General features: G+C 42.1%; 5 protein-coding genes and 1 long non-coding RNA gene across 21 annotated transcripts in view; 3 read left to right on the forward strand and 3 right to left on the reverse strand.

Moving 5' to 3' along the window:
• Positions 1 to 823: 823 nt before the first annotated feature.
• On the reverse strand, positions 824 to 4488 carry SLC25A6 (solute carrier family 25 member 6). Its single transcript, XM_056327893.1, has 4 exons — positions 4311 to 4488; positions 2690 to 3176; positions 1937 to 2077; positions 824 to 1455 (listed from the first exon to the last, which is right to left on the reverse strand). Exons 1-4 carry the CDS (start codon positions 4419 to 4421, stop codon positions 1298 to 1300), a joined length of 897 nt encoding a protein of 298 aa, XP_056183868.1. The 5' UTR covers positions 4422 to 4488; the 3' UTR covers positions 824 to 1297.
• Positions 4489 to 6129: 1641 nt separating this feature from the next.
• On the reverse strand, positions 6130 to 37498 carry ASMTL (acetylserotonin O-methyltransferase like). 3 transcript variants are annotated; one of them, XM_056327687.1, is made up of 13 exons: positions 37339 to 37498; positions 35699 to 35830; positions 33903 to 33950; positions 33207 to 33271; positions 31129 to 31190; positions 29010 to 29118; positions 23384 to 23810; positions 20331 to 20493; positions 18417 to 18601; positions 15730 to 15859; positions 14464 to 14607; positions 13773 to 13895; positions 6130 to 6628 (listed from the first exon to the last, which is right to left on the reverse strand). In XM_056327687.1, exons 1-13 carry the CDS (start codon positions 37429 to 37431, stop codon positions 6405 to 6407), a joined length of 1905 nt encoding a protein of 634 aa, XP_056183662.1. In that variant the 5' UTR covers positions 37432 to 37498; the 3' UTR covers positions 6130 to 6404. The 3 variants fall into 3 exon arrangements, with proteins under 3 accessions (XP_056183662.1, XP_056183664.1, XP_056183663.1); XM_056327689.1 differs by lacking the exon at positions 6130 to 6628 and adding an exon at positions 7010 to 7336; XM_056327688.1 differs by lacking the exon at positions 6130 to 6628 and adding an exon at positions 10950 to 12128.
• A 160-nt stretch (positions 37499 to 37658) lies between these two features.
• Positions 37659 to 48688, forward strand: LOC130144474 (uncharacterized). Of its 5 annotated transcripts, none has more exons than XR_008820145.1 (3): positions 37679 to 37918; positions 38985 to 41515; positions 41607 to 43459. It is a non-coding gene; the product is annotated as an uncharacterized LOC130144474 (long non-coding RNA). The 5 variants fall into 5 exon arrangements; XR_008820146.1 differs by lacking the exon at positions 41607 to 43459 and adding an exon at positions 46945 to 48688 and having other exon boundaries at positions 37681 to 37918; positions 38985 to 41271; XR_008820144.1 differs by having other exon boundaries at positions 37681 to 37918; positions 38985 to 41271.
• Positions 48071 to 84752, reverse strand: P2RY8 (P2Y receptor family member 8). 7 transcript variants are annotated; one of them, XM_056328207.1, is made up of 5 exons: positions 84558 to 84752; positions 82091 to 82209; positions 80969 to 81053; positions 56307 to 56372; positions 48071 to 52544 (listed from the first exon to the last, which is right to left on the reverse strand). In XM_056328207.1, exon 5 carries the CDS (start codon positions 52474 to 52476, stop codon positions 51403 to 51405), a length of 1074 nt encoding a protein of 357 aa, XP_056184182.1. In that variant the 5' UTR covers positions 52477 to 52544; positions 56307 to 56372; positions 80969 to 81053; positions 82091 to 82209; positions 84558 to 84752; the 3' UTR covers positions 48071 to 51402. The 7 variants fall into 7 exon arrangements, with proteins under 7 accessions (XP_056184182.1, XP_056184184.1, XP_056184180.1 ...); XM_056328209.1 differs by lacking the exon at positions 82091 to 82209; XM_056328205.1 differs by lacking the exon at positions 56307 to 56372 and having other exon boundaries at positions 84558 to 84751.
• Positions 84753 to 121220: 36468 nt separating this feature from the next.
• AKAP17A (A-kinase anchoring protein 17A) lies at positions 121221 to 129404 on the forward strand. 4 transcript variants are annotated; one of them, XM_056328678.1, is made up of 6 exons: positions 121221 to 121375; positions 121705 to 121830; positions 122174 to 122916; positions 124589 to 124737; positions 125811 to 126051; positions 127489 to 129404. In XM_056328678.1, the coding sequence occupies exons 3-6, from the start codon at positions 122242 to 122244 to the stop codon at positions 128416 to 128418; spliced, it is 1995 nt and encodes a 664-aa protein (XP_056184653.1). In that variant the 5' UTR covers positions 121221 to 121375; positions 121705 to 121830; positions 122174 to 122241; the 3' UTR covers positions 128419 to 129404. The 4 variants fall into 4 exon arrangements, with proteins under 4 accessions (XP_056184653.1, XP_056184651.1, XP_056184652.1 ...); XM_056328676.1 differs by having other exon boundaries at positions 121705 to 122916; XM_056328677.1 differs by having other exon boundaries at positions 121291 to 121331; positions 121705 to 122916.
• Positions 129405 to 140229: 10825 nt separating this feature from the next.
• Positions 140230 to 143401, forward strand: part of ASMT (acetylserotonin O-methyltransferase) — an 8905-nt gene continuing 5733 nt past the window's right edge. Inside the window, exons 1-2 of the mRNA XM_056329862.1 lie at positions 140230 to 140777; positions 142557 to 142731. Coding sequence (XP_056185837.1) covers positions 140706 to 140777; positions 142557 to 142731 — 247 coding nt within the window. The 5' untranslated portion in view covers positions 140230 to 140705. The remainder of the gene's footprint in view (positions 140778 to 142556; positions 142732 to 143401) is intronic.

A 143401-nucleotide genomic window follows, 5' to 3' on the forward strand; every position in this document is an offset into this window, starting at 1 on the left:
AGAAGTAAGATTGCATACATAGGATGGCACATAGGTATTACATTATCTCAAATAGCAGTATGAGAAATTATTTGGTCTGGTTTTGGTCTCCTGACAATCCCATCAACTAGACATCAATCAGGTAAATATTGAAGGCTGACCTACTTTGACCTATTATTTTACAGCTATACAGAAGCACACATACATACTCCTGCTCACATACCCCATCAAGTTCACCTCTTAAAATGAGCCTCATTTCAGATTAAATTCAACTTCCACACAGGTACTGACCACTGCTACAGATCAGGCCAAACAGGATCCTGAATGGCACAATCAGCATTTTCAAATAGCAGCAACAATACATCAGTTACTCAGAATTTGAAGGCATTTACTAGGTTCCTGGGTTTTTGCATGAATGCCATGTTGCTTTCTATATTGATTTTAAAAAGCATTATTTCATTTTAAGCTGTTTTACCAAGGGCAAGAGTGTTACTTTTTGACTGTCCTTGGGACTTTGGATTTTTCTAGCACTATAACAGACACCCCACCCCCCATTTTAAATCATATGAAAAGTTGCAATCCATTTCTAAGAATCATGCAAAAAGCCACTTGCAGCAGCCCATCGTACACTACCAGGCACAAAAAATGGGAGTGGTTTCTATTAGTATAACCCATGCTTCCCCCCCAAAGTTCTGACATTCAGTAATTTTTTCTTTAAAAAAAAATAATCAAGCTTATTCTGTTACAGAGTGCAGTGTTAAGTGTATCAGAGGAACTATTATCTGAAACAAGTTTTCAAACAAAAGGTTTCCCCAAAGCTTTTATGTAATAATTTCAACACAGATAGAGTAAGTATGTTTATTGTTTTACAGCAGAATGCCCCAATTTAAGAACAAAATTGCTAGATGTTCAGCTGTGCAAAATGGTACATAGTGCTTAGGTACAAGTGGAAAAGAACATGATTTGTTAGCAAATACTTTCAAATACAATTTTATGGTCCTAGAAGATAGGACTTGAAACCAGGGACTGATCCACAGGCAAACAATTTTGGACCCAGCCACTTTGGACCCAGCACAAACGCCACTTGCTCCTTATTGTTGGGAAAAAAAAATCATCACACTGAATTGCCAGATTCAGTGTCTTCATGCATGTTACAGAGAAATGGATCAGTCCTCTATGTCAGTTTCTAGCCCCATCTACAAATATCATCTGGCTCCGATAAATAAGACTCACAGGAATTTCTTGAAGGTCAATGGTCCATAATGGTAGTTATTCTACATGATCTGCTCAACTTGATTCCCAATTCTAGTTAGGCTGTTTAAATGACTTTCTTGAATTCATCGTACAGCACAAGCACAAAAGCACCCCCCATGCCTCTGAGAACATTAGACCATGCACCCTTGAAGAACGCCTTTCCTCCCTCATCCCTTGCTATCTTCCGCCAGCAGTCAATTGTTCCAGAGTACATGATATCAGCTGTAGAAAAAGCAGAAAGCAATTTTTAACTCCTACAATTGTACCCAAGATCTTTTTAACAACTGCCCTGATTCGCCTCTAGCTACTTTTTGTGAAGTCCCAAACCACATTTTTAGACTGCAACACAGTACTTAGTTCAGGCAATAGAAAATTTTATCTGCTTGCCGAGTTACTAAAGGCTAAATCACAAAATAAAAATGTCAAGCCTTCTTTCTGGTAATTACACTGTTCCCCAGTTGCCTTCATTTAATTTGTCATTGCAAACAGGCAGTCTGTCCATTTCATATTCTATAAAGTCCTCAGCATTAATTAGAGACAAACAAGTTGGGCCCTACTGCATTTCCTTGTATCACTGAAATGTAATATAACTTAAATCAGATTTATGGAACAAGTGACAGTAAGTGGGGAGGGATAACTATTAGGGAAAAAGAACTCCATGTTGTTAATGCTGCTTAAAGAACTGCACAAATTAACAGCCTACCTCCTTTGCGCCCTGACTGCATCATCATCCTACGTCGCACTGTATCGAAAGGATAGGAGACCACACCAGCCACAGCAGTCACCGTCTGGGCAATCATCCAACTGATAACAATATGAGTATTTCTGGGATCTGGGAGCATGCCTGCAATAAAGAAAGTAATTAGCTTTTTATCTTGTACACCCTCTTCCACTTGCTGCGTGACAGCTACTTTACTAGATGAACGATTACAAAACATTGTAAAGCCATACTTTGAAATCGCAACATGATTTAGGATAAACTTCAGACATGCTGTAACAATGTAACTACTCCCTACTCTTTTTGAAAAGAGTGTCACTAAAGTCATTGTGCCTGTGAAGTACATTAAACTGTAAGCTAGTATTAATGACCTCTATGCCCAAATGTCAAGCTTAAAAAAAGTGCTTTGTAAAAGCACCACTCTGCTGAACACACCTGAATTGGTCCAATGTAACTCCAGTAACACACTGAACAAAAAAGAACTTACTGGAATTGCATACAACAAGCTCTGCTGCCATTAGGGCAAGCTCCTTTAAGTACAAAAGCAGGAATACTTGAAAGTAGCCACCTGCCATCAACACATGCCTGTGTTGCCTTGAACACTGCAGCATCACCGCAGCATTGTTGTCCCCTCTCCACCTCCACTTGCTATAGACAGACACCGTAAAATCCAAGAATGAACATAAACCAACACAGAATTCAGGAAACAGGTTTACAAGGTCCCCTCTGAAATGTTACCTTTTGCTGTATCATAGATCCCAAAGTAGGCAGCTCGATAGATGATGATGCCTTGGACAGAGACATTGAACCCTTGATATAAGCCACGCAGACCATCAGACTTGGTAATTTTGACTAGACAGTCCCCTAGACCTGAGAATTCTCTGTCTGCGCCAGCTTTTCCGACATCAGCAGCCAAACGGGTTCTTGCAAAATCCAAGGGGTAGACAAAGCAGAGGGAAGTGGCTCCAGCTGCACCACCAGAAGCCAGGTTACCAGCAAAATACCTCCAGAATTGAGTGTGCTTGTCTACACCTCCCAAGAACACCTGCTTATACTTATCCTTGAAGGCAAAGTTGAGAGCTTGAGTTGGGAAGTATCTGATGACATTTGCCAAGTTTCCTCTCCAGAAAGACAGCACTCCTTGTTCCTTTGGAATACGCACTACACAATCGATGATACCCTTGTACTGCTTATCAGCAGCAATTTGTTTACTTGCATGTTGTACCTGCAAATAAAAACACGCATTTTGGCTGTATGCCTTGACAGGTCTGCACTGCAAGTCCACTTCTGTAAAGCAGAGAGCTGTTCAGCCTGAAAGCCTGATGGCAGTCAGGCATGGAGGTCAAGCCGCTGTTAACTGCAATAAATGGGCTGCAACAGCCAGCCTCCAAGGAAAAGCTCCCAGGTGTCAGCCTAGATCTTAAGACTGGGAAAAACAGTCATTTACTCGTATTCAGTGGGGACTGAAGAACGCGAGGATTGAGTTAGCTCTGAAGAACTAAAGGCCCACAAACTGAGAGCGTGTGTACGTGAAGCAGCCATAGACACGGGAGGCCTCGTACAACACTAGAACGGCAAAAAAGGCTTCAAGTTGTGTCCCGGCCCCCCCGGAACGCAGGACTCGCCGGACGGGCAAGGGCCAGCCGTGGGGAGCGAAGGCGACCACAGCTGTGGTGCGGCCCGGAGCCGGCGGCCCCTGCGGGCAGCGGCGGGGTGCAGGGGGGGCGGCCGAGCCGCGTCGCGCCCAGGGGACCGGCGGGGGAGCGGCGCGAGGAGGCCGCCAGCCCGGCGCCTGCCGCCGCGCCCAGGGCGGGGCCGGGGCCGCCGCGAAGGTCACGCGAGTCACCTTGGGGCGCCGGGCCGCCCCATGGCCCGCGCGCAGGGGTCACACAGGGCACCGCGCGCCGGTCGCGGCCCCGGCCCCGCCCCGCCGGTGGGCCAATGCGCTGCCCGGCCGCGGCATCACGTGAAGGTCATCAAGATGGCGGCGCGCTGCCGCCCTCCCCCCCTCGCCCTCTGCGCGCTCGGCGCCAGGAGCGGGACGGCAGGAAGTGACACCGGAGGCCGCCCCCTCGCCCCTCCCTCCCACCCACCCCCCACCCCGCGGCCCGCCCCCCCCCCCGCAACGCAGCGCCCCGCATAGCGGAACCGGCTTCCCCGCCGCTGCCGCGGGGGCCCGCCGCCCACGTGACCTCCCCGCCAGCCGCCACTTCGCGCGCGCCCTTTGTTCCGCGGCGGCGCCCGCATGCCTGCCCCCCGCCCTTCCCCCCGCCCGGCTCAGCCCGCGCGGGCCCCGGCGGCGGAGGGCGACGGGCAGCCCCCACTCCCCGCTCCCACCAGGCTCGGCCGCGCCGCTAACCTGAAGCAAGAGCTTGACCCGCTCGATAGGCGCCACCGCAGTCTTGCTGATGGCGGCTGCGACACCGCCCGCCAGAAAGTCCTTGAGGAAGGAGATGGCCTGGTCCGCCATGTTCGCGCCGGAGCCGCCGGGGAAGAGACGCCGCTGCCGCTCACGCCGAAAGGGCGGGGCTGTTGCCGCGCATGAGCTAAATGCCGGGCCCCGCCGGCCCCGCCCCCCGGCGCTCCATTGGCCGCACCACCCTGGGGGCGTGGCCTCGCCGCCCAAAGGCACGGGACCGGGTCGCCCTCAGGGCGGTGGTTACAGCGGGCGGCGGGGCGCGGCTCCGGCTTCCTCCCGCCCCTGCGGCGCCAGTGGCGCAGCGCCGCGTCGCACAACGCGGCCGGGCCTGCCGGGCGGCGCCGCCGCCGCCGCCGCCACCACCACCACCACCACCTGTGAAGGGCAGGAGGCCGCGCCCGAGCCCGGCCCCCGCGGGGCGGTGCGGTGCGGCGCGGCAGGGCCGCCCTAGCAGCGAAGTGCGGATATCACCGTCACTCACACAAATTCCGCCCCTCCCCCTTCCCCCCCCCCCCCCTCCGCAACAGTCGCTTTCGGAAGCGCCGCCTCCGGCCGCGTTGTCCCGCTCCCGGCAGGGCCCGCGGGAGCCTGTGCCACCCGACAGGTCACATCCCACAGAACGCGGCGGCACCGCACCCGGGGCCCGCGTTCGTCAGCCTGGGCGGGCAGCGAGCGGGGCGGCCTCGGCGGCGACTGCGGAAAGCCGGCGGTCAGGTGGGGGCAGCGGGCTGGGCCCCCCGGCTCCCGCGGAGCTCGCCCCGCGCTGGCCCGCTCTGGGCGATGCTGGCGAAAGGCAGCGCCCCGCTTGCAAGTGCCGCTCCCGCCGGCGCCTCCTCAGCGCTGCGGGCGGAGGTCGCGTCGCCGTCTGTCACTCAGCTGAGCCGAGACAATGAAATAGCAAAGAACTTCCCCGCGGTGTGCTCCAGGGGCGGTGGGACGCAGGGTCCAGACCCCTTGTTCTGGCGCTCGGAGTTCGATGCCGTGAGCAGCTCCGCAGGCCGCCCGAGCGGGCGTTCACGCCCGGGTCCGAGTCCCTGCCCCGCCGCGGCGGGCCCGGCCTCCCCTCAGGCATCTCTGCTCATTTCATCGCACGCTGCGAAATGAAATGTTACATCTCATGGCTAAACTTCTGTCTGAAATTATACCTCTTCTTTCTAAAAGTAAGCCTTGAAATTGTTGTAGCCGGAAGGTGTTAGTTCACCCACACCTTTCATTACTGCTTTCACTTTTAATGGATGTTTCCTACAAAAGTAAAGCCAAACATTTTTTTTTTTTTAATAGATGACTGGTGAACCACAAAGTTGTACTAGCTGAGGTGTCTGAAACCACTGCTTATGCGTACATACTTCGCAGGATTTCAAAATGAGCGTCTTGCTCAAGAGGGCATGTTGTGGGAACAGGACGTGCCAGGCATGGCCTTCATCTCTGCTGTAGTATGATATACTGTGTTTTATACATTTCTATACATTTTTTTAGCATAACAAAAGATACAAAGTATATTGTGTGGTATTTTATATTCTAAATCATAATACAGATATAATGCAGTGACTCCTGTGCCCACACAGGGTTAGGTGCTCGCAGTGTTACAGGACTGTATTTTTGACGTAATTAATGAAAGGCTGTGGTGCATATTCTGAGGTAGGCACACATGGCTTAGCATAGTATTTTTTTTAAAAAAAGTTTGGAACAGCATGTTAATACTCACAAGATACAATGTGTGCAAGGCTGGGATTTTTTTCCCCATTAAATTTTTCTATTGATTAAAAAAACCCTTTATACCTGGAACCCTGAAGCGTAGTCTATTTGAAAAAGGAAGGTAAAACACACATAATGTTTTTGTGATTGGAAACTGTTCAGTCAGTAGTTGTCCTGTTCTGTTCACCCTGGGAGCTCAGGTGCATCTGACTGGGGAAATCCTCTTCTCTTTAGCACCATGCTTTTTCTTCTGTTTCTGCACCTTTCCCCCTGCTCCCCCCCCTTCAGTTCTTTATCTAATCTCATATTCTGCTATCCAGTTTCATAAGAGCTCACAAATTAAGTAGGGCTAAAAAGGAGGAGGAGGATGTTCTTGAACCAAATGCGGTGCCCCCACATTTCATCTTCAATTTTAATCACAGATGAAAGTTGTGCTTTCATACAACTGCCTTTTCCAGAAACCTCACAGAAGGCAGGGAAGGCTGTCTTCACTCTCTCAAGAAGCTGCTGCTCCAGTTCTTGTTTCCAATCTTGACTACACCACTCCAGTAGCAATTCCCAGACTCCATTAGAGAATGTTTCTTTATTTGCAGTAGAGAGCATAACATAAAATGATATTAAAATGGATGGTGATGGATTATTGAAATGGTACCTGCATTAACCTCTTGAAACAGAAACAAAGCAATGTGTGCTAGTTCAAAAACTGGACAATCCCAACTGTACCAAGTATGAAGAAACTGATTCCTCAGCAACGTGAATAGTGCCGTAGGGCTGCTGACACCATTTGTAGTTGGAGACTTGTTTCTGAGGGTACTACAGATGTTGTGCAGCCACAGCATCACTGCCATCAAATGATGCCAGAATCTTCTGGCATTGTTTCACTCAGGTTCCAAATAAATGCAATCTATCTGTCCCCCTTTTTAAAGTAACTTCAGAACGCTGACTTAACATCTCTTTTTTATGATCTGATGGGAAATTGAGAATGTATTTGCATAATTACAAAACATCAAACATGACTAGAATCATCCAGATTTTACTACTAAATCCATTTCTTTCCTAGGCCTTAACACAGAGAATGACATCTAACAAATTTCCTGTCAATCTGATTTTGACATTTGCGAATCCATGTTGTTCCAGTAAGGCTCGATATTCAGAGCCACTTCTTTCCTTTCCCTCTGTCTGCACAAGCATGTTCAAGGACTGCAGCAGAGCTGTGCTCCTGTTCTTCTTCTCATCATCCAATACCGTTTCAGCCAGCAAAATCTCACAACCTAATTTAAGAACAAATGCATGCAACAGTCCTAATCCATTATCAGGCAAGAGAACTTTATGCTAACATGTATAAGGGTGCAAACTACAAGCCACAGGTGATTCATTTATCATTTATGGATTTTCTCTGCTATTGAACGTATGATCCACGCCTCTCACAAAACCCAGAAAATTCCCTTCCATGCTACGGAGGGCTCAAATGCTCACAATTCCAAGTCACCTCTCTGCTTTCAGGGGAAGAGGTGATGACTTCTGTAGACTTGGCATGAAGGTTACAGAACACAGTAAGACAGGGATAGCAGTTCCATGTCTTCAGGATATATTGGTACTTCACATCCATATTAAAACAGTGCCAAGCAGACAAAACAGTGGATGGTGAGCATTAAAAAAACCAGTTAAGTTGTCAATGTTGTACGTTATTTCTGTAGGAACTGAGGTCTTTGTGGTGGGACTCACCTAGGGATGTGGGCAGAGCTTAAATGATCCTGTTTACACACAGCCTCTTCCTCCATCTTCAGACCCATAAGGGGAAAGGGAAGACAAGAGAGGGCTACTGACAAAATGAGCGTAGTTTTGCTCATTGTCTTTTGGCTTTGCATCTTATGTAGTGGTTTCTCTTGGCACAGTAGGGGTAGGACGCCACCAATTCAGATCAAAATAGCAGCATTTTATAGTGATTTTAGTACTACTAAATGCTGCATAACATTCGTATCTTTCTGACCTTTAAGACAATCTCCTCAGAGCCATTCCTACATGTATACCTCAGACATTTAACGATTGATAAGAAGTAAATTAAACATAACACTGCAGTTTCTTAGAGAAGAGACTGAGATCTGCACATAAAATTTCTGGCCGAGACCTTGGTGTTAACTATCAGGAGTCATGAAAGTCCTTCTGACAGCTTATTAATCAATTCCCTGTTTCTGTCCTGTACCATCAGCTACCTTACTAAATCCAAGTTCAAGCCTACTCTGTAATGACACAGGTTTGCTTCACAAAGAAAAAGAATTAGCTAAGCATGTCCGAGTCTGAGGTGAGCCTGAACCTATCCAGTGGGACTCTTCCACCCTAATTCAGTCATCCATAGATTAGATAGCTGTAGTTTGGCTAGCCCTGTAAATATGCTCTATTCACTATGAAATATATTTTTTCTTTGAAAAAACAGGAAAGTCCCTTTCACCGATAGGTGAGATGAATCATCCTCTGAAAATACCTGGATTTCCACTGATTGGAGAACTCAAGGTGACTAGATTTGAATACCTAATATTTAGGCATCTGAAAATAGGGTGACAAGGCTTATTTGTTATGATTCAGTGGTTTCTATTCTGTTCCTCCCTTCACATGTGCCTTCAGAAAGACCTGGGAACTGCCGCTCCTGGTTACACAGCAAGCATTGCCAGGTAGAATAATGCAGGACTATCATTTCTAAGTCACCATTATATTACAGCTCTGGAAGATTATGTCCAAATTTTGTACTCTCTGAAAGGAGGACACAAATAGAATGGTCATTATAATTTCCCGCAGAAAGTTGACAACATCAAAGTAATGTAGAAAAATGTACCAAGAAAGTACAACCAATGTGGGAAGAACACCTTCAAAAATAAGTCACAGTAAATTAAAATTTCTCTCTAGAGGTAAAATGTGATTGAAATTTCTTCATGAGAGGGACTGAAACAGAGCTAACTTTCAACCCTTTCAGGAAGCATACTCTGATGATGAAGAAATTTTGGCAAGTTTTATAGGAGATAAAAATTAATGGTTGTAACAGTCTTTTTCTGTATTAGAAAGTAATTTAATCCAGATTATCATTGTTTAGCAAGGGCATCATTTCCAGCAATAAGATGGAAGAGGGGAAAGTAAAGTGCCAGCCCTCCAAAATTTTTTTTAAAAACAAAACCAAATCCTACACCAAATACTTACACTACCCAGGAGTACGCTAACACATCCAAAACTGAACTGAGAGCTCACTCTCTAACAGGCTTAGCCATTAGGTAGTTCTTCCTAAGCTTTTGTGGCTCAAATGACATACTACCCTTCCTTTCTGTCCTGTTACTTTTCCAGGCACAAGTACTGTTGATAGTTGTAACACGGTCAAAAATTGATATAAAAATGATTGAGGTAGGACAGCCAACCAAGTTGTGTCTTGCCTTTCTAACAAACCTCTCTTCTGTCTTCCTAAGGGATTCTTACCTCAGTGTCCAGCGAGCAAGTGCTGAAGTTCTTACTTCTATTATTCACCTATCATTCTATTAACCTTCACAATGCTTTACCTCAAAAAATTGTTTTCTGTGCATCACGTTTCCTCTAAACTGCTGTTAAGGCAGAATGTGGGAAAAAGACAGCATCTTCAAGACGGCATAGCTGTGTCACTTCCCAAGGAGCAACATGAAACCTACAGGTTTTATTGGCAGAAGTTCATTTGGATTTTAAAACTCAGCTCCCTCATTACTTCATGCCTTTATCAGTAAACAAGCTCCCAAATTTTCCTCAGTTATGCCTGTTGCTTAGGAAGTCTTTTCAGTGTACCACCATTAAATCCACCCCTTCTACCAGTCAGCAAAAGATAACCACCCTCCTCCAGAGCAACTGAACTAACTCTACTTGTGTATTAACAAGAAAAAGACAAGTTTATAATTTCTCAGGTTACTGGGCTACATCAAATCATAGAACAGCTCAGGCTGAAAGAGACCACAGGAAATGCCTAGTCCAACCTCCTGCTTGAAGCAGGGCAGCTCTCCAGTCAGCTCAGCTCGTTCAGGGCTTTGTTCTCAGATCTTCAAACCCCCAAGGACAGAGATTCCACAACCTCTCTGGGCAACCTGCTCCAATGCTTAATTATCCTGAGAGCACAAAGCTGTGGTGTGTTACCACAGACACCTTGCCCAAGGGACTAATGCTTAGTGTGTATAGAGCACTGTACTTTAATCACAGAGTACACTGAGGTTGTGCGGCAGCCAAGCACATTAAAATTTTACAGTCCGATACATAGTACTTAAAGGCACAATTTTAAAGTCTGTGACAGTTATAGGTTTGCCAACTTTAGGATTGAAACAGCTTATAGCAGCTTAAAGAACAGCATTATGAACTTTATGAATAATTATGTGGTGAGAAACATGTGATTGCTGGAATGAGTCTCTCAAAATACAAAACCGTTAAGCATAATGGCAAGCTTCATGTCAATATGGAAAAGAAACATTTTCAATGTGTTCAGTTGTTGAATATTTTTTGCCTTATTAAGTATCAGTACAGATGAGATCAGTCAAATTTCCATTCATAAAAACCTGCTGAAAACTAAAGACCCCAAAGTGGTAAAAGTCTGACATTTCCCTGATCTTGTGCAACTGAAATGCGCTGTAGTAAGCATATTTCTCATAGTAAATTGAATCACTGTGGTGCTTTTGCTTTACTCTGTGCTCAAGGAGTACAGCAACTTCTGATTAAGTAACATAAGACAGAGTCTACCAGGCAGATACAACTCTTGACCTCGCTCATCAGCTCTCTTTAATTTGCCGAGGTTGGTGATTCAGCATAGGCACAGCCTCCTTCATATTGGTTTATGAGATTATCACTGTACAAGTGTGACAGGCAAGAAACTCACAACTGATAAAAGAAAGCTAGTCTGAAAGTACAGTTTTAATCTCCAGGAAGGCTTCCACTATAAAGTACATTTTAAATAGAAAAAATAAGTATCAGTGAAGTATCAGGAAAAAATAGACATTAGGAGAGGTGACATTAGTGACAAACTACTTGAGATGGGATATAGTATACTTCTCCAATTAGACTGGAACACAAAGAAACTTCTATTTTTATATTTTGTAAGAGAGTTTATACAGAAGTCTAACACTCATACCAAGTAATGAGATGGAAAGCATATATGGTCATTTAACCATATTCAGAAAAACCTGACATTGATAGGAACAGCCCTCAACCGCAGCCTGTGTGGGTACATACTGTGGCTGCAGGCTGCTGAAGTTACTCTGTGACTTTACAGCTGCTGGAGGAACATGTTTGTGCTTTGTCCTACTTTCACTTTTGCCTGTGGAACAAGTGCTTAAAAAAGGGTATCTTTGAAATGTTTTTGAGTGAAGCTCCACAGAAAAGTGAAAAAGAGGACCAGCATCCCCAAATTCAGTCAGATGCTGGAGTATTCACTTTCAGGTTTTAATTTCTGATAAAAATAACCAGTAAGCACTAAGTACACTGCAGAGGCAGAACTGTCTTTAAAATTAAAGTCCAAGAAAACTGAAGTATTAACGTGGCTCATAAAAGCTTGTAGTTTTAACTTGCCATGCTATACAGCTATGTCAAGTCTAAGCTTAATACGGTCTGCAAACTAGCCAAAAGAACTGCACATGGAGGTATTTAATACATAGAAGTTTCAGCCTGCCCCAGACACTTAAACACATAGAACTCAGTCCTGCAAAAGCTGCAGTCCAACTTTTATTCGGGGCCTGCAACAACTATGCTTCAGATAAATGGTCAAAATGATCCTAAACTGACAGTATGTGCTGTTTGATGATGGATGTGTTGCACAAGGGTTGTAAAAACTCAGCATCCCAGTTTGCTTCTGGGCACGCTATGGTGACAGATTCTTCTTGAAGCATAAAACAGCATCTAATAAGTTTCCTGTGATCTTAATTTGTACATTTGTGAATCCGTATTTCTCCAGTAGTTGTTTATATTCTGAGCCACTTCTTTGCTTGCCTTCAGTCATACTGAGGGACTGTAGTACAGCTCTAGGAGGGTGCGTCTTCTGCTCATCAAGCACAATTTCTGCCACTAGCAAGGCACTTCCTGCATTTCCAAAACAACCAAAAGTGGTTTAGTAAAGTATTTCTAGCTTCAAGTTATTAGCATTTTGTTCAGAGACAGTTACTGAAGTCGTTAAGACTAATGTTTTAACAGCTTTCAGTAGAAATTTGTGACAGAACTTTACTTCCAGTACACTCTTCCTGGAAGCAATTGTTCAGCTGTTAAAAGGAAGGGGGCATTTACAGCACCGTCTCCACTTCAATGAAGTTCAGATCACTTCCTGATTATGCTCTTAAACTCATTTCCATTTGAGCCAAGCAACTCCTCTAAATTGCTCATACCCTAATCTTGCATAAGATTAAGACAGTCACCCATGATTTTCTTTCATAACTTATAAGCAGTATTATGAATTATGGCCTAGATCTAATTTTGAATGGTCTCCTATGAAGCAAACTTCATAGCTACAGTTAATCCTGTTGAATTAAGGAATCACTTGATCTTGGCAGTCAGGCTTTTCTGTTTTTTGTCTTCTCCTTTGATCTTTAATACTGTCCAAATATGAGTTAGCGTGCCCTGGCAGACAAAAGGGCCAACCATGTCCTGGAGTGCACCAAGCACAGCACAGCTAGTCAGCTGAGGGAGGTGACTGTCCCAATCTACACTGCACCAGCGCATCCCCACCTCCAGCACTGTGTGGTTTTGGGCCCCTCAACAGAAGGAGGAGGATACACCTCAGTCTATCCAGAGGAGGGTGACCAAGATTGTGAAAGGCCTCAAAGGCAAGACTTCTAAGGAGTGGCTGAGGTCACTTGGTTTGTTCAGCTTGGGGAAGAGAAGGTTGAGGGGTGACCTCACTGCAGTCTACAACTTCCTCAAGAGGGGTAGCAGAGGAGAATGTGCTGACCTCCTCTCTGGTGACCAGTGATAGGACATGAGGAAATTGAATGAAGAGAAACCCGGGGAAGTTCAGATTGGACATTAGGAAAAGGTTCTTCACTGACAGGATGGCCAGTCAGTGGAACAGGCTTTTCCAGGGAAGTGGTCAGGGCACCAAACCTCTCATGGTTCAAGGGGCATCTGGACAACGCTCAGTCATATGGTTAAGTTTTGGTAGTACTTTGAGGAACAGAGTTGGACTCTGTGATCTTTATGGGTCCCTTCCAACCTGAGATATTTTATGATTCAAATGTAGGACAAAGCAGAAGCAGCTAGTTATTTCTCATGATACCTGCGCCAAAAGTAGTGCTGAACTCTGGTTTACCATATTCTAGGCACTACCAACACAGCAAACCAAACTACTACTTCTGGAATAGCAAAACAAACTGCTTCTTAATAACTAAAAAGGAACTTTAATTAGGCTACTTATTTCTATACATGCAAGCACATGCTTCATCATTTGATGGTACAGGGCTTATTACAAAGACTGGGCATGGCAAAGAGAGGAGATGACAGTTACATGTGAAGCCTACAACTATACTAAGGGCTTATTTCCATATAGTTTTATTAGCAGTTTTGTTTCCTTTTTTTCTTGATAAGTATTACAAATAATGCAAGCACAGACACTCAAGCAAAGGCTACTATGATTGGACAGAAACATATACTTTTTTAATATGACATTCTTATGATTGCTCATTATGTTTATGCATTAACATGCACCTTTAAACCCACAAGATTAAAAATACTTACCTGGTTTGCAAACAGCTGATATCTTGCTTAATAACACATGTATCTTTTCATCAGGCCAGTCATGAAGAATCCGTGAAAGGATGTAAAGGTCTGCTTCTGGAAGATTATCCTTGAAGAAGTCACCTGTTGGAAAGCAGAGTTTGTACATTCCTACAGAAATCACAGAGTACATTACTACAAAATGAGATTAAGATATTGTGGAGGAACCAGGAGCTTCAGCAGAAGTAAAGAAACAAACAAGAATGAACAGGTATAGGTGTGCACTGCTTTGCACATAAGGAAAGCATTAATAGAAGAGCAGATCACAGGTAAAAATTCTGTAATGTGTGAAAATGGAGAGAAAGCCTAAAGCAATGAAGGAGACAAAGTCCTTTGTAGCCATCATGTTGATCTCACCTAGAAAGGGAAAGTCTGAGACAGGAATGTGCAGCCTCTACTCCCAGTGGTACTCAAACCCAAATAATTCTTACTTCCTTGTTTATCCACATTCTTCAACCATAGCCAGTTTGTTTTAATCCCCATAGGCTTGAGAAATGCAATGCCCCCACTTAGCATGGGTGAGCCTACATTGCTTTGTACTAAGACACATTTGGGGTTGGAGCAGTGTAGCACACCACTTTCTACAGCAGAAGAGCCTGCTCTGTGCTCCAGGATAACAGATATAAGACAAAAGATCATGTGTTACACTTACCTGATATGAATGTCACTGGAGCTGTGTTTTGTCCTGGAGGCTGAAAGTAAGAGGTGTTTGCAATGACTTCTGGAAGGTCAAATACTGTGACCTTGAGATTTGGGTATATTTGTCCTAATTCATGAGCCAGAGCTCCTGTGCAACCTGTTGACAGTTTAAAAAAGTCAAATCAGGTCTTTTCTCCCAGCCCTTGCAGACATTTTTAAAGACAAGGCTGTACATAAAATTAAAATAGACAGTAAATCAGAATTGAAGTAGACAGTCAGCTCCACAATGAACATGGGCAACAGCACTTGCTGGTGGATACAGCAATGCATTAAAGCTTGGAGAATGCAGACATGAATCTCTACTGTCATGGAATGGCTAATATGACCTTTGATACCAGTACCTCAGGGTGGTGTGGGGAGCAGAAGAACATTGATGAAAGGGCAAGGACTTGTAATTTGTGGATTAAGAGCACTAGAACCATTTACCATTTACAAAGCACTGATATATAAAGTTTGGTAAATACTCTCCAGCATTGTGACAGATAGGGATGGTAAAGTCTAGAAGTCTCTGCACAGGTGGCAAAGGTTGCACCAGTATTGTGTTAATTCCTCTGACATGCCGTCCACCTCCCCAGGCAAAATAAAGTGTTCTTTCCTCAGTGGATCTTTCCCTGTGTAATAACACTCTCTCTGTGTAACTCCAAGCACAGAGCAAGAAAGGACACTAACAAGAAGGGTTTCTTCAGATGTATCATTGGTCTAAAACATTTTTGTGGTCATTTTAAGAATCATTAAGGTCATTAAGAATCAAAGCAACACACAAAACAAACCAATTCTAAAAGAGGCACAACTTTTTGTTCTAGCAGTGCTGTGTTTCAAGTTTGACACCCCAACACAGAAGGACTCAGAAATAAATCCTTCGCTACTTTTGGAAATCTTGGATGTGCTAAAGGACAGCAACAGTACAGCTGACAATGGAGCTCACAGCCCAGTATTTTATCAGCTGAGCCAAAACCCATCTTGTTTTCTGTGCTGAGCTGTGTCAGTATCGACTAGATTGTGACAAACATTCACTTATTTTAAACTATTCAAATACCATTTAAGTAACAATGCTTTCAGTTAACTGCATTCATCTGACATTACAATGCCAGAAAAATAACAGTAGATAGTATTACTCCAGTTCTAGTAAAAAATACACATAGATCTTAAGTAATAAAATACGGAACTGAAATCAAGATTTTCCCTTTGATTTGTATACAAATTCAATTACAGGCAATACCTCCTAGATCACAAGCAGATTTAAACCGTGAAAGATCAAATGCTGTAGCCACGTCTCTTGCTGTCAGTTGGGCAATGCTGTGCATAGCAGCCATAAAACGCTGCTTCACCTCCTGGCTGTGATAATAGTCCTAAAAAGGGGTAAAAAAAGCATAGTAATAGAAGCTTATTTTCATTACTTAGCTGAAACTATGTACAACCGAGGCAGTAGGTGCACACCATTACCATTAGAATTCTAAAATTAAAAGGTCAGTTAAAAGTGCCATTGACTAGTTGCTCATCTACTGTAGTGATCAGCAGACTACATCCTCTCAAAAATTCTGATCACACAGGCATCTTCTGCAGTACATCTCAAAGGACATACACTTGGCTGGTTTGAACTTGATCTTCCTGACATCCCAAGGGCTGTTAAATTCAACACTTCTGCCCACTGAAGCTCAGGCAATATAGTAGGAAGAAGTGAAAAGTGCTTTCTAAAGAAATACTGGGCCTTTGATATACATTTACTAACATACTTGGTCCACAGCAAGATTCTCCAGATTTCAAACTGTTCGTAAGGACATGATTGAGGTATTTTTTCCAGTCTCCTAAAGCGTTCCTCCTTCTTGATATAGTCACAAGTTGCTTCCATGTAAATCTGACATTTATTCTCCCTTGATGAGGAAATAACCAGATGGTTGGATCGTAACTTAAATGAGAAACATTACAGCTCATAATGCATTTTTTGATTACAGGAGAAGCAAGCCTTCAGTACCAGAAACTCATGCCTTTACCTTTGAAATGATACAGAAGCATGAATCCCGTTGTGTCTCACTTTCATACAGATTTCATCAGTTATGCCTGGCTTCACAGCTACCATGAAGCGGAAGTAACTCCAGGCTGTGAGTATGCACAGTGCCATAGGCAGCCCATATATTCTGCTTAGACATACCATCCTGTAAACATATAGAGCCCATGCCTGAACTGGCAGTGACTTCTGCCACATGCATCACCCAAGCATACTCAAGTTGGTAATCCAAATGTTTAACAAAGGATGAGATCCAGTTTGCCTATGTTAAAACAATTAATTTGTATGTAAGTTTAAGCATCTACTGCAGCACCTACCTAAAGCAAAGTATCTAAACTCCCTTTAAAAGAGCCTTTGAAGGATTTAGATTCCTGCTTTAGCAGGGAAGTTGGACTAGGTGATCTCCTGGAGTACTGCATTTTGTTCTGGGCCCCCAACACACAAAGGACGTAGACCTGTTGGAGTGGATCCAGAGGAGGGCCATGAAGACGATCAGAGGGGTGGAGCATCTCTCCTGTGAAGACAGGCTGGAAGAGTTGAAGCTGTTCAGCCTGGAGAAGAGGAGGCTCCAGGGAGACTTTAGAGTAGCCCTTCAATACTTAAAGAGGGCTTACAAGATGGAGATGGACATTTTAGTAGAGCCTATAGCGACAGGACAAGCCGTAATTGTTTTCGACTAAAAGAGGGCAAATGCAGAATAGGTATTAGGAAGAAATTCTTTACTGCAAGGGTGGTGAGGCACTGGAACGGATTGCCCAGAGAAGCTGTGATGCCCCATCTCTGGGAGTGTTCAAGGCCAGGCTGGATGGGGCTTCGAGCAACCTGGTCTGGTGGCAGGTGCCCCTGCCCATGGCAGGGGCGTTGGAACTAGATGATCCTCAAGGTCCTTTCCAACCCAAACCATTCTATGATCTCCAGAAGTCCTTCCAACCCCAACTGTTCTGTGATTGTGTGATCCATTCTGTGATTCCTAAAGGAGGTTCTGTCCACCAGTAATCTAGTACTAACATTAGGCTAACAGGACCTTCTTAAGTCTCCAAAGGCCTTATTTCCTTCCATCAACTGTATACGAGGGATGTAGACAGCTTTTTCAGCATCTGGAAGTATAAATTAAGAACCTTGGGGTGCAGGGTGAAGTACCCTTTAAGCCAGCACTGTTGTCAGAGATGATGTCCTGATGTATTCTCCTACTCGCTCTGCTAGCCCTCTCCTTAAACAGGCACAAATTTACGCCCCTCAACTTGCTTCACCAGGTGGATAACTGACAAGTTAGGCCAGTTATAACCCTAAGTCATTCTCCACTCTGTACACATCCACCTGGGCTAGCACTGGAAAAGAAGTACTACAGAGATGGAAACACATGGAAGAAAGGTTACAATTCTTACCAGCAGTATGTACCAGCTTGAAGCATATACAAAGCTACAAACCTTCATTGAAGAGATGAGATCCCTCCTGCACTGCATCAACACAAAGTGACTTTGAAAACAGCTTCCATCACAGTCAGCACAGACTGAGGTAGATGCACATCAGTATCAAGTGATTGGCACCCAATACTGAGAGAGTGCACGTGTGATAAGGTACTATCTGGTGTTATAAGAAAGGACACATTAAATTTAAATTAAACAGACCCAGAGGTTGTTCTCAGAGTGTGTTAGCTGGATAGGCAACACCTTAACCAGAGAATTTTCATCAGCACTTGAATTTCCCAGGACACTCTGGGATTGCTCCAGCACCTGAGCCTAAAGTTGAAGGGAACAGAAGTCTGGGGCTAGTGAGTTGCACTGTGTTTTTACCATTCCTAATATTAACCAAATTTCTTAGACTGCTCAGTCTCCATCTGCCACTAGATCAGTTCTGGGCCCCTCCCAACTAGTTTTGATACCAGTAAGAGTTTACATTACCTTAAATAAATCCTCTGCTTTCTTTCCAAAGGCTCGATGATTCTGCCTGCTGCCTTCCTTGACAGCAGACTCCAAGTTTGTGAAGAGAGGCCAAATGTGGTCATTTGAGTGGATAATGTAGCCATGAAGTGAGCATTCGCCATCTGAAGTCAGGTAGGTGTTTGCTGAATCTGTATTACTATAACCTTAAGGGAAGAAAACAACTGTAACCAGCTTTGTTTCAGTACTTTAAAACTGTCATTTAAAATCTGAAGGCGCATTTTCTGGCGTAGCTGTTAAATAGCTAGCAAAACCTGATCTTCTTCTGCAAAGACTTCCATGAAAAAATTCTAAAAGTCTTCTCATTCTTAAGGAGCAGGTACTTTGTTTCCAAAAATAATTTATGATGGAAGATATAGATTGGCTTAAAAAAGTAATAATAAATTGGTGCCTAAGTACCTCAGTTAGATACCTAATATTCAACAGAGTATTGGAAGTTTCTCATTCTTGACCACATTTTTCTTTAGATTATGGCTTCCCTTAAATTCCAACTTTCTCCAGTATGTTTTGCCTTTAGGGCTTTCACCTTGGTCTTGTCCTCTAATAGAGTTGAAAGCCTCCTTTATTTCCTTTTCTTGGCACTTGACCATTTCAGGTCTTACATAGTAAGTGATGCATATGGAAACCTGTAACAACATAGTGTGGACTGAAAATTAGTCCTAACACTGACTCCCTCACCTACATACACCGTCAGGCACTTTTCCAGTTAGGGGTGCTAAAATTTAAGCTGTTGTCTATAAAAAGAGGCCATATTCCAGAGCTTTCCTCAGTGGAACCCTGATTCTCTGCTGAAGATTGTGACACTGCATTGCTGCAGCAGCAAATGGAATTTTGTCCTTCTTTTAGATAGAAAAAGAATCACTGAGGTTGGAAAAGGCCTTAAAGTGATCTTAAAGATCATTGAGTACAACTGTAAACCTAGCACTGCCAAGTCGACCACATCCCAAGTGCCAGGTCTACCTCTTTTAAGTGCCTCCAGGGATGGTGACTCAAGCACTTCCCTCGGGCAGCATTTTTCAATGTCTGACAAACCTTTTAGTGAAAAAAAAATTCCTAGTATCTAATCTAAATATCTCCTAGTACAGCTTGAGGCCATTTCCTCTCATCTTACCACTTAACTGGGAGATGCACACCCACCTCACTAACACCTTCCTTTCAGGTACTTCTAGAGAGCAATAAGGTCCCTCCTAAGTCTCCTATTCTTCAGGTTAAACAACCCCAGTTCCCTCTGCTGCTCCTCACAAGACTCGTGCTCCAGACCCTTCACCAGCTGCATTGCCTGGGACACGCTCCAGCACCTCAGTGTCTTGTGGTGCAGCCTCACCAGTGTCAAGTATGGGGGACAATCACTTCCCTAGTCCTGCTGGCTACATTATTTCTCATACAAGCCAGGGTGCTGTTGGCTGCCTTGCTGACTTGGGTATGCTGCTGGCTCTGGTTCAGCCAGCCATCAACCAGCACCCCTGGGTACCTTTCTGCCAGGCAGCTTTCCAGCCACTCTTCCCCAAGCCTGTAGTGCTGCGTGGGGCTGTTATGGTCAAAGTGCAGGTTACACATCTGAGTCATTATGCTGCTCCCTGGGACTGCCCACACAACTTTCTTAGAGATTTGGTCAGTACTACATCCAGAGAGCAAAACCAATCTAAGGGTTCCTCAAAGAACACCTTAATGTGTTCATAAAATAAAGCCTGGCCCCAAATGAAAAAATCTAGCTACTAATAATGGAAGCAAAGAAGCAACAATCCATTCCCCTTTCCCTCAAATCCAAGTTACCCACAACATCAAGTCAGATTCTATGACCTTCAAAGCATCTCTCCCAGTCCTGCATGGCTTTCAGTACGTACTATGCAGTTGGGGGAAAGAGAAACTAGTCACCTTGTGGTGTTTTCTCCAGTAATCCAAGAGCAGCACATGCATCAAGGAGTCTTTCTGTTCCGCACACAGAGGTTCCAACCTCATTTGCAATATCCACAGCCTTCAGTGGGCCTTTATCTTTCAGATGATCAAACATCTTCAACTTAGATGCTACAAACATAGCCTCCATAGAGGAAAAAAAAAATAGCATGCTGTATTTAAAAGACTGCAATCAAGAAACAAAAGAACTAGAATTATTCTACACAACTACTGTTCTTTAAGAAGCACAACACAGTTTAAAAAAACTCCTAAAAATTGCTACGATACATTTCCATCCCTTTCAGAGAGTTTCACTATCTTAGGCAAGCAACAGAATTTTGAACAGAGGTGTTTGGGAGAGAAAGGAACTCAGAATGTTCTGGAATGCAGCCTACAGATTTTGTATGAAGACCACCTCTTTATTCAGATATTTAGCATATCCCCATCTATAAGATCCTTTCATAAGATCAAGCACTCTTAAGCACTTGAACCAATACCAAAAGATAAAATTTTATTCACTCAAGACATAAGGAACTGGAAAGCTCCACTTAGGCAGTGTAGCAGCTTCAGTTCCTGTAATATTTGTCTTAGTTTAATAAATGTTAAGGAAAAAAAATAAAAAAAGAATAAAACGTCAGGGCACAACTGTACTACACACACACCCCTTAAAAGCACATGTACACATGGAATGGGGAACAGAAAACAGCTAGTGTCCAATAGTGAAGAAAAACCCACGGGCAATACAGCTGCCTAAGTTGAAAAACTTAACTGAACTTGTAGAGATATGCTAATCAAACCAGCGAGGAAAGTTAGTATGTGATAATATATACCTCTATTTGAAATTAATTGGCAATTCTGCAGTTTCAGTATTCTGAAACTATTCTGAAACTGAAACTATTCACCTAAACCCAAGGAACTTATGTAGAGCACGAGAGCAGAAGCACATACAGCAATCACAGAATCCGTTTCTTTGCAACTGCAGGCAATTATAATGTACTTAAAGATCAAATGAAGTCAAGGAAAAATTGGATTGGCATTCTGTTTAATAAAAATCAAGTGGAGAAAAAGATTTAACTTTGTGAGGAAGGTCTGCTGCTGTGTGTCTATATATTTTATCATCTTCATCCTCTTTTTACAGTTTCCTCTTATTCTAGTAAGAATGTATAACTGGGTTTTATTATAACCCAGGCTTTCACATGCCAATTGCATCTAGCCTGCAACCACTTGGCTTCCAAGACCCGCCCAATCTTCAGACTGATACCACTCAAACTGTAAGAAAAGGAAAAAGAAGGTGAGAAGATAGGGTCCAAAACTTGACTGGTCCAAATCACTCTTTCGACCATTCTGTAATTCTCAGTTTCAGGGCAGGGGGGAGGTGGAAATTGAAGAAAAAACCCTAAAAGGTCTGAGTACAGATCAAATTATGCAAATTCAGAACATATTAAGTTTGAGAAAGTATGATTTAACCTTGATCCCCTCCTGTTCTGCAACAGCAGCTGTTCAGAGTAAAATAGGCAGCAACATCTTTGGCTACAGGGGATTTCACTCTGCTTTATAAAGCCCTTGAAACAACACTCAAGAACCAAAATGAAAGTGAACTCAAGAGCTTTTGTGCTCTTATCCCTTTTCTACAAGTGGAGGGATGATGAGTTTTGTCAGATCACAGGAAGCATTCACTGCAACTTATAATTAATTTTACTAAGATCTAAGCCCTGAGGAAAAAAGAATTCCTACTAGTTCAACATGAAACTCGGCACTTCGTACAATGACTTTACATTGGGCTAGTAGGAAAGGAAAGCTTCTGCTTCCAGCCTCCAGTCTTTCACTGCACAAAACCAAATTTGGCATCACATCACTGTGAACAGTACACATAATGCACAACAAAATGGTGATGATTCTCTATATTCTTTTTACTTAAGTTGAAGAAATGCTAAGCATCATCTCACCCAATCAAATACATCAAAACTCACTCCCTATAGACAGACAAGTAAGTTCACAAACAGCAATCTCAAGGCTGCTTTATTCCACATTTCTCAATATTGCTTTGTATGCCTGCAAGCAGCATGCCCACAGATTGACAGTGACCACACTATAGTTTTCCTTCACATCCAAGTACAACTTCCCGCTGTTTCAGCAAAACCATTGTCCACTGTCTGGCATGTTTCCCTCCACTCCCCCTCAAATTTATTACATCTTTAGTTCCAGGTTTGTCATTTCCCTGCTACTTTAGCAGTTTTTTCACCTCTTCCTAAAACATGAATGACTTGATGGAAATCAGTGATCTGTTAGAATGACTGGTGTTCATTTCTCATTCACCTTCATCACTGTCCTCGCTACACTGAAATTATGAGTAGAAAACCTGGTAGTAGTTAAAATGTCCAGCTACTGATTCCTCATCACACACATTTGGCTGCTACACAGAACATGCGAGCTTCTGTTTGTAAGCTATTACATGTACGTCTCCATCAGCTACTGCATGGGTATTACCAGGTAAATATACCTGGAACATGGAACAGGGTATAAAAAAACCTAACATCCTCAACAATTAATAAAAAAATTAAGATCTTCCACAGAATTCTAATGCTAAGCATTGAAAGTTAGAAAGAAAATATAACATGTACAACTCTTGTCACAGTTTTAAGCCAGATAAGCTAACCATATTAAATGGTTTCTTCACAGAGTATATAAAGGTAACTTTCTGCTTAATTGTGCTCATCATCAGTAAAAAAAACAAAAAACCACCACAAAAACCCCACATACTAGAACTTTTTTCCCCTCTCAAGAGACAACTTTTTTATCAAATGGGTAACTGAAATGTCACAGAACACATAAAAGCAAATACCAAAAACCAATGTTTGCACTGCACCAGAAGTTTCAGCTCTCAGATTCTCTTGTACCTCAGTGGTCCTTTGCTACTAATTATTAATACATTCTTACCCCAGCTCAAGTATTTAACATTACCTGTTATATACCAAAGTCCAATGAAACAATCGTATCAGTCAGCAATGTAATGATTATTTTTCTTTTTCCCTTACCTTTGAAGCTCTAAAACCATCCATCAGCTCCAGAATTTTAGATGGAAGTTTTGCTGCACTTTCCAACACTCCATTCTGATTTTCCAAAGGTACCGTAAAACCAGTTTTGATGCTAGAACTGTTTTCTGAATTGTAAATAGCTCCTGAGGAACACATCCCACTGCTGTCCAACTTACTGGCACCTTTATGCTCTGTGAAATTTGAAGATTCACTTTCTCCATCACTTAGATTCTCAAAAGTGTCCACAGAAGGGATAGAGTCGTACTTTTTATGTTGTACATTATGTTTAGGGGGCGGATAGTACAATTCTGCTAGCTTTTTGCAGAAGTGATTCAGAGGAAATCCCACCACGTTCAAGAAGTCTCCATGGACATACTCGACTAACATTCCACCAAGGGCCTGGATTCCATATCCACCAGCCTTGTCCCTGGGGGAAAGAAGACAAAAACAACATACATCTACATGTATCTCATTAAGAGTAAAGGTAGTACAGAACACAATCCACCAGTACTGCTGAGTCTGGAAGAAAGACTAGCATACTCAAGTTAAAGACAGATTAAATCTACTAGTTAGGCTCAACACTTCAATTTATAAATCACAGGATAAATAAGGATCAGTATTTTTAGTAAAGGTGAACAGCCTAAGGTGTTTACGCTTCACACAGTCCAAATTCCATAGTCACCTAAGCAGCAGGAACATCTGCCGACTGCAGTCAGATTGTGTTGCCATAGGTCACCCAACATTCTCCAAGTCCTGGCTACCAAAAGGGTAACTGCAAGCATCACCGGGTCACCCAGCTGCATACTGACCCTCACTCTATTCCACAAGAGGCTGAAGGGCCCTTAGGAATATATTAGCTCCCAAAGGAGCTCACATTGAAGAAGACATCTTAGAACTGAAATGATTGTTTTATGAGTCTTGCTGATCTGTCATAGGAATATCTAAAATGAAGACCAGGAAGACAGGACTTTTTTTGGGAACCAGCAACCTATTCCAATACAAAATCCACTACTGTCCCATTCAGCCTTACTCAATTCTTGTGTAACCCTCAGATATCTTTTACAACACCGTGCTCTTAGATGTCACAGTAGTACTTGTAATTTGGCACAGGGATGTGTTTTCACAGAAAGTAACCTTGGAAATCCAATTTGTCTTTAGGTGCAATTGTGCAAATTCCACTGTGTGGAATGGAAATGCGTACAGGCAGATAGGCTGCAATACAGCCAACAGTTTTACGGTTCACATTTAAGGAACAAAGCAGCAAGAAGTATGCTTACCACATGGTAACAGCAGAATCTGAAAGCCTAAGTCAACAAACTTTGAAACCAAATGTCAGTCAGTCTCAACTCTATTAACTTAAGATAGTATGGAATTATGCAAACTACTTGTAAGAGAATATTACTACACAAAGATGACTGTAGATTTTTCATCTTAGTTTTTATCAGAACCAGCTCTTAACACATCTAGAAATTATTTCTGGACCCCCTTTCTGACAACCCCCTAAGAGAGGAATCAGTACCCCTGCAAATGGGATTTTTTAAATCTATAAACTAGGGAATGGGGTTTTTCCTTTAATCTCGTGTTTAAGCATCACTGAATAGTTTCATCATTGTTTAAATTATTCCTTCTTTTACACCATACTTAAGACTTACATCATCTAAATTCAGAATACTCTAATGACTAAAAAGTCTTTTCATTTTTAAATGAAGTTGCAGTCCAGTAGGATGAAATCATTCTGGTATACGCTGACAAGGCAACAAAAAACCATGGTGACCATCACAAGCAGTTGTACCAGACCCACAACAAGGATGTTAACACAACTGGCCACATCTTGTTAATCTTTATATAGAACTTCATATGCTGGCATTGGATCCCGAGTAGGATTCTCTACTACAGATACAGCTTCTAGTCCAAAAGCATGAGGCTATGGAGTTAGTAACAGTTCCATTGATTTTTCAGCAAGGCTCTTCCATGCTAAAACCCAGAATGTATCAGTATTTATAAAGCTTTCATAACTAGCTCTGGTTAATCTGACTGGCTTCTGTAACTGGATACTTTTATTAGCATAGCACTAACTTTAAGGCTTCATTTATAAAACTATGCACAGCACCAGTTAATTTGCATTGTAATAAAAATATAACTCACTTTAAAGACCTTCTCACAGGCAGCAAGATCACTGCTGCAACTAAAACATTTTTCAGTAACCAACTGTTGCAGAGGACAACGATTTCAGCAGGAATGTGTGCAACATCCACTGATTTTTTTTCTAACACCCCCGCCCCCCAACACACCCCTCTCCTCAAACAACAAACCCACACACAATACAATCAGGGGAAAATGTTAAGAAAGGGGTAAAATAGAGGTAACTTGAAAATGCAACATCAAAGCACATTTCCTTTATTAGCTTTAGGATTTTAACTTTAGTCATGCCACAAAATAGTACATCCATGTATACGATATTTGTATTGTCTAACGGACAGCCAATGATCAAATAAATCCCCGCTGTGCCAACAGGTACTACTGCTCCTACAGATGAAAGGAGATACTTGGTTGGATTTCAGGTGGGTTTCCAAAGGCAAGAATGCATGTATGACAGTGAAACATGTGTCTTGGCCCATACAGTAGAAATACAAAGAAATTTCAGCCACATTAGACAGAATACATCTGAGCTAGTGACTGGACTTCACTTACAGTCTGAAGGTTAAAGGTACATCACTGACAAAATTCATCTTTACTGAAGCAAATATTTAAAATACATTAGAAGTTGTACACTAATTTCTTGCATTATTAGTTAGTTGATTGGATACCAAGACTTAGTTGTCTTCACTTCACATGTCTACAAATTAAAGACGACCCACCTCTAGTTCCTTTAAATATGAAGTTAGTGGTTTTGTAGGGCAGAGACACTGGCATGACAGAGGTAAGGAGAAGCAGAATCTGGTTGCCTGTCTCTGCGAGAGGCTACAGCTAGATGCCCAGTCAGCCTACATACATCATGGAACCAGTCAGAGATGCATTTCCATTTGCAAGGGAGCAGAGGTAGGCACGTACAACAAAAAGATTTGCTAGTAAGTTCTGGAGAGTGCAGAACAATCTTTTCATACAGAGGAGTTAACTGTAGCAACATGATAGATTAAAAACAAGATTCAAAGTTAAATCTAGTAAAAGAACTGTACAGCTCCCCTTACTTTTGTAATCTTGCATTTGCAAGATTTTTTGCTCTTAATCTTGAAGAGCTGATAATCTCAAGCATATCCCTGAGCTAATTTGTGCTGTGAGAATTATTCACAAAATCTGAAGGAGCCTTCAAAGCTATAGCAACTGTACGTAACTCCTAAAAGAAATCATACAAGGGAAGAAAGTTAGATGTTTACATTCTACATTTTATTACTTCATAGTTAAGTCTGAAACTGTAGAGCTCCAGCCTCTGTAATCACCTCTTTCCCAGAGTGCAGTAGGGTCCTTTGGTTTCATTGCCACCATTCAGAGCAAGGCTAACAAAAAACACAGAGGATCTTCAGACTGGAAGTTGTGAGCAGGAACAGATGAAGTTGTTCACAAGGGAGATTGCAAAATAAAAAGCTGGGTCAAAGAGGCTTGCAGAAATTACATCTACTCATTACACAAGCCCCAAACACTTCAGATCGCTGTGGTCCAGCCCTCTTTCTACAGAGGGCCAGAAAAGAAGAAAGAGACCCTGCCAGCAGGCAGAAAACCCCTGGTTGGAAGAAGGGACAAGAATAAAACAGAAAGGAGAAGGCCATCTTTCCACAGCCAGAATTTTTTGAGGGTTTTTATAATACCTTATCACAGCCTACCTTGAGATAGTGCTTTTCCCTCTTCCCTTATTCATACTTTAAGTCACCTATATAGTTTTAGAATTAGTCCCTGTGTCACCAGTGCCTGACTTTTAAAATACCATATGCCAATTTTGTCCTTGCTTTAAAAATAACTCAATCCAATCCTCAAGACGGTCAATTTTTTGTTAATTTTTCATGTGATGACTAAGTCCCATATGATTTCACAAAATTAAGTTGCCATCAAAAAACCCCAAATGGTCACTTGAACTGCAGTAGTGTTTAGAAAAATCTGTATGCACAAAAATGTGTAACCAGTATGAGTGGCCACGGAGGACAGAACAAATAAACAACCAACCAAAACCAAAACCCATCAGAGTTTTCCTTACTGTTTTGCAGAATTTATAGGACAATATATTTAGTAGTTCCTTTGCAAGGCTAGTGCAAATGCTTCCTACCCTCTTGATTACATGAATGTTGATTGATTTCTGCTCCAGAGAGTAATGAAATACATTCTCTGAACCTTTAGTCCCTGAGACACCCTTGCTGTCACACACTGTTTAGCAAAATGAACAGAATTACTCAGCACTGCTCATAAGCCATTTTGCTGCAGCACTGCTAAAGCATATTTTCTTCCAGAGGAAATAATCAGAATATTTAAAAATATTTTTTCAGCCTGTGACTCTTCCTGAAAACTCATGGTCATTTCGCCTTCAAAATGCAACTTTGTGATCAGCTACACACTAAAGATCACCTTCCAAAAAACTAACTAGGAATTTCTGTTGCAAACTATAGTCTTGCCAAAACATTCTTCCCTGCAAAATTCAATTTTGCTTCAATCTCTTCAACAGGCTGGGAACCTTACATATTCAGAAAGTATGCCTCACTTACACATAAGCACTTAAATACAAAGTCCACACTGATTCCTCTTTTCCCAGTACAACATGACTGTATTGTTTTATGGCATAAAATGAGTTTAAAGAACACAACTGATACTCTTACACAGCCTGAATTGAAGTTACAGAAAAGTTCACCTCAAATCACCAGACAGGCAGTCCATAGTGCTAACTATGGCCTTATTTGCCCTCATCAAGCTTCAGCTAACACAAAGGAAAGGCAAATTCTGTACAGTCACAAACATTCCCTGGTCTCCAAATAAGTAATTTTTTTTTTTCCTTTTTTAGACAATCTAGTCGGCTTTATCTCAGCAATAGTTAGGCATTCTGTTCTCATCCTATTTCTTCTGTGGAATCAATGTTGTCTAAGCAACTAGTACATTACAAAGGCAGCAGAAACACACAAGCTAAGAGGCAATTATGGTACGGGAACACATAAGCTGGCCACAAGAATAAGTGAAAATTAAGTTGGTGTTTCCTGCATCACAGCAGTGCTATTTTGATAAACTAAATAAACCAAGTTCTAGCTTCTTTCAATAAAGTTCTCCAACACTCTTATCGAATACTAGCTCTGTTCACCTGTTTTAAAATGAGAACTATCCATTGTCCAGGTATCCAAGCTCCCTGAATGCTTTTGTTAACAGAGAGGTAATTGTGTATTGCATGAGTGCTTGCTCTAATCCAGAGTATTTCAACAGTCTTCACTTTTCAAATTTGCAAGCATACTAAAAACGTAACTTACTTTCCCTGGAGGAATGATACCTCCAGACAATAAGAACAGAATACCCACCTTGCATCACCCGTGCTATCATTTATCATATATACACAGCAAAATTTCTCAGAACACAGGACAAAATGTCCTATGCTGGTGGCTAATAACATACCCTAAGGCCTATTCTCAAATACTGTGTGATGCTTCAGGGTCTTACTCACATTGGCTCCCCGCTATGGATGTACTCCCATAAGAGCTCTTCAGATAGGTCAGAAAATTTTACTTTAGTCTCTTCATAGAAATCAGTGACTTCTGTCTCTAGCTGATTATCTACAGAAAGGAAGAAAACTTATCAGAAACAGAAGTTGTAGTTTAGAGAGCATAACATCAAGTTTCATTTCATACTCAATTGACATTTTTGCGCAAAAAATTAAAGATACTACACAGATGTATGAAACTACTAACAAAGCTCTTTAGGGATAGTGGACTCAGAAGTTCCCCAGAAAAGTAAAAGCTTGCATTGTCAACCTCTGCAGTCCTCTTTTGGGGGCAACAGATTGCTCTCCCTGTGTGGGATGCACTCTTACATTAATGATGCTTATGCAGAGCTATTTATGGGCTGTTAGCATACACATCCAGCACTGAGTACAAAGAAAGCTACAAACATACTTCTGACTTTATAACTGTTGTCAAAGAACTCTTAATACATCATAGTACAACACATAGCTATTACATGCTTGACTGTGAATGTACAGCTGCATCTGCACCGCAGACTCAGGCATCCAGCAGTCCTATCAGTAATCAGTGTCATTTTCATATATCTTTAAAGAAGTAAGATTTCAGACTTCCGTATCTAGAAGTGGTTGAGTGAAGGCCAGAGGTGCAATGTAGTGCTACACTGCCTGGACCCTGCTGCATGTGGACAACTGTGAATCTGGTATCATTGTATACAGAGACTTTTCCAAAACACATTCAAAAGGAAGCTGCCTTGCAAAAGTGAGTGTGCACATCACTGAGTATTTGTTCTCTCTCTTCTTTTCTATAAATACCCATCTCCTGTTACCGCTGTTCTGACAGCAGTGGAAATTCTTGAGGAGGACTAAGAAGGATCCACAGTACAGACCAAAGGAAGAAGAATAACCAATTGTTAATGGTGTTAGTATTGAAAAAACATTTAACATCCCAGATGTAAAAAAATATTAAAATAAAGACAGATTTCTATGTCTTTCAGTATTGATAAAAAACCAATCAACTGATGATGAAAATTCCATCTGTAACATACATGCTGTACTTAACGGCAGCATTATAATTATAAACGAAAACTAAAAATGCATTCTAGAAAACTCTTGGGGAATATGCAGACTTATGGTATTTTTGTCCATCTGAATATGATGTAAGCTTCAAGTGAGATGTGCTGTCATAGCATCAGTACTACAGTTATGTGTACTTTCACTTTCTTCCTAAACAGTTAAAGGCATAATTATTCTTGCTATATTGCTCACAGGAACCCCTTGATGACATGTTTTTATTTCTTTTGCGGCAGGTCTTTCTACTGTAGTAGCATATGAGTAAGGGTACTGGATCACTTGACTATTTCTGTTACAAGCAATCATTCCAGCAAAGATCAAGAGCTGTAGATACACAAAGACTATGTCCAGTGACATTTCAGAGAAGTGATCCTTGCAAAAGTTCCACTAAAAGAATATTGGCATAATTATCAAAGGCAGTCACTCAAACCAAACTCTTCAAATTACATTAGTACAGTTCTCATAAAAATCACTTGTTTACTACATAAATTATCTAATAAAGAAATTGATGTGTTGCTCCCTACAGTCTGTTAACAGCCTGAGGCATTAAGCCATTACTTTACTCGCCCCCTAAAAATGGGCTCTAAAGCTTCCCTTACTGAAAAACAAAGCAACTACAGATAAAGTAACTGATTATATTCATCAGCTAGTGTAAAAAGAACACAGAAATAAAGTTAATATGGATCAGATTCTGCTCAGTTCCAGTTTGTAGTGCCTTACTTGGATGTCATTTAAACTATTCCCACACTTTACACAGGTCTTTTAATTAGTCCTGTAGCTTTCTGAGACAGTATTTCTAAAGTCTGTTGTATTTTGTCATCCTCCTTCCTGTGTGACAAATGAACACAGTAAGAAGGTTGACTTTTGTGGGGAATTTTTAATTTATATATTGACAAGGTAATCCTCATCTTGAGTAGGAAGCCAACTGAGACTGTATATGAAACAATTCCATCCTGTTTCTTCACTTGCACTAGTCCTTATTGAGCACAATTTTAAATGCAAACGCTGAGTTTTAATAAAAAGATACATATACCTTTACTGCTGCAATGTATAATAGCCACTCCTGTGAAAACGCTGTGCTCTTTCCCATTCAACCTGTCAGGGAAAAGGTGCATTAAGCTACAGTTTTATGAAATCTGTGATGTGCAAAAATGTTCTACATGATTACGTTACTACAGCCTGAGAAACAGGCCATTAATACATCACTTGATGGCTCTGACACATATCCTAAATAAATACATTTTATTTTAATTTTTTATTTCAAAATAGATGAAAAGACATTGGCAAAACAAACAAATATTATCAAGAAATTCAATCAAGTCTCCAAAAGTCCCATTTGTACCAGTGTCCACAATCTGAAAAAGCAGTCCATGGTATCAGCTTCTTTACTGTACATAGGGAGAAGTGACTGTTTCAAATGCATAAGGAAAAAACAAATGGCATAAACACTACCATTACAGGCATCTTCACTGAAAGCTGGCAATAAATAGCTCGGTGATGCAACTTAAGACTAAACGAGTCATAGGCAACTAAAGGTTACATACTCATTTCATCCAGACTGGCCCCCAGGGATCCCACGGCAAGCCAGGGTCAGGTAACAGATGCAGAACAGAGGAAGAGCGCCTCTATTCCTCTTACCCCAGACCCATGTGCTCCCTCGTCTACTGGCTCCAGACCGCCACACTGTGGCCGATTAAATTTGAGGGCTTTAAAGTTAGTAATTTAACGTGTATACGACAAAGTGCAATAAATAATATGAAAACTTGAACGTATGAAGAGACTAACTAAGGACTAGCCTCCTAAAGATTAGCCAGGCTATTATTTGATGTGATCAGAAGCATCTCACACTCTTACTATCCCCCACAAGATTCCACATAATTAATTGTAAGATGAAACAGTGAATGAAAATTTTAATCGGACACCTTGGATACATAGGCAAATAAATATCTTGTCTGCATTTCTTTCCTGCTCATACAGAGCAAAATTAAGAGGAGTCCTAAAACCTAAATTTTTAGTGCATCTCATATCCATGACTAAGAGACTGAACTTAAACAAAAAACAAACCCCAAAACATTTGCATGTGTGAGAAGTAGACTAAGCTTTTTTTATAGGACTATTTTTGAACTACCTGAACTCGGCATGATTTCAAGTAAACAGTTATGAGAAAGCTCTTGCCAGGCTCACTCCTTTGGGAATCTCCTACTAACACAGGCAGCTATCAATTCTTTTTATTTTTTAAGACTACTAATTTTAAGTTAGTAACATGCCACAAAGGATCAAAAATTCAGCTTAAGCCATAAATTAAAAAATTAAATTATCTAAAATAGACTTACAGAGCAAAACTCCAAAAACTACCAAGCCACTTGTATTCTCTCTTTAGGAGATGCCAGAGTTACAACAAACTGGTGAAACAAGCAGTGCACCTTTTCTGTACTCCGCCCATAAAACAGAGGGGCGACTACAGGATTCACCACAGCTCATTCTTCAGAAAGGAGGTGACTAGAGTTATTTAGTTGGTGTTTCTTAAAAAAAAAAGAAATTGCCACAAGATAACACTGTAGGAAAAATTATCCTTTAGGAAAAACCCAGACGCCTCAAAAAACACCAGCCTACCATCCATGGAGAACACTGATGGAAGTAGATTTTTCCTCCTCAGTTAAACTATGGAATTTAAAGCAATTGTCCATGGACACATATCACAGTGTACTTTCTTGCAAATGCAATATTCTTCAATTAAATGTCAAGCCTCAAACCACTTCTATGATGGTTCTGTCCTCTTTCCTATCACGGTTTCTCTCCGTATCTCCCCATCCTGTACCCACTGAAGCATACATACAGCCTTGTGATAAATTACTCTGAAAACTAATCCAAGTGAAAACAAAATGGTTCGTTATGTCCCTCATCAGCTTCCTAAGGTGACTGGGCAGGAGCAAGCAGCTGTGGGTAACATAAAAGCAGGTTTAACTCCTTCAGTGGCAGAACTAGCTTACACTATTTAAAATGGATTGAAAAAGTTGTGTCCAGAGTTCTTCATACATGTAAAGGAATCTGTACAGCTCCTTTTAAAACGGCTTAATACACACATTTGGAATCTTACTTAAAAATACAGACCTTGACAGCATCCTATATGCATCTTGCTTATCAACTGGTTTCTCTAGGATCTGCTCATCCACAGTCTAAAGCAAAAAGACAGAGTGAGTGTGCTGCTTTCTGTTACTTTTCAGAAACAGAGGTCAGACATGACATTTAACCCATGATTTCAGCCAGGGCTTCAAACATGAGTCTACAGAGTAGAACAAGAAGCACAGATACTTTAGTAGAACAGGTAATTTTGTGTAAAGCAGGCAAGTGCAACACTCCACCCTCCAGTGGCTGCAACTCTCAAACAAAAGGGTAATTCTGCTTCTGTCCTTAATTGTTCACTGTCTCTGCGGAGGCGACAGGTATAAAGTTATGCCCACTACAAGGCACAACATTGAGTGGTTCACATGATATGAGTTCCTGCCAATCAACAGTTGCCCGAGAACAGCATTTCCATTACATACTAGAGAATCCAAAGCAATACTTACTCAATACTAGCATCTCCACAAAACCAGCAAGGCTTCTAGCACTCAAGATACCAAAAATTGCCTTGTTGGGGTAAAAAACCCTACAACCCACACCTATAAATCCCAAAAGGCACATCATATTGCAGATATAACTTCTCAGTGAAGACAGCTTTCAAACTGTAACTTTAACCTAAAGATTCAAGTATTTTCTACACTTGCCATAAACTAAAACAATGCTAAACCAGAGAAGCCTTCTTACCACAATAGTGTCTGCTCCTATGACAACATCAGGTGTTCGCAGGTGTTTCTGTAAAGGCATAACGAAAAAAGGTATTTCTCAAAAGAGCTAGAAAGAACAAAACCTTTTAAAACTTAAGGTAAGAAAATGTAAGTTCACTGGTTTACAGCCAGGGTTCTACACGGACCTGAAAACAAGACAGTGCTGCTCCTTTTGCACTGGGTACAAAGTAGTAATTATTTATATCCTCATAAAAGGAAAACAGGAAGCCTGGGCAGACTATTCTCAGGTCACAATTTTTCCCCAAGTATGTTTCTGATTAACAAATACATCCAGGAAAGAACTGATTTCTCAAAAGTAAATGCGGTCTTCAAGGTGGCAGACAAAATTCCTTTAAAGGAAGCACCCAGTGTATGAAAGCCAGGGAACACAGCCCTCTAGGATCATTTTTTTAAGCCAAGTTTTGCTGAAAACACACACCTTTCTTTACCTATACTTTGCTTATCTCTCTCAAAAGGGAACACATACAGCCCATTTTGGGGGATTGAGAAGTATGGGTATATAAAGATTCCTTGTAGCCTTTTCTTAGCTTTAAACTAAGTATCTGTCTTCACAGCTGAGTTTTGATTTACTTGCATGTTATAAGGTACATAAGTTATTATTTAACACAGCAAGGCTGGAAACTTGTCTGTAACTGTGATCATTATAATAAAAAGTCTGTAGGGAGGTGATTCTTCTGTAGAAAGGCTGCTGATGTGCTTTAAATAGTAAAACTAATGCCAGACATCATTTAAAAAATTCCTGTATGAAGAAGCATTTTGAAATCCACATAAGTAGCATTATTGCCAGTATAGTGTTTTGGAAGGAAAGCCTAATCTAAATCAGTTAGCAAGGCTGCATTTAAAATCCACTCTCCCAATGTTCTACCACTCTCTGAAAAGAAGATGACAGAAACCTGGATAACGATTTACATTGGAGATCATGCAATATTTGCTTTGAAGAACAGTGACATCTGGCAACATTGCTCGTTTAAAGTGTTCAACATTCCTTTTGTCAGCAGTACAGATTCAACAAACACACTCCTCTCTTTCAGAGCTATATTATTAAGGAATTATTATGGTACGTTTTGTGGGATCTAATCAGCTAGACATCGAAATAGATTCTGGTAGAGAACAGCCTTACATGCTCAAACACAGTGATCACAGCCAAAGGCAGAAGTCAAATATGCCACTGAGAGTGTAAGTTGTATCACTGATTTTGGTAATATCTGGGATACAAAACAGATGCCTTGACATCACCTTCTCCCTTCTTCAAATGAAATTTGCCTGTTTCTTTGTCCAGAATGCTTTAAAACAGACTTTGTCTTCTTTGTCCTTTCCTCCTGCACCTCTATACTCACAAATTCTGAACTATTCTCTGGTCACAACTGTTCAGTGAAAGCTATAGCAAAATACTGGAATGCACATCATGTGTTCTTCCATAGAGCCTGTCTCCACAGCCAACAAATACCTGGAATGAAGAGCTGCTCAGCCACACACTCGACTGCTAAAAGGAACTACCAAGTATATATCCCAAGTGAGAGCAGGTATTCTTCTGACAAGAGATGCAGGGCACTTCTATTTGTGGAAAACCTGAACTGCAGGCACATGACCTTCTTTTGATTAGGTGAGTTAATTTTGGGAAGCTCTTTCACACATGGCAGAAAAACATCCATTTGCCTTCAGTGGGAAAATGCACTCAGAGACCACCTAAGAAGTACATGCAAATTAAGTCACAGTAACTCACACGACTCATTGCTGAAATAGCTGGTAACTTACTACATGCATTCTGTTTGCTACTTCAAGAGCTTTCTGTTTTGCTGTTTCCACAGCGTACTCATAAGGGGCTGCAAAAGATGACTTTTCAAGTGTCTCCTTAAACCAGGATGGAACCACCTCAAACCGCAAGCCCTGTAAGAAAGGAAAACAATGCAGTCAATCTGATCTCATTATTAAAGGTGGCTCCCAAGACGTATCAAGGAAATGACAAATACGATTTTTGCTCTTTCCACTTCTATACCCCTCCCCCCAAACACATAGGGGAAAACAACAATGCTTCTATTACAGCGTTTGGTGCATACCTATCATTTGCAAGCAGTTCAAAACAAAAACCCCAGTGAGAAAGAACTTTTAAACTGGTGTGCTTCCTTGATTTTACCCTTATTTATTAGAACCTAATTGCATTAGTAATTTCACCATTCTTCTATAAGAATCTAACAGTATGAAATTAACGCACTTCATAAACAGACTATTCCCTACTGGATTTTTTTTTTTTATTGAATCCATCCACAGCACTTTACTTGCACACTAGTACCACAGAATCTTCCACACATTCTTACAGGAGCTTTACTACCCACACTTTGTCATTATACATGTGATAAATAGCACACAAGAAAAGCCAGCTCCTGTACAGTTTTGTCAAGAAAACCCTTATTCTTCCTGCCTCTTGACTCCAGGTTATACCCGTAACTTCACTACACCCAGTAGGAACACCATGTTTCTAGTAACTTGGTGCATGCTTGAACATTGGTTCTTCTCCACAGATCAGTATTTTGAAAGGAATATACTTCTTCCCACTTAAGTTCAGCTTCTCCCATGAAGAATAATAACACTAAGCAACCCAAATTAGATGCATTATAATACCGGAGTGCCATTCAGCAGCCTCGCTGCTGCCAGCCCAGTGAGATTGGCATGTTGCTCCCAGGGCTGGGCGGTGGGAGTGATGGGCTACAGCCACCCTTGCCCCCCCCCAGGCGCCCTACAGAAAGGGGACAGCCACTTCATTCCCTCCCCCCCCCCCCCGGTTATAATACCGATCCCGTGAAGTTTTCTTAAGTTCCAGAAGCCCAAGCCAAATTTTCAGAGGTTTCAGTAGTAAGTATCAGAAGTAAAGGCAACAGAAATACGTTTTTAATTACTTCAGCCCATTGTAAGGACTTTCAAACTTCTCTATTATATGCCAGAAGTAATTATGCCAGCACTTTTCAGCCTAAGCAAGTCTTTTATTTGCTTGCTTACACCACCGCCCCTCAGCAGAGCACTTCGGTCCGCTCTCACGTTACCCTGACGGCACACAGAGCCGGCGCACACGCACTTGTTCACGGAGGGCACCGGACCGACAACTGGGCCCGAAACCCCCAGGCGTGAGCGGGGCGCAGCTCGGGGGGCAGCGCCGCCCCCGCCGCTCGGCGGCCCCGAACGCCGCCGCCCAGGCGGGCAGGGCCGCGGGGAAGCCCGGCCGCGCCGCCGCCATCGCCTCAAGCATAACAAGCCCCGCCGCGGCGGGAGGCACGGCCGGGGCTGGTGCCCGCAGTCCCGGTGCCGCCAGGGCCGGCAGGCGGCGGGCCCCGCAGGCCCGGCCCGGCGGGGGCCCGAGGGCAGCACCGCCCGCCCCGGCGAGGCGGCCGGCCCGCACTCACCACGTTGGTGAGGATCTCCTGCCGGCGCGGCGAGGCGCTGGCCAGCACCACCCGCTTGCTGACCAGCTTCCCCAGCACCGGGTTCAACACCATGGCGGCGGCCGCCTCCCCCCACCCCGCTCCGCGCACACCAAGGCCCGGTGATGGCGGCGGCAGCCTTATACGGCAGCGGGGCGGGGCCGGGGCGGGGCCGGGGCCGGGGCCGGGGCGGGGCCGGGGCGGGGCCGGGGCGGGGCCGGGGCGGGGCCACCCTGGGAGCTGCGCAGGCCCCGCGGGGAGAGCGGGGTTGGGCCGGCCGGTCCGTCCGCCCCCGGGGCTCTGCCTCGGCGGCTGCGGGCCCGGCGGGCGGGAGGGTGGCGCGGCCGGCCGTGCGGGTGGGGCGGCTTGGCTCGGCTTGGCTCGGAGCTGCGGGCCCCGCGGTGGTTACCGGGCTGTGCGGTACCTGCGGCCGGCCGCGACGAAGACAGTGAGGCGGCCCGGGCGGGCCAGCCCTGGGAGCCGCGGGTAGCACCCGCCTGCCCCGCTCGCGGGATTGCTGAATGAAGCGTTGCGCGATATCGTGCCTTTTTTTCCGTCAGAGGTACTATTAACATAATCTGATTTTTATTACCTTCATTTAAAAATCCTAGCTGTACCCCATTTAGCCTTTTAAGCCAACAGAAAAAGTTCAGCGTAAAACCTCAAGATTTATTCCCAATGACTTAAAAATAGCACGAAGCCGTGTGTTTTCTCAGTTGGCTAGTAAGAAAGTAAAATACGTACTCTACCATTAAAAACATCACTCATTCATTGAAATTGTACTATGCATTGAATAACTGAGTCTCTTGTCATCCATCTCCAGGACCACATGTCTCATGGATGGTGTCAGGGGCTGCCGAACCTGGCAGCCCAAGGGAGCAAGGCAGCCGCATGCATATATGTTGATGCACGGCAAACCGCACAGAGCAATGCGGGCAGGCACGCTCAGCGCTCACACAAACAGCAGCAGCAAAGGTCTCTTCCCTTTGCCCTTGCTGGCTGGTTGGGGTGACAATCTGTCAGTGGGAAATACACACACATCCATCCATCTATCCATCCATCCATCCATCCACCCACCCACCCACCCATCCATCCATCCATCCATATGTACACAAGCAGTGTGGACCCCTCCGGTAGCAGACCTTAGGTGAGGCTCCTGTGGCACCGGGAGGGGCTGGGGTAGGGGGCTCTGTTGCCCCTGCGGGGCTGCTTGGGCTGAACCTCCTGCTCCTGTCATGGTCCGTGGAGATCAGCCTTTTGTTACCATAACCTCACTGGTTATTACATCATCCAAAGTATCCACATTAATATTTTTAAATTAGTTTTTTTTATGTGTGGCAGCAGGTTGCGAGCAGAACTGAAAATTTATCTTTAGGCTCATTTTTGCCCAAATAGTTAAAAAATACTAAGAACCTAGAGAAATTATACTGAATTGAAAATGGAACTAGAATGCTTAGATTAAATACAACTGTGAATGTAGACAGCTGTCCTCTGTAAATCCGTAATACTGAAAACAGTTCTGAGATAGCTGGAGAGCCTACTAGGAAAGAAGAGGCTGTGTAAAACCAAGAGAAGAATTGTGCTTGTCACAGAGCTTGTCAGAACAAACTCACTGCTCTTTTTTTCAGGGCTGTGAGCTGTGGCACTTCTACTTGCAAACAAGGAGGTTTGAAAGATACTACAGAGGTGGAAACCAGAGCATCTTTCATATGGTACTAATACAATTTTCAACTGAATAAAAGGACAAGGATCTCATCAAGAAAGAGCAGCCTGTGTTTCCTGGCACACATAGGACAAAGGTGTGGAATTACTCCACTTGGAAAAATATTACATCTCTACCTCTGATGCCTGCAAATTTAGCATAATTGTAAATCCTAATATGTGTACATCATCAATGTGACTGCAATACTAACCAAAGAAAAGGAAATTGCAATTGTATGGATGCTTCTTAATCTTGGGACACACTTCTGATCCAGAGTAATCTTTCTATACTATGCCTTGCTTTGTCTGGGATAGAAGCAAGCCCAATAAACTAGTTTCAGACACTCCAGAGGAGTAAGATGGTAATGCAAAGTCTTCCATCTCAAACCAATGGGCCTAATTTTCTTCTTTTTTCTCATTTTATTCAGTCTTACAGTATAGTTCCACTGGCACAGAAGCGAAGCAATGAAGTTGACTCCAACCCAATGCATCTGTACATATAAGAACAGGCTTGATGAGGCAGAACACCTTCTGTTCCTGCCAGCTTGTTTTGATAGGCAATAAAGGAACATGGATCTGTCTCTAGTTATCTGTAGATCCTCTAGAGATGTGTGCAACATAACTCATTTTTCTTACATGCAGCATCCCATTAAGAGTAAGACAAGCATGACTTGCCTCCTTTGAATTCTGCTTGTATAGTCCTCCTCTGCTTTGTGCAACAGACTTTTTGAAGGTACAATAAATAAGTAAAGAAATATATAGAAACTCTATAGATTCTTTTCAATGAAAATTCAGACAATGTCCAAAAATGGAGATCACAAAAGGAGATTTTTATGTGAAGAAAATGTGATGTGGCTTTTTGATTATTATTTTTTAAGGAGTGGTAATTACTAAGTTTGCTATTCTGATAAACTAAGGTGACAAGAGTGATTTAGTTTATTTAAAAGACAAAACCATGAAGCTGTTGAAATACATGCTTTCGTTTACATTTATCTTATTTGTGCTGGTCTAAAATGTCAAACTAAAGAACCCTGTGAGAAAAGCTAAACCACATCACATAAGCTACCACAGTTGGAAGAGGTTGGACAAGTAATCATTATTAACTGCTCCACAGCAGCCTTGCAGGAGTCAGGCAGAACAAGTGTGAGGCTGCACCGAGCTGACCGAGGTGAAGATCAATGACACCAGCAGTTATCAGAAAAGTGTCTGTCTGGGCTGGCTGTGCTAGTCAAAGATTAGCTTGTCCAAGGTTAGTTATGAAACTGTTGACATTTTCAAATATCTGAGGTGTTTTGGACAAAAGCAAAATAGCAGTTAGATCTCTGAACTGCAGAGATTTTTCCTCAATACTTTTTTTTCTGGACTTCTCTGCTTTTTTGACTATGCATTTTACACTATGGCCATCACAGTAATACCTTCAAACATGTAAAGAACACTGTGATTAATCAAATTCTTGTACCTACTTTTAGGCATATCACAATGAGTGTACATGTTTCAGCTTGGATGTATTATTTGCACTCACCTGTGCAAGTACAAGATCAGCTTGTTTGAGGAGCAATGCGTTTCCATTATGAAGAGTGAATCCTAGGGATGCTGCTATGAAGAGGATGAACGTTTAACCTTTCACAAGGCAGCTGGGCTTTTCTAGGATAACCACATTAACTCCAAGAGCTCAGACTTACATTTTTCAAGGAGCCTTTTTCTGCCATTGAAATCCTTGCCATTGTTCAATGTGTCTGCACAGTTCATGAAGTAATTAATATCTCTTTTTTCTTTTACTATAGGGAAAAGAATATTAGTGGTTTACAGATGGATTCTATTTCACCAGCTAATCATCAAGAGCTCTCCTCTCTTTAAAAACGTCATTGTGTCATTTAACATCACCTGTGCTATGTTTTATTTTTATCTTCCTATGTACAACTGGTATTTAGCTAGCAGTCTTCTGAGCAAAGAATTACCTGCTTCATGTTACACTCTATCTCCTTGATCTTTTAAGATTGTTTTACATGTTCCTCTGTATTTGTGGGTTATGAAGAGATATTCTACATTTTTTTAGTAAATTCAGATCCTTGCAAGGTGTATAAAACAGAAGTACTTGTTTACCCTCAAATTATTTTGTCATTGCTTCCTGCAGAGTACTGCTGCAGTTTTACTGGAAACTCATAAGACTTTCAAGAGCCACTTTTACAGACTCGAGGAGTGCTTTCAGAGCAGGTACCCTAGTTTTCTTTCACCCCTCTGATTGTTTAGCTCTGTGTTCTATAATGCATTTTTAAGAACCCTTACCAATTCAGTTTTCTTCAGCTCCGGTCTAAATGCTCCCTCCTCCTCTTCTATCCAGCTTGGAAGGCCTGCAATAGCTCAGTGTGTCTACATGATCACATCCCAGAATTTCCTTTCTATTTGAAGTAGAGTGGTATTACAAGCCTACAGAAGTATTTTGGGGAAACCACAGGAAGTCAGTATAAATAAGATTTTAAGTTAAATACATGAGCTGTATGGTGTGTAATATCCCTGTAAATGTTTTTGCATATGTTTATCCCACACAGCTATCAAATGACATTATGCCTTGCTTGGGAGGAAACATCACAACTGCTGAGGGAGTGCAGTATAACTAGTACCAGAGGAATGCCAGCCTATCTCTCAGGAAGCTCCATGTCTATCTCATGGGACAAGAAGCAGCAGCTACAGCCAACAGGGGTGTAGCAATGCCCAGGAGGAGAATGTGGCCATTCACAAAGCATCTTTTAGCAAAACAGAGATCGTTATCCAAGCCCCAGTGAAGCATCTCTGGCCAGCATATTTAAATAGTGTAAAGAGCTTCCCTCCAAGAGCAATTAAAGAAAGGATGTCAGGGATTCAGACTAGCTGCTTTGCTTTTGGCCTCTGCCACACAGAAGGTATTGCAAAATGGAGAAGCATAGAGTCTTGAAAAAAGATCTCATTGTGAAGAGAACTAAATCTTAGTGAGAGGAGCATGGAGTGCCAGGTTTTGTCCCTGTGTTGTCTGAGAGGATGAGCTGCCAGGTCCACAGCAGCAGTACAGGGCAGAAGAAAGAAAAGAACGCTTCCTTCCTGCTAGTTTCCACCTGATATCAAATGTGTGCTATAGCCTTTTCCTGGATGAAATGGTGTGCTCCGAGCACAACCCAATTTACATGATGCAGAAGCAGCATCACAGTAACATATGCTTCCAGCGATGTCTTTCCCAGCTGTTGCCACAGCCCAGTGTCTGTTGCTGAAAGCAACTTCTGCTCTGCGGTTCGCTTTCTCTGTGCTGTTAGCTTGAGGCCAACGACCATCCTCAGAGGAGAAGACAGGGCAATGCCTAACAACCTTGTATTCGCTGGGACAAGAGGCTAAGTGTCTGCTGACAACACCCCTAGTTATCTGCGTGTTTGAGGGGCAGTGGATTATATCAAGTCTCCAAGCCTCTCTGGAAGTCACACGGCTGGCTTGTGCTGCATGGGTAGTTCCACCTCTCATGTCAGCATTGCCCCTGTCTCACTCCTGCTAACACCTACATAACCTCTAGGGAAAAATACTGTATCAGACTATAAAGACTACTGTTTCTGAACTGTTTGTATTTGAAAAACACATGAACAAGTTCATAAAATATTTTCAGAAAATGTGTGTGTGTACATAATGTATATCTTACATACACAACGTGCATATGCTATATATGTGTGCGTATTCATATAAAACACATGTACACATACGTGGTGTAAGATACAAATATATACTTGCCTAAATATGAAAAACAAGTCTTCCTTCTACTGATACAGTATAATGATTACTGCAAAGACAACGGTATAAAGTTAGGGAAAATGAAGGTAAGATGCAAAGAAAGGAAGGTTTATTGGCTCAGCTGGAATCCCAGTTCTTCCAGAAAATGACTCTCGATGCTCCAAGGTCAAGAACGTTTGTGGAGCTGTTAAGAACATCTTCATTATCGAAATCTCCACAAGAGGGCAGTGCATCCCATAATTTTTCTACTTGAACGCTCGCTGACTTTCAAATAACTGTAGAGAGCTGCAACTTTTAAGGACTAAAGACCACTCACCACAAGCACTCGAAGTACTGATTTTAAGTATAAGGATTACTTAGTGTAACAGGATATGCATGCATGTGTGTACATATGGGGCAATCAGAGCCAATATTAATGTCAATAGGCCTAGCAATATTTGGAAAGAGTTGCATAGAGATTAGAGCTATAAAGAGACTTCATAAGCACGTTAATAGGTGATAGCATATGTTTGTAACAGAGCTTGAGGCCCATCCAGTAAGTCTGCATGGTTGTAAGAACAGGAATAATTCCACTCTGTGACCTAAAAAGCTTTTGCTGAATACGAAATAAAAACTGAAATACTGTCAGATTAAAGGTTTTATTTTTGCCTTCTATCTTCTCAATCTGATCAGATTTATCAATTGAAGAAAATCTATCAGTTGTATTTTATCTTATTTTTGTACTCCTTTAGAGGTTTCTTTTTACCAGCAATAGGTGGGAATAGTTGCCTCGTTAAAAAAGCTGTAATATATGCATATTTTAGGTGAGACTATACAGAGTAGTTTGCATTAGTCATCAGAATGGGGTGAGATACTGATGAATTCTACATATACTATGGAATTCAAGGTGAAATAGGGAAAAGAAAAATGTCAGCCTGTGGACAATAATGAGGAACCAGGGAAAATGAACCATCAGTGTTGGAGTGCTGAAACTTTTTGAAGGAGAAAAAGCCATTGCACCTCCATAAAGAGTTTCTAATTGGGAATGTGGAGAGATTCTTCGTAGAGGAAAATGATGGGAAGAGGCTTCCAGTCATTCAACTTAAATATTTTCCTTTATTTTCTGGAGTCATATGGGTTTGGGGAGGTGAGAAAGACCTGCAGCTTATTTAAATGTTTGCTGAGGTCCCCAGGGATATTGTTTCCTAGGTCATGAGCCTACATCAGATGAACGAACTGCTGTTACAAGCATGAAGATGGCAAAATCTGGTGAGAGTTGTTAAGAAGAAGGTGGTAACAGTCCTGTGATACCAGCATTGCTTTTGTAGTGTGGGTCCGTAGTAACATGGAAGTCTACAAACGTCTGGATGTCTGAATGCAACCAACAGACAAAGCAGCTATCACATAGGGTTTGGGAACAGAGAAGGCATTTAACATGAATGCTGCCAAGCAATAAAAGCAACACTTGCGATCTACTTTTGATCAGATAAGGTGCAGCTTTTGTGCCTGGTGAGCCCCCATTTCCAGAGATCTGAGTCCCTCTGTGAGATGTTTGCTCTGTATCTAGGTAGCGGTTTACTTGTCTGTTAATCACATTCCTTTCCTTACAGCAGAGACCTGCAGATTTGTGACTGCTTCCAGCTTTCGTGCTGAGAGGGCTCCATGTTTCTAAAATGAAACTGTCTGTTTATGAAGAAAACTATTTACAGACATTCTCTTAAACACAGATGGCCTCCTGCAGAGATTAACTTTCTGGATCTTTTCTGAAACTTGCACTGTATTTCTCCCCAGAGCTGCCACAGAGGTTACTTCTTCAACCCCTCTCCCATATCTAGCTTGAATCTGTTTATATCTCCCTTAAGTCTGTTGTCCTTTCTCCTTTGACAAGGCTGCTCAGGTATACAGTAGAGGAGCCAAACCTTTACTTTTCCTCAGATTCAAGGCACTCGACAAAATGCTTCCCTATTTTTCTGGTACCTCACTGTATCCAACAACATCAGTTAAGGGTGTGGAACATGCTGGGAAAAGCTTCAAAGGACTATTAGCCTTGGTAGCTCCCAGCAGGACAACATGCACATTTTAATTTCTGCATGTGAGTAACTGTGACATGCCAGAGCCAGGTCATGTGGGCAGTGCCACAGAAACTGGAGGAGGAGAAGCTCAGTGTCCCAGTGCCGTAAAATTTCTGCAGAAGGAGAAGACTGACTGCAGACACCATCATGAGCCAAGACAGTCAAACAGGGGGGTGAGGTATTTATTTATGCTAAAAGCTAGAAAGATATTCTGTCTGGCAGCTCTGAACTTCTTGTTTTATAATTAAAGACGCCTGAGAGTCTCCTCATTTGATAACATATTCCAGCTGTTTAGACTTTTAAGGAAAAATACTACAAGTTGTAAGACTTACAATGAAGTAGTGAAAGATCATGACTTCAGTAGGAGTCCAGACTTTAGGCAGGCAGTGTTTTTTTGTCAAATGAAACCCCCAAGCTTTAAAAAAGAGTATCTCAACCAAGCATTACGTTCTATTTTGTTATGCACTCTATCATTACCTTTTATAGATTTGACAAGGGAACACCTACTTGCAGAAATTTAATCCAGAATGAAATTACTCCAAATATATCAAGACTAATAGTCTGATTGAAATTTTGCTCTCAATAAATCCTTTTAATACTATGAACTGCAGTGTAAATGAGGAAAGACAGCACAAGATTAATTCCAATAACAAGTTCCTCTTTTTTTTTCAGGATGGATTTAGTTATTAAATACAATAGCCATGGCTTATATTCTAATTGTTCTTGTGAGAGTTGTTTTATATTAGAATTTTCATTTTGGGTACTTAAAAGAACGGCAGCTTTAGATACGTCTAAAAAATTTTGCCGATATAAAGATTCTCCTCATGGACATCGCCAGGACAAGATCCTGTCAGAATCTTAAATCAGCTTCTCTAGAGGAACTTGTCAGGTTATTGAAAAAGACTTTATTACGTACTCTTTCAGCAAAGGGGTGCTAGAGGGTATTTGCTGGCGTATTTGTGACAATGCACTCCAGGGAATCATATTCTTCACTAATGTAGCTATGACAGCTTTTAAGAGTAGACTGGGCTGCTGCCTGAGAAGTTGAAAGAAAGCCAGCAACTGCAAATGGCCCTGCCCCAAGAGGACAGTGAGGTCTGCTGCTAGTCAGCTCCAACAGCAGCAGCTTTCAGGAGAGTCGAGTGATGGAAAAAATGAGAGCAGAGGTGAGAAAAGATGTTAGAGATTGAATTAATAATGTTATGCTGTGAAACAAAATGTGTTAGCTGTTACCAGCAGCTGGAGGGGTTTGTTGAAGGGTGACACCCAAGTTCATCTTTAGTGAACATGAGGAACTGCTTGATCAGGGGTGGTTGGACAAGGTGACCTCCAGAGGTCTCTTCCAACCTCAGCCATCCTGTGATACTGTGACTTGCCAACAGCGCTCAGTGACAGGGGCTCCCAGCTCCCTCCCTGGCTCTGGGATAGGCTCTTCCAAGAGAGTAGTAGGCAAAGCTCCCTGCTGAACCCCCACTGGCGGCACCCCAGCGGGCAGGGTAGGAGAGGCCATGCTCCAGGCAGCTCTGGCAGGACTTAAACAGGGGCGTGAGACTGACTAGAGCGGGGCCAAGGGGCTGCCTACCTTACAGTGTTCTGCCTCAAGCACTGGCATTTCAAGAGAAGGAAGAACAGGGCCATCGCAGTGTCACTTCCCCTCCTCCAACCTCTGACCATTTTAATCTTAGGGGTTTTCCTGAGTCTGTCGTGATAGCCTATTTAGTAACCTAGAACAGATTTCTTTTTCAGGTGCTTTTCCAGTCTCTCTGTGGACCCATGTTATATGTACATCCACAACAACCTTGGCAAGGTGTTCCCCAGTTATACTATGTGTTATGAGGAGAGATACTAACTTTTCCTCATTTTGAGCACGGATTTCATTCTCTTAATATGTTATTCCCTAGTTCTTGCTTGGGCAAAGGCAGTGAAACTCATCCCAGCCAGCTTCTGCACTTCAATGAGGGTTTTGTGGACCTCTTTCCTACCTACCTCACATTGTCTCTCCTCAGCTGAAGACTCCTAAACTATTTAACTTGTAAGGTTTTAAATTCATCCCACATGCCCTTCTCTTGACCTTTTCTAATTCTTGTAGGTCCTGTCTGTGATGAAGAGACCAGAAGTGCACTAAGTAAACAAGGTGTGGGTGAACCATGGATTTCTACAATACCGAGATGATGCATGGCATTATGTATTATGATTCAAAGTGGTCACTGCTCAGTAACATCATTTGGTACACAAAGCTATGACTGGATTTCCCCATGTGTATTACCTCACACTTTCCAGTGCTGAATTTCACCCTCAAACATTCATGTTTTCCCACACACCTTTGCATATGTAGTATATACCCTTATATACTTACATATTCTTACATATAACAACGTCTCCTTAAGGAAACACCACTCTGATGAGTATCAGTGTAGACCTTACGTTATTTTAAACACTTTGAACTGGAAAAAATGACAAAAGATGGTTGAGTGGCTTCAGGATGATCTCTTTCCCTCTCATGTATCAGCACAGATGTAGCCAAACAGACACTGAACCCCAAATGGATCACAGTCCATCTGGGGAATGTTTATCAAGGAAGACTGTCCCTGCTCCCCTCCCCTGCCCACAGCCCAAGACCTCATGTCAGAGCTAGCCAGCCCCTGCCCCAGCAGTGCCACGGCAGGGCTGGTCTCCAGCTCCCCACAGCCCTGCCTGCCGTGGGCTCTGCCAAGCTGGGCCCACCTGTGATGCCCATGACCCATCCCCAGGGAGGTGCCCAATGCCCAGGGCTGGGGCTGTCCCGATGTCCCTGGCTGGTCCTGGCTGGGGGTGGCATGGGGCCTCATTGCCAGCCCCCTTCAGAAATGCATTGAAATTTAAAAACATATGTATTTGGTGCACCTATTGGGCAAGGAGAAGGGTTCCAAGTTAGCCAACATCTCATTCAAGTATTGCTGCTTCTAAAATTTGTGCGATGGGGGTATGCCAATACCAGCTTCTAAGATACATATAAAACTAGGAAAAATGAACAGGTATGCAAAGCAAAAAAAAATCAGTCTTCAGAATGTATGGGAAAAATAAGAGACTTAAAACATTACAGAAATATAAAAAAGCACAATAACCATGGGAAATTAATTCATTTTATTTCATTACTTGTTTTCCCTGCTCTCTTCTAAGCTTGGAAGTTTCTCAGATGTGGCAGGTGCAAACAAAGAAAGGAATCTTAAATCATGTCCTTTTAATGTTTTTTTAATTATTATTATATATACAAGGAAGTCCAAGCACATTTATAGATTAAATTGCTAAAAAATAATTAAAAAACTCCCACAAAACACAAAAAAACCCAAAGCCCCAAACCAAAAAGAAGCCTATACATTCATGTCTTCTCAGTAAAATTGAATTAACAGAGGCCATCAAGTAAGCATGTTGCCCAGAGCCCATATTTCCTGAACCAAAGGCAATATAGATATGAACTCGGAAATCTTTCAAATGGCAATCTATATTTATGTGTATATATTTATACATATATACATGTATGTCAACTTACACCCACTGACCAAGGAGGGTAGAAGTCTTGCTACCTTAGCATGCCCCAGAAGGACACATTTCCAGTGTCAAAGAACAGTATGTTGGACCACTTTTAAAAATAATTTATTCTCCTCCTCTCTAAAATAAACCTCCAAAACGTAACAGTATACACCATTGCACTCCAAAGAATGCTGGGTTTGGGTTCATTTTTATATTCCTTTCTCAGGGAAAAATCCCACTGACCCAAATGGGAATTTTGCCTAATCTGAGCTAACTAGAGGCTAGTGAGTAAAATGGCATGAAGAGGTACCTGAATGAGGTATCCTTCCTGTTCCTCTTTCGACAATGTCAGAAGAGGGATGGAGGGCTATGAAGAGCTGTGTGAGGTGGGAGAGAAGAACATTTTCAGTCAGTTGTGAGCATCTTTTCTCTCTTGCAAAAGGAGGAATTCAGTATTTTTCAAAACAGAACAGTTGATGTCCAAAGTGCAAGGTTTCTGCCCTTTTGACTCTCTTTGGTGTCAGTTACAGTTCAGACATATTGCAACCACCTTTTTGGAGGCACTAAGTGCTTGAAGATCATGTTCAAGATAAAGCAGAGTGAAAATCTGCATTAGAACTGGGAGAAGTAATGGTCTTCATTATAAAAATATTTGCATGTTTTAAAAAAAATACTAAAAGGAAAGGGATTACAGTATAACCTCTGAAAAAATTTCTGCCCCAGCAAGATGCTGCTAGCAGTTTTGACAGTGAGAAAGCTGGCTGGCATTCTGCGAAAGTGGATGGTGAAGGGACTTGAACAGCAAGGTGAAACCATGCACTGCTAAATTAATACACAAGTTTGCAAAACATAAGTAACCAAATTGCTGCCTGACAGATGTGGGACAGTTTAGGAAGAGCCATTGCTCTTTCTTTGGAGGTCCTGGCACAAGCAGGCATTTTGGAGCATGTGCTAGAGCTCACGCAGGAGCTCAGAGCCTCGGAGTCATACAGGAACGTATTCAGTGGGCTTCTCTCTTCCAGCACACATGAGGCGATTTAAAGTAGGAGGCCCATCTCGCTGCCCTTATACACCCAGCACACAGACTGGTAGTGCTGGGAAGCTTCCAGGCAAATTGCTGGGAAGGTTTGGACCAGTTATATATCTGTCACTGAGGTTGGCCTTGTGGGCAAGAAATGTGCAGATCAATTAACACTAACACTGTGAAATGCCACAAGACACTTCAGATGTCTTTTGAAAGGTAGTACCAGGTCCACTGATGTTTATCCTGCTCCAATAACTGACGATACATTAGCAGAAGATAAGACATAGGGATATCTCACAGCTGATTTTGTGGTTATCCAGCCTCTGTTGTGAAGAAATTTGTGGTTATTAGTGGTGGAAAATTGTGGTTTAATCATGTCATACACAGGGGAAAAGAAGGCAGATTTTAAGGGCCCCAGATGTTGCCTTTTCCTTAGGCACAGGAGCTCAGAAATCAGTATAAATCTAGCATGTGGCATCAGAACCAGCTATCCACAGCACTGAAGACAGCCTCCTACTCAGAGCTGGATGGAGTTGCAGCGCAGCAAAAGCATCCCCTATAGCTTTGTCTTGCTTGTGAGGGGAAACTTGTCTGGCACTGCCAGGTGGGTTTCGGCTCTTCGCTGTCAATGAGGGCCAAAGGTAGGTAAAAAGCTATAAAAACTACAGGAAAAACTTTGCCTTTGTCTGTCCCCAACACATATTCTGTAGCAGTTGTCTTTCCAAGCATGCAAGCAGTTGTTGAGATCTGAGAAGAATTAAAATGTGACCCCAGTATACGCAAACAAGCTGGAGAAGGAGATTTCAGACATGAGTCCCAAACACAGGACTGCCCATTCAACCTGCCATAGCCTGTTTCCAAGGTATTTGGTACATCTTCCATTCTCAAGCTTTGCTTTCATTATTTTCTTCTTCTTTCTGTTTGCCTCTTGAAAAAAAGTTACGTTTCTGACATCTGGCCATAGGGACGTGTTTTCAGCTGGTTTCTGCTGGCACAGAAGCACTCCAGGCTGTGGCTGAATTCTTATCTATCCAGCTGAAAATCTCATTAATAATCCACACCATCACTGTAAGGAAGATAAACTCACTGTCCATGCACTATATAAAGTTAAATAATCTTCTAAGAGGGATGGTGCTTCTGCGTATAGCCCATAGTGAATTGGTGGAAATAGCTTGTTGATACCAACCATGTACAAGCAGCAGCATTGTTACTGTAGTAGGTCAATATGAGAAAACCTGTTTCCTTAAATCAACCGCTCCCCCCTTTCCTGAGAAATTAATAACTTCAAGAAATGAAAACATAATCCACTCAGCAGCTGAAGTAGCCTCAAACATTGTTAGTTCCGTCTTTCCTTTCATTGTATGAGATATTTTGCTGTATAAAATTGAAATAAATAATATGAGTCAACCTAACCTTTTCAAAGGTTAGTGTGGTTTGGTTCTGATAAACAGTTGGGTAAGTGTTGTGGTGAATTCACAGTGGCTACACTTTATGCATTAATGGTAAATGGACAAGCTATTTTTACTCATTCTTTTATAGAAATACAAGAGAGAAAGCAATACATTAAAAAAACCCCGCAAACACAAACCCCAGCACATTGCTTAGAAAAATAACTCCCCTACCCCACATCAAATTTCAGTGTACGGTCTAATTCACCTACAGTAATATTTCACATTCACTGAGAATCACAAGCCTTTGGTTAAACACAGAGATCATACAACTGGAAAGTAATTTTTGTTTAAAATTTATCCCTTGGTTTTACACAGTAGGACTAATTTCAGGCCATCCCCTGATTCTCAGTGTTGGGTTTGCTTCAGTGCCGTCTTGAGTAAACTCGGTTCTTTTAATACTTCCATTTCTTACCAGAAAATACTGAAGCAGGATGCACAATATAAGTATGGCTCAAGTTCTGTCACTGGAGCAATGTATTTTGAGGGAAGCCATTCAAAAATAATTTTTTTCTGTGTCGACTCACAGATCTCAGAGGTGCCTTTCTTCTGGGGATATCAAAGGCTAAAAAACACTTTCCTGCCGTTGCAAGTAGACCTTTACTCCCTCTAACCCATCCATCGGTCCACTTGACATCGACCTGGCTGACATGGTCCTGCCAGAGAATAAACTTTCCCTTCTGGTTTCCAAACTGTCACTGAGCAGCACCTTAGGGCGAAACACTTGCATGAATTTCTGGTAAAATTCTTTGGATGCAAAATAATAAATGAAGGGATCTATGCAGTTGTTGAGGCAACTGAGGCACAAGGTGAGCTTGTAGGCAGGGTACAAACTCCTGCCGTAAAATAGGCGGATGATCATATGCACAAGTAGGATAAAGTTATTGGGAGCAAAGCAAGTGATGAACACCAGAAGGACTATCATCGCCAGGTATATGGATCTAGTCTTCTGCCTGTTACCATATCTGTTTGATGTCTGAATAAGCTTCCGAATGGTGCCAATATAGCATCCAACTGTTAAAACAAAAGGGATCAGGAAGAGCACAACAAATAGCGTGAGGAGAAAGGCTACCCAGGCTGCGAAGTTGGGCAGCATTTCCCATTTGAGGACGTCAAAACAGGTTATAATCCCCAATTCTTTCACTTCGTAGGTCAGATCTGTGCTTTCTAGCGGGTAGAAGGCTAGTAGCAAGAAAATCCACATACCTAGGCAGGCAGCCAGGGCATACCTTTTTCTTCTCCACTTGATCAATTTCATGGGATGTACCACACCCATGTACCGCTCAATGCTGATACAGGTCATGGTCAGTATGGAAGAATACATGTTGGAGTAGAACATCACAGTCACAAGGCTGCAAAGAGTCTTGCCAAAGCTCCAGTGATTGCTTTGGATGTGATAAGAAATCTGGAAGGGAAAGCAGCTGGCCAGCATGAGATCCGTGATGCTTAGGTTGATCATGAAGATAACAGAAGGTGTTTTGGGCTTGATGTGCCAGCAGAGCACCCAAAGGGAGAACAAGTTGCCAGGGATACTGATCATAGCCACCAGTGTATACACAACTGGGAGGGTGATGGAGATAGCTTTATTCTGGAGCATTGCCAGTGTTTCAGCATCCAGGTGGGATCCGTTTTTACCCATTATTCACAAGCGGGTTGTTGATTCCTACAAGCCAGCTGGATCATATCATGGACACTTGGCTTAAAAACCTGGAAGACAAATGTCAAGACAGAAAAGCAGTATGTCAAAACAGAAATTAAGAATATAATTCTATTAAACAAACTAAGAAAAAACCCTATGTAGTTTGATAGATTATCTCTGAATGAACTGAATCCATTAAAATTCTGAAAATTCTTCTCCTCCCTCCGAATCATGGTAGTGTTTTACTGATGTCACTTCTTCCTAGCTTTGAACAGCTACTTTTTCCCTGCTGAATGGCTTTCTGGTATTTTTTGCAGTCTATATGTTATCACACCTCCTATGTTATTGTAACATAAAGAAAATCACATATCAGAAATTGAAATTAAATTGTTGTCTGTGTGAAAACACTATTCCATAGGACACCCATAAGCTAAATCCATTCTGTCTACTTTAGATGTCATGACCTCGCTTCTTGTAATCCAGTCTTTTCTGACTCACCCTGCCTTCTCCCAACTATACAGTGATCCATTGCAAGTAAGGGCCGAATTTTTAATTTTTTTTTTTCAACTGAGGAAATGAGAACATACAATCAATTGTTCTTGGTATATTCATGATATAAACAGGATATAAGGAAAACTCCATGTGTAATTGACAACCAGGGACAGATTGCAGTTGCTTGAACTGGTTTACAGGCTGAAGAGACCAGACTAAAGAAGTAGCAAGCCTTCTTCTAACAACAACAACAACAAAAAATAAAAAATATTGAGTTTCAATTTCTGCCAGATGTAAGTTATTAAAAAATGTTCTGTTTGCAACTGTCTTTTTAGCATCACTTGTTGTCCTGGTTTCAGCTGGGATGGAGTTAACTTTCTTCTTAGTACAGTGCTGTGTTTTGGCTCTGATGTGAGAACAATGTTGATAAGGCACTGATGTTTTTAGTTGTTGCTGAGTAATGTTTACACTAACTCAAGGATTTTTAGGTTTCTCAGACCCTGCCAGCCAGAGGGCTGGAGGGGCACAAGAGACTGGGAGGGGACACAGCCAGGACAGCTGACCTGAACCAGCCAAAGAGATACCCACACCATGGGACGTCATGCTTGGTGTATAAACCTGGCAGGTTAGCTGGGGCAGGGGGGTTGTTGCTCTGGGACTGGCTGGGCATCGGTCAGCGGGTGGTGAGCACTTGTGCTGTGCACCACTTGTTTTTCTTTCTCCTTTTCCTTTGGATTTTATCCTTTCCCCCCACCTTTCCATTATAATAATAACAATAATTATTATTATTATTGTCATTATTGTTGTTCTTACCTTTTTATTCTGTTTAAATTATTAAATTGTTCTTATCTCAACCCTTGAGTTTTACATTCCTTTCCAATTCTCCTCCCTACCTCTCTGGGTGAGGGGGAGTGAGCAAGCAGCTGTGTGGTGCTTTGATTGCTGTCTGGGGTTAAACCACGACACTTGTATTCTGCAAAATTAGTTTCAGTTTTTCAGTCTGCAAAGCAAACCCATGCTTTCACTGTCTGGCCTATAGAGATCTTTCTATGCAGATACAATAGCTTATGATTTACCTTGATGTTTTATACAGTGCAGCAGTAGCTAGCAGCTGCAAGCAAGAACTCATGCCTCAATGCATGCGTGCTTACTTCCATTAAGCTGCAAGTACAGGGTTGTAAAAATGAAGAAATGGCAATGGATGACAAGAAAGGCTGAGGACAGAGCAGCTGAGTTCTGTGAAGAGTGGTAGTAGAGGCTTGAAAAGGGTGCCAGGCGAAGCAGTCGATACTGTGGGCACATCTATGCTGTTTAATAAAAGGGAGTTCAGGCCCACTCCTACTTGTGGACTCTGATCATCTGCACTGTTTAATCCAAGCATCTCTTTGAAAGACACATCTGCTGTAGCAGGTTAGATTACAAAACGTAGGTGCCATTCAGCTGGTGTCACTTAACCTCAGATCCAGTTAAATAAGACCTTTAATTTAACTGTGTGGTCATAGCCCATGAGCAATATAACAGGTGAATCCCTCAGAGACGTCAGCCCTTGGTGCTGGATAACTCTAGCTGAAAATAACCATTATGATGAAAAATGTGATTTCTGACAGAGGCTCTTACCGAATAACTTGCTATATATAATAACTTCACAAAAATAACTGTCAGTGGTTCCTGAGACCTGGCAAAAGTGAAGTCTTTACTGAAGGAGTAGATAGATACTCAACTCTGAAAATAAACTGAGTGCAGATCCAGAAAAAGCACAGCTACACCAGCAAGAAGTTCAGTGAAGGCTTGTTTCTGTTGTTTCTTGATCTGATTAATTTGACATAGTGCTTCAAATAACAGCTAAAATATTCAGAAATCGGTAGAGTCAGTATTGAACAAGTAATGTTAACGGATGTTGCCAGTCTTTCAGGAGCTTCTAGCTGAGCTGTTGGAAGCCCAGAAAAAGGCACAAGAAAATAGGAATTGCAAAGAAGTCAGAGATATGTTCCTAATAAACTTATCCCACACATGACACAGAGCAAACGTGTTCCAAGTAATGAGCACATGGCATGATCAAAACTGCAAAAAAACCCTTAAGCAAATCTATCGCAGGTAAATTTCTTTTCTTGTTAATGAAGCTATATCAAGAATGAAACACACTTTTTAGTTTTCAGGGCAATTTGAAAAAGCACGTACTGACACAAAGCTCTTGGAAAAAAAACACCTTAATGCTATCTATTTATGACTTACCATAGTAAATACCTATTCATGAACTCTATTGCCTCAATAATCCTGCTCAAGTGACACGCACCCCTTTGTGCCCAATAACCCTAAACTTCCCCAAATAGAAAATTTTTATTTATATGGAAGTATCTACAGAGCTCTAATAATGAGCCTTTGCAAGTGGAAGTTATTTGCTGTCACAGGGTAAGGGAACTTAGCCCTAGACACTATTCCTACAGAAATTGTATGTACTTGGGAGGTAGGAGTATAGGTGAAAATTTCCATTAAATCTGTCACACTGCTCATAAAGCTGTTGAGTACCTCTGACATTCAGTTTTGTGTTGGGGCTAATCACAAACATATCTTCTTCTAAACTTGCTTTTCCTGAGAGCACATCCTGATAAGAAGGAGATGAAAAAATGCACACATCGATGCTGCAGTACGCAAAGCAGTGTCAGGATTCATGGCCTGGCTAAAGGCCAGTTTTATGCACTTGTGGAACACTACCATCAGTAAAACACAAATGCCTCCCAAATGTAGGCAACTCCTGAACAGGGGTTGAAAGGCACCAGACTTAGTGGTTAGATGCCTACAAGAGCTCTCCAAAAAGGACAGGTCCCCTTGGCACAGTTTTCAGCAAGGAAGATGTTCATCACAAGAAGCAAAAGAAGAATGATGCTGTGGCTCCCTAGTGTCTTCTGCAGGGGAGGGAGGGGGCATGAAAAGCACTGTTGTTGGAAGTCATTTTTGAGGAGAAATAGCCTCTTGGAGAAATGTGGAGTACAGAAAATCCTCCTTCTAGCTTTGACTTTCCTTTTAACAAACCCTTCTGGGTCTCTCTTCCTGAATCCTTCTTCTGAGTCACCCTTACTTGCGAAGCTTTGCCTTTTAATGCCCAGATTAAGCTGCTGGAACCACGATGTAGCTTTTCAGCATACTTTACCTCTCCCAGTATTGCATCTATTTGGGTTTAGTTAACAGTCTATTCATATTTTCCTCTTGTTCAGGGTAACTTTATGTCCTTCCTCTACTGCAACCACAGTCTCCATCTGTCATTTGTGGTTTAACTTGAAAAGGTCATAATTCAAGTAAGAAAGTAATCTTTATGAGGATTAAAATTACATTACCCTTACATTTTATGAGTTGTTTCCTTTCAGGTTTTCAACACAATTCAAATCAGTGGAGCTTGCATGGATTCTCTGCAAGAGAAACTTTGCTGCAGGATAATTTTAAAACATCAACCCTCAGCTAAGGTTTCATATGCATGATTTGTAAAAATACAGTTCTGTTACATAAATATGGCCATTAGAAAGACATTGTTTTGCTTTTATTTTGGGGAGAGATGTATTTAAACTACAAGAGACAAATGGATATACAGGTAGACTGAAACAAAAATGCAGTAAGGATGCTTCAAGTGAGAAGATCCAGTTTCGTTGCCTTTTACATCAGTCCTCAGGATTCTGATATAGAAAGGAAAATGTTAAACTTTTCTGCTTGTCTCATTTTTAAAACATTTAGTGGATGGATGTATTTTAGTTTTATATTAGGAAGTAAGAGCACCTACAGCCTCTGGAATAACTTTCATTAAATCCGGGTAGGATTTTTTGCTTCCCTTTGTACTCACTGGCTCATGGCACTCTGTATGGAAAGCTCACCTGGAAACTCAGTAACACCAGGTTTTCATCCGAGCTGTAACTGTAAACAAAGGTGACAGCTGCTTAGTGTCTTTTTGACAGTAATGGTGGTTCCTGTCCCTTCAATTGACAGAAGATGACAAATTAAACATTAAAGAGTATAGTAAAAAACAAACAGTAAGCCATCAGAAGACAACTGTGTTATTTCTTTGCCATGGAAAAATAGCAGTAGAGATGTGTCTACTTTCATTTTAGGGGACTGCTAAGTAAAAACTGATGTGTTTCCTCTCTTGCATCTATTCTATTTCTCTTGTCAATGTCAAGTGCACCTGTGAAAAAGACTGAAAAGCCTGTGAGCCAAACGAAACCCAGAATTACCCTTTTATAAAAGGATTTGTCATTTTGAGATAGAAAATTAAATCCCAAAACATATCATGCAGCAGAAAGCCTTACAAAACCTATTCTGTTTCATAATTTTTGGTTCACTACCTGTCAATGCACTATTTTGTGGAACAAAAAGGTCTTATTTCATAAATTCTTTGATAGTATTACACTTCTGGGAAGACACCCTTCCAGATGAAGAATGTAGGATGGCATGTTTCAGATTACAGGAAAAACAAACTAAAATGCAATTTCAACTCAATTGCAAACAGACTGAGAATGAAGCAAAATGAAAACATAGATTTTATTGTAAGCACTTAGCAAAATAATATTAACAGTTTTGAATCAACGCAAATGTGACTGAAGAATGTGATTTGTTTTTTTCTCAGAAGATGCATTTTTTGAAAATTTGTTTGTTTTTCACTTGCTCAGTTTAATACTATTACAAAGTAATAACCAGAGATAAAGGATCAGGATAGTTTATCTCTCTAAATGTAGCTAAAATTGGTGAAAACTTAGGGATCCTTAGTGTGCAGTGTTCCTGCTGGGGACCCAATCCCTCCTGCACTATCTGAATTGCTAGTAAGATAAAAATATATCAGACAAGCACAGAAAACAGACACTTAATCTCTATTGTAAACTGAGTATGAGGAGAAGAAGGAGCCAGGAGGGCAAGGAGCCGGGAACCAGTCATCTTGAGTTGTGGAAAAAGTGGCAAACACTTTGATATTCAAATTGAGTAAGGGGTTTTAATATGAGGAACAAGAAGAAAAAGTGCCCTTTGTAACACATCTCAGTTATTGTTCCTAAAGCATCATTTAAGTGTTTCAGAGAAACACTTCTGCAAATGTTCAAGTTCGCCAAACTGAGGCATGTAAATGAGTGCATGTCTGATTGCATGTTCCTTAAAGCGAACATGGGCTTTACTGAAAGAGGGTGCAGGTTTTGTCTGGATGGTTCTTTCTCATCGTCGCAACAAACTTTCATGCAAATTTTATCTTCTAGGCTTACATCTCAAAAAGCCAAGGGTTTGGTTCACTCAGTCAAGATCTGAACCTAAGTCTTCTAAGAAACTTCTTTGTTATTGGGCCTTCCCTGTTCCTGCTAATTTCTTTTTTTTTTTTTTCTTCTCTTTCTGTTTTGTTTTGAGTACTATGACTGCAAAGATCAGAAACTTATCACAAAGACATTATTTTGCACTAGGCTTTAGCTTATCTTCTTTTTAGATTAAATATATTTGGGAAATGAGACTTCTACCCTCTGTGCACTCATGTGTACAAGTATTTCTGAGCAAATCAACAAAACTGAAAACATCTAACTAGCTGCAATATTCCCAATCTTCTATGTCATTTAGCTTTTGAAAAAAAAACCCAACTGTTCTTTATTTCTTATTTTTCAACAAAGATTATTCAGATAAAGGATGTAAGTAAACCATGTGTATGCCTAAACTGCAAAAGGTGGCATATTTTTCTTACAATGAAAGAGTTACATTATAATCACTATATTAGGGAAAAACTCTTGTGGAGACAAAATTCAGTCTTTATCTTAGTACACCAAGTCAAAGTAAACCCTATGGTGGTTATAGCTCTGACCTCAAATAGTTAGGGTAAGGTAAAACAAGAGTGACTTCTCTCCACAAGGATTTCACATTGAGAGGTAAAAAAACCCTCTATTTTTTCATAAATAAAATATAGAAGCATTACCAGCTGTAGTGTAGTAGAGGGGTACATGACTGTTGAGCTAGTTAGCTATATCAATCTAGATGAAAGCAGCTGTATTCAAAGGTGAAGAAAACTAACCCTATAATTTCTGCCTAATAGAGTGCTTCTCTTCTCCATCTTGAGGGAGTGCAGTTGCCAAGATTCAACCAAAGAAGCCTTACTAAGTGTAAAATCTGAATATATAGGTGAGAGGCAAAGAAAAATCGCAAGAAAATGCTATACCAATTCTTCAGAACTAGCTGAGTAGTAAAATTAACTTTACATAGCTACCATTACATTTCCTGTGTGTGTCCCAGACTATGCAGTTTTGCTGACAGTTGAATTGTAGTTCACTTGAACCTTCACCTTTGTTAACCGTAAATTAGCAAAGTCAGGATTATGTGCTGGTGTTAGCAATGTTCACCCTAATTTGGATAAAGTTTGCATAAACACAGCCACGATCATCTGTGTCAATAACCCAGTTCAGAGTGAAACTAGTCAATGTAGTCTTTAAAAAGTTAATTTCTGCAGTATTCAGGTCTATGGAAATAATAAGGCTGTGGACCAGTATTGAAAAAAAACCCCAGCATCTGAAGTGTGATTCTATGACTTTAAGTGCTAGTTGCACTACAAAATGAAGCAGCTTGCCGTTTTCTTTATTGGTGTGCAAAGCAGTCAGCTTTTTAAAATTCTGTGAGCAAAACCTGAAGTCAATGGAAGCCCAGCTTGTGTAACTCCGATGATAGATTTTCTAGGCTGGTTTAAATTTCAGTCAGAGTAAGCATCCTAAACTGGATTTAAAGAGGTTCCAGTTTATGAGCTAGTAGCTAGAATATAGTATATATGTTGGTCTTTCCTACATACACAGGGTTTATAAGTTTAATTTTTTCAAGCCTGATATTTTAAAAAGGATTAGCAAAGCTAAGGCAACCCCTTTTAAAAATTCAACATAACAGGTCAGGAATTCACTCTACAGGACTCTAGGCTGCTCTGTGGTCACTGCCCATGTGAACGTTTATATTTCCCAACAGCATAAGGTAACTTACCTCTTGGTGAAATAAAAGCATGCATGCAAGCAGTTACTGAAATATTGCTCGTGCCTGGCAGGGAACCTTGATTTCATTAGACCACAGTTTTTGTCATATGGTGTCTGGCCAAGGACAACCAACTTCAAAAGCTCTGGCAGACATCCTGAGTAGTGTGGAGTTGTCCTGCACCAGGGGGCCCTCTTGCAGGTGGCTTGTCCTTGAGTTATGGCAAGATGGTGAAGATTTATGGTTTTACGGAACTTTGACCACAGAAAAGTGCCAGACCAAGTCTAAATTTAAATACACACAAAGTGATTTCCTTTATAACTTTAAATCTTTCTAACGTTGCCTATGTCCAGGATTGACAGACAATGGTGCCCAGCCCACAATTACTTCCTGCTACAAATAATTGCCTCACATAGCTGTTGGGAAAGTCAGAGGAAAAAGAGTTGTCCATCATTTCCCTTCTGACCTCATATGCCAGGAAAAGAAGTAGCAGTTTGTTGGCGCAAGGTCTTTGTGGTAGGCAATATGACAGATGCCCAAAACAGAATCTCTCAATCTTCAGAAAACTTGATGGTCTTGTACTGAATCTGTATGGTCTGACTGGCATTTTACAGCAAATATATATATACACACACACACACACAAACAACATACGCATGTGTGTGTATATATATGTATTCTATTTGAAATCTGTACTTTCTATCTTTTAATTTCTCTTATCTGTGAAACTCTTTTTGAATGTTTCCTCTCCTGTTCAGTCCACAAAGGAATTGAGGTAGAGCTGCATGCATGTTTTTGAAGATTATCTTTAGAGATTAAAAAGAAGAAGAAAAAAAAATTCTCACACATTGCTTTTTTTTTTGCACTTGTGCTACAAATATGACAGTCTGTAGCTGTTGATTGATTTAGCATATGGTGGAGTCCATAAACAGGACAGTCAACCAAGTTCTGCAGGTAGCTGAAAGGATTATTTGGCATGGTATTTGGGAAATATTTTGAGCAACAAGCGTAGGGGAATTCTAACAGTCATGTAATGTACTGGGGCCAGAAATTGGAAACGGTATTGTTAGGGGTGAATCAAAGAACCTGGCTGAGCATGTAGGCCTTCTTCCACAACCTCCACTAGCTGGTCTCAGTATGTACAAACCCTCTTACTACCTCCCAGAGAAATAAACACATCCCAAAACGTCTGTGTTGGATCTGTAATAACTGGTGACTTGTAAATACAGGATGAATTATTGTTCCTTTTGTTAAGTAAGATCTATATGAATATGCAACACTTCTTCCAGAGCAGTAGCATTAAGCAGCAGGATTTGGGTATAGCTGGCACCTTTCTTGCCTGTTTTTTGCTACAGCCATGGATTTAGCATCCATAGAAATCTGTCTATATTAGGGTGAGCTGGAAAGTGTAGATGCCACTGGCTGTACTGGGCAGATCTCCAGTGACTGTAACAAGCTCATACGTAGTCGCTTCCATTGTAAGTGCAGGTGTTTGAAGATGAATCCAGCTCAATTTAAACATCCTGTTGATTCAGATCCTGGTTTCCTGGAGGCCTGTAATTGCTTGGATTCTGTCAAAATCTGAACTAGTCCACTAAAACGTCATTGTCCCCTTTCACACTTGCACCACTCAGCTGCCCCTTTAAAATGACCAGCTCCCACATGAAAATGAATTGGCACAGAATAGGACCAATTGCACGATTTTACCTGTACTCATCTTCTTCCAGCTGTTTGTCAAAACCTACAGTCAGTTTTACTGCAGGTCATAAAACTGTGTAGCAAAGATGCCACAGCTGGGATTCAGAATAAAAATGGTTTTGTCTTCTGCTGGTCCTGCTGCTGTGCTTGTGTATCATTTAGCCTTTACTGATGGCCCACCTACAGGACCAACTGCTCTGCTTTCTCCCCAGATGCCTTCAATGTACTGGTGGCAAACTCCTGGCAGACTGGGCATTCTCGGGTTTACGCATCAGATAGAAGTGATTCCCACATCAATACTAGTGAACAGTCTTGGCTGAAGAATACATGAGCCCAGGGGCTCTGTAGGAGCTAAACTGATGTGCACTCGGCAGCTTTCTTGCCTATCTGATTCTCCACTCCTGAAAGGGCAAGAAGAGCTAGATGTACAGAAAGGATGAGCCTTGCTTCCTGTCAAACCGTGCCTCTTACTGGAAGTATTTGATACAACAAATGAGCTGCTGGAAGCTTTTTTGTATGGCTGGAACTGATACTGTGTCCACTCATTCCCCTGGACCCCTTGTCAATACTTGCTGAAAATAGGTGACAACATGTATTTCATCAGGAGTTCTGTGCCTGGGCTGCCAAAGGACCAGTAGGCAGCAATGTATGCAATCCATGGCAGAGGGAAACGTGAGCTCTGTGCTTGTCTCTTTGTTCCCTAGCACTATGGACAATGCTTTCCAGCCTCGCCTGAAGGAAAGACTGGTTGGGGCTCACCTTGGGTGACCTCCGTGAGAAATCTTGCGCTGTCCCAACTCCTACCTTTGCACAGCTTCTCTTACTGCTTATTGTCACAGCTCAGAGTGCGAACCCTGAATTGTATCTGTACTACTGACCTGTGTATCACTGTATTTTTCCTGAGTGATGTTCAGTTGCCTGTGTATATGGTCTTACAAGTGGTTGTGATTCTCTGCTAGAGAAAGTTTCTTCATGTTTTCAACATTGTCACCAGCAGTCAATAGTATTCAAAGCTACAATCACAGGGTACCCTGGATGATTCTGCCTTTTAATTATAGTAATATGATCAGGCCATGTGTCACTAGGACAGCTATGTGTCTCCTGCATATGTCTTGAGAGGAGCAACTTAGGGCACGTGCAGTACCACCATGAGGCCCAGATGGTATGACCAGGATTCATTTATCTTGGGATCAGTCCTGCAGGTCTGGTGTTCATGCAACTCTCAGTGAAGCCTGAGGCAGGTGTGTACTGTGCCCAAAGCACCTCAGAGCTCTTTTCTCAGGAGATAGAAGCCAGCTCACCCAGTCCAAGCTCACGCAAACTCACTTGTTCACATGCTGAAAGAACTGAAAGCTGGCTTCTCTGCAAAAGCTCATGGCTTATGTTGGGCATTGATAACTGCAGCTGCAGTAGCTAACTACAGGAGCAGATACACTGTATGACCTAGTTTTAAAAACAGAGTTATATATGCACACAAAGGAAAAAGAAAGAGGCAACAATTAATCCCCCCCCCCCCCCTTTCCCCGATTTATCAGTTAAGTTTTTTCCTGACTTCTCTTCAGTTTGGCAATTTGATACCAGCTACAGGTATGACTGGTAACATACAAGAAATGAAGATTTTAAAATGGGAAAAAAAGAAAAAGGTTTCTAACAAAAGTTTCACCTCTTGTTCAGTTTCTTTGTGACTACTTAAGCTATCACACTAATACAAAGAGATACAACAGGAATAGCACCCTGAAACCACATCTGCTGTTGTTTCATTCGGCCGAAGGTCCTTGAGTGCAGGTGAGGCAGCAGGTCTCCAGCTGAACCACACTGCAAATGCCCTCATGTTCAGGCACTGGTCTTCCTTTCAAGTCCTTACTGCAGTTAGTTAACTTAAATGCATAAATAAGACAAAAATGGGATTCTATCCATGTCTAACATAGTCTTTCTGCATTGAGATGTATTTAAGAGCCCTAATTATAGTCAAGATATATGTTGATATATTTTTATATGAATGCTGCCTGTGAAATAATCACAGGCAGAAATCAAACATATTCTGCATCTGGTTTTGTTGGAGGAGCCAGTCTCTGCTCTTAGGAGCCGACAATGCATTGCAATAGCTTATTGGCTTTACTTGAATTCCTCTGTATTGCTAGCAGAAGGCCCTGAGATACCTGGATCACCACTGCTCTGCAAATCATTACTGGCATCTTGCTATCTTGAGAAAAACTAATGAAAAATCTGTGCTTTAAAGAATATTATTTATTGACCTGTACACTAAAAATTAGTGTTTAACTATAATTTTTATGACCTTGGCATTTAGCTCCAACTTAATAGAGCTAATTCTGGGTGCTCCATTTGTAAACAGTCTGTAACTCACAATCTCTTCTACTACCTACAGAGGTATTCTGCTATTTTTAAGCATATGGGCAAGCAAACACATTCTTGCAACATAATCAAAGGTGTGAATCTGTATTTCATTAGCCACTTTATGTATTTGATCTCACCCATACAGTCGAAGGACACTGTTTACCCCTCTGGGATAAAGTTTTGCAAAACGGCTCCAAGTTACCATGTGGAAAAGTGCATTCATTACCATACCATAGGACATACTACACTACAGCCAATATACTACCAACCACTTTGTCTCTGCCATGAATTGTCTGCTTGCCCACATGCTTAAGGTAAATAAATACAGCTGAGATATTTTAAATAGTGACCACATGCAAGCAGCACAGGCCAGTATGGGGTGAAAGTGGCCTTAGTGTGATTCTGATGCAGGCAGCACTTCAGGAAATACCTATAAACCCCATAATCAACCCCCCAGGTTCTAGAATTTTGTTCTTTTTTATCAGATGATATTTCAGCCTGTGTTACTGATTCATCATATATATATATATGTGTGTGTGTGTGTGCCTATATATGTGCACAATATTATATATCTTACAGTATTATATTGTATAATCATATATAGTAATATATGAAATTATTTTCTTGTTTCATATTATATCTACAATTGATAACATTCTTCCGGTTTTAAACTTTTTTCATGACTACAAGTGAAATTTCAGCTGTTTAGCTATTAAGTGTTAGATAAACCTTTAAATGAAAGGAAAGAATCCTACAGTAGAGGACCTCCAAGTCCTAATGTAAAAAGTGATCAGACTAACTTTAAAGTTTGAGTTTCACTAGGCCCAAAACACTATAGAAAAAAAACATGGGCTCCAGAGCTCATCCAGTCTTAAAGAGAATTTCCTTTTAAGGTTAACACCTAAAATTCAACCACCTGGAAAAATAGACTAAGCCTGTGAAACGCAGTGACAAGGACAATTACACAAAAATGCATTAGTTTTTTAAAAATTTGCTTAGCTTAACCCCAAGACTGGAGAACTTAGAACTTTTAAAGTTTTATCGTAAAACAAATCCACATAATCTAAATGCAAGCTTTAGGTGATTCCAAATATAGCTATATTCACAAGGTTTGGTGTGACTCAGTCTCCAAGTGAGGTGCCACACACTGTGGCAGCTGATTAATTGCCCTAAATTACTCTTCTCCCAGCTGTGGATCAAACTATTGAGTTTCAGCTGAGGTCTAGCTGAGGCTGGGGGTCTAACCTCAAGCAAAACATATGGCCTTGTCAGAGAAAGAAGGGGGTCGCTAGGCGGCATGAGCTCTCAAACTGAGTCTACAGGACAAATCGGAACTTGACTGTGGTAAAAATTCAGGTGTGGGGAAAAACCCCCACAACGTTCTTACCCTCTGGCACTTGAAAATCACATAACACTATTCCCTTCACCCAAATAGTTTAAAAGGAATAGGAAACTAAAACCGTCCTGTTCCACTAAAACCTACTAACACAGTAAAACAAATACAATAATCTGGCAGGAAAGAAATACGCTAAAGAACATAAGAATGCAAGCACACCATAAAGAAGCAGTCCCACCATGGACGAGTAGTCCCTGCCTTTCTGAGGAGAACAGACACTTACTGACAGAGAATGGCAAGCCGGAAAACAAGCTCCTACAGACGGTGGTCCTTTAGTGGCACAGATTAAAATGTCACCTGGTAAAAAAGAGAAATTCCAGCCCGTGGGGAGCTGCTTAAGGGCTTTACAGGTATTTTGGTCTGTCTGAAAACTGCTTGTTGTAGATAAAGACTGTGAAAGTCATGGAATACCTAAAGACAGACTCTGAGGTAGTTTTGAAGACTGATACCATTATCATAGAACCACAGAATGACTTGGGTTGGAAGGGACCTTAAAGATCATCTAATTCCACACACACCCCCCACCATGGGCAGGGGCACCTTCCACTTGACCAGGTTGCTCAAAGCCCCATCCAGCCTGGCCTTGAACACGTCCAGGGATGGGGCATCCACAGCTACTCTGAGGAATTTGTTGCAGTGTCTCATCACTGTCACAGTAAAGAATTATGCTCTGATAAGACACTAATAACAATAGAGCAGTAGGAGACAGCTCTCTGGTGGCAGAATTTGGGTTCTTAGGAGCCCTAGCAACATCTAAGTGATGTAGTCTGAAATATTATGGCACTTCTGCATCTTCAGTATGTAACCTGAAAATAGATGCATAGGAAAATTATATAAATGTACTAATAATACATGTTTGGTACAGATGGCATGTATTCAGGAAAATGTTGTTCGACCTAAACTAAAACAGGGAAAGGCTTTTGTTACTAAATGTTAAGGTTATAGTTTTTAAAATAAAGACTAGAGAAAGCCAACTGGCACAGAAAATCATATAGTTCTGGATGACACATACTTAGGGGTGGGAATGTTATTAAATCCTCTGTATTCTTAGAAAAAAGGACAAGAAAAGGTATTAAGTCCAGGAAGGAACCAGACACAGTTTCTATGTGTGAAGTGTATGAAGCAGATCCCGTAAACGAGTCAGCCAGAAAAAAAAAAACCACCACCACAGATATTTGTGTCTCTACAGATACATAAAAAGTGTAAAAATGTTGAGGCTGATTGCACTGGTTTTCAGCTTGGAATCTGACCTAATTTAGGCATCTGAGAAGTCTGATGAAAGAAAGTAACTGTTGGAAATTATATGGCCAGGGCACATGCTGATACAGCCCTGCCAAAACAGGCTGTGTCACTGAAGGATCGGAACTACTGTATTACAGGAAGCTTTGTGTTACATCCAGTAAACAATTCGGCTTCATCAACAAATGAGACCCAATTTCCACGGGCTGAAGGCTGTAGCTGAAGGACTATCATCGATCACATGATGAGGATGGTAAATGTGGCAGCGATGTGCTTGGGATAGAAAACCAGCAGTAAGAGCAAACAATACAGAAATAACAGAACTCTTCAAGTACCCTAAACAAACTGGGCAAATGCACCGAGGTGTGACATGTGTGTTCAGGCATGACACATGTGACTCCTCGTGGAAACCACCCGTCCAAAATGCAGAGGGGAGCTCCTCGCAAGCAGCAGCTCTTGACTCAGGCCTTTGTCATCGGGAGCCTCGGCAGCAGCAGAGGCGCCAACCTGGGGTCTCCTGCTCCCCCATCAGGGCACCTAAGAGCTTTGGCCTGTAGCCTATTGCAAATAAATTTCTGTAATTTCTGCCACTTAATTAAACAAATATAGTCTACATCTGTGTGTGAGGTTTGACCCTGCCTGTGTTTAGTGGGTATGTTTAAGGAGACAGAGCTTCTACTTTGCTTTTTTTCCTGGATCCTTAAAATGCTCAGCTGGAAAATACACACCAGGTTGTCCTGGCCATTGCTTTGGGCCATTGGAACAAGCAGTGGTGGATAACGGCAAAGCCCAGCAGAGAAGGGAGCCTACTGATTAGCCTGGCCCTTTGCTACACAGGTACAGAATTAGGTCTTGGAGAAATACCAAAGGAAATTCTAATATCACTAAAGAATCCCTTTTCTTCTTAAAAACATCTTCTCTTATCCCCAGAAAAGCAGATGCTCTGGCTGAAGGTAGAGAGGGCCCTCAGATGGTACTCCAAGCGTTGCTTGGGAATAATAACCCACATGCACTTGTGTCTGTTCTCTGCTGGGGAGGCCGGCTGGCCGGAGACATCCTCTGCCCGTGCTATCAGGCTTCCTCAGCAGGGTGATGGCATGCAGCCTGCCTGCTGCAATGGTCCTGGCTGCTGAACCGTTCTTGGGAACCCGTGGGGAGAAGTCAGGTAACGTAAACCAAGTCTGCATCAGGGGGCCTTCTTGTGAACTAACTGTGCAAAGAAGCACGTTCCAGCAGCCAAAAACCTTCCCTAAAGCTGTCTAATCTATTAGCATCGATGTAAGGTAAAAATATAACCTGTTGGTCCCAAAGAAATGCATAATACATGAAAATATTTGATGAGAAATGAGACTTGATAGAAAATGACAGGCTTGAAACTGGGGCTCTCATGAGGGCTTCCCTATCAAAAGGTTTTGGTTCCCTTTTTCACTCTCTTCTAGTGCCATAGATTTCGAAGGAGAATTGCCGCTGGTAGCTCCTTCACTGGCAGGCACCGGATGCTTTGGCAGTGGCTGAAATGTGATTGCAGCCCCCACAGCAGCCAGCTTCTCTTCTGAAACCCCAAGGATGCCCTCAGCTTCCCGGGAGCAGAGGTGGGATGGTGCTTTTGGAAACACAACATGCACCCTTGCCCGCTATGAAAGATCAGCACCAACTACTTTCTCACTTCTCTTTCTGAGGATAGTGGAGGTTATTTAATTTTTGCTACTGCTTAGTTCTGTTTTGGAACCCATGGTATGTGCTTGCTCATGGGAAGTTCAGGGGCTTGGGGCCATCTCAGGGTTTTCCCACAGACCTGCCAAGCCTGCGATCTCCCCAGCTGGCTGAAGTCACCTGGGGCTGGGGCATAGTTTCTGCACATGTAGGTGGCTGCCAGCCTGCCTTTCCGTGTGGCACCAGCCCGGCACTGGAGAGGTTTGGTGGGGCTTGCAAGATGGAGTCGCCGATGCCTGTGATAGTCACGTAGCATTACGGCCCACAGTGGGTTTAAAGTGGTTTGGCAAGCAAATGATGGAAAAGGCCAGTGTTTTGAAACCCATTCAGAGAACTGAAGGAAACAGGTCCAAGTCCTTTTTATTTTAAGGTCTCAGCAAGCCTTTTATAAAAACGTACGGGCAATGCAAATTCCCGGAGAGCAGCTTTAGTATCCTTTCCTTTTCTGCGTGTGTTTTTCTGTCTCTTGCTCTGCTGCATTGCCATACACATAAATGGAGAAGGGGAGAGGAAGAAAAAGAAAGCAGAATTTTAAGCTTTAAAATAAATCCATTTTCTGGAGGATTGGAATTTAGTAAAGGTTGTGTATTATATTTTTTCATAAAAGACCCTGGAAAAGCAAAATAGATTCTCACCACCCCTTCTACAACCAGCCAGCCAGCCATGCAGGTGAGCAAAGCTGGAGAGCTCTAACATCTTAGATAGCAAAGATAAGAGCGCAGTGATAAAATACATTTCATCACATGATATGGGGAAAGTTTTGTACAAGTTAGGACTAGCTGCTAAGTGCAGGTTCCTCTTTCAATTCTCTGAAACTCTTTAAAAAAACCTACACACACACACACACAAAAAAATATTTCAAAAGCGGTTTCCTCAGTTCAAACCTCTCACCACTCCCACACCATCTCAATAGATGTTACCTCTAAGACATGCTATAAACTACATATAAAAATTACTTGTGTTTGCACCGCATAGACTGATAGTTTTTAAAGCGTTCTGTCATATCATGTTATAAACTACCATACACAAACTCCAAGACTTGTTATTTAGTTTTCTTTACCTGTTGCTTTCCTGTAAAAGGAATCTATCATTTTTTTACCAAGACTAGTAAAAAGAGAAGACACCTAGCAATTCATCAGCTAAAACCTATCCTTTTTTTTTGAAGGTTATACAATCACAACAGGAAATATTTTGAAATGGTCACACTAATCACAAGACAGACTACTTTTTAGGCTGAACATGTGTTTATACCAGTCTCCTATTTTTAGGTCACATCACATGCCAACTCCTTGCCATTACCATTTGTATTTTAATTATAGATTAAATAATAACTTTCACAGTCTTCAAGAATAATAGGATCATACTTCATTCTTGCTTTGTTCTTACTTGCTATACTCAAATTTATAATCTGACAGAAGCAAAGAGTGAGAACTAGCTAGTTTACTTTTACTTAAATGTCTGGCTTTTGTTTGCCCTGCAGTTGCTGACCATTTTTTCTTGTTTCTTTAAGCACCTGCAGCAAAACAATATTTGGGGAAGATGCTAATTTTGGCCTAAGTACTCAAAAGGAATCAGACATCCAAATATTTTGGAGGAGTCAGTCCTTAGTAGCAGCATTCCTGATTGGTTTCCATGCACCTTTCTGCAAAAGCAAAAGCAAAAGTAAGCTGGTCTCCTGCTGCCAAAACTGTCAATGAAAAAGTAGAAACAATACTTTGACCAGGAGATCAGTATGTCAGTGACCTCTCTGCAATGGCACAATAACAAAAACACTATGACTTTCTAGATTAGAGTAAGGATCTACCTTATTGAACATCCCTGTGTAAAAGGATGGCTCTGGCACTCCAAAAGCACTTCCAAAGTGCTGGGAAGAAGTAGGCTGAGGACAACACCCACAACGAGTTTCATCATTATATTTCCTGCAGAAAGCCATGTCAATAAGGAGATGAAAATGTTATCATCTTCTCTGTATCTTTTTGTAAAAATGCCTCCTTGCAATAACAAGCAGTAGATGATTAAGAAGTGAGACGCTTCTGAGAGATGACAAGACTGTAGGTGTGTCCTTGGGGTTGATAATCAGATTGCCTTCAGTTCCAGTGCTGTTTCATGTGCTCAGTGCCTTTTAAAATATCATTTTTCTACTCTGATTTAATTTATCATTTTTTTTTTTAATACTAGTAATATATTTGCACTGCTCAGTTACCTCACTGGTGATGGTTTAAGAAATATTAGATGCTCCAAGTATTACAAGGAGAACAAGGGGCTTTTCAAATTGGAAGCACAGCACCTGCTTCTATTTCATTGAAGAAGCAATCTGTCTGGGAGAATGCTACAAAAACACGGAGTTGAGCCAGGCAGCTTTTCTCTGCTGAATGCCTTTCCTAGTCTGCTGGGGCAGGATATCTGTTCTCAGTCTGGCAGAGGAAAAGTTCAAATGTCTATGGGCATACCATGATCTGGGAGGACTGGTTAGCTGACTGAGTGGCAGTACTGTATGGAATATCTGCCAGGATTTTTGATCTGAGAGAAAGGCCATTGGGACTGCTGCAAAAGCAGAAAGGCAAGTACTTTTACTTGACTGCCACTGAGGCTTACAATAGACAGCGCAGGCAATCCATCCTGGGTGGGACTGTGCTCACCAAGGGATGATTTGACTGCACGAACCAAGGAGATTCTTCTGCAAAAGGGGCACAATCCCAGAAGGCAGAGCAAGGCAAGTGTATGTTTGTGGCTCACATTATACACCCAACATCAGGCCCAACATCATGTTCATAAGCCTGACCCATTTGTTGGCATTCACCCCAAACTCACACTACAAGTGAAAAGATTTCTTCCCAGGTGGAATTTCCAATATTTGACCTTAATGTTAGAATTGAAAAATGGCTTTAGGAATCTAAATACTCTCATCACTGTGTTAAAACTGAGGACTGATGTCTTCAACTGCTCAGCTTTTGCTAAGGGTGCCTGATGTCAGAAGGACGAAGCCCAGTTACTAAGTGCTCAGAAGCACGTATATCCTAATAAACAATTCGGACTGAAGGCTTGAAATGATCCACAGCTGAGGAGTGTGGAAAGACTGTTCCTTGTGCTGTATCGTTTTGAGGACCTAGTATACTATAAATAGTCAAAGCACTTATTTGAGACTTACTGGAGTAGATCCTGCATGGGATACAGCCAGAAGAAAGGTGGCAATGCTATGTGCTCTTTAATCCTGTTTAACTAATCTGATTGGAACCAACCATTCTTGCAGAAATACATTAACCACCAAGTTAAAGTTATTAATCTACAACTTATTTTTACTTTTGCACCTGAATTTGTTCCAGTGTGCATGGTGCAACTGGGATATAAAATCCATGGGTGAGAAAAAAAGACCATAGTGTTTCGTTCAGTACCTGAGAGGAGAAGACATCCAAACTGCAGTTACCATTTCAATGTAATTTGTATGTTTTATATGAAGTGACTAATAGAAACTCTTATTGCTTGGTGGGAGGTGTGGATTCAAATCTCATCACTCTGAAGAGAGAAATGAATTCCTATCTGCCACATCCCTATTGAATGATATTTAGGAAACGTAAGCAATACTGTTGTTGCTGGTTTGGATCCTTCCATTTTTTGTGAGATAAGCATCTCCAGCAGAAATATCAGTTGAAATACATGTTGTAGGTAGAGGTCTCCTTGAATCCCTCAGCAAAATGCCAAAAGCTACGGTTTTCGTGGGGACCAAGGCATTTCTTGTTGTATAGCTTGCTTGCTGTTCAGTGTCCTGGTTTTCTGGATCTCACTCTAAAATGCCTACTTGTGAGTCAGTGAGGCACGGGACATCTCAGCTTGGGCCATGGAGACTCCTGGGCAGGCAGCTGCCTTTGGCTATTTATGTACAGCCTGGGGTAGGGGAGGTGTGGATCGTGGGCGCTCTAGGCTCTCTCTGTGGATTTGCACGGTGTATTGACTGCCTCTAGGTACTTGTTGCTTTCCTGTGCCTCTGTCCTTTTTTTTTTTTTTTTTTTGCAATTGAGCAAAACAAACCACAATCTCTTTTTACACCCAGTTTCTAAAGAAACTTTTAAAACTGTTTTTTAGCTGAACTGTGGCTTTCTTTAGCTTGACTAGTGACATGAACAAGACATCAGATATCGAGTGTACAAAGTCCTACACTGTCTTTTGTAATATGAGGTATTCAGTCTTCTGAGGACCAGAAAATCATATAGTACCTTGCAGTTTGTGGAGATTCTTCCCCTTGGGATATTGTTGTATGATTATAATTTGGGCAGAAAAGCCCCACCACCACTAAAGAAATAATTTTCTATGTTGATAATTGATTTGGGAAGTCTCATTATTTGGGTATCACACTTTAAGGTACAGGGAAGGGCTCAATCTAAAAAGAAAATTATCTGAACATGGTTTTGACAAATGCAGTCCCCTGAATATGGCTGGAACTGGACATTCTAAAAGATGGCACAAAACCTCACTTATTGAAGAGCTTTCTGTCATAACTTTTGCATGATTTTATCAATTGTACTGCACTGTTTTAAGAAGTCATTGAAAGGTTTGCAGAGGTTATAGCATAAGAGATCTTGAGACTTTGTCTGGAAAAAACATAGTTATAAACCATGAGAACAAGACCACTGATTCCAGTAAATTAATACTAATTAATTGGATGAATACTTGCTGTAAAACTGGATACAGAACAGATCTAACTTCTTGAGGCATTCTAGAAAAGAATGGAATATCTTCTAAGTAAATGGTTACCATATTACAGCAATGGTTTTCATCTGCTTTTCCGATGAGAAACTATCTGAAAATATGCTTGGCTTTCATACTCCCAGTTGGTTGGGAAGATGCATAGATCAACTTATTCATAGACTGTAAACAAAGAAGAAAAGCACGAGTATCTATGAGATTGTATATTAAAGAGTTAAGAGGAAGGGAGGAGAAATAAGGAAGTAGTGGTTGAAACAACCTGCTTTTAAGCATACAAAAAGTTTAAAAAGACTTGATAACCTTTTAAACAGAGTGTATAAACAACACAGAAGAGCCCCAAACTAGGTGTTTATTTTTCCTGGGGGGTGAGGGCATTCGGAAGTAGTGGAAATTCTAATAGGAACTTCAGAAATGGAAACTGTGCACTTTTAGCGAAAGAACAAGCAAAGGTTTCTCCCCCACCCAGACTGAAACATGAAGTGAAGGTATTATTTCTAATAATGAGAAGAGAGGTTGTTTTCCAAACTCTTCCCGTGTGGGGTAGCACCATTTTTTTCTACCCAGTTATTTAATTTGAGATCTATTAGATCAAGGGTATATAAAACAGAGCAAGTGCAGTAACGTACTTTACCTTGGGGTTTGCCACTAAGGACAGCCGGATTGTCAGTGTCAAAAAAACAAATGCAAAGTGATTTGAAAGAACATTTATGTACTCTACGATTCTGATGTGATTCCAATGCTATGCTGGCTTTTAAAACATTATGCTGTATTTGCCTCTCTCTCCACAAGGGGAATACTCTTGTCCTTTGTCATCATTGACAGTAGTGATTCAGCAGCAGCAGTGCAATCTTTGTAGCCCTAATGCAGAAAAAAAAAGTTCTAACACTAAAGTCACTGTATCTTTCAGATGTGTGTTCAAAAATGTTCTGTCATGTGCAACTGTCTGAACGTAGGGCATTGCCAAAATCTATGGCACTGCGTTTCAGCAGTGTGCCTGGTCATGTAAAAGGACTTAGATTAGTGATGGTTTAGGATTAATTTATTTTGTAAGTAAAATCAATGTGAATAAAATTATTATAAAATAAATAGATAAAATTGAAAATATTTCATTTTGACCTTAGAGCTATTTAGTAGTTTAATTGCTGCGAGTTTAACTTTGTGCTTCTATATAATCCCATTTAACACTTGTGCATGACGCAATAAGACAGCACATAACAGTGTGTAGGATTTTTATTTACCAGCAGCACTGTGAGTTATCTATCTTCACTGCCTTTGATGGCTATACATCAAGAGAATGAAGCTTCGGCTCAGATCTTGAAAAAGGAAATAAGCGCCCAGCAGACAGTCACTACAATACATTTCTCCTCCTCTGGAGGAGGAGGAGGAGAGCATTGAGGCATTAATGTTGACACAAAAAAGTGCAGACCGAATCTATTTCAGGGGAGGCTTGGATGTTTTTCTTCTTCCCAGAAGAAAGTAAAAGGGCAGAATGGTGCTGGACCGCAGAAATGGAAGGTGAGAACCAGGACTCTGTCGATCACAGTGTGGGTAATGTGCACCAACAGGCTGGGCCAGGCAATGCTTTCTATGAGCCAGTCAATAAATACTGTTCACAGAAACAACGTAGGCTGCTTAGACTTAAAAGTGAAAGACTCTGGCTTTTCAGTACACCTTCTTACCTGACAAATGAGGTTTGTGGTAGGCATGTGGCCTCATCTATAGGGGAAGGATGTGATGTGGGAGAATCCAGAGGGGAATGTGGGAGCCCTGGGTCACTGCCGGCCAGAGCAGGCATCAAACACTTCCACTTGTTCATTTTTCATTAATTTAGAAGCAAGAATATAAACAAACCCCAAACAACTACTTAGCCCAGCTGCTGTTCAGCTTCATTTGAAAAAGATCTTTGGTCTATATTCACAGGTCTGTATTTCCCGTCTCTCCCACAATAAATGTGACTGTGTTAGCTAATTCTAGCTAAATTTGATAGAGGGTGTAGGTCCCAAGATTAACCAAGTTTCTGTGCATTGCATTAAAATATATGGCCAATTGGATGAAAGCCTTGGACTAAGACATTTATAATTCCACCTAATGTTTTTTAGTTCCTTTCCCTGATTTCTGCAACTGCATATGGTTTTCTATGTGTCATGGTCATAATAACTCTGGAGAAGGTTGTAGACATGTGCAACGACAATGATGACAATCTTCACTATGTAGTAATCCACCATAAGTCACAGAATTGTAGAAAGTAAATAGGCTAGTGTTTTCTACTGCCCACAGAGCCACTGGAGAGCTTGTTGGTGTTCTTCTCCCTTTTGGGAGAGTATCACCGTGAGTCTCATGTTAACCACTCAAAATGCCTCTCACCCTTCCATTTTTCAGCCTGGGTTTGAAGCAGTAAAATTGTAGCTGGGAATAAGTGGCAGAGTATTTAAAGTGGTTATAAAAACCAGTCTGCAAATCCTACACGAAATCCTGCTTGACTCAACACATGACAGATCCAATTTATGAATGAGCCAAGACCCAGTGAATACATCTGTCTTCCATTGGAGGAAACAGGAAGCAAGAGCGTTTAGCATTTGTCTCTCTTTGGCCCACAGCTGGACATAAACTTATCTTCATTATAGAAGCGTGACTTTATTTCTAATGCCTGGCACACTCTGAAATTGTGGCCAGTCATTTATGAGCAAACCTCTACTTATTAATGTCCTGTTTTCAGATTTACTAGAAAAGTTTAAGTCGATGATCTATGGAAGGTGAAAACTTCTTCTTTGCTGAGGCAGGTTGGCATAGAGGAGCATTTGCAGCTCCTGTAGCATGTTACTCTGAACCGTGAAATTGTCGGCAATGACAGACTGCAACACTACATATTTTATTTCAAACATGAGGAAGTCAAATTGCCAGGTGCCCCCCTGCTCTTTAGAAGCAGGCAAAGATGTTTCTGACCACCTATTTTTCCTTCTACACTCCTGACTACGCTAGTCCCAAAGACAAGTTAGAGCAGCTAGAAGAGTAGGCATAACCAAAGGAGCTGATATTTCTGTAATACAGCTTGTCTCTCTGCCCTCCTACTGCTAACTGGCATAGGAATAATCCTTCCACATGCTGGTGTTCCCTGTATAACAAACTGATCCCTAGGCACTGCTGTGAGAGAGTTCAAAGTTCCTTTCTGCAGTACTGCAGCAGCAAAAACTGTGAAGTTCTGAGAATCCACACCATTCAGTGTAAACATTCTCAAGCTGAGCATAGACCAACTGTCTATGTTATTGATATCCAGATCAGTTACAATTTCTGCCTCTCGTGTAGTGGTAATCGTGTACTCATGTAAGACAGCCCACAAACATTCACAGGAACAGACATGTGAGTTGAGTAAACCTATCAGCCTACTATAATACGTAAAACTATGCCATGTCCTGTTAGTTTCTCTGAGAAGTGTTGTTGATGGAAAACTTTTCATTTAAAAACTGTAAAAAATAATTTCAGAAGAATATATGATTTAAAATCTCAGACATGTAACATATGCTGGACTTGAAACGCCTCCGTGATGAGTTTGTGAGGCTATTTTACCCACCAAGACCAGATTTTAAAGTTACATATCTATACAACAGAGAATTGCTGAGATCATGAAAACCAGACACCCAGCAGGAAACATCATTCTTCAGCCTTTTAGAGGTGTTAATGATATCTTTACACACCACAGGAGAAATGTGTGAGAGGGTCCCAGATATTTTCTTTGACAAGCATGACATGTAGGTCACAAACTGGGCTCATAAAGAGATGCTATGTGCACACAAAGCAGTGTTGCATTAAACTTAAGGCCTTGGTCTTGCTCCTGCTTAAGTCAATCCCACATTCTTGTACTAGCAGCCAACATCTGTTCGCTGCAATTATAGATAAGGTGCAAACTTTTTGCCGATTTATTATTTCTAATGACCACAACAGCTTTGATTAGTGCATTGATTATTTAACCACTGTGCAACTGAGATCATCAGCTTTGCAGAGACCTGGGATTGAGGGGAGCAGAAGGTGTCCCTCATGAAAATGTCTTGCCTTTTCCTTCCTTGTCAAAATACTCACGATGCTCATATACCTCAGGAAGGCCTCTGCTCTAACAGCCTGCACAAATAAACTGCTGAAAACCCTGGCAGCCAGAATTTCATCAGCAGGCTCCTGCTTTGCAGTTTAATGATCCTACTAGTGAAAAGCTGGAAACCAACAAGCTGAAGAGAGCCACCCAACCAGCCACCAAGAAACTTTATCAGTCAGTGGCTGGAAAATGGACAAGCTTAACACCGCCCATTTCCATTTGATCTTTGTTAAAATCAATGCCCTCCCAGCAATTTTCCAAAGTTTTCCATGTGTTGAACATGCTTGCTCTTTCTCCTAGGAGGGTGCTGTAGAGGAGGAGTTAACAATTTCCTACTCTGTGACTGTGTTTGGAAAGAAAGTACTTGTATTTCTAAAGAAGCAGCGTAGTCTTACTGATGTGCTTTAAGCATGCTCTCGAATGGCACTATGCAAATTCTCTCAGTCCTGCCAAAATTCAATTGCTCTATAATTGCAAATGAATATCTGCTCCATACTTGTCCTTAAGTATCTTAAGTACTGCTATCTTAAATACTGCTATCTTCCGTTATGAGAAGCAACTTTATCAGTCAGCGGCTGGAAAATGGACAGACTTAAGCCTGCCCATTTCCATTTGATCTTTGTTGGAACCAATGCCCTCCCAGCAATTTTCCAAATGCAAAACACCCCATGAGAAAGATTAAGACTTTCTTCCTTTCATTGTTGAAGGAGTGACACTATGCCCTATGTATAGTACGCTGCTCAAACTCTTGTCCTCTGTACCAAAGAAATGACTTTTTGTGGACTTTTTTGTGGCATCCAGTGTTATAGTATCAAAGTGCTTCAAAAAGACCTGCACATTTCTTCTTTGCAGCCTTCTTCTAATGTGAAGATTATTTAACCCCATATTACAAACAGGAAAGAGGAATGGAGGCCCTGAGCTGCCGAGAACGTGATTTCTAAGGGTATTTGATGTCACATAAAATGTTACTGTTTCAAAGCCACATTTCTATTGACTGGATCTGGATCTGTGAGTACTCAATGCTTCTGCAGGTCTGACTGCAAGTCAGACCCAGGTGTCTTTCAGTAAGCATTTGAAAATGAGGAACTCACTTGGTGCCTGTTTCTGAAAGCTTAACCCCTTGAAGCCAGATCTGAAACAAGATTTCAGGCTCTGTAAGATGAGCATCACGTGGGTGGAAAGATTAAGGCACCAATGAAGATTTAGGTGTCTCAGAATGGGATATGAAATAGCCAGTAAAATGGTGAGGAACAGTGTGAAGTCAGCGGCCTTCACATGCCACACACATGGGTCATCTGGAGAAGACTATGGATGAGCCTTGGAAACATGAAAACTTGGAAATAAAAATCTTTGTGAGTCTCACAGAACATCCTCTGTCTCACAAGTAAACTAGTGTGAGACCTGAGCCTTGAACCTCTTTGTGAATGTTCCTTTTATGAAAATCCCCTGTTGCCTTTTCTTTCTGGAGACTGAATATGGCTTGCTACAATCTTTTAAGACAGTTGATACAAGAGAAACACTTCCCTGTCTACATGACAGAGCAGCGGTTAAGGTCAGGAAATAGATGCCTTGAGTTGCCTCCCAAGTCTGACCATGGGACTTATTATCTCAGCAGAAGATTGTTTTAACCACAAAGCTGTTGGGTACTGTTCATGTTTCATATCAAAGATGCGCAACAAAAAATTATTATCAGTATGACAGCCCAGGGAAAGACGAAAATGCCATGCAAGAGGGCAAGAGATTCTCTAGCCTAGTGACAGGGGCAGTCATCCACTGTAAGGGAGTGGACGTGGCCTGGTACCTACTCTTTAGATTGGCCTTTGGGGTTATTCGGTGACTACTTAATGTGAAATAGTGTATTTGAAGACAAGACTAGAAATGAGGTCTTTTGCCTTCGAGCTGAACAATATTTCAGGCACCTGCTCCTCTTTTGTCCCATGACCACTGCCTGCTCTCCCAGCCTCAACTGGTCAGATGCTAATCAGCCCAGACTGTGGAAGCTAGCATACCATCTAGCTAGCAAGGAAGGAGAAGGATAAGGCTTTAAATACTTTTCAAAGAGAGTGTTGAACATGCTTGCTCTTTCTCCTAGGAGGGTGCTGTAGAGGAGGAGTTAGCAATTTCCTACTCTGTGACTGTGTTTGGAAAGAAAGTACTTGTATTTCTAAAGAAGCAGCGTAGTCTTACTGATGTGCTTTAAGCATGCTCTCGAATGGCACTATGCAAGTTCTCTCAGTCCTGCCAAAATTCAATTGCTCTATAATTGCAAATGAATATCTGCTCCATACTTGTTCTTAAGTATCTTAGGTACTGCTATCTTAAATACTGCTATCTTACATTATGAAAAGCAACTGCTAGGGTATAATTCCCCAGTAGTCAGAGGGTGTATGAGAATTGCTCCTCCTTGGAGCCGAAGCTCTGAAGTTCCACCCCAGCTCCATTTAAGGCACTTCTCACGTATCCTTTTCTTATGGAGGTGCCCTTTTCTCAGCATCGCAGAAGACTTTTGAGGTAGCATCGGTGGCAGAATACTGTTTTCCAGGACATTGCTTAGTCACTAAACTCACAAGGCTACTTTGCCTTTTCCTGTTGTCCTACCTCTCAGTCAGCATGTGTCCTCCAGCAGCAAGTAGGTGAGAGCTGATCAAGGAGACAGGTAATGGTGTTCCTCTGAATGGACTGTTGATTGATGTTTTGTGTCAAAGTGTTCTGCAATATTTACACTTAGGAGACTGAGGACTATACCACATGCACAAGGCAGATGTTATTACAAGAAGGGTATGTCGATATTAGTAAATTAAGCGCTGTCAGAGCTGGGCTCAGGCTATGAAAGTCAGTTCCCTGGGCTGTGACTGTTCTGGCACAGTTTAGTTTCACACCAACTAATGCTCCCACAAGCAAGTCTGGGCCCCACACAACCACCTTGTGTAGTTTAGGAGTTATCATAGACCAGGGACCATTCCCAAAAAGGATTTTAGATGTAGTCTCCATGTTTCAGGGGCTGAGAACAGTTATTACAGATGTGTCAAATAAGCTAAAGACCAGGGCATGACTGGTCCCAGCAAACGCCTGTAATGCAAAATTAGCTGGGTAAAAACGTCTTTTCTGTCTAGACCACTAGAGGGAGCAGACAAACTTGCTTTGTCTTTGAAGATTTATTTTTGGGTTACTGGGACCTGGATATTTCAGGTTTTTCTCCAGAGCATTTGAGGAAAAGAGCTGATAGGGGGTCATGCCTTGCTGTCCTCGACAAACCCACTTACATCATCTGCAGCATGTTACCCAAACGCTGCCCTTCTGCCGTTAACCGCTGCCCAGACACCGCCCTCTGTCCTCACCCACCTCGATTTCGTACTACCAGTTTTCCTCTTCTCTCTTTTTTTTTTTTCCTCCCTGTCCCTCATTATTTCTGTTCCTGCTTATCCACAGTTTCCTATCCCCTCAGCCACCATCTGTGCTCCAGGAGGATTTCCCCTTGATCCCTGCATTGCTTGACTGTCACAAAGTGAAGTAACACAAGTACAAAAGGCTTATGCTCCCTGCCTTCCATGGTAGCCCAAAGTGGGGTCTACTTAGTCTGCCCAGGATCCTGGGAGAACAGGATTTCAATTGGGCATGATTTAGAGAGTCTTGAAGACCGATCATATTTATGAGGGGTTGTGCAGAAAAAATAATCCAAATAAAAAGTCTTTACAAGATGATTCCTTTCTTTGTGCTTACTCACCTACTCAAAGCAGAGGCTTGTGTTCCTGAATATTCTCTTATTGCCTCAGCAACTGCCTCATACAGCTAAACTCTGCGTGTAACATCCTGCCAAAGAAAATGCAAAACTTTTCATCTTAAATGTTGATCAGACTTACAGGCAGCTCCCCAAGGAATTTGTCTCGCCGTGGTCACTGCTGATGTTTCTGTGCTGCAGCAGATCAGATTTCCTCTGAGTAAAAGCTGCAGAAAGGACCAAAAAGAAAAAAATATTTTAAGAATCAGTTGTTACAAAAAAAAAAATTTCTTAAAAGGAGTACATCTAAAGATAATGCCGAACAGTGACAAGCACTAACACTGCCTTTCATAGCCTTAAAGCACCATTCACTAGCTGTAAAATGTACCTGTGCAGGATTACTAAAGATGCATAATATCCACATCTGAAGATGAAGAGAAGATAAAAGAGCACATACTTTTTGGTGATTTGATATTTTCCCTTCTTAGTTTTGCCGATCTGAATCAGGTGCAGTGTATCTAGTAGTAAATAACCCTAGCTGCCTCATCATGACCATACTGGTGTGTAATTTCTGTTGTTATTTCAAGACTTAATCAGCAGTTGGGAGAACAAGGATGTAAGGGTAAAATTATTTTAAATTCACCAGCTGCTGAGCATGATTTCCTCATGCACTAGTGTGAAAATGCAACAAAAATGTGCAGCTCTTGATGAACAAGCTTGTAGATGCCTTGCCCCAGCCTGAGCAACTCTTGGCCCCTCATCAGTCTGTGTGTAAAAAGCCAGAATCTCTCTATGACTGAACCAGAGCTAAAATCCAGCATTTAAAAAAACTGAGCTGTTGCATGATGTATGTACAGATCTCTCTCTGTCTTTGTCTGTCTGTGTATTTAGCTTTAGTTAAATACTCAACAACACTGAAAAATAAGACTATAAATGGAAAATTTCAGTAACAATGGAAGGCTTCTGACCAAAAATATATGGAAAAGAGACAGATCAAACTGACATTACCAAATTAAAAGGATGTAGAAAATAAGGCCTGTGGGATATTTCTCATTGCTTAGCACCTAAATTTAGACAAAAATTGGATTATATTACGCATTTTGAACCTCTTTTAAAGTATCAAACCTAATTCTCAGGCTAAAAGCTCCTCTCAGGTTTCCTGTGGATAAATAGGAAGCCCAGGAGGAACACCAACTTGACCTTCCTATTCGAGAGCTGGCAGTAAGAGTAAACAAGACCAAACAACAGTCCCAAAGACATTTACTTGTAAAATGAGGTCATTTCATCCAGGAATTTTTGAGGTAGCAGTCAAGGGCCAAATGCTCCCATTTCTACAAAGTCATTTTTTGGAGAAAAGCTCCACTTTCAAGCTCCTTTTGAATGCTGTGAAAAACATGAGAATGGTGTCAATAAATATGCCTGAATGAAAAACAACCTTCTGTCCATCTGGAGGCTTTACAAACATCAGTTGTCAGCGGTGAAGCTCCCTGAACTTCTGCTTCAAAACAACTTTTTATCTGGAACCTATGCACATTTGAAGTAAAGTTGTTAGGCGGCAATACGTGTGCAAAACACCAACACATCTTTTAAATACATGGAGAAACAGTCCTGGTGTCTCTTCATTTTTGAGCAGGACAGAGGGAGCCCACCACAGGATAACTTCTTGAGGCTGGATTGTGGCCTGCTGGGTTTCTCCCCACTAGCCACTCGACCAGAACAGAGCAGTTACTGTGAGAGACCACATTTTCTAGGGTTTGTTTCTTTTCCGTCCTGTTATGCCACTACATATAACGTGCGCCTCCCCCTGACAGAGAGCTGAGCACACCCTTTTCCCACACCAAAGATACTCATGCTGAAAAAGCACTGAAAGCAAACGTTTTAAATCACCTAAATTGGCCTTTTTTTGTGCTTACAGCCATCAGTGAGAGCAAAATTGTCTACACAGGCAGATGTATCCGAGTTGAACCCAAACCCGCCCTGAAAGGCAGAAGGCAAGTAAATACTTTCAATAAAGGCACCTGAAGAGATGCTAAAAAATGAAGGCAGGAGCAGTGGGTAAGCAGCTGGCTGGTGACAGGGGAGGCCCAGGTTCAGTTTGCTCTTCCCACACAAAGCTGCTTAGTACTGTCCCTTGAGCTGTGCCTATGCAGTAACTGGGAAATGTGACTGCAGGATGGGTAGGCACACCTCAGCCTGCTTTCATCTTGCAAGCTGTAGCACAGGCTGCAGCTAAGGCCGTACAGAGATGTAAGGAACAGCATATTGCTTAGTGTCAATACTCAAACTGAGAAGATTAAGGCTGATGCAAATGCTTCTGCCCATGCCATGGACTTCCCTAGCAGAATGGTGATGTGCTCTCTGGCTGCGTCTAAATGGACAAAGGACATGCAGCTGTTTGCAAGGGAAGACATGGGATTCTTGGTCAGATAACCTGCACTGGGGAGCTGTGAAAACCAGGGCACAAGTCTGGCATCAACTGGGATTCATCCAAGTTCCCCACCTGTAGATGACAGTGACAAAACTTCCGTGGCTCACACAGCCTTTTAAGGGTGAAATTCATTACAGAGGTTCAAGTGCAACTGTAGTGGTAATCTCACAAGTAGGCTGGAGGTGATTTGGGAATTAAGTCCAAACACTGATGGGACTTAAGTGTCTGAATCAAACGCTTTTGAAAACCCAGCTAGATTCTGCCAACCACTGTGTATAAAATCCAGAAAGTGGATACCAAACACTGAGCAGAGCCAAGCATCCAACATCTAAACATTAAAACTGAATACAAGCAAAGACTTAAAAAACCCAAATGCCAGAAACCTGAACCTCCAGTGTACGACTTCACCCAGGAATCCTCACAACACATACAATTTCACTTTCTGTAGGGCAACTTGGTGTCAGCACATTATTATAATAACTGCCCTACAGATGGCTTTTTTATGGTTTTTTCTGAACTATTTAAAAAACTTCCACGCAAATAGTCTCTCTCCCTGGCTATTAAGAGACAACAAATGCAGTATGCAAGAGTGCACTGTGTTATGAGACTTCCTTCTGGTGCCTGTCTGTCTGAGTTCAGTTTTCATGCATCAAAAGACCCCGCTGAAATTATATCATTTTATGATATGGTTCCACAGTCACTTCTGCGTGTGTGTTTGATTGCTGCAAACCTCAGGAAGAGTCTCAGGATGACTACAATACGTGACTCTGCAATAGCTAAAGATAGATATCAGGTCCAGATTTACAAATAAAACGGGTCTAAAATGATCTGTTGGTTTTTTTTTTTTCTCTCCAAATAGGTAGAAGCTCATTCTTCCTCCTTTTAAAAATACGCTTGAAGACATGCTACAATTTTTACTACTCTCCTTGCTAAAGCAAACTGTACACCTAGGAACCCTTTATTTTGATAGCGATTTGTGCAGAGTTAACTCCTTAAAACTGGTGGTAAGAATTTTCTTTCTCTTTTACTGCAGTATTTGTTGTAATAATTCTGACTTCTGACTATCTGTAACATAACTTCTTCATTGTCATTGCTCTATTATTAACCCATACAGTTTGTTCTTTATTTCTACAGTTCACAGTCATCTGGCACAAAGACACACACTTCTTGGATTGCAATGAACTTTGTTCTCCCTTCAGATGTAAATAATAGGAGGGAGAACAAATCAGTCTTGACTGAGCCTGACTCCACTGAAAAACAATTCTGAACAAACAATCAAGAAGTGAAAAGCTGTACTTCTTACCTGGTCTGGGATGTACAGTGCACCTTGAAAGCCTCTTAAGTGACAGAGAAGAATTAGAAATAGTTGAAAGTTTGTACCATCCAACCACAGGGCTCAGGAAATGACCGTGTATTTTGCAACTATTAACTCCTTCCTCACTTCTAATTTACTTTTTCAAGTACAGTAAAAAAAATCCATCTTACCCTTCCACTGCAGTCTGGGAACTAATGCCATGCCCTGCACATGATTTCTGTTTCACATTAAGAATATGCAGGTGGCCAGAGGAGGTGACGCTGATCACCTCCATTGAAAAGAGGATTTGCAGTGTCTTCTGCATAACTGTGACCAAGTACATTTTACTGTTGAGTGAAGCTTATGTGATGAAGTGTAGAAATGACTGGGCAATGGCTTGAAGACGCTTAGAGCAATATTCTCAACATTACTTCAGTCTTGTGGTGCCGAACAGAGAAAAAAAAAAGTTATTTAAAGGGGCAGCATACATTGCATTCTGTACAGGCATTTGATGTATGTATGGATGTATGATACTTTTATGCACAGGGGGTCTCTAGGTGAAAGTCAGGCATGCTGAAACATCAGGAGTTAGGTCCTATGTGCATAAAAACCTTTCTGCCCCTAAAACCCTGATTCCCTTGGCTGAACATACCTGTTTCACTGAAAGGCATTTCTGAGCCTAAGCACTATATAAACCCACTAGCCTGAAGGCTAGTAAAGGCCAGTTCCATGCAAGAGCACAGGCAAGAGCACAGGCTGCCTTTGGGGAGCAGGCACCTCCACACTGAACCTAAGGTGGCACAGGGATCTCTGTGTGTGGGTGCTGAGGGGTTCAGCACCCCAAAGTGGATTCTCCCCACCAAAACGGCAGGCTGAGAAAGAAAATGCTTCAAGCAGTGTGGACTGTAACACTGCAAACAGATGTGCGTTTTGCACCCTTCTCCTTTCTTATGATTTAGAAAACAAACCCTGGACATATGTGTATGTATGTCCTTTCCACAGCCCTGAAGTCTCTTTGCCTAGGCATGTGTGTGTTTTATTTAAAAAAACTTAGCGGGGAGGGAAGTGTCACTCCCTGCATTTGGGATGTTGGTAGAGGAAGAGAGAATAGAAATGTCACCAACATGCACTTTCATACAACAGTTTCTTAGCTCAAGCACTTGGCTATGATGGTTTGGGTTTAGTTCTCTTTCAGAAGAGCTAAACCTGTGTTTTGGGTATAAAGCATGTCAAAAATCCAGAGAAGCTAGAGGACGTAGGGATCTAGTCCATTCTTCTCAGCAAAGCACAGCTGACAAAGCAGGACTTGATGTGTCAGCAAGTCTGTGCTCCACCAACTTTTCCATGGGAGAGGCTTTGCATGAACTACACAAATTACTTTAGTAAGGACCACATCTCAGCATTGTCCATCTCTTGGTGGATGGTAGGTTTCTGGAAGAGGCTTATGTTTTGATTATTACTGCTTATAAGACCTTGTCACTCAGATCTTGTATTCTTCTCAGCAGCGTGGCCCAGCTTCACAAAAAGGACTGGAAAGGGTGTGCATCCCAGCCATGTGCTTAGGAGATTATCCCAGAAAGTGGGAACAGGGAGCCTGAGCCTGTCCAGACTGAAGGCTTTTCCACTGCCTGGGCCAGTGTTCTGGATTACTGCACCGAGGATGGCCAGGACCACCTTCACAGCACAGCTCACAGCCGCCCTGCCTTCTGCAGAGTGCGCTGCTGCACCCGTGTTGGAAGGGGTTCAGGCTCCTCTGGGCAGGCAGGCACCATGGGGTGCTTCCTTCCTCCCCCAGATGACAGCAGATCTGGTACCTCAGCTTGCAGCCTGTGGGCCTTCTGAGCCTCTGGACAGACCTTGTGTTTGGGTTATCTGAGACAGGGGTGATGGTTGTCTCACCTAGGTCTGGGCATTTGCACTACAGTGGTCTACACCAGAGCTAGTCATTGAAGGCACTCTTGCGTATAGGCAATGGAGAGAAACAGACCTTTGCAAGGTTCTCCATCTGGGAGTTTCAACAGCCAAGTAAGAGTTCTTTTATCTATCTATCTATCTATCTGCTTGTATAATTTTTTTATGCAATGAAGATTTTATAAAAAAACCCAAATAAAATCCTTATTCTCTTGAAGTTAAGTTCTTCAGTTGACTTACTACGGATTATTTCCAGTAATGATGGCTCCCCAGGCATGCTCCTGAGGAGCGTGATCTGTACTTGATGTTCATCCTTTCACAGTCTACCACAAAAACAACGGGGATACTCCAGAACCTCAGCGTAAGCAGGTGCTTAATTGCTTTTTTGGAATGGAAACCAAAACATATGGGTGATTTCTCAAGCTAGGGCTATTTATTATGTGGCTTCATATGCAGAAGCATCAGAGACTTTTACATTAAATGTGGTTGCAGGACAGAGGCTTGAGTTCTTCTTCCCTTGACTTGCTCACTTTCACATACAAAAACTGAATCAACTGTCAGTCTTTGTCAGCTGCCAGACACTTCTCACCATGAGCCTACAGGTAAACAGGAAGGAGTTTCAGTCTCACAACCTCAAAGCATGCAAAATATATTGAATCAGACCTCCTAAAAACTAATGAGATTTGGTTTTCTTCCTAGGATGTTATTTTTTTAGCAACGTTCTTTGTTCAGTTCAAATATAACAGGTTAGAAATAGAGCTTTTTTCCACTTTTTGATCTTTAAGGCTATAAATATTTAAAGTTTTACAACTTTTATTCACTACCATTTTAAAAGAAATTTTCCCTTCTAAACCTGGGGAAAGGAAGTTGCAGAACTAAAAAAATCAGCATTTACTTGTATTAAAAAAAAATAATTTGATGGTATTACATGATAAAATGAGAACAAGCAGTAATTAATACTGCTATACAATATACTATGGTATATCGTAACATAACATAATGAGTTATTTAATAAGAATTCTTATTTTTATTACTACAAGGAAATCAATTTGATGGGACTCAATTGGCCACATTAACATTTCCTCAGAAAGCAATTAGGTGCTAAGAAAGCATCATTCTGGACTAATTACGTCTTTCAGAAGGAATATGAGAAATGCTGTGAATGTTTATAGATCAGGTTCCTTTGAGTGAAGTTCTAGCCTTCTATAAGTCCACAGTCAGCTTATCACTGAGAGCAGTAAGGTCAGGAGTTCCTCTTGCGAGTCCTCCCTGGAGCTGTCTCAAGCACACTGTGAGTACTTGGGTGCCCACATTTGTTGGTAAGAATCTGCACTTTGACTATGTTCTCCTGGGGTGTGACTTCTTTGTAAGACATTTTAGACTACTCTGGTAATAATTAAGGCTTCCCCCCCCCGGCCCCCAGTGATGTTAGAAAGCTCCTCAGTATTTCTCCAGAGCAGAGAACTTCCTCTAGGGTGAATCTGCACCAATCTTCAGGATGACCTGAACGTGGCTCTGGCTTCTGGTGCCCGGAGAAAGAAGATACAAAGTGGAGATTGATTTGCACAAGGCACTGAGGGCTCCCCAGCCTCAGGGCATACCCCTTGCATAAAAATAGAGAAAAAATAAATGGTCTTGGGGAGCTGCAGTAAGACTAAATGTGGTTATTTTTTAACAGCAATATTATCCCCAGAGAAGCAAATACTAGCTTGTCTTCTGCAGCTGAGGAGGGTCTGGGGTTATGCACAATTTCAGGCTAAATACAGGGCCTGCTTCAGAGGGCATGGCACTATGTGTGTGCTGTGACATGAAAACAAGCAAGAGAGGCAAGCTGTCATTGCAGTCTTCCTAAAGGTTTCTTCATCTCGGCTTGAGGTGCATTGGGAGGCAGAGGGAGCTTGCACAGGTGGTGGTGGTGGTTGTGGTGGAGAGTTCCATAAGCACAGTGATAAGGCAGTGTGAATAGCATGGTGGAGGGTGGGCAACCTCAGGAAAGAAGTCCTGTGCTTTGGGAGTGAGAAGATGGAAGGGTAAATCTGTATGGAAAGAAGGAGGAGCTGGGAGGGCTGGAGGAGGTGGTAGAGCAAGGGAGGGCTGAGAGAACAAGTTCCAGAACTGTGGAAGGAGGGCAAGAAGGACTGAGGGAATGAAAGAGGGTCTGATGACGTCCATCCTGTACCATAGCAGAGGGGAAGGAAAGGAGAAGAGTATTCTGGGAGACTTCTGCTTCTCTGTCAACCAGCACCAGGAGGTCTTGGGCAGGCCTCAGAGCTCAGAACTGAGTTGTGATGTCAAGAATGACAAGGACAGACAGAATACATTACTTCGTCACTCATTGACTAGGTGGCAAAGCTCATTTTTGCCCATGCTGTTGAGCTGGCTGTGCTGTGATGCCATTACACATCTCATGAAACTCCAGACCTCAGTTATGACTGGTTGTCCATTTCAGTGCTAATACACAACCACTTGTGGATCTCTCCAGAAAGAAGACATTCCTCTTGACTCTCCAGGGAATAAGTGGATGATCTTGGCCAATTACTTCTAAAGTTAGATTCAGTATCCAGATGTCTCAGGCCCATGAAGGGGTGGTATGGTGAGAAAGAAAACTTACCTACCAGTTTTTTCTTGCTCAAGGATGTGTGACCTGCTTCTTTGTCCAACAGCACAGCCTTCATAGGGTCAAGCCATTTCAACTCATAGTCATCCCCAAACCTGCAGGTTCGTGTAGTTTTGTACAAGAAAAAATGAAGGGAAAAAATTGAAAGCCAAAGATTCATTTCAGTGTTTTCACACTGACATATTTTCATTTCAGCATAGGAAATTTCTGTCATAGGAAATGAGTGCTGCCTAATGCAATGGCAATGGTAGTCGTACATGATATGGGTCTTGGCTTTGCTTGAGACAGGCATTCCATGTCCTGGGGAAGCATCTCAGTCACTGGACTGCAGCATAGTTTGGGGTCAGGATATCCCCAACCAGATCTGTTCTTTCACATCCAGGGAAACTTCCTACTTTTTACATTGAGGTGAATGTCCTGGTTACACCTCAGAACCAAACTGTCTCAAGGCTTTGAGACTCGCAACATCTCCCGCTCCAAACGCACTCACCCATGCCCCTTGGCTTCTGTGCAAAACTGGAGGCATTCACTGAATGAGACTTCTGATGTGTGTTTTTTTTGTAGTCTGAGCAAGGGTTCCTGTGCTGTGTGGAGGCAAAGTGAGAACAGGTGAGTGAGACCTTATTGCAAGCAAGAGATGCGAGAAAGTCTGGCAAAAAAGCAGAGGGAGAGTGACAACAGATGGCAGAGGGGAGTGAATACTGTATGATGTACAAGCAGGAGGGAGAAGCAGGGGGAGCCAGGAAAAGGGGAAAGAGCCCTTAGGTAGGAGTAGGCAGGGGGCACAGCTGGTGCATCAGGAATAGCCAGGTTTGCCAGGTGCACTGTGGCATGCATCAAAGTGCAAGACCATATGAAGAATTTGTCTTTCATCTTCTGTGTTGTATAAAATATTGAAGTACTCTGAACGAATCTGCTGTCTGGGGACTGGTGACTGTTTCTGCAAGGGAGGTGATGCTTGGATCAAGAACCAAGAAGTGCCTCAGTTTCCTGCAGCTGAAACTACAGCCCCACTTTGTGAAGCACCAGAGCTCTGCTTCCAGGTCTGTGGCTGCCACTTCATAGCATCCTTGTGAATATAGCCCTGACATTTTTAGAAAAAAAAAAAAAAAAAATCCTAAATGAAAAGATGTATTTGGGCTGAAAATAAACTTCTCATCAGCACAAAATAACATACAGATTTCTTGATTAACTGATGAGTCGATTCGTTGAAATTTTTATCCCAAATCCTCAGTATGACAGGGGTTTTAAGGTTTTGACCACCCTGTCATAGGAGTTTTGATCACTGCCTCTGTTGCAGACAGAAGTGAAGTGCACCAGTACAAAGCTCACTCTGAATAAAACCACCTGCACAGCGCAAAGTGTCTACAGCCTTAGGTTGAATTGGCTCAGCTTTGAGAAAACTAATAACTGCTTTTGAAATCGTTTAGAAAGCTGCGTGTTTGCTGACTGATTTCTGGTCTGACTAACCCCTACTAGGCAGATTTCAGTTTGATAATCCCGATACTCAGTCAGACTTTAAAAGTGACTTCCCCTTGCTGTTATTTCTATTTCAGGGTATGAACCCCACATGAGTGGGTCTCTCTGAATTTTCCCAGGCAGTGTAAAGGGGCCATTAAATAGGCAAAAAAGAAATAAAGCAGGCATCAGACTGTCTTCCTTCTTATTTAATTATTGGACATATTTTTCCACCAGTTATATAAAGTCCAATTCTATATGTCATTTGTCTTTCTTAAAGATATATTTAAATTTCAGCCTAAGGACTGGACTCAGGACTGAGCACCTCAAGTGTTATTTCTGTGGAGAAGGCTGGGAGGAGGGAGGATCCAGACCTCAGTCTGTCAGGTTGCTGCATTTTGCAGAGGGAATTTCCTCCCAGCCAGAGACAAGCAGGATGATCAGAAACTCAGGTAATGGGTTGGAGGAAAATGCACTCGTTTGTTTCCATTCTCCAGGCACCTGCCTGAGCTGGGTTCCCAAGACTGGGCAGACACGATGCTCTCTGCTGATGTGGCCATGCACCCATTACTCTGAAGCCCTCCCAAAGAGTGGGCGAGCTCAAGAGACAAACCTCTATGGTTCTGCAGAAGGCAGTGGTCTGGTGGTACCTCTGCACTCTTACAGCTGAAGCAGTTGAGTGTTGTCCCAGAACTGAACTCTGTCTTGGTCCTAGGAGATGCTAGTAAGACCACTTCAACCAAGTTTTCACAAAGCAGACATATTCTTAGGTCTCAGTTTCTGGGAGCATGCCTTGAAACACCTGGGACTGACTAACTGAAGTTAGTAGGGGCAAGGCTTTGGTCAAAAACTGTGTTACTAGGATCATACAGGTTCCAGCAAAACTTCTTCTGGTGGTCATCCAGGTTGTTTGGTTACCTTAGCCATAAGCAAGGCTTTTTTTCCTGCCAGACCTCAGCCAACCAGACACTTGAGTGGCAGGAAACCAATGCTTCCTGTCTGCCTGTCCCCTGGCTAACCAAGCTCATGGGTATGTCACAGAATGGTTTTAGGTCAGAATGGACATTTGCAGGTCATCTAGTCCAACCCCAAATGAAGGGTGTGCAAGTGGGATAGCTTTTCCTCAGGCTGCCCAGCTTTCTAGCTCCTTGTAACTGCACTTTCTAACAAAAAATCTTGGACAAAACAGGTGTGAAAATGGCCAGCTCCTGCAAAAGTCCATACACTCCTCTTATGGAAGCAGAGTATTTTTCCGTGGTTAAGAATAATAGCTTTTTTATGCTTTGGGTTTGTTTCTGACAACTAACGTGTTTTAGTTTTGTTTTGCACCTCTTTGGAAAGAGATTTGTTTTGTTTTGATGCCCAGATGTAGGATGAGACAAATTGGAATATGCCAAGTAGATGTTTTGGAGCAGCCATCAGCTTTAGAGCAGCAACTGCTGAAGAATGAGGCTATGGATGTCTCATACAGGATGGCTGCATCCCTGCAGGTTTTTGTTGTGTGGGTTGTTTTTTTTGCCTGTGTCCCCTCCTTGCATCACACAGCTGCTGGGCAAATATATTCACCCATGTTTGGGTAACCAGATGCTGTCAAGTCTTGAATGCCACCAAAAATCCCTTGAAGACATGTTTATTTCTACTCCCCACAGCAGATGGGCAAGAAACAAGCCCGCCTACTGAACAAGAAGGGAAAACAAAAGGTGAAAGAATTACCATCTGGCCAGCACCCGTGATTCCACGGGCTGAGGCAGGGGTACTGTCATCCAGGCCTTTAAGAGGTCTCAGGATTAGGCCCGCCTGGGAGGTGGGAGAGCCTCTTTCTTTTTTTTTTTTTCCACTGTAAAAAGGTTGTTTTTCAGACGTTATGTAAGACATTCTATTTGTCTCTAACTTCTCGCTGATTATGAACGGATTACAGGAAGGAAGCACTCCACCCAGTTTCTTAACTTATAATGCACCGTTGCTTAAAGGTGTCATCCATGTCTCAACAGAAATCTGTTTTTTCCCTTTCTTTTTAAGAAAAAGGGCGAGGAAGAAAAAAAAAAAAAAAAGCTGATGAACTTACTACTTATTAATTATTAATTGTATGGAAGTTACACCCAGAAAAGCTTTTGATTTTTCCAGCTGCACATTTGCTAAGAACTCTTGTACAAAAAGGTTTAGGGTTATTGCTGGCAGAAAGGAAATGACATGTGAGGGAGAGAGAGGTGAGGTGGTGAGTATTTCCAAAGGACTCTGTATCGCACCTCAAACCTGGATACTGCTCTTATGATACAAGCATCAGTCAGTACTTTCAGTCTTGTAATTATTCTGTGGACCATCAGATAAAACAAGTGAGGGTCAAACTGTTCTCAGTTCGGCCAAGGCATGAGTAAAACCACCACAGCTCCTGGAATGATGCCGTGCCTGCTGCCAGTGTCATGGGGCTACAGCTTTGCTCTTTATGTCCTTGCTTTTGCTTGCAAAGCTGTGAATGCAAAACGCTCCCACTCAGGGCAGGGAAGGTACTTCAGGGTGACTTAGGGACAAATCCAGTTCACACATGGCTCTTGGGATGCTCAGGGGGCACAGGGAGCCAGCTGAGAGGGAGTGTAAAGCGTACAGCACCTCTGAACGTGCAGTAAGCACAGAGGGCAGTGGGGAGGGAAAAGAATTAAGGAAGGAAGCAGGACAGCTTGGGAAGCCTTTCAGGAATGCCCAGGCAGCTGGGGAGGACAGCCATCCAAGGAGCTTGCTGTGGCAGGTGTCCTCTCAGTTGTGGCTTTCCAGAGGAGCAGCAGCCTCACACGCAAACCACACGGGGCTTGGACACCCACCATGCTCTAGCTGCAGCACAACTGAGGCTCCCACGGGGCACAGCCAGGGCCCATGGAGCCACGTTTGTGGCTGGTTTTCCTCTCCAGTGGGCATGGACCCAGGGACAAACTTTAGGCAGCAGGTGAGGCTGTAAGGCCAGTGCCCAGAAAGAGAGATGCAAAGCACCAGGTTGGTTTTTTTGCTGTGCTGTGCCTTGCAGATACTTCAGATACTAGGAGCTATATAACATGATGGGCCGTGCCCATAAACGGCTGATAAAAGCACTGACACCATTAGAAAATGTACATACGATGTGTTAACACTGAATGTATCAACAATGCAAATCCTGATTGCAAAGAGGAAACCAAATTTACACAGACAGATTAAAGCTAATCTGTGGGGGTTTTGCCAGTTTTTAACACAGGCTCTGTCAAGTCATCTGTACTTACCCCTGACCCAGGCAATAATGAATTTTGTTTTCAGTCCAGATATTTCTTTGCTGCATGACTGAATGTTTATTGTATTGTCTTCAGTCATTTCCTTTAACCATGCAAATAGGAAAGAAGCTTTAGAAGAATTTTTTTAAGCCCAGGAAATGTAGTCCAGCAGGGTGCAGGGCCCCTGCGCTAAAGTATACCTTGCATTTCTAATTCAAGGCACTCATATACTGGAGTATTCTGATGACGAGGAAGATCAGTTCCTTCCTTGCTGTTCACACTGAAATGTATTCAGTGCCAATAATTGTGCCAAAAGAAGTTGCAATCATGTTCTGGCAGACAGCAGCGTACGCTCTTCTGTGGCTTTTGCAATCTGAGCTCTAAAATAGCAGTCTTTTCAGGTCCTAAATAGAACTACAATGTGTATCTTTTCCACATTAAATATATTTTCACTTCTGCAATTCTCTCAGGAAGTTCTTGGCATATCTTGATTTCCATTGCATGTCTCAGGAATGCATCTGCAGATCTTCATTTCTGCCTTTTGTTGAAACTCTTTGCAGCACAATAATAAACAATGGGATCAAAGTGGAGACTGTTTAATGCCAGAGAAAGCTTATGTAACCCCATGCAAACTCTTCAATTTGCACTATAGGCTAACTAGATTACTGTTATCATTGTATCAAGCATATAGCACATCATAAAAATCATACACAAAACCAACTTGAAAGTGCTAGTGTGCTTTTCGGTTTCCCCAAATTGTGTTTGAGGGGAAGTAAGATGTTTTCAGTAAGGAGTTTTCAAGTAATTGTGATGCCATTGCTAGTGAGCGGGGAGAAAACACAAAAAGACCTGTGAGCCAAAGCAGTATCTCTAATGTAAGCAGTGTTTCTTAAGGAAAACATAGTTCAGGGCAACAAACACATCAAAGTGCGGTGCTGTCTGCCATTCCTGCACTGAAAAGTGTTTTATGTCTTCCTAAGTGGAAGTAAAGATTGAAGAAGCTGCACACCAGAGGAGCACTCCTGAGCATCTCAAACATTTGCCACATCGAGTGAGCAGTTCCTGGGCAGTGCCTGAGGCTGCTGCGTGTGGCCTGGACCAGAGCATTGCCTGGTTCTGCAGAAGGCAGCAGCGGCAGGGTGACAGAGTGGGGCCAGAGCCAGCTGTCTCCTGGAGATGGCAGGGGACATAGGCTCTTGTGCTATACAGCCAAGTGCTGCCAGTCAGGTTAAGGGGGAATTTCAGAGAGAGCCTGAGGCATCCAGTGGCAGAGAGGACCTGCCAGGAGCCTGGGCTGATAGGACAGTGAGCAAGCAGAGGGCTGGCAGGGCAGTGTGCACGGTTCATCCTTGGGCATCTCCCCTGTTTTGTTAGCTAATCTAGCCACAGTGGTAGGATGGATTTGGTGATCCCTTCTGAAATTACTCTTCTAGATAAGAAGACCTTTTCTTGTGAAAGAAGGACAAATGGGTAAAGATAAAAACATTTCATTTATGTATTTAATGTATAAATTACATATATTTAAACAGCAAGTTCCCTTACATGTCAGAAACCTTTTAACTTCTTTATTTTCATCTCAGAAAATACTATGCATAATACTATGCATTTTCATCCACAAATAAATTCTTTTTTGAAGTAATTTTCTGCAGTGTTCAGTATGTCTCCCAGCTGTAATAGCAATTTAGGCATTTATACATCATGCATCAGGAAGGGACGTTCTTTTAGGTACTCTGAAGAGGTGTTACACCAAATAAATGTTTCCATTAATGCATGTTATTACCCTTACACATTATTATTCCTCTCTCTTCTCCAGTCCCCTCTTCTCTTCACATCCTGGATTCATTCCAGTTCTTGCTAACAGGATTCTGGTTAGAAGGTGCTTTACATGTTTAGATTGCTAAATTTGGTGGGATGTAAACCAATGCCTTTTTTTTTTTTTAAAAAAAATAAGGTATATTGTCCCAAATTGGGGTAAAAACCTGGTTGTTTAGACAGGAAAGGGGCTTGAGTGCTTTTTCATCAGTCCTGGTTTGTACCACCAGGCGCCAGCACTGTGGGCAGCACTGCAAGGTGCTTTTCCCTGTCTCTCCCACCTGTGACCAGAGCATCTGCAGCTTTGCAGTTTGCAAAATGGAGTGGTGGTGGTTGGGGGTAAATGCACAGCCCCAGCCCCAGCTCCAGCCTGCTCTGGAGTGTTTCCAGTTAATGTCCTGGTGGGGAAGCACTTGCTAACAGAGCTGCTAGGCATACCTTTGCAGCACCTACCTGCTCTGTGCCAGATAGGTCATTCACAGGACCAGAGGTGGGCAATCAGCCTGAAGACAACCTCTGCTTTTACGCCACACAGCTGCTCATTGCCAGCAGGTGGCTCAGCCTTGCTGATTCCTGTCACCCCCCTGAAGATGGGGTGGTCGCTTCTTGCTGCTGCCCACCCCACAGCCTGCCACAACAGCAACCAGAGGAGAGGGGTGGGAGGAATTTGAAGGCTGAAATGCACCTTCCCTGCATGAATGCAGTGAGGGTCCTGCCCTTCCTCCCTGGGTTTCCTCCCTGTGTGTTACGTAGGATTTCACTTTTTTGTCCCTCCTTCCAAGGGGGACCCACTCACCACCTCAGAAAATCTAAGTTTTGGACCTGCCGTGGCTCCTGCTATTGCAAAGTTGTTGAGGTGTGAAGCAAGCCTTGGGCCAGCATGGGAGGAGGCAGGTAACAGTGCCTCCTGGTGACTTCTGCCATGATGCTACGTTCCTGAAGCAACCAAGGCGGGGGTCCTCCGTTGTTCAATGGGCACTGAAATTCTCCCTCAGACTGTATGCTGCCACATGCAAATGTTACAGGCCTGATGGCAGCAGCCAAAAGCCAGTTTAAACCCCCTTTCCCCATCACTGAAGGCAAGGGAGCAGGTCACTGCGTGGGGCTCACAGCTCCTTGACAGGCAGCAAGTGTCAGAGCATTTACTATAGCTGCAGTAAAATACACCCGTCAGTGAGCAAATTAATCTGAAGACATTTGGAGGAAGACCCCAGCATATTTTTGTAGCATTAATGGAGACACTGCAAGCATCAATAGCTGTCCCAATTGAGATGGCCAACCTGCTGGACCACTATGAGCCACTTGGCTGACCGAAAGTAAAAATTCAGTCCAAAATCATCTGCTACAGCATTTTCCTTGGTCCTCACTGACCAGTCCAGCACTGAACAAACTCCTAAGAAGCAGCTAGGAGCCAAATGAGAAAAGGGGAAATTCTACATATATATATAAATATATATAAAATTTAGTTTCCAGAAATTCTTTGTTTCCTATGTAGTCTGGCACTATGGCTTTGTGAAAAGAAAAGGCCCCTGCTAGGATCTGAAGCAAACTTTTCTCTGGGTTTGATTTCTATTTGCCCATCTGCTGTTGAAGTATCTTTAACCTTAACTTTAAGGCCTTGGTGGGAAAACTAAGGATTTTGATTTTGAACCTACAGTGGCAGCTAGACAGCAGGTAGATTTCCAAGTCTTTGACCACATGTAAGCCTCCAGAAAATCAAAATGTTTTCTGTTTCCCTGGTTCCCACAGCGTGAACTAATTTGTACTGGATTTTCCATCCTGCAGAGTCCTCCTGCTCCACCTTATATATGGGGGATATTATTCACCTTTCTTGTCAACTCCCACACATGTAGATGAGGGACAGCCTCAGCTTTTATTAGCATGTAGTGACCTGTTTTTAATTTCTGATTCTCAAAACACAGTTGCAAATGTAAGGAGCTGAGTCTTAAACGAGCTGGTGGCTGGGGACGATAAGGGATACTTCCTGCATGTTTCAGCTCCATCTATTGTTTTTTGTAACAATGGATGAAAATGAAATGTGTTTTATAAATCAGCAATTTTACGACACCGTTAGTTTGCATTCTCTAATGAGGAAGCATTAGGGAATAACAAAACTTATAAAGGAGAAAGGATTTGAGCAAACAGGATAAAAAATAAAGCTAGTACGTCAGTAATTGCAGTTTATTGAGCTACATTGAATGCAATTAAATTGAATTGTTTGGTAGGTTGATTTTCTTCATCGCACATGTAGAAGCCTCAGTTGACACTGCCTTCCTTCCCCATATGAAGGCATGCACCTTCATGAGCATGCGACCCCAAAACCTTGCTCCCGCATGCAGCAAGACCCTCCCTCACTGCAAAAGTCGCCGGTTTCCTCTCGACATGAGCTGTGCTGTCCCTTCCCTAACAGCAACAGCTGGCACCACAAACATCCTCCTGCTCCTGCCAGAACAAGGCAGGAGCAAACAATTGCTGTCCCAGGGAAGGGAAGAGAAACAGCAGGAGGGACAGCCAGCCCGGCCCTTGATCCAGGTGCCTGCAATACTCCTCTGTTACTGTAACTTACATCGGGTCAGCTTCAGGAAAATCAAATTTGCTGATTTCAAAGTCTGTGCTCCTTAACCCCCTCCTCCCCAGCTTCTTTCCCTTCAGCAGGCTCAGGCTGGTTGCAATGCAGGCATCTGTCCCCTGAAATGTTTTCAAATTGCTGCAGGGCACGCACTGCCCCGCTGGTCCAATGCAAGCTGAGACTATGACCTGGGGAGCCTGAGACGTCTTCAAGGACCTGTCTCACCTCTGCTTTGACTGTCAGATACAACAGAAACCAGGGTGCTTTGTCCACGGGCTGGGACCTGCCACCTTTTGGCCAAAGCTCAGGCACAGGCTAGCACTGAAGTGCAGATGTGCAGGAGCAATTGCAACCAAAGCACTTCCCTCAGCCTCCTCTTCACTGCCACCACCACTTTACTTAGATTTGGCCAGTTGTACAAAATGGTCGGGTTGGCAATGAACAACTTAGGCTCAGCTATAGCTTGTAGCTACCTTCAACCTGGTCTTGTTAGCTAAAAATACCATTTCCTTATCATCTTCCTCTACCCTGTCAGGCCAGCTAAGTGAGGTTTAAAGCTCAAGTCCTAATCAACGGATACTGCAACAGTTTTATTGCTAAGAATCACATCAGCATCGCCTGGCAGGCAGTCTGTCCCATCTCTCTGAAACAGCTGTCCTGGAATAAAATGAAATCTCTTTCTAGAAGTGTCCATCTCTCCCCAGCTGACAATATTAACCCAGACTCTACTACGTTTCAGACTGTTTAATTTACATAAGCTGGATCTCATCCTTCCTGACTTACTCCAGAAGGGCAAGCCTTAACTCATGGGTATTTTAATGAGTTAAACTCATCACTGCCATTGCTGAGTATATATTCAGCATGCAGCTTCCTAAAACTGGCCTGGGTATACTCAATATATGAAACTAAACTGTTTTAGTGTGAAGCTTAGATGAAATCTGATAACAGATGACTATAAAAGTTATTTTCTCCCCACCCCCTTCTCATAAAGCAATATAACTACTTAGTTTCTGTGGGTGTACTGGTTAGAACAATTGGAAATGTGATCTGAGTTAGTACTAGTTGGTGCAACTGATGCTTTAGCAGATTAAGTCCAGGGTACTGCTAACTATACATACAGATCTTTCAAATTAAATCTGGCAAAATTAGACCATGGGAACAGAAAGCAACACTGTATTTTCATTCCTTAAACATTTTTACCTGGAGGTCCTACTGTCAGTCTTATGCCGTCTAGAGATTCTAAATGTGAGAAATACTGAGAGCTTGTTAAAAAAAATCAGATTATTTCTTAAATACTTGCTTTGTGGGTTGTCATTCACTGAGATTTGTATCTTCAAACCTTTTTCTGAAACTACAGGAATGAAAAACTTTCTCTTAAGAGCAAAAAAGGGGAAGAGGGAAGTTCAAATTGTAATTAAAAGGAACCAATTAATGCAATCAAAAAAGGACCTGAGGTGATTTGGAATTGAAGTCAAACCAGTTCAATTTTTCCACAAAAAATTCCCTCCAGGGAAAAGAGAGAAATCCAGCATCATCGGACATTGTGTATATGACCATGTGGAAGAATCCCAGGCAGCTGCACTGGCACAGGTGTCATGCTGCTGGTGCAAGATGTAGGTGAATCCTTCCCTGAAAGATATTGTTTTAGCTGCAGCATGGAGATATGGGCTGCTAGCTAAATGTTTCCAGATCAGGAGCAAAAGCCAAAAGGAAGGCAAGCATTTATTGAATGTAAAATGGCATTTTAAAAAATATTCTGGAATGTTTGTTGAAACTAGGAGATAATAGCATGAAAATCACTCTGCCTTTGCACAAACATTGTGAGAAAATTTGCTCTTTAACTACATAACCATATTCCCCCTTTTCCCTTATGCATCTGCCTCCGTTGGAGGGTGGCTATTGCTAGGCTACCTTGGCTTTACTTGCCTGTATGGATGCAGAGGACTATTAATGCCAATCACGCATACTATAAAACCAGGTTTTGTTGATACTGCTCAACAAAGCAGGAACTGGGTTTACACACTCCCAGCCCCACAACTCCACTTCTTTTGTATCTGCACATTAGCCTAGCCACAGTTCTGGCTCAGTATTTATGGATAACCAGACAAGCATTTGCAAGGGGATGAGTACACTTGACTTTACCTGTACCCCATCCTTCTGAAAAACAGAAAAGGAAGGGACGCTGGGGTAAAGGTCTGGGGAATTGGTTAAGCCTGTGTCTGACCATGGGCTGGGGTGTGGGTGCACCTGGGCTCAAGTGCAAGTCCAACTGTAGACAAAATGCAAAAAAAACTTGTCCAGCAATTGCACTCACGCATGTAGGATTTGGAAGCTGTAGTGATGCATAGCTACCCACCAGGTGGTGCCACGCAAGCGTAAGAATTACCATCACTGGTTTACCGTGGTACCTCTAGCAAGGACCTCACACTTCTCCAAACTGTAGAAATCTGAGTTATTCCTCATATAAGCACTCTTTTTTTGTTGCAGTAGAAATCAACCCTAGGAGATAATTCTTGCAACTGTGTTGCTACCCTGCTTTTCAGAGCTGTATATTAGTTTTCAAGAAAACATGTAAAGCAAACATGAAGAAAAGAAAAAGTAATTATTGATATAATTCATACTCTTTTTTTTTTTACACTATCTCCATCGACTTTTCTTCCCCTCGGTGTTGGAAAGCATGTATTCAGTCCTGAAGTAAAAGTTTCAGTTCATCTCCCAGTGTTGAGAAGTGTGCTTAACAGCAATGGGCAGGAAAACTGGTGTTACAATAATGAAAAAGTTCTGGGGTTTGGTCAGCAGATAGCAAGACTGACAGCACACAGCTTGGGATGGAAATATGTATATCTGCTGTCCTAGAGTGGGAGGTGAGCTATGACATCCAGTAATACCCCCTCTTTCTTCCACTTGCCCTCATAATTGCTTTTACTAGCATGCCTTTTCCCCTACACATATCTTAACAATCTTTTTTAGACAGTAAGAAACTGAAAAGAAGGTTATCTTCATCCCTTGGGCTTCCATCTCCTTCCTGAACTCCCTAAGAAGGACAGTTTACTCATCTATACCAAGCATTTGACTTCCTTTTGTAATTTTTCCATTTGACTCATTCCTGCCAAGGTATCTACTGTGTCTGACTTCCCCTGCAGGAAAATCTGGAACTTTTGGAGGCAAAAGATAAATCATGCAGCATAGGCAGAAGGTGAGAATGGATTCTCCATACATGCCAATTTGGGGGGGGGGGGGGGGGGGAGAGGGGGAGGGGGGCTCTTTGAGCTCTTTCGTGCTTTGATGCGAGTGAGAGGAAGACAGATGGAAAAAAATTGCTAAGCCCTGATAGCTTTCACCAGATAACCCTGAAGTATAATTCAAAAAGATTTAAAAAAATTAGATGAAAAATTTTAAAGCCCGAGAAGCAAAAGGCCCACAGTCCAGCTATCAAAGTTCAATACTGTCCAATGAACAACTTCAAAGTGAGCCAGTCCTGCTCACAGATGCTACAAGGAGTCGGTCCTCATGCAAAGCTCTGGGATAACATGAATATAGCCATTCCAAAATAGGATCCTCAGATGCCCAGCTGAGGGGTGACAGAATTTCCAGATGTTGGAAACAAAACACCTGCACCTGCCTCATAGCTTCCGGGACAACTCCCAGGCTTGGGGCTCAGCACAGATGTCTTAGCTTCACACCACAGAAGATCCTTGGATGAAAGTGCCTGAGACTTGAGGACAGGGGCAAGTGCCCTCATCCCAGCTAGATGGGGAGCTGCCTCAGGTTGATTGGGGTCATAGCAAGAGACACCGCTGAGTCAGTTTTGGATTCCCGAGACTGAGGCAGTGGCACCCGCTGAAAACCCCTGTTGTTCATTTCCAGGGGATTGCTCTGAGGCAGGGCAAGAAGAACATGTTTCATGCCATGGCTTTCATGTATAACTGAAATGGTAAGTTTCTGACCCCCAAACAAAGGGTTGTAACTGAAAGCTCATTCCCATATTACTGTCCTTGGGACAGTAATAAAGCACCTGAAACACTTCTGAAGAAAGGGACTTTTTTGCTCTCACTCAGAGCAGGTGCCATAAGTCTTTTCATCTTAATGCTGTGGCTTCATGCTGATTTTACACTGAACTTTAACCTCATAAATACAACATAAGGTAAAAAATAGCATTTGTATTTCCTTTCGCTGGGAGTTCCTCACTAATAAGGACCATGAATGGTTTTTCAGCTGTTTCACAAACAGATTTTTTAAAATTGACTTTGCATCACCTTCACGAAAAGTCAGAAAAAAAGGAAGCACTGATTTGCAAATTATTCATTTCTTTCCTTTTCCCTTCCTTGTGTTTTAGCAGTGGGGTCCTTGACCGCTACAGCTAGCTTACAACTTTTCTATATTACAGTCAGGACCTTAATTTACTACCAAGTCTGTTCAACATCTGACAGTTAAAACCTTCACACCATCCTTATCTCTGAGCAGCTTCACTGGCACAGAACCAGTTGCAAACTGCCTCAAGCAAGAACACGTAACAATTTGGCAAGCTCGATGTTCAAGCAATTTGTTTAAGGCAGGGCATATTTTTAATATGTACATAGAACAGTCGGTTTCCACTGCACATACATAGACAAAGCAGTAGAAAGCCAAGTCTATTTGCTTTCATTTTATGCCATGGCTGGGTCGCATTCTCAAGCCATGAATGAAACTGCACTTACACTGTCAGAAAGCTCTGCTTTCTCCCTGTAGGATCTCACCAGAAACCAGACACTGTTAATTTTTACTTTGTTGTGCCCAGCTGAAGCTAAACCCATCTCCCTGTGCAGAACTGCTAAAAGTAAAAGCCATTTAAAGGGAGTCAGCCAGGCCATACAGACCAAGTTCCCTGACGCCATTAAGACTTTTATAAACTTAATATTGAGATGGATTTGGCAAGGCAGGTGTTACAGCACCAAAGATTTAGTCCAAATCATGTCCCTACACTTGCCTGTGAATGTTGAGTTAGTGATAAATAAATAAAAAAGAAAAAAGCTTTTGTGATGAGAAGTGGAAAAGCCCTACATTGTTCAGGTCAGACCTTTTACCTGTATGTAACTTGAGCTACATCACTGCCTAGAAAGACACTTTAATATCTAAAACAAGTAATATGAAGCTCGTTTGCCTGCTCATGGTAGTAATATCCTTAGCAATATTTTTAGTGTACTGAAGTATCATGTAGTGCATTGAAACTTTGTATTGAAATACAAATAAGCCCCATTGTTATCACCTAACATTTCTGTTATGGTCTAACCACTGCCTGTAGAGAGAGGTTTCAAAATTGTCAGCATTTATCCCCTCCTGAGAGCAGTAAGTCCCTACCACACTACAAAAGTCAGAATCTCCGTGGCTGTATGAAGCAAATGCAAATAAGGGTGATCTCAATGTTCAAGGCTTTCACCTGCTCCAATCTATCCTACCTCATTACAGCTGTAGACTTGTCTCTTTACTGTGGAAGTCTTTTTTTTTTTTTTAATTCTGTTCTGAAAAGTTAAGCCACAGCCACAAGAGAACAACGCGCTTCCTGAAAAAGACTTGTGCAGTAATCAACTATTTTTTTGTGCTAAGGAACAAAGTGGTGAGTAGCAGAGGAAGCCTCCTTCCAGAGATGATCAGAAAGAGTTCTGAGGTTTCTGGGAAGTTTGGGCGCTTTCAAGATTTGGGTTTGGTCTGAGTCAGAACAAAACAATACACACGCAGAGAATTTTTTTTTTTTTTTTTTTTTTTTTTTTTTTTTTTTAGATTTCTCACAAACCAAAGATTCCAAGAAATTAATGATGTTTCCTTAGATGAAACACACCTTGGGTGCTGCCCCTGTTAAAGCAGGTTGATGTTTCTGAAAGTTTCATGTTTATTTGGTACAGTGAACCCTCAAGGATTTTAGTGAATTACTGAGTATGCCTACTGACTGCTGCACAAACAAACACCTTGAAGCCTCCGCTCCCAGCACCAGCTCCTCCGGCCATGGCCATGCTGGCCCCTGACAGACCCTAAAGCTTTTTCAGACTGCTGACCCCATGCTCCAGGTCCCTGAAAGCCCTGGCAGGGACCCAGCAACCTTGTTGATGCAATGTTTCCAAGAAAACAGTTTAGGTAAAACATCTCTCAGTGAAACTAACAGGAAAAATTCAGACCAGCTCTGACGCTGAGCCCCCATTCTCCAAGGTCCCAAGTGCAGCCCCTGGCTCTGCCGCCCTCCCTGCTCCTCAGGTACCGGCTGCCCCTGCACAGGTCGGCTCTGCTGCATCCCAGCTGGGCAACCCGGCATCATACTGCTGGGAAAAATCTGAGGCTGAAAGAGCTGGGAGTACCACTAGGGCAAATTTATGTCTCTCGTTTTCTTGGGAACTGCATTTGTGACCAGATCCTCAGCCTTGGTCCTTGCCCACAGTCTGTGCCCAACCCTATATTTGCTGACCATCACCGGCTGCACCCCGCTGGACTTCACACCTGCCCCATCGCTGTGGTCTTGCTGGCCAGTTGTGGGGCTCTGGTCTAGTCCTGGCCACCTTCCTCACCCTGTCCCTGCTACCTCCCTGGGTGCTGCTGGATGTACCCTGGTTAGGGGACGGCATGGCCCTGATGGCCCTCACAGCCACCCTTGGCTTCTGGCTCGCTCCCATGGGGCAGCTATCCATCACAGCCCTTGTGACACCCTTATGTGACAGTGAAAGCAAAAAGGATGCTCTTTTTCTCACTTCTCAGCTACTCTAATTTCTGTACATACTTGGTTTTACAGGGTCCAGTAATTTCCTAAATAAAAGTCAGGGCACAAAACTGAGAAAACCATCAGAATACAGCTACTATGTGTGTGTGTGAAGATGAAGGCACTTGATCAAAAGAGCACACCTGAACAGGAAAGGAACTATTTTGGACATTTGTCATTAGGAGTTATCCTTTCAGTAGAGAGGTACAGCTAACAGGCTATGATGTTGAACTCCCTGGCTATGGTGTCATATCAAACAGAAGTGGAGAGGAAAAGCTATAAGACTTCAGGCTCTGCTTTAATCCTTTAATGGGACTTTCTACAGAAGATATGAATTCCCTTACACAGCATGTCATCCTTCTCGAAAAAGTCATATAGAAACTGGTGAAAACCACTGTACTTTTCCAGCGGCTCCCTGGGGCTTATCCTAGGCTATCAAGTAATCACCCTGTGAGGAAAACAGTGGAGGGAGGACAGAAACCAGACTTCTTCACACTAAGTGTTCCACAAGAAAAACACCCACCAAAACAACCACTTCTGTAATAGCCTGTCTCTGTGGAAAGAACCTTTTGCCTAATTATAATTGGCTGGCTTTACCTGAAGTACTTGAAAAGCTCTGTATATTGTCAGCCTGAGTATTCATAAACTCTGGATGCAGTAAGCCAGCGTTAATTCAATAACATCTTCACCAGCTTTGTACAAATGTGCAGATGCCGCCCCACAGTGTCTAAAGTTACAGGTGTCTGTCCAGGACAGTGAAAGCTTTCCACAGAAAAGCCCATTTTCTCCCCACATCGATCAGCTGGCCACAGTGTGTTGACACCAGTACAGGCCACTTTCCTCCGCTCCACTTGTCCCTCCAGTGTCCACATCTCACCCATATTCCCACACTCTCACCACAGCAGTTTCTTTTCCCCTGTTGGCATCTCGTGGAGCACATGTGCATGCAGATGGACCAGAACACTCCCTGTTCCTGCACCAAACCCATGGAACACAAGTGAAATACACTGAGCAGCTCTCTGACTTTTGGGTTGTTATGCAGTCCCCATCCTACTCACTTCTGCTGTTGTGGGCTCCTCACCCAGGTTTCACAGTAGCAGGTCTTTGGAAAGGGATGATGGGTAAAATGTTTCTTCATGAAGCCAAAGTGACTTCAAAAGGCAAAATCTGACTTGGGCTCTTAAATTACGTAAGCAGTTCCGAAAACTTCAGCCTTTTCCTGAGATGGATGTAAAGTACTTGACATCATAAAACAGAAGTGGAAATACACAACTAAGCAAGAGCTAAATACAGAGTTGGCTAAATAAGTTAATTAGATCAGTAGTTACAACACTGAAACCCTGTTTTCAGAGAAGAGCTGGTGCCTAAGACAGAGAAGTTTCTCACACCTTTATTTAACCATGGTCAGGCCTGAATTCCATACAGACATTTTCAATAAAATGTGGCTTGTTACAGTAGTCAGTTCAACACAGTATTACATGATTATACAATTAATATAGCAAAATAAAAGCACATCTCTTATAATCTATGGAACTTTGGGGAATTTATAAATCAAATATTCATATGGGGGGGTTACTCTTCTGGAATTTGTCTCACTGACAGAAAAAGTAAAGGTAGATCAAAACCTGGATTTAGCCTTGTATAATACAACCCAAAATACAATATAAGAAATAGAAACCACAGTTTCACAAAACACATAGGCCTGCATGGGGTCTTATTTGTACATATCCTTTCCCTCTGGCAGAATCAGTTCAATTTCTGACATAAAATGTTTATATAATGTCTTCTTAGAAAGAATGAGGAGGAGTTTAATTTCCTCAGGCAATTTGTTCAAGTGCCACCTTTAACTTGGAAAAAAGAAGACCTTCCTTTACTTAGTCTGGAGCCTGAGTCTCCTCTCTTACCCACCCTGAACACAGAGAACAAGCTTCTTCCTACAGAAGCCCTCCAAACACTCCTCCAGGCCAGACAAACTCAATCTCTTCAAACTACAAAGACTGAACAAATACTACCACAAATCAGACACTCCTGTCAGTCAAACAAACTGTGAAAAGTTACTTCTGCTCCTAATGAGTTTATAAATTCTTAATAAATAAATTATTTTCTTACCTGATTTTTTCATGCACATTCAGTTTCCTCAGTCTTTTCTCGCTGGATGCATTTCTGCTGTAGGATGCCAATCATATTATAATTGTGTTATATTGTAACACCTACTTCCTCTTTTTTTTTTTTTTTTTTTTAATCACTGACAAAGCTATTTTAGAATATTTGCTGAAAGGATACATATTTTTTTCCCCAATTCAAAAATCTTTTTTTGGAAGATGCACTCATTACTCATGGAGCATGGTATGGCTGTTGCACTCACCTTGCATCACAAATGCTGGAGTCACCGCCAGAGGTGTTTTTCCAGAATGGACGTATGGTTTTGCATCATTGACGTTCCAATGTATATCCACCTTCTCATTAAAGTAAGGAAAGCTGCAAATAACTCCTTAAAATATTAAGTGCAATCCAAGTAGGAAATGAACACAAGTATGAGGGAAGCAATATGTTTGTTTCCATGTTATGCAGCCTGATCCGTCTCTGTCATTCACTCATAAGATTAATTTTCCATCGTGGAAAAAATAGGTAACCTGTGTCAATAGTGCTACTTATCTGAGATTAGCCACATGAGGATGTCCTAAACCGTACCAAGAGTCATGCTCTGTAGCTGGTCAGACAGACACCCAGTGCAAGGTGGCTCCAACATAACACAGAGCAGTGGTCTCCCAACAGTTTTGAACATGTACCCTTTTTTTTTTCAGCACAACCTCATGATATATATATATTTATTTATGTTACATACATGTACTACTGCATTAATATATTATGTAAATTATAAAACCTACAAAAAAGAAATTAAAAAGGATGAGATCAAGATGAAATAAACACTATTATAAAAACTTATATTTTTATTTTATTTCTTAATGGGACAAAAATATCTTCTGCCTGCAGCCCCGTGGGTTGCCTTGCACACTCCTTGAGATGTGTGCACCCTGCTTTGGAAACAACCGATCTAGAAATCACATTAGATAATGCCAACAGTGGCTACAGGATCCTTAGCAGACCTCTGTTGTCCCTGTAAAATCCATTCTTATGCTAAGGCTTCTTCCTAAAAGACAGCTTTTGCATTTTTTTTCTCTTTCATTAAACCAGAGAACTTGCCTGTCTTAGCAGTAGCGTCCCATGCTAGTCACATCAGGTAAGAATCACTTCTGACTGGTGCAAACATCTGAGATTGGGAACAGAATGTCCTCTTTGAGGTCTAGCTGGGATGCTGAAAGAAATTACTTCAGTTACTCATCAGCTGCTTAGTAAATCAATCATTTAACATGAGCTCCTCTAAGAGAACTTCATATATTAAGCAGCAGAAAATAGGAACAAAATAGATTGGGGTAGTAATATACATAGCAGCTTTCACAGCATTAGTAAAAATGAAAAAAATACAGATGTCCAGCTTGGCTTTGCTCATGCTCATAGAAAATACAACAGCCTGAAAGCATCAGAAGTGAGAAGATTCAGAAGTGAGAAGTAAGCTGGGGCTTTCCAAGAAGTAGAAGACAGAAAGTGTGATGATTAAAACCAGTAGATACTCAAGTTCTTTATATAGAACAGAAAACTCCATCTTAGTTTCAGGTGTGTCAATCCTGATAAAAATTAGGAATACTTGCTAAAAATAGTGGTAATAATAATAATTTGCCCTAATTAATACAATTTTGATTTAGTAAAAGAGGTGCTTTGCTTGGAAATATGTCCCTCTCTCATTGGGCTAGTGTCTATGTGTGAGTGTGCCCGTGCCTAGCACTCCTCCAAACCCTATTTGAAGTTTAGTCTCACAGGTTAAGTTGCATTTGATTTTTCCTCTGTTAAACTGTTCTGTTAGTGATCTTCAAGGTGAAAGTTCAGTTTTTAATAGTATTATTTGTTTTCTTGCCTAATCATTATCTACGGTTATCTATGCATTCTTTGTGTATTAGCTGTATTTCATTACTATTCCCTTTCTTGCTTTATCATACGTCAGAGACAGCTCTTTCCACCTGTTGCAGTGGCAGTCTAGTTACTCTGGGGCACGCTGCTTGAACTTGTGTTTTTTACATTATAAATGGAGATCAACAAATAGAGCGACACGCTCTGTGTGCAGAAGCCTTCCTAAAAGACACTGCCCTATACAAGCAATTCTATTTGCTTTGGTGCAACACCAACATTTGCAGACAGTTTCCTGCACAGAGAAGTGGTGAGACCAAGATGGAGAAAGAACCACATAAGTTTTGTATTTCTGTTGTTTCTCAGATCTACTTTAAAGTAGTGTGCAATTTGACTAAAGCAATTCTGAATCTGGCAGCAGGTGCAGGATTCAAAGTCACATACAGAAGCATTGGCCTCAGTTGCTCAATATATAGTTTAGTGCACTTTTTGTGTCAAGAGTTACAAATGATGTCTTGCAGCGCTGGCTGCAGCAGACTAAAATGTGGCATGTGCCCCCAGCTCCTGCATAGTTAAATAAGTTGGGCTGTGCATCAGGGCAGCAGAGGTGTAAACAAATATCAATTTTTCCTGCCTTTGCTTGTGGTATTTAATCTCAAGCAGGCTTTATCTTTTAAACTCATCACTTTGAACAGCAGTAAACACTATCACGTTTCTGGTACCCAGAACCTGGACTGAAAGGTAGAGCTTGCTAGAAACCACACACCTCAGGCTCATAGCAGTAAACAGTTGCTTCTGTGTTAAGAATATTATGTTTTAACTATGTTGTAAACCCACTGATTTTTACACAAAACCTGAAGACTTCGACTACTTGATCCTTGGGAGAGAAAGCTCCAGCACTTGCCTCTTGCAGACAGCTGAGATGAAGACCCAAAATCCATACCTGACATCAGTTGTGACTAGTTCAAGCTCATGTGGAACAATGGCTTCACACTTAAAATTTAAGCGTCACCATGCTTAATTCCTTTAGCTGGGAAGGCTTTATACAGAAGTTTTGGCGGGGAGGGAAATTCAATTTCAGTCTCTTGGACAAGCATTTATACTACCAAATTGCTTTCTTCTGTGTGCTGCGGAGAGTCACTATCAGCTATCATGCACTGGACTCTGTAGGCCCTGAAAGTTTATTCTTACAAGGATGCTGCTTTACTCTCAAATTGATGTGTCATATCTCTAAACTCACTTTTTTAGTAAGAACATGGGAGAACGTCAGTGAAAGACAAGCAGAGCACAGAAAGCAAGTGCTGAGCTGAAAGTCAGGGTAACTGCAAACATTCACCTAGAACTTCGTATTTTCCTGCAAGCTTGTGACCAGCAGAACTTGCTTAAAAAGGTCATGCTCCCTGATAAACCAGTTGAGATTACAAGAACAACATCCATCTTTGTAAAGAAAATTGTGGTAGCCCAGCGTTGTAGTGAAGGATGACAAAGTTGTATGTAATCACTGATGCAGAATTTAAATTCTTCAGGTCCTCTTACAATACCATAATCCACAATATACAGTGAGCCATATATATGTAAAACATTTAAACACATAATCAGAAGGAAAGAAACATGAAAAAACCTAGCCCTTAGCTCAATAACCAAAGCTTTTCTAAAAGGTATAACAAGTTGTCTCAAATACTAGCAAGCTTGTAAAGGCAGAGAAGTATCACTGAAATCTAGTGGAGATACCAATTTATTACACCGTCTATGTTTACCAGCAAAGGGTAAAGTCAGCAACTGAAGTTAGAGACAAAAGGTTCATATGCTCTGCAGCTTTGCCCAGATTTGTTTTCTACAAAGTACTTTAAACAAAACAACTGGGCTGTTATCATGATTTCTTTTTATAGGTCAAAGGACCTTGCAATTGTGACATTTTCCCTTTCTAAATCATGTTCTATGACTCATAATTAGGTATCCTTGTGCTAACCAGAATAGCTTTTCTCTTCCTTTGGTGCAAAGCTTCCTTCATGTGGTTATTTCATACCAGATTAGAAGAGGGACAACAATTAGACTGTAGCATATGTCGATGAAGATACACTGTTAAGTTAGAATTCCTTACTTCTTTTGTAATTAAAATTACATTACAAGAATCCTTTTATTCTCTCCCCAGAAAACCGTGACTATCCTTCAAATGGGACTGTCATTATATCAGAGATTATTACTGCCCAAAGATATGAAATATAAGGCAACCTTTCTTCCCCTTCTGGCTCCTCTTCCCATCATGCCTTTAATATTAATGCAAACAGAATAGGAAAGTTCAGGTTAAACAGAAAGCTAATGAGAAAAGTTTTTTTTCCATTCAGTCATTGTAGAATCACCAGTTAGGAAAAATAGCTCACCTGCAGTGATGCTGTGGGTCTTGCAGCCAGAATACTGGAAACTTCCAGGATTCATGCGAGTATCTAGACATTGGTGGAATAAGTAATTCCTACACAGAGATGCTGTGTCAGATTTTCCTGTGGTGCACATCAAGACAGACTGCACTATACCTGAAGCTCTGTCACAAGAACAGAGTTATTAGCCTTATTTCTACTTACTTTTATCTTTTCTGCCACTTTCTCATAACACATAATTTCTTACTGAGGTTAGTTTTTACAACATTCATATCTTTCTTCATAGTTCTGTCCCACAATAAAGATGGCTAGCAATTAATGATTGATAGGCTTCAATATATTACTGACGGCTGCATGAAATGTTGCTTAGACATGCAATGGATGAATTCTCAGGCTCCGTCATATAAATCTTGCAGAAATGCCTTCATTTATTTGTCACAGGGATCAGCATTTAAAAAAAAAAAATGTTAGATACCCATTTTTTTCATCATTTAGACTATACATTACAAAGTAAGCTGCAAAATGAAAATAGATGCTCCAGTCTAGCTTCTTTCCGGCTGCTCTGGTTTGGGCAAGTATTTTGCCCAAAGTCACATGACAATCAGTTGCAAAACAAGGAGCAGAATCAAAGCAGATGCTTTAACCATAGAAATGAGGAGGGTTATTTATTTAGAGTTTAGAATTTAGAATTCAGAATTTAGAAAAAAAAAACAAACCAGACTACAGTTTCTGTGTTCTTTGGACTTGTTACAGAAAGCTGTAAGTGAAACTGAATCAGCAAGAGTAGTGCAGAAGAAATTGAAACAGAGAGCCTTTTAAAAAATCTCAAGAAACAGCTCTTACTATGGGCACCAAGGACCACTGTACTTGTATGCAATATATCCTACAATATGCTTTTTAAACATATCAGTGATGGCTTTTACACTAGCTTTGGAATACAAGCTATTTTTTCCATAGTTGTCATTGAACATTAGCTACAGAAAGAAGGAAAGAAATGTGAAAACATGGAAAGGAAACAGAAGATAAGCTTTTCTTGCAGAAAATTATGTTGCCTGATGTTGCAGAAGGAATGCTACTACTGTTAAAAATCAAATTAAAAAAAAATACAAACCAAAAAACAGATGATAACTACTAACTATATATTAGTCATTGGAATTTAGTACAATATATAAAAGCTATTTTATGTACAAAGGTTTAGTACAATAGTACTTAAACTCTGCAGAATAATTTGCCATTTTCTGTAATTATCCTTCCATGATGCAAGGTGCCAGTGTCTTTCTTTGAAATCTTTCGAAAACACCACAAACTGACTCAGAATGAAGAGCCTGTAGCTCACTGCTTTGGCAGGTGAGGTGGCCAATGTTAACACAGATCTCACAGGCAAGCAAAGCCCTTGCTGTCCTGTAGCACTTGAGCAGGGCCAGGTTGCAGACAGGTTCCTTCAACTGCGGAGTGATCATCAGACAAGACAAAGTGTCAAACTAAATCTGAGATAATTAGTGCAAGTCCTCTCTCCATCCATCTGTTCATCTGTGGGTATTACCAAGTGGTTTTGCACTGGGAAGAAGGGCCTGTGATATTCTTCTAAAATGTGGCTGTGAACTGCTCTGTAAGGTGGTGAGAGGCCACAGCATCACAGCTCACAGCAACTTCTTGGGCAGGATGCAAGGGTGAAGTAACCCACCATAGTGAAACAGGACGACTCCCTGCAAGAGGTACCAATCTGCTATGGAATCCATCAACTCACAAGCTACCAATGACAGTTGGGACTGGACAGGGGCTGCAAGAAACACTGGTGTTTGAGGGGGTTGCTTGGTACAAACACTGGAGTCACAGGCCCAGATGAACTTGGCCACATCTCTCCATACTGTGGGCCACCAGCAGGTCTGGCTAATTAGGTGCTGTGTCATCCAGCAGCTCCCATGTCCAGCTGCAGGTTAATTTCAATATCAACGCTTGCAGTGTTCCCATGGGGATGTTCTTCCAGGCTCACAGAGGCTGTGCCAGCACAATGCTGTGCCAGGTACAGGTTACTCAACAGTCTGGTGAGCTTCCAGAAAAGAGAGAGGGGTTGCATATAGGAGGTATGGCTTTGAATCCAAGTCCTCCTTCATGATAAGGCACTTACCTTGCCTTTCTGTATGAAGGGGAAGTGTGAAAAAGAGGAAGTCCAGAAGGCAAGACAGAGGCAGGGAGAGACACTTCATGCCTTCCTAGCATTGCAGGTTCTGGTGGATGGTCAGCACCACTATGAATCCTCCTCCTTTGAGAAGATGCCATCACCCCTTATCAGCAGCTTTGGCCACCAGGTAGCTACACTAGCACTTCAGAAAACTGCTGAATCCTGTTTTAGCTTACCTCTTACGTGGAACCACTTATATGTGGGAAATAGACCAAAGATCCTAATGAGAGCTGAAGAGAAAGTAGTCTATAAATGTGTTACCACAAATAAGGATTTTTCAGTCATTGCTTCATGCTGATCTGAAGGCTCAGAAGACATCTTCAGCTCACAGTTTTCATCCAGTTCTCTGTAGAGCTTAAACAGATGATTATCAGCAGTTGTGAAATTCACCAAAAGCCCACCTTTTCTGTCACAGCTTATTCTGAGAGCACATACCAGAATCTTTATTTATCTCAAATAAAAGGCTTCAGCCAGCTGTCAAGGAATAGCAAGGCTGGGGTTTCTCCATGAGCAAGAGGAGCCACAGGTGTCTGCAGCACTGATGGGGCAGCACCTTCACTAGTTAGTGCATTGTCCCACAGTGCCCAGGCAGGGCCAGGCTGGTGATAGGGGCAGGCTCCTCTGACTGCCTGGTGATCATCATACAGGGTCAGGTCCCAAGGCCAATCCAACAACCCAGTCAGCAAGTCAGGACTACCTACACCATGGCTCAGATGGACCCTTGGGCAGAGGATCCACCAGTGGGGGATCCAGGTGATGCTGGTCAGGGCAGTTAAGGCCTGCTGGTCCACTCCAGGCCTTTGAAAAAGACCACCTGAATTTCATAAATTCATGTGTAAGGTTTTTTGCTTTACAGCAAAAGCTGTATCGTATTCCCTTAGAGTCTTCACAGAAGCCTTTTATATAGACAGCATTGCTGATGGCCTCTCAAGAGAAAATACAACTATTACCCAGACCAAAAAAATACGCAAGAAGACTTGCCCTAAATTGAATCTTGCAGTTCTTCTATAACCTTTGCTGTGTTTATCCTAACCTCTGTAAATGGGTTACAAAAAGCCAGCTTGCACAGAGACTGTCACTTGTATGTATTGTCACTCATGAATCCTGGTTCTTCTGCAAAATATGTGAGAATGTTGTAGCTGTCTCCCCCTAAACGCTGTCTGCTCTCAGTGTATGTAGCCTCAGTTATCAGTTATTTTTTCCCATGATTTAATGGGAAGACCTGGAACGGGAAGGTGCACGAGGATCTTTGCAAGTTCTCATACCTTGGTGGCAGTTTGACTTTCATGCTATGTTGAGCATGGGTCAGTGCAGATCCACGCTTCCAGCCTCACATTTACCAGCCTGATCTGGCAGTTGCTAAAATCACAGGACCAGTGGAGACAGGAAACTGTATTGAACAGCTATCACGGGACAAATGTCCTGAATTAACCCACAATTAGAAGACTGCTGCTGCAACGTGCGGTCTTAACTCGGTCCAGTGTAATGGAGGATTTTCAGGTGTAGGCAATTTAGGCTGCCTGATATCCACTAAGATGTGTTCAAGCAACAGTACCTGAATATCTGCTCATCTGCGGCAAGTTCAACAACCTAATCTTTTTGGGAGCTTTCCATCTCAGGCTGGAAGTTGCTGTCCAATATTAGCTATATGTGGTACCTTACATAACTTAAGAGTTTCATTCTGACTACCAAGGCTTTTTTTCATATATATACGCTTCAGAAGTGGTCTCTCTACCTACTGTCATATCTGGGAAGAAAAGGGAGGAGAGTGTTTACAAATTCATCCTAGGGTGGCTAGCACAGGGGACCTAGCACAGAATCACCAGAACACCTGAGGGCTTTCCCAACAAAAACTTGTGTGTTTCTGCTGGCTCCTGAGGGAGCTTAGGGGGCAGTCAGTTTTCATAGTATAGTTTGTATACATGTATGTATGTGTTTGTATATGTAGATAGATGTACACAGATAGATATAAAATATATATACATACTATGGGCCAGAAACAAACTTTGATAAAACTGTCAGTGGTGTGGGCCACCTGATGATTATTTCAGCTGTCTTAACCTGCATCTTGGTATAAACCCACTATCTGGTTAACAGAAATGAGTATAAGACTTTTTTTAAGATGTAAAGCTTAAAATGAATGAGCCTTGGCAGCACATTCTGAGGCATATTGACAGTATCTGTCAGTAGGAAAAGAGCAGTGTTATGAGTGAATCAAATATGATCTGGCTTGGTTATTGCCCCCTTGTTTAGCTTTTCAGATTTCACAATCAGACATTGGAAAAGAAGGAAGAAGGATTGCCAGGAGCAAAAAGCAATAATAATGGAAACTCAGCACAGCATTCTGCCACTGATTCCCCTGACCTCCCCGATCTGTGTGTTGGGAAGCAAGGCTGAGCCACAGGCATTGCTGCTGAAACATGAAATTGATGCTACAGTCACACTTATGCCAGATCTACCAAAATATCTCCGGTCTTTCTGGATTAGGTGAAACATAAGTGGGGAGGGCAGGCTGAACCTACAGAGGGGATCTTGTCTGATTAAAAGCTCTTCAGAAATTCCTAATTCTACAATTGTAATAATGCATTTTCACTTGTTTTGAAAAATGTCTTTGGGATGTCAACAGCTGCACTAGTGCTGAATCTAGTTGAATTCTTCCCTTTGTCAGAAGAGAAATATACTACTGAGGAAGGTTCCCAGTATTAACCCGTTGCTCTTCTCTGCTTCAGAAATTGATGAAGAGAGAGGCCGACAGCTCCTGCATTTCACTTCATAAATTGCTAAGAAAAATTTTGGATTTAAAAAGTGTACATAAAAACATGAGATGCTTTTATGATTGTAACATCTGTAACATGTAATATTGTGGAGGAAACACTTCAAGTGTTAATTTGAATCACATTCAGATATTTTCCCCTAAACAGTTAATGGAAAAAAAGTAGAAAAAACTCACAGTCTTTTAGATTTGCACTTCTTTTAAGTGATAGCTATTGAAACTTGTAAGTATGTGAAAACATCTCATGGGTGCCTATATAAAAACTGAAATAATTACTAATGCATCTGACAGCATAGTACTACAACAATTTAAAACATATATCTTGCTAGTGAGCATAGTACAATGTGTCTTTGCAACTTAAATCTAATTTTTGTGTTTTATAGGCCACAGAACAATATGGTTCAACCAGACAGTTCATAAACAAGTACTCTACAGATGCTAATTCCTCCTTGGTGAAAGGAAAAAGCAGAAATTTTGCCATTTAGGTTTAGTGTAAAACAACAGTGAGCACAGTGCACTGAGATACATTAGTAGAAAGGGCCCATCTGCATTGCATCCTCCTAATCTGTGATAACAAGACCCATTATCTGCCACAGGGATGAGTTAGGGAGAGCGAAACTGTATCTGTATATTGTCATATTCTACTGCTTTAAACAGAATACAACAATTAGGCCTGCGGAGAACCAGCCACAGGAAGTGATGATTAATTCCAGTTAACTGAAATGGCCCTGCATCAGCACATGTATTACTTCCAATGTTATGTACCCTTCCCAAGGTAGACAATTTGTCACACCCACACACTTCACTGACACACAGCATTCAGTTAGATGAAAAAATGTGACAATTGCCTAGAGCTAATGAAAGGAAATTGAACAATTTGTGCAGCTATTTCTTACCATGGGAAATAAAATTATATATTCCAGGTTCGTTCTTCTGTTCCTACTCACTTCAGGGATTAAGTTTGCTTTGTGGAAAGGATCTATTTAGAGTCTGAAAACAATGTTGTAACGGCTCTTCAACAGTTACGCAATCTCTTCATCTGGGAGATTCTTCTCTGCTGCTGCCTCCACCTCCGAATACCATTCATAAACTGTTCTACTCCACAGTGAATAATTTTGTTTTTCCTCAGTGTGTGAGAGAATAAAAAGGTGTCCCCTGTTCAGTGACAACAGAAAACAGAAATCACGTTGAAAATAAGCACAGGCTGCCACATACTCTAACTGTTTCTAAAAAGATATCTGCTAGGAGTATTTCTGGATATTACATAGTAGAAAAGATTTAGATGTGCACAGGAGATCAATCATTCTCCAAAAGATACAGCTAAGTTTTAAACTGAAAAGAGGTTTTGTTCTTCTTTTCTGTGTTTTTGGGAGTAAGGAAGATGGAAGGAAAGAAAATGGAATCATACTGGGTTGTTGTTTTATTTTATGTAAACACTTCTGTAACATCTAGCATGCATTACCACAAATGACCATTATGGTCAAGAAAATGTTGCATTTCAGGAAGAGCAGAAGAAGCATACAGATAAGACCATGCGTAGTTAGGAGAATTGCATCCTTTTCCAAGAAACGAAGAATGGTCTGTATTCTGGCATGAATACAAAACCAGTATCTCCTGTTTATAGCCTATTTTAATGGTGTTTATGACTAGTTGTAATTTACACATGTAAATAACAAGCGCTCCCTCTAGTGAACTTTTGTGGGATTCAGTGTTTTAACTACTGAAGGTACAGATGAGAAAGTTTACGCGCAGAAGTGGTATTGACTATTAGGCTATCTGTTGAAGCCAGAAAAAAGACAGAAGCTTTTAGACATGCTAGATGGTTTTTAAGGTCGGTAGTGCAACGTATTTGTCAGAGCTGGGGAGGGACAATGTCTTACAGTAAAAACCAGATTTACATACCCGGTTGCACTTGGATACTGTCCCTTACTGACGTTTAGTTTGCCGGCTCATCCATCCTCTTCCTGGTAACTGTGATACCCTTGCTTTGCTGACCTTCACTTCAGACTCTGAAACCTGAAGAGACACATTTAATTTACTCATTTAGGTATCTCACTACAGTGAAAAAAACAGTAATAAAACCGCAACATCTGCCCAAGGACTGCATTTGAGCAGAGACACTGTTTACCTTTGCTGCAGTGCAGTACTGATGCTTGATTACATCTTTTTAAAGTTATGTACATTATCACTACTTTTTCTTGTCCAGATGTTTTACAATATTATTAAATGTAATGCTTGTAATGGTTCTGAATATATCAGCAAAAAAAGTATATGAAAGCTGTCACGGTGTGGCTGATGTCACAGCATGGGTAACCTCAATTCTGGCATTTCGTAACTTTTCAGAGCATTGATTTACTCTCTTAGTTTTAAATACAGAATATTTACTTCTGGCACAGTCTCAGGGGGTGGGGCTGTCATTACGCACAGGATTCAAAATCTTTGCCATACACAGCATCTCACCTAACTGCTACTGAAACTCTCTGCAACATAAATAGTTGTGCTTTACGCACTCCCAAGTGTGGGTTTGTAGGAGAAGGTGTGATATGTACTATGTAGGGGCTCTCAGACTACAAAGCGCAAACTATTTGAAACTGTTGTATGGTAGCAGTAGATCCCGATTCTGCCTTTACACTAGTACTTAATTAAACCATAAAAGAAACAGAGTAGGACCAGCAGTTACCAGCATCTGCCATGTGAAATAGCATCTCTGCACAACAGCTGTGGTCTTGCTGCAGCTGCTGGATTGATGGTGACCTCCTGCACTGAGTGTTTTCATTGGTGCTTCAAAGCTATTATTTCCACACTGTGCTTAGCACCAGCCTGCTGCTGAAGGTTACTGCAGTCCCAGTTTCTGAAGTGGTGAGAGTTTATGCAAGGTGGGACCTGGTGCCCTATTAAAACACTGGAGCAGGGTGTCGTGGTTTAACCCCGGCTGGCAACCAAGCCCCAGCAGCCGCTTGCTCACTCCCCCTCACCCAGAGGGATGGGGAGGAGAATCAGAAAGGAATTTAAAGCTCAAGGGTTGAGATAAGAACAATTCAACAGGTAAAGCAAAAGCCCCGCACACAAGCAAAGCAAAACAAGGAATTCGTTCACCGCTTCCCAAGGGCAGGCAGGTGCTCAGCCATCCCCAGGGAAGCCGGGTTCTGTCATGTGTAACAGTTACCCAGAAAGGCAAATGCCATAATGCTGGATGTCCCCCCCTTCCTGCTTCTTCTCCCAGCTTATATACTCAGCATGACATCATATGGCTAGTTTGAGTCACCTGTCCTTGCCATGTCCCCTCCTCTCCAGTCCTCTCACTGGCAGGGCCCAAGAAACCGAAAAGCCCTTGATTTAATATAAATATCACCCAGCAACAACTAAAAACATCAGTGTGATGTCAACATTGTTCTCATACCAAATCCCAAACACAGCACATCACTAGCTACTAAGAAGAAAATTAACTCTGTCCCAGCTGAAACGAGGACACAGGAGCAGGAAAGTTCTGCAGTGGGTGAATCGCTGGATGAGGGCAGGAGGTTGGCAGCAGCAGCAGGAACAACTTGTGGGCTAGGGATGAGGAGCAGGAACTTGAGAGAGGTAGTTAGGGGCATGCAACTGCAGCCCCAGTGTTGACACTGGCGTTCTCTGAGCATGTGGGAGCACATATCTGGAGGGTGGTGGCCATGGAATGGAGGCAGGCCTTCTCCTGTGCATATGTGGCCACTTCTGCAACCTCCACTTGCGGTAAACCCAAGTATGAGGAACATGCCAATGGTAAAGCTGCAGCAAGAAGCTCTGATGTGTTATCTGAAAAATAGTATAAGGTCATTTAAGAACCGTACTTGAGGATCTGCTGGCCTACAAAATACTTTGTGTCATTTGTATGGTGGGCAAAGCAGACATAAAAAGCAAATGAGCACAAAATGGACAACTGTCCCCTGTGCTCACTACTGCCACTTAAACCCCTTTATTTCACTGCTCTAAACTGAGGACCAGTGCAGGATGAGAGCACATTCAAGACATGTGCTTTGGTGTGCCTTAAATATTTATTGATGAACGATTATGTGAAGAAACATCAATACTTTCCATATTTTTATTTCAGAGAAGAAAGGGAAATATTTTCCTATTCAGATGCCAGTTGACTAAACAGTTCCTGGATATTAAGGACACCAAAATACCATTGAAAAAGACTCAGGCCTCTGAACTCACGTGTCTGCATGCAGATAGCTACTTGCAAACTAGAAGCCGGACTCAGCTTCTTGCCTGTAAGGGCTTCTCAGCAAGGGCTGAGTCCATCGAGATGCTCTGGGGTATTGGAGATGCCAGCTAAGGTGCAGTAGGCTCAGCCCAGGGCTTGAGAAGACCCACATGACCTCAGAGCAGCAGCTGAAAGCCAAGCAGCACCCAGACCCCACGGCCCCCCAGGTGGCACCGAGGGCTCAATTCACGGTCTGCCTGCCGTGCCTGCTGCCATGTGGGATGCCCTCGAGTACCCAGCACAACCTCCAGCTGACACTGCAGTCAGGTTTTCTCTAGGTCCTGCGGCGCACTCTCCAGACCCATGTACGGAGCCTGGGTATCTTCCAGCATCTCAAATCGCGCTCCTCACGTTTATGCAACTAAATTACGTCTTGTCGATTCGTGCCTTTCTTTCATCAACACAGAGTTCGGGTTTGTCTCCCAGAAAAGCACAAATCGTTGGGAATGCGTGGTCAGCAGCACGCTGGAGGCTTCCCTGCCTGTGGCTGGCGACCTCAGCCGGCTCGGCTCGGCTCCGCCCGGCCCGGCCCAGCGGCTGCGGGCGGCCCCCCCTGCCCCCGCGCCCCAGCTGTCGGAAGGGAGCGGGTGACAAGCGCCCCCCGGGACACAGTCCCGCTCACACACCGCGGCTGCGTGCGCGCCGTACCGCGTCCGTCGGGGGGGGAAGCGAGACACAAGCCCCGCGCTCCCGCGGAAGGCAGCCGTCACGCCCGCTCGTCCGCCTCCAGCCCCCGCCCGCGGCCCCGCCCGGCCGCCAGGCGTCGCCATCACGCCGCTGCCATAGAGAGGGCTGCCGTGGCGAGCGCGGCCGCCCCTGGCCGGCCGGGGAGCGCTGCGCCACACGGAAGCGGAAGCGGCCCCGGCGGCGCGCGGAGGGGCAGGGGCCGGCACGGGCCGGGGGTGGCGGCACACGCGGGGCCGGCGGTGGGCGCCTGTGGGGGCGGCGCGGCCCGGCCCGCCGGCTGCGGGTGAGGCGGGCGGCGGGAGGGGCCCGGCGGGGCGCCTCTAGGCTCTGGCGGCCGGGAAGCGCAACGGGTAGCCGGCGGCGGAGGGTGCGGGTGGCCCGGGCCGGCCGTTGGGGTCGGGGCCTTCCCCGCTGGGCCCCCCCGGCGTCTCGCCGCGGCGTCCGGGCTCCTCCCGCCGAGACAGCGGGCGGCCTTCCCGCGGGCGGGCTGTGCGGCCCCGCTGGCGCCGGTGTGACTCACGGCACTCCCTGCCTTGTGCCGGTGAGGCTGCTCGGGGGAGGGCGGTGGGGCTTCCGCCTTTTAAATAAAAGGGCCTTTTCCTCTCGTTGCAGAGACCTCCCAAGCCTTCCTGCTGGAGAACGCGGGACCCGCCTCGGCGCTAGCCTGCTGATCTTTACTTAAGTGAACTTCAAAGCAGCGTGACATCGCTCCGCCAGTCTCCTCATTCCTGAGAAAGGGTAGCTGCTTTCTGAGCCATCACATACCAACTTCATGTATTCCTAAGATTGTCATCAGCTTCTTGCGGTTTTTTCTGAGGCCTTACTGAGGTTTAATTACTTACAGGCTCTAGTGGTTGTAAAGTAGTTTTAAGATGTTTGTACTTTTCAATTTTAACTCTCTAATTGACTCCTGTATTAAGAGACATTGTTTTAACTTGGGAATGGTTAAATGGCCAAAGAATTCAATTGTTTATGGATAAGGGCTGTTTTATTTGACTACTGTTGGCCTGCAACTTAAACTTGCATCTTTTATGTTTTTTTATCCTATGCTTTTTCTGTGTTATGGCTGCTGCAACAATAGTTCATGATACATCAGAAGCTGTAGAGCTCTGTGCTCCGTGTGGGTTGTACCTTAAACCCATTACAAAAATGACCATCAGTGTGGCACTTCCTCAGCTGAAACAACCAGGAAAATCCATTTCAAACTGGGAAGTGATGGAAAGACTGAAAGGGATGGTGCAAACTCATCAGTTTTCCACCCTGCGGATCTCTAAAAGCACGATGGATTTCATCCGGTTTGAAGGAGAGGTTGAAAACAAAAGTTTGGTCAAATCTTTTCTGGCATGCCTCGATGGCAAAACGATAAAGCTGAGTGGCTTCTCTGACATTTTAAAAGTCCGTGCTGCGGAATATAAGATTGACTTTCCTACCAGACATGACTGGGACTCGTTTTTCCGTGATGCAAAAGATATGAATGAAACTTTGCCAGGGGAAAGACCAGATACTATTCACTTAGAGGGCTTACCCTGTAAGTGGTTTGCAGCAAAGGACTCTGGCTCCGAAAAGCCAAGTGAAGAAGTGCTTATAAAAGTGTTCAAGAAATTTGGAGAAATACGTAATGTGGACATACCTATGCTGGACCCTTACAGAGAGGAAATGACTGGCAGAAATTTTCACACTTTTAGTTTTGGAGGCCATTTAAATTTTGAAGCTTATGTTCAGTATCGAGAGTACGCAGGTTTCATTAAGGCCATGAATGCCCTGCGAGGGATGAAGTTGATGTATAAAGGTGATGATGGCAAAGCAGTGGCTTGCAATATAAAGGTGAGAAACTGCAGACTTCTTTATGAGTATCCATGTGAAAAACCAAGTACAACTAAATGTTATTTCCATAGTGCTTAAGACCTGCATCTGCTGTAGTATGATAACTGGTGACTTCAACAACACTAAAGTGGTTTTATGGAACAGTCGTAATAGAACTTGTAAAGGAGAATGATGGAAGAAAAATGTGTTGTTAGACTACATGAAGAGAGTGAGTGGAGTTTGTCAGATACTTGTTTTTCTGTAACCTCATTGTCTTAGGAAATACAATCATGACAGGAGAGAACAAGACAGTCTGTTCAGATGTAGTGTCTATGAAAGCAGGGCCTGAAGAAAACTTGCCCTGATAATGTTTGGAGTGGTCTGTGCATTTAACTGTCAGTTGAGGGAGATGTTACGGATGTATTTCACTATGCTCAATAGTCATTCATTGAATCAGAAAGTGTCTTTTAGGAAAAGGCTTGAGTATTCCTTTGTGTGATATGGGAACATGCAAATATTTATTCAAGTTGTAGTTTAGTCAGTGTAAGTAAAATACTGTAATTTTTTTATCTTCATGTCGATGTTCGCTAGTTGGAGCATATAAACTGTACCTTGACCCTCAAGGTTTTCAAGGGGATGTGAAATTCAAACTGTTGCTTACATGCAGGGGATCAGGGTTCCCAAATTTAGTTTGGCTGTGTAAGAGGAAGCACACTTTCCTGGCAGCTGCCCTGGTGATTTGATAGGAAAGAGAGAGGGCTGTGTTTTCAACAGTGCTGGCAGGACAGAATTGTTTCACACAAGGTCACAACACCTTGTCTGTTTCTACCTGTCTGTCTTTTCAGCCTGTTAGTGAAACATCATTTTATATAGAGCCTGGGTAAATTAAACTCCAAAGTATGTGCTCCTTGTTCTCTGCCCCGTGGTTCATGATGATGGGCCTGCAGGAATGTATATGACAGACCCTTGCCTACACACAGGTGGTATCTAGAATGGGAGATTAGGATGCCAGAGCTTTGGTGTCTGCTGATGTCCTGTTCCAGTACACAGCTGGACATGGCCAAGGTATGCTCCTATGTCCTGGAAGCTCAGTGTTTCCCAGGTCTCTGCTCAGATGTGTGTGTCTTGTGCTCCTGGTCTCAAACTTGGAGCTTCAGTTCACTGTAGCTCAACTTGGGAATCTCAGTGTTAGAATTTCTGGGGAGGCGCTTGCTTAAACCAGGTGCTGAACGTTGTAGAACTGTTTCTTCTGCTGAACTTAGGGATTCCAGTTTTAGACAGAAAGGGAGGCCTTTATTAAGGCCTGTTTCTACCTCGTGCCATACAGTCCCTAGTAGCATACATGAGCTGAAAGAGTTCTAGATGTTCCTGTTCTGACAGGTTAAAAACATTGGACAGCCAGGGTGTAAACCACACTAGGGTTTACTTTTGGATATCAGACACACCTGATTGTGCTAGTGTGCAGGCATTTAGTTCCCAGTTACCTGGTTATAGTGCTCTGATGCTTGCTCTGGGCACATGGAGAAGATACCTTTGTTTTGAAAAAGTTTTTATATTTCTGATTGTATTTACACTGTGGTTTGGATGCCTTTGTGCTAGGTTAAAATTGCTGGGGATTGTGTAGGCTGTTGGGGACCATTTTTTTTTTTTTTCTTCATCTATTTAAAACTGTTTTCAATTGTATCCTGTAAAGGTTTCTTTTGACTCAACAAAACACCTCAGTGATGCATCGATTAAGAAGCGTCAGCTTGAGAGGCAAAAGCTTCAAGAGCTTGAAAAACAGAGAGAAGAACAAAAACGTAAAGAGAAAGAAGCTGAGGAAAAACAAAAAGAGGAAGAAAGGTACTGCTTACTGCTCAGTTATATTTTTTGACAATCGGGCACAACAAAACTGTAGTTGCTTCTTCATATCGGCATCAATGGATAGAAAATAACTACAAGTTTTCCTTTCAGAGTTCAAATCCTGTAGCTAAAGTGAAGCACTGAAAACTGATTGAGAATATTGCCGTCCTTTTGAGGAAAATAGGGTTCAGGGATTATGAGATTTGGAGGAGTGTTTTGCACCTTTGTTTTTTTCCTCCTTGAACTGTAACTGCAAGAGCTGGGAACTTAATGATGTGTAGTCATTCTGATGGAAAAATGTGCATTGTAGATGGAGAATAGAAAATAGTGTGCTAGTTCTACTACTAAGTAACTTTGCTATTACAAAGCTCATTTGTTCTTAACATCAGTATTTTCCCAGGAAAGAGATGGGATACAAACACGTCTTAACAGTGACATTTTAAGAAAATGTATAGGGGTGCAAATGTCATAAGACAGCTATTCAGAGGTTGTATGATGTCCATTTGCCTTGATGTGTATAAATTCTTATTGCTTAATGTTTAGATTTTAAACAGTTTCTAAAACTGTAAGGTTATTTAGATTATCACCAATGCTTATGTTCAGTTCAAAATACTAAATCTGCAAAATACTAAATTTCATAAAAATTGTGCCATAGACACCTGACCTCAGAAACCCTTGGCCTTTTTATACAAGTTAGCACTTTGTCCTAATGACTGAAATAAAACCCACAAACCTCTGCAACCCTCTTGGTAATTTTCTTCTCACTATGATGATTCACTGCCCAGCTGCCCTATGCATTGTTATTGTCTCTGGTCAAATTGGTTTTTTTGTTGTAGCCATGGTTTATGTTTGGATTCCAACTTGTTTTTAAATATTGACAGACTGATGATTGTTTGCTGTCACAACTGGTGGTTAAAATGTTCACTGTTTTCTACTTCTGTTTTTCAGTAATCAGCAAACTTACTGTTTGTTTCTAAACAAATTACTCCAAGTACAAAATATGTTTTTACATAGAGTAGGAGTCTAAAATTGTACCTGCTCTAGGTAAGATTGAAATATTTATCTCTTTTTAGGAAGCAGAGAGAGCTTGAAGAATATGAAAGAGAGAAAAAAAGAGAAGAAAAGTTGCGCAAGAGAGAACAGAAACAGAAAGATCGTGAAGTTCGACGAAACAAAAAGCAGCTTGAGAAGCTTCAAGCTGAAGAACAGAAAAAACTTCAAGAGAAGATAAAGTTAGAAGAAAGGAAGCTCCTGTTAGCTCAGAGAAATCTTCAGTCCATTAGACTAATTGCAGAACTGCTAAGCAGGGCAAAGGTAACTTCAATATTTATTTCAGAAGCTAATGAAGAACCCAGCAGAACAAAGCCTTTTACTGATTAGAGAGGGGGTGGGGAGCACTGTTCATTAAACGGCAGGTTTATTACCTCTCAGATGTTATTCCTTAGACCAAAAATTCAAAAAAGTGCAATGAAACAGTATTTCTCCCTTGATAAAATATGCATATACAAGTAAATGGAAGAGTAAAATAGAACCTGTAGTTCTGAATAGCATATTTCACTTTTAAACTAATTGGCAGGCTTGCTCTTAAGTCCAGTGAAAAAATGTGTAAGCCTGATAAAGTGAACTAAACACGAGAATAAGATGCAAGGCTCCTTATTTCTAATTCCAGTTTTGATGCTGTTTCCTGTCTGGCTTTCAGCAGTTCTGTTAGCTATTCTTTGCAGTTTCAGAGAATGAGCTTTCGTTATTTGAGGTTTGAAAATGTGCAGAATGATTTTTCTGTAGGAAAAGTACTGTCAGTTAAGGTTTTGAATGTTAGATCCTGTCTCTCTAACAGTATTCCTGTTTTTCAGTGGAACAGGATGCATTTTCTTAAGACTAGGATAAAGTCCTGTTAGGGTGTAATGTAATATATGTTACGAATTTTCTACAGAAATGAAAAACTGTGTGGCAGAGCACAGGGTTTATTTATCCTTGATGCCAGTGTGCCTCAGGAGTGTTTTTTAACTCATACAGTGCTCTGTGGTCAGTTATATGCTAGGAGAAGGGAGAAATACTTCTTGCAGGTTTTGCAACTTTGTAGCTGTGAGATAGGTTGTCTGACAAAATAGTGCAGTGTGTTTCTTTCACTCCCAGAGTTTTGAGGTCTATACTAAGGCACTTGTATGGGTCAGAATAACAACAACAAAAAAAAAATTGAACCTTCTTTTTCAGTATGAGTTTCTAAACTGGTTGACAAAATGAAAATCAGTTTCTACATAATATGTGTGTGTTTAATTATTTGCTAGTTTTTACATACTCATTGTGAAGTCATCTATGACCACAGAATGCAGTCAACTAAGAGAAATCCATGTTTTAAATTTTAAAACTGAGTTCTCATACTTCAGATTTCACAGGTTGTTCTAGCTTGTGTGCTACTGGCGTCATATTAAGGAGCCATAAAGACCAAGCCTTGTTTTTGCCTTGTGAAGATAACTAGAAGAAATTAACACTGAAAAGAGTTTGTGGACTGATACTAATGTTTCACCTTACAACAGTTGCGTGTTAGTGGGTTTTTTTGTTTGGTTGATTTTGGTTTTTTTCCCTTTATGAGGGAAACCACCATTTTATTTTGGGATGGTTAAGTTTTGTTTGCTAGATTTTATTTTCTTTCCATGTTGCTGCTTTTGTGTTATAGTATCACTTGGAAGCATGAGCAGATCTACAGATATTTTTTTGTTTACTTTTACCTTCCCTTTGACTATCTTTCAGACAGTAAAACTTCTGGAGCAAGCACATAATGAAGAAAAGATTTGCCTTCAGCAGCTAGAGGAGAGACGAAGGCTCCAGGAGGCTGAGCTCAAACGTGTGGAAGAGGAAAGAGAGAGAGCACTGGGGTTGCAGAGAAAAGAAAAGGAACTGAGGGAGAAACTACTGAACAATCTTCTGAGCAAGAAAATGGATGCAGTTAATCAAAACAAAGAAGAAACTGAAGCATCTCGGTCTGACGTGCTGAAAACCCCTAGTGGTGTTCCACACACTGTGTCATCCAGCTGCATCACTTCTACCTCAGGACAGACTGTTACAGACAAACTGGCTTCCGGCTCTCAGAGAGAAGTAGCACCCCCCGAGAGTGTAAATAATCAATGCAAGTACTTGAATGGCAACGTTCATGACAAAGGTCATGTCAAAGAAGGTCAGAAACTTCATACCACAAACTCTGAGAGGTGTTCTGAGAAAAGTTCAGGGGTACTTTCATGTGTTCCCGCCAATAACCAGCAGCAGAAGAGCCTCTCTAGCTATGACCAGAATAACTGCAGGAAGGACTCACACTGTGAGCAGGGCAAACGTAGCACAGAGCCAAGGAGAAGAAAGAGCCGTTCATGTAGCAGCATAAACACTGATGACAGTAAGGGTAAACGAGAGAGGAGCAGACACAGAAGAGATGTGAGTTATCAGGATGAAAAGCGCAGGAAAGAAAGGAGGTATTATAGACACTCTAGCAGAAGTTACAGTCCTCGACGAAGCCATAGTCCTCGTCGAAGAAGTGTAAGCCCCAGACGTTCACGTTACAGAAGAACTCGCAGTAGCGAACGTAAACGAGACAGAAGAGAAAGAAGTCATAGTCACAGAAGTGTGAGCAGGAGACGAAGACACCGGAGGAGATCACTGAATAAGCAAAGGAGTACTTGGAGTGGGTAGTGGCGACCCTGGCTCCCTGGAAAGGCTGTGGTTGGACAAAAGGGCCAGGAAGTTGTACATGAGACCTCATCGGTGTTGACTGCTATAGAAAACACATTCGTTTCAACCAATGCTTAACTTGTATCTAGTCTCAAACCAAGAAAATAGATGCCTGATTTTTTTGATGATTCTTCATGCATTGTTGTCTCTCTCTAGTTTTTTATCACAGTGTAGGTATAACAACCTGTGCTTGTGCTCGAGTTCCTACAGTGCTGAAAGCCAACCTGTTTCCTTGATTTTCGGTTTTCTAAACCTTGATTTTAGTCAATTTAGTTTTTATCTCTGTATCACCTAATTTGGCTTGAGAAGTACATGTGTGCCAGTTATAGGAACTCCAGACATGACAAGCCATTACATACAGATTTGATTTAAGATGCTTTCTGGTGCATTCAATGAAATCACATTTAACAAAGTAGTGTTTTGCTGATTGAGATGGATAGCAGGACTTTCATTTAATTCTTAAAACTCACTATAAAGATACGCAAGATATCTTTTAAACTGCTGTGATTCCTTCATATGTCTGTATGATGCCAAGCTTTGTGGCCCAAGTTATTCTGGCATGTAATACCATTTGTATAATAATACTTTCCATGTAAGAGAGGCACACTGATGTAGGAAGTAAGAAACGGTGGTAAAATGTTGAAAAGTTGTTCTGTTATTTTGTTGATATATTTGGCTTTGTAATTACTTCAGGTGACATAGAGCCACTTGAAGCATTTTTTCAGGTATATACAGAGCTAGCCATTGTCTTTTGAAAAAGGGGCCTTCTTGCTAAATTATTTTTACTTGTGTTGGAAAGCAAGGCTGCAGTGTCTCTTGTTAAATCCATTTAAGAATACTTTTGCTTCTAAAATGCAGCTCAGGAATATTAAAAGCTATAATACTACAGTGGAAGAGTTTATTTTGCTTTTTTATGGTGAAATTAAAAGAGAACTGTTTCCAGTGAACTGAAGTTGCTGTTTTCTGCAGATTTTAATATACTGACATATGAAGTGTTGTATGAGAACCCTTTTTTTTAAAAAAAAAATATTGCTTGACACATTTGAATGATGAAGTTCAGCCACTCTTCTTGATGGTCCTGTTATATACAGCTGTATCAACTGTTAATTCAGCAGGACATGTGCTTTTTATCTGCAGCCTTCAGATGCCATTTTCCTCACACTGATGCATCAAATCAAAGTGAATCCCTTTCCTGGAGTGTATAAGGAGCACATTGGTGCTGCAGCTCAGCGGGATCCCTGGCTGACGTCTGCATTGCTTTCAGTGAATCAGTGCAGGGTTGTTTTTTTCTTGCTAGACCATGCTGCTCAAGTCTTTGTAGTTACTGGCTGTAGAAAGAAAAGGTAGACATTCCTTTATCTTCCTGGCAATTTATGTTTTTAAAGATCTCCAATTGATTATGTTACTTCTCAAGTTTTTGTGGCTTCTCTTGTGAGTTTCACCACTGTCTTGGGGGCTGAGAGCTAGCCTGGTTTATCATCTCAGCACCTTCAGCCTCTTGAATTCTGAGCAGTTGCTTTTTGTTTCTTTGTTAAAGTGTTAAAGGCCTGAAGGTAAGTTCATCTTTAGTAATGAATTAGCTAAAATCCAATCTAATGTTGGTTGCAAGTATGTGATAAGGCTGGTGGGGATACCTGTGCGTAAATGCATGCAGTTTGGCTTGGCCTGCTCTTAAATGCTGACACACTGACCATGGTAACACCACCTTTTTTTAAAAAAGTGTGTTCTGTCTGCAGTTACGTGAGAAATTTAACTAACAGCACCAATGTCTTTGAGCTCAGGATTAGATTCTTGTTAGTATCTCTGCAGTATATTTCTGCTGTGGATTTTCACTGGGATTGGTATGTCAGGTCGGGGCCTTGATGTATTACATAAGTAATTGGGGAAATGCTAGTGTATAATGCTACTTCTACGAAGTCGTCAAGCTATGAATGCAGTGTCATTGCCAAGAGTGGAAGCAGTTAAAGCAGTGGCAGTCAGCAAAAGGTGTTGGAGACATACTAGCAGAATCCAACAGGTATTGTTACTTGAAATAAAAAAGACTGAGCTTGGTAGCACAGTTTTGGTAGGTTTTTTGGTCCGGAGAAGGCACGAATAGCAGGTTTCACATCCCACCCTGAAATGATTAAATTCCATAAGCTCCCCTGATGTTTGGGGCAATTTCTGAGGCCAGAGAAGATAATTGTGGGGACGATGTTCAGCTGTCAGACTTTGATAATCATTCAACGTAACACCATATCCAGCACTGGCTTTTCATACAATGTTCTAAAAGTGCAGTAGCGTAAAGTAACTCATAAAGTGCTTGTGTTACGTTTTTTCTTTACACAGCAGCTTCAGGAAGAAAAGCCTGAAAGTGCTTTGAAGCTACTTGCAAATGCTTGCTTTCCAAAATGAAGGCGGAATGTGGAAGAAGGCCTCTTTTCAGTTGGCCAGCTGAACCCAATCAAAACCTCTTAAAACTCCTAGTACCTGACGTTGCCCAGTAACTGCTCAGTGTAAAGTTTTATCCAGTCTAACACCTGGTGATATTGTTGCTTCAAGTATCTGTTTTGCATCAAGGTTCGCCAAAATCTTTTCAGTGCTGAATCCTGTGAAATGGATATTGCATCGTGTGTCCTTGTACTGGGTCTGGCTGTGATGGAGTTAACTTTCTTTGTAGCTGCCAGTATGGTGCTGTGTTGTGGATTTGTGACAGTGCTGTTAACACACCAGTTGCAGAGCAGTGCTTGCACAGCGTCAAGGCCGCCTCCGTTTCCCATTTTGTGTACCATGCACCTCTCCCCAAATGGGTAGGCTGAGGTGGGGAGGGGACGCAGCTGGACACCTAACCCCAGCCAACCAAAGGGATATCCTGTGCTGTATGACATCATGCTCAACAATAAAAATGGGGGCTTTGGTCTTTTCAAGGTAGCCATTGCTCCAAGATTGTGTGGGCATCAGTTTGCCTTGTGGTCTTCATTGATGATGGGCTTTGAACTGTGAGGAAGCTTGGAAAGAATTGAAACTGTAATCTTCTAATAAGGCCACATTGGCTATGCCCAATATCATTTATTCAGGTTTTTATTATGGCTGAGGTATCTGCTTGTATTACTGCAAAAACCTTGCTGATGCAATAACTTAAAAGAAAATAATATAATTTTTTATAGTAAACAATTGCTTTTTGTTCTGTATTGATTAAGTCAGTACATTTCTATCAAGTAACTTCTAGGGGTCTTAGTGTTTCAAGTGAAAGAACCTAGGTTACCAGCAGCTTTACAATGGCTTCTAGAAGCCAAAGTACCAAAGTTACTGATACTTTTCCCTACTCTGGAAAAATGTTGTGACGCTGATTACTTAAATCTTACCTGATTGCTTGGATTTGCAAGAGTTGACTCAGGAGCTGTCTAAAAGCAGATAAAATTAGTTGGTCTTTTTTATTCCATTTCAGTGTATGTCTGTTGAGTGACCTTGAGTTCATATGAAAAAATGAGTATTTAACACCTATCCTTTGCTGGTTTAGCTGCCTTAAGCCAATGTCCTTTTGAAATGGACTTCAAAGTTTGTTGATCAACGTTTGGTCGAATTAATGAAAGAGTTCCAATAATCCACACTACTGTTCTTATTTAATTATTAAATTCACAGTGCTTAAATCACACTGCAGTTATGGGCTGTGATAAAAATGTTAAGGAAACTGAAGAGTTTGGGATTTAGCAACTAATACTTATCAAAGACATACCAAACTAATAAATACTTCTGAAACATTTATGTTGGTATGGTTGAGTATTGGATAGAGTCTGACTGAGCTACTATGCTACCTCTACTTTCAGACACTTAACTGCTAGAAATCCAACCCAATGAGAATATCTGCAAAAATATCCGCCTGTTTACTTCTGAAACTGGTCAGCTGGGATTGTGTACCAGTACTAACCTGACTTTCGTTGCCTAGGCTTGTCATGAGTTGCATGTTGCATATGTCTTATTGTGTGAAAGTTACGTGTCTTATTCAATTTGTCTCTCAATATTCAGGGTTTGGTTTAGTTTTGGTGGCTTTGTTCCCCTGGGTTGTAAGCAGGAATATATATTTATTCACTGCTTTTATTAGAACATCAAGGATCTGAGTGAGCAAGACTGTTTTAAGTTTTTGCTTCTTCTCCATTGGACTACTGTTTGAAAAATTGAATGCTGCGTGTCAGCTTTCATCCTGATTGAATGCATGGCAGGCCCAGGGGCATAGGGTAGAAATGACGAAAGAAATCCTTGAAAACGCTGGAAGACTTCGGTGCAATTCATTCCTTCAAGTGCTAAGCTTAACCCATGCATTTGACTTAGGGGGTTTTTTTGTCCTGCTTTCAAACTCTGGAGCTATTCCATTGCCATTGCGAGAACTCAGATAGCTCCCAACTTCTTGCTCTGTGTCAGGCAGCCATACCTGTCAATTTTAAGCTTGCTTTAAGATCAGCTTTTGTTGCTGGGAAACGTTCAGGTTCGTTCCTTACTGGTATGGGTTTTTTTCCTTCAGTAGTGGAAAAATTTCCTTGGTGAGTAGGACTGGGCTGGTATAAGTACAAGGTCAGGTTACTCAACAGTACAGCAACTGCATTCATGCCAGCTGGAAAGCCCTGGCAGCAGTGGAAGAGACCTCTGAGCCTTACGGAGTCCCAAGAAATGCACAGGGTTTCTTCCAGTGTTCTGCCTCCATTTTTGAGTCTTGAGTCACACAATGAGATGCGAAGAGAGTTTTCTCAGTTGTGAGGATGCACCTCTCTTCTTGCACTCAGCTCCAGGAGAGCTTCACATTACTGCCGCAGAACTCCATGTCTCCCTTTTGTCCTCATAGAGGTGCCAGGAGGATGGGATTGAGCCAGGGGGAGACCACCTTGCTCTTGAGGATGTGTGGGTTCAGAAGTGTATTAATCATCTAATGGCACAAAGCAGTGTGTGACCTCTTGCCATTTGAGGATGGGGACTCTGCTCATCAGTGACTGCTTACATCAAGGTCTGAGCTGAAGCGGGTGAAAGGTTGTGAGGAAAGGTTGTGGGCCAAAGCTGCTGAGCCTCCTGGGCCGTGCAGGAGCTGGTGCCTGCTGTCCCTGCGTGTGACATTGCCTCACCGTGGCTGTTGGCATGGGCAGCCAGGAGGGGTTTTCCTGCAGCCCTTGTTCAGCAAAGAAAGAACATGAGCCTTGAAAGGCGAAGAAAGCCAAGTTCCTGTTGCTATGGTCTGTGTTACTACTTAGTCCTGTTCTGATCCTTAAAGAAGGTCTCCTCATGGTTCTGTCTGAGGGCTGATGAGCCCCTACACATACCCGGCTTTTGGCCCGCAATTTTTCTTCTTTATCTGCTGGCCTCATCCTGCACTGGGTGACTCAGGGAGCAGCTTATTCAACGGGCACTACAGCTTCTCCGCAAGCCCAAGGCTCAGCCCTTCACTATGATTGTTGCGGTGCTTTCCATCTGCTTGCTGCCTGCTGTGGTAAAGTAATTTGGGTCATGTATGAGTCTTGTTGCTGGAATTGGTATTAGTAAGAAGTGGTTACCAAAGCTGTGACCATACCCATGGTTTTTCTAAGTGACTCCACCTTTGTAATGTATTCAATGACCTAGAATAAAAGGTATATGCATTATTAGGTATGCATATTAAAAAAAATTAATATGTTGTCTGGAAGCATCATCTTGAAAGCTGTTAGAGAAAATGAGAATTTTTGCAGTGGCTCCCAAGATTATGAGCACAGGACTGCACCAGGGACTGCAAGGCTATAAATGTTGATAGAGAATTGATCACTGATCAGTGCTACCTGGACACTGCAGCTTTAGGGAGGTTCCAGAGCATGTAAAGGATTGTGTAACAGACTATTGCAGCTGCTCGTGTTTGATAGCAGAGGTAGGGATGTTAGATTTTATATCAGACTTTGGCAGATGCCTTAATTCATAAATGGGTGAGCAAAATTGGCTGCTGTACTGCTGTACAAGTTAAGGGTTGTTTTTGGTTTTGTTTTTTTTTTTTAATTAAGAGGAAATATATGTATTGCCTGTGTTTTGATCTCATATCCTGCCTTTGAAGTTTGCTTATAATCTGGATATAACACTCATTTCATTAAGCTTATGTTGCATTCTGTTGATCTGGTCCTTCCCCAGCCCAATGAATGTGTTTGCAGAATGTATCTTTTGCTGCCTTGCAATAAATTTGCAGAATTTGTATAAAGCAGCAAGCTCGTTGCAGTTATCCTTCAGAACTGGGTGTGGGGAATGGGTCTTTCTGGTGTCTTACATTCCTACATGTGTACATATTACTGTTAAAAGGAAGTGCACCTCTTTTTTTTTTATCTGATACCAGGACTTTGAGGCTTGGTGCATACCATTTTAAACCCAATCCTTTCTTTAACCACAGCACAGAAAATGAATTTGATCTGGTTCTCCCTCACATGCTGCATCCTCTGAATACATCTGCTGCCTCACAAAAAAATATCATCATTAGCTCAAGCATGCTTTGCCATAGTAGGTTATAAAACTTTTGAAGGGCTAAAACTGATCTGAATTCTTTTCTAATTGATATCTAATCTAATAGCTTGTGCACTGTGGCACCTGGGAAGTGAGCTCTACCTGCTCTGGATGGATTGCCCAGGAGTGCTGTCCTTGAAACGAGACAATTTGTAGGACAACAGGAAGGGATAATGGTGTGGTAGCACCACAGTCACTACCAGATAGCAGTCTCAACCTGCCAAGGAAGCGTCTGCACAAGAACTGATCACTCTCAGATCAGGTCTTCCCTGCAATTCTGCGAAAGATCCCAGACACGTCTGTAAGTGCCCTGAGGAGTTGCCCAGTGGTGTCTAACCTTCTAACTAACTGGAAAAGGGAAGGGCTGGCAAAGTCTCTTCTGCTCACTGCACCTGCCGTGGCTTAACCCCAACAGACAGTCAAGCCCCGCTCAGCCGCTCGCTCACTCTCTGCTGGTGGGATGGGGGAGAGAATCAGAAGGGTAAAGGGCAGAAAACCTGTGGGCTGAGATAAAGACAGTTTCATAGGTAAAGCAAAAGCCATGCACACAAGCAAAGTAAAACTAAGAATTAATTCACTGCTGCCCATCAGCAGGCAGGTGTTCAGCCATCTCCAGGAAAGCCGGGCTCCATCAATCCAACTCCTTGTGCACCCCCAGCCTACTCGCTGGTGGGGTGGGGTGAGAAGCAGAAAAGTTTTTGACTGTGTGAGCACTGCTCAGCAATAACTAAAACATCCCTGTGTTATCAACACTGTTTCCAGCAAAAACCCAAAACGTAGCCCCATACTAACTACTACGAAGAAAATTAACTTTACCCCAGCTCAAACTTGCAAACAGTGTAAGGCTGTAAAAAATATTTGAGGTGAGCGACCAGGGAAAAGGACTTCAGGGGTGCTTGCTCATGCAAAGCCATGGGAACACTTCTTTCTGAAGCTCTCTCTTTTGAAGAAAGGGAGAGGAGGATTATCAGATTAACAAGTTTGAAATGGGCAAAACAGTTGCGGGTCCACAGATTGCCTTTGTGATACTTGACAGTGTATTTCTGACATGAAATCAAGTAATTTCTGACATGGGAGCCTGCCTCAGCTGCTGTCCATCTTAGTTATCTTGCATCGTTCTCTTTTAAGTTTCAGCCTCTGCCATGTTTCACTAGTGAACCTGTCTGTCCTCAGGGACACTATCTATGCCTCTTGTCTGCTGGGACATTCCTCTGACAGAGATCTCAATGACTATTTGTTTGAATTATTTGTTGAGAGATTGTTTGCAGGCCAGAACAATGCTGGGTTGCTTATGGTGGACTTTAAAAGACATTCTCAGTCAGAGTTTTTACTACAAGGAAAACTGAGGAGGCGGGAGGGTTTGCTTAGAGGATGAGCGGTGTATACTGTATTTCCTGCCTACTCCAAATGTCTGCCAGTAGTATATGTGATGTAAACAGGAAAAAAATATAATCAGTTGGTGTCAAAAACTGTCAGAAGCAATAGGGATGTTACTAAGGAAATGCATCTATTGTAAAACATGAGAAGAAGCTACAAAGAAGAAAAACAAGCATTTTGTTAAAACTGGATGTTCTGTTTCAAAGAAGAAAGTATGATACTGGGTATCTTGGCTTTTTAGGATTCTTAAAAAAAAAAGGGTGGGGCCCACAAACTAACATAGTGCACTTTTGTGCCATTTGATATAAGTTGGGCATGCTTAGAGGCTTAGTGATGATACCAAGGCGCAGTTGTTGCCATGCTGGCATTACTGAAATTGATGATCGTAGTCAGATCCTTGAGACTTGTACTTTTTGCTTATATGGAAGGTTGCATGTGTGGAAGTAGTGTCATCTGCCATTTCTCACTGGCAGACACATTAATTTTACTGAATCTGCTTAGTTCATAGAGAATTTCTTACTTTCAAATGTTATGCAAAGATGATGATGTAATTATTTTTTGTGTAGTATTTGTCTGTAGCGAGTCAAAATTTAGCCAAAGAAAAATTCATCACCAAAATAGAACTGTGGAGGTAAAGTAACAGCTTTAGCCTGCACATGGTCTAAGCATTATGACATAAACCTCGATGGGTTTTTCAGAGAAAGCAAGACATTGTAATTTCATCTTCATGAATGCATTGATAGCTTAAAAGGAGCTTAGACTTTAAGCCTGGCTAACAATTTACTTGGAAACAGCAACAGACTGTGTGGCTTTGCATCAGTCTGGTGTGGGTTATCTGCAACCCTTCTCCCCTACATCTTGCTGCCAGTAGTAATCCCATTAGATGATTACATCTGGTGTCCTCAACAGACAGATTTAGTTGGAATTTAAAAAGTACTTCAAGTGGGTTTAATTAACTGTATGGTCATTTTATTACCAGAGCCTCTTGTACCTGATAACTTTGCCTTCAGTACATTTATGGCCCGTTAGGATATGCTAGTCTATAGTCGTGCACATAACTAACCATTACATAGTCAAAACTACAAGAATCAAGGACTGAGCATTTTTGTACTCAAGAATATTTAATGCAGCTGTACTAAATGTCACTGTAATATCTGATTACCAATCTACATCTGAGTCATTTGAGGAAAGTGGCCTGTAAGCTGGTGAGCAGCAGCTTGCCCTCCCTAGGGTTCTTCTGTTTAGCTCAATGGAAGACAAATGCATGCTTCAGTGTGGAGAGCATTTGCTTCCAGTGTGGCTGATGGCCCAGATCTAAATAGCTGTTATGATCCCAGGGATGGGAAATCTTTATGCTTGGACAAAATTGCATCAATTTGTGTGTCAGTAGCAGGCAGGCAAGCAGAACTGGCCTTTAGCAGAGAAATATTTTTATTTTCCTACACCTTTCTAATATTTTGCTAACTATTTATCTTTGGCTAGTGATATTTATGTACAATTTATTTATTTTAACCGGAGGAGAGAGAGAGAGCTTTTGAGGAGAAGAAGTTGACCTGGTTTTCCATATGGATGGAGACTTAGTCAGAAGGTTTTGAGCTTTCTTTTCCCATAGAATTGTCTTTAGAATGGATGTGAGGAACTGAAAAAGCTGTAGTGTGTTTACTAACAGTGGGTATAGGTTTGGGCAAGTGAATGAACTCTGCAGACTCGCCAACAGTGAATCTGCAGGCAGAAGTCCCTAAATCGAAACTGAGCTCGTGCACTCTCCTTAAGGTGAGGATTGCAGGCAAAGATGGCCATTATGAACATAGCTGTGTTCTTGAAGCCTGTTGTCCAGGCTCTTCCTTCAAGAGAAATGGTGTCTTCTTAAATGTAAGCTGTACAGATACACAGTCACTCTGGCAGAGAGGTGTGTTGTTATCTCCAGCCTCCACAGTACAAAATAAACAGAATATTAGTGTCTAACCTGTAATGAACATTGAAGTCCAGTGCAGTAGCAAGACAATAGCACCATATTTACAGGCTATATTGGCCAGGATGAGGATGTCTAAGTGCTTCTGCAGTTTGGTGATTGCTCTAACTTTTGTGTGTTCAGACCTAGTGTGCTGCTAAACAGGAGACCCTGTGGTGTTAGGACCTGGGGAGCAGGTACTGCTTCTGACTTGTGTACAGAGGGGAAAAAAAGGCTGATAACTGTGATATCTGCTTAGCTAACTTTAATAACTCAACTGTTAAAGCAGACTGCTATTTAACTACTGGCTAAAAGAAATACAACATATTTTGGCTGAAATGTAAGGATCTGAATGGAAAATACAGATTCAGAGAAGGACTATACAGTGGAACCTTTCAGCTGGGAAAGATTCACTGCATCCACAAAATGGTCAGAAGGAATATATGGAAAACTTTATACTGGCCTGTTTCTTCTAAAATGAGGCAGAGGTTCAAAAGAGGAGCGCCAGAACTAACTGTAGCAGCAGCATATAAATACAAGCCTACTTCCTAGGAAAGGAAGAGAACATTAAAACATGTTGGGACAAAGCTGTGAAGTGCAGTCTTTAAACATACACCACGCTAATGTACACAAAATGTTGAGCTGCATGTGGATCACTGTATTGCTCAAGTTTTGCGCATTAACTGAATCTCTGAAGCATGGAGAAAGCTATCACTGGAAAAATGCTATTTTGTAACATTTTGCCATCACGGTATTACCTAAGTCAGGTCTCATTTAATGTTGCCTGAAGGGTCCCCAAGTGTGTGATGTAAGAACTGTGAGTTTCTCCTTGATGGAAAGGGTCTTTTCTCACCTGAGAGCGGAGCATGTGCCCCAAGATGCAAGATGGGCAAGATGGCCGGCATTTACAAGCTGGAGTGATGGACAGTGGGGCAGAGGGGCTTCAGGAGAACAATCCAGGGTTTTAATTATCTGATGAAAGACCTATAAGGTAGCGTGGTGTATGTGTGAAGCTGAAATCCATGACACACCTGGCACTTGGCAGTCATTTCATCGTTTCTTCCCAAGAACTTTCTGCATGCCCCTGGTTAGTTTTGCACAGAAGGGGAGGGAGACTGCGGCAGCCAGCCGGAAAATGTGGAACATTTTGTCATCCCTCAGCACCCTGCTCTGCCAAAACATGGCAAAGCACAAGTAGACACCCCTTCTGTAGTGCTGCTATGAAACGCACTGCATTCTAAGCTGGTATGTGGGGTGACCTGCATAATATGGAAAAGGAACAAGACTAGATTTAATTCTTTGTAGACTTCACCTGAATGATCATTGTCAGAGCAAACCAGTCACTGCAACAAGGCAGCACAACAAACAGACCTTACAGCTTCTCTATGCACTGACTGCTTCTGCACCAAGGCATGGGGCGTACCCTACTGCCAGCCCCAAGGTCACCTGGACCTGTGCCCATCACAGCAAGTTTCAGCTCCCCTCTGGCTACACCCCTCTGTTTCTTTTAGCTTTTCCATGGGCATGGCTTGCAAATCAGGCCAGGGAAGCACACCAAAGTTTTACACACCTGCATGGAAATTAGTCCAGGCACAGATTATGGTGGGATGCTTTCTTTGCCTTCAGCATCTTGTGTGGCCTCTGCTCTCAGATTATTTCCTCAGCAGCTCCTGCCTGCTATGTGGTAGTTATGCCAGTTATTTTTCTTGCATGGGTAAGGTCTGAGGCCCTGGATATGTGACCTGGAGCCAGAGGCTGAACAAGTCTCTGTTTCAGCATGGTGGAGGTGAGTGCTGTGCATACACTTGAGTAAGAGGTGAGTGGAATTAGTGCCATAGGACATCCCGGCTTTGATGACCACTTTGAGCTGAGCTGATATTCCTTCACTCTTAAAGCCCTGTCAATGTCCATATTTCACTTGAAGAATTCGGTTTTCAAATTGTCTTTCCTCATTGTGTTGACTAACATAAGTAATGATTTCTCTTCTTGGGCAGTCCTCCAGCATCAAAAAGCCAGCCTGATGGAGCAGAGCTGCTTTTGAACAAGCCCCAGTTAGGACTCCACTTTGGTTTATGAACTTCGGTGCATCACACAGAGTTCAGGTTCTTGGTGCTGTTCTGTACTGATTTCTGATTTACTTGTTACAAGCTTTCAAGTGCTTCTGAAGCACCAGCATGTTAACTGACTGCTGAACTGACAATACAAGCTTTAATCCACACTGCTTCTTTAGCCTTGTGCCTGATGATTGAAGAGCCAAAGAAAGAGCTGAACCTGGCAGAAAACCCCACTGAAGCCGTACAACTGAGCTGACACGTTTTGTAACCGGTGCGTTTCTCAGAAGCAATAAGATTAAGTGGATCAGCTGGTGTACCCTGTGCCTGGTGGAAAGAAGCTTATTTAAATTAAGAGGACCAGAGAGTCTGTGCCTCAGTCCAGAAAGAAAATGAGTTCCACCGAAGACCTTGACTACCCTAAAACCATCTTGCAATACAACAGTGGATTCTTAGTCTCCAAGGTAAGAAATATTGCTCAGTCTTGGACAGATGTCTAAAAGTGTGCAGAGTAATACTCAAGGATCTCACTTTAGGTCCTGAATATAAGTCTTTGGAATGAATATTATCTCATATGAAAGAATCCTGTTGGCTTACCTAAGCAGGAAGGAAATTTGCAAAGAAAAAAATTTGAAAGGGATTTGACCTGTCAGGGTAAACTTAGCATTTATTGAGACCTCTCTGACCTTTGGGGGCTTGGATGAGAAGACCTTGACTCTGCATGAGGCTTTATGAAAACCACAGGTATTTATAGCTGAGGGCTTGCTGTCTGACTGCCTCAACGTAGAAGGTTCCTTTGGTGGTGGGATTTCTTCCTGCTTTTCATTTTTTGAATTTGGGAAACAGAGGGCTGACTTGAATTGCCCTTTTTTCCCTCCCTGTGAAGCCATGCAAAGAACAAGATTTTTCAAATATCTTCTCAAATAATTTTCTTCCCTCTCCCATGGTTTGTCTGTATGTGTTATGCGACAGCTGAGCTTGAGAACTTCTGTGTATTGCCTCTTTTCAGGTGAAAGTGTCTGGTATAACGACTGCTTTTTCCCAACAGCATTTGATTAAGGCACAAAGGTAGAACTAGTTGTTTCACTTTCCTTATTGTTTACTTATGTTATTTGCCTTTATGTGTGTATAAGCACATGGGCATAAAAGTACAATATCCAGTGCTGTGGTGATTTTTTGCTCATTTACTATTTAGTTACCTTTCCTATTGTCCCTTGTTGCACATCTGGCCAACATGGTAATGGAATGAATGCTGTTTGGGTTGTTCAAATACTGCTGCATCCTAAGGCTCCTGAAAGGTAGAGCTGACAGTAAAGAGATGAAAAATGGATAATGAAAAATCATTTTGCTTGGTGGGAAAGAGCAGTGCCCAATGCTTTCCAGATTAACACTGGTACTGTGTATCTAAGGAGTGATCTCAACTTTGGTTAAATCATGTTCTTACTGAGGAGTTTCCCATGGACTTTATCAAATCATTGTAGATACAGGCAGTCAATTGAGCTGATGCATTTGTTACTGTTTTAGGAGTGTTTGTGTGGCCAGAGAAATAGGCTAAGACCTATAAACTTGACTGTACAGCTAGAGAAGGAAGTTATATATGTCTGTCTGAAAATTGAGGGCTGTTCCTGGAGATGTGACACACCTGTGTGAAAAGACAGGGCAATTCTGTTGGTCTGAAAGAGGCAGTCCTTTTGGCTGAGAGGAGCCTCCCTGCCTCAGGGAGACCACTGTAGTCATCCACATCAGTCCCTGAAAATAGGATCCATAGAGTGGGGATATTTCCCGCTGCTGTAAGCCACAGTAGAGTCTCCAGGGTTCACTGGAGCATGCATTAGATCCTCAGTTAAAGAACAAAACCAACAGAAAAACTTACCACCACGCAGTCTTGCCTTTGTGCTCTCTGGCAAAAAGCAAGAGAGACTGTGAGAACGTGCTCTGAAACTAAGGAAGATCCAGGAAGATTCATACCCTAATCCTGGCTTCTAAATGTGAACCTTTGTGAGCCAAAAACATTAGCTGGCTTTGCCAGAAAAGGAGAAGAAATGAAAAAAGGTGCACTACAAGCACTGCATGGTATTATAGGTGTTCAGAGAAATTTCAGTTTAATCATTAGACTTGTTTATATGAAATACAATTTTACATGAAAGCAGTATTATTATATGTGTTTTTTCTCCAACAAAGAAACCTTAGAAATGTAGTAGGCCTTGATGCTTTCACCTGATCCCTCACTCCCTTAACCCCAGGTTATCTTCACTGCCTGTGAGTTGGGGGTGTTTGATCTGCTGCTGGAGTCAGGAAAGCCTCTGTCTTCAGATGCCATTGCCACACGCTTGGGTACCAGCACCACGGGGATGGAAAGACTGCTGGATGCCTGCGTGGGACTGAAGCTTTTGGCAGTAGAGCTGACACAAGAAGGAGGTAATAAAGGCAGAAGAAGGGGGAGAAACTAAAATACTTCAACCTCTGAAGATTTTATAAGTGAGGAAAAATATGTGGGGAGAGGTGATATCTAGTTAGGCCAGTTACCATAGCTGGAAGGAGGGGAGAATCACTTGGGGATGCTATCCCCTCTTCAGCTGAAAGAGAAGCAACAAATGTCAGTATGTTTAAAGGTGTAACGTAAAACCCAGGTGAGAGGCTCTATATCCCTAAACTTTTTTTGTGCAAGAACCTCAGGTGACCTTGGAGGAGATATTCAGGGTCTCTTCAGGGCTGGTCTTAAGAAAACTCTGACGTGTGGGCACAATTTTAAACCTTGAAACCAAATGGCAGGGTGGATGGGCAACAACATGATTTAAAAACACATTTTGGTTTTCTTTGGGGTTTTACCACCATGTGAAGTATTTTGTTAGGTTGCTAATCTGAACTGAGAGGTGGTGTAAGTTTGCCCTTGCATCAGAGATGTTGAGTCCACATGGTCAGAAGGGATCTGTAGCCATCAGACAGCTCGTCAGGACTAGCCAGAGTCTAACAAGTTGTGTCCCCTGCTTTGGCTTGTGCTGCCTTCCTCTGCTTTAGGACTTGGAGTAGCTGTCCAATGAGTTTAGGGAGAGCAGGATCTATCTTTTATATTCCTTTTGTATGCCAA

Source organism: Falco biarmicus, chromosome 2 (assembly GCF_023638135.1).
Source record: "Falco biarmicus isolate bFalBia1 chromosome 2, bFalBia1.pri, whole genome shotgun sequence".
Taxonomy (NCBI): Eukaryota; Metazoa; Chordata; class Aves; order Falconiformes; family Falconidae; genus Falco; species Falco biarmicus.

Bases quoted from the DNA above. Each gene is read 5' to 3' on its own strand.
- SLC25A6 (XM_056327893.1), bottom strand. From the start codon at position 4,421: ATGGCGGACCAGGCCATCTCCTTCCTCAAGGACTTTCTGGCGGGCGGT. The intron at 3,177-4,310 runs GTTAGCGGCGCG...TTTTATTTGCAG, and splicing joins GGGTCAAGCTCTTGCTTCAG to GTACAACATGCAAGTAAACA. The intron at 1,456-1,936 runs GTAGGCTGTTAA...CTTTTTCTACAG, and splicing joins GCAGTCAGGGCGCAAAGGAG to CTGATATCATGTACTCTGGA.
- ASMTL (XM_056327687.1), bottom strand. From the start codon at position 37,431: ATGGTGTTGAACCCGGTGCTGGGGAAGCTGGTCAGCAAGCGGGTGGTG. The intron at 20,494-23,383 runs GTAAGGGAAAAA...TCCTCTATGGAG, and splicing joins ATGGTTTTAGAGCTTCAAAG to GCTATGTTTGTAGCATCTAA. The intron at 14,608-15,729 runs GTATTGCCTGTA...AACTGTCAACAG, and splicing joins ATCTGCTTGTGATCTAGGAG to GTTGCACAGGAGCTCTGGCT.
- P2RY8 (XM_056328209.1), bottom strand. From the start codon at position 52,476: ATGGGTAAAAACGGATCCCACCTGGATGCTGAAACACTGGCAATGCTC.
- AKAP17A (XM_056328676.1), top strand. From the start codon at position 122,155: ATGGCTGCTGCAACAATAGTTCATGATACATCAGAAGCTGTAGAGCTC. The intron at 124,738-125,810 runs GTACTGCTTACT...ATCTCTTTTTAG, and splicing joins AAACAAAAAGAGGAAGAAAG to GAAGCAGAGAGAGCTTGAAG. The intron at 126,052-127,488 runs GTAACTTCAATA...ACTATCTTTCAG, and splicing joins AACTGCTAAGCAGGGCAAAG to ACAGTAAAACTTCTGGAGCA.